The sequence below is a fragment of the Macaca fascicularis genome, chromosome 17, assembly GCF_037993035.2.
Source record: "Macaca fascicularis isolate 582-1 chromosome 17, T2T-MFA8v1.1".
NCBI classification, from domain to species: domain Eukaryota; kingdom Metazoa; phylum Chordata; class Mammalia; order Primates; family Cercopithecidae; genus Macaca; species Macaca fascicularis.
This window is the reverse complement of record NC_088391.1, coordinates 23,424,754-23,568,932: the sequence shown is the minus strand read 5'-3', so window position 1 is coordinate 23,568,932 and position 144,179 is coordinate 23,424,754. Positions and strand designations below refer to the sequence as shown.

General features: G+C 43.2%; 1 protein-coding gene across 20 annotated transcripts; it reads left to right on the top strand.

Annotated features, from left to right (window-relative positions):
- Positions 1 to 69,070: 69,070 nt before the first annotated feature.
- On the top strand, positions 69,071 to 137,657 carry LOC102146375 (uncharacterized). 20 transcript variants are annotated; one of them, XR_012426916.1, is made up of 5 exons: positions 69,071 to 69,296; positions 73,554 to 73,618; positions 100,682 to 100,765; positions 108,653 to 108,815; positions 123,702 to 124,031. XR_012426916.1 is itself a non-coding variant. In XM_065533198.2 (4 exons), the coding sequence occupies exons 1-3, from the start codon at positions 69,257 to 69,259 to the stop codon at positions 108,800 to 108,802; spliced, it is 255 nt and encodes an 84-aa protein (XP_065389270.1). In that variant the 5' UTR covers positions 69,071 to 69,256; the 3' UTR covers positions 108,803 to 108,815; positions 130,934 to 137,657. The 20 variants fall into 20 exon arrangements, 4 of the variants coding, with proteins under 4 accessions (XP_065389270.1, XP_065389272.1, XP_065389269.1 ...); XR_012426917.1 differs by lacking the exon at positions 100,682 to 100,765 and adding an exon at positions 94,172 to 94,287; XR_012426908.1 differs by having other exon boundaries at positions 73,494 to 73,618.
- Positions 137,658 to 144,179: the final 6,522 nt, after the last annotated feature.

Here is a 144,179-nt window from a genome sequence, read left to right as displayed (position 1 = left end):
TGTGTGTGCTTTACTGAAGAGGTATTCTCAGGAAATATCTACTAGGGAGTGAGAGGAGCAAGACAGAAGAGGAGAAGGAATTCCGCGAAAATCCTATCTCAGGTGGAGATGAGCCTCAGCTCTGTCCACTGTGGGGATGGGGTAGTCTCTTCATGAGCCCACTTCAGAAGTTTGCCTGTCTCGAGGCAAGGGGGCTGGCCCTTTGTGCCATCACTGGCTGTTGGCCATCCCCAGAGGCAAAATGCGGTTAACCTCCCTGGTGACGTGTTCCGGTCAGACAAGGGCAAACCTCCAGGAAAGGGGAGCAGCTGTGAGGAGAGAACAACCAAAGTCCCAGCAGCCAGGAGATGGGAGCCCCACAGGGCAGAGAGGGGATCTGGATGAGGCCCAAACATCTCTATCTACATCCATGGTCACAGCTGATAAATTCTTTTCTCCCCATTCCACATGGCTGCATCCCTGCCCCTTTTTAGGACTTTACTCAAATGTCTCCGTAAAGCTGTCTGTGGACTTGCCAGTATAGAGGAGTGATCTCTTTCTTTAGACGTCCTAAGATGCTTCATCCATCCATACCTCACCTGCTAGATGGTCAGCTCCACAATATCAGGTCCTGTGTCTCATTCAGCTTTGTTGATCCCAGCATGGTGGCCAGTACATGGGCAACGGGTGGTGTAGGGAGGTTCAGGATAAATGTGGTTAGAATGACAGAATGATGCTGTAGCCCCAAACAGAAAAGACTTAGGCTGTAAATCCAGTTTTTTCTAGGTTGGGTGCTAAATGCTCTTGGTTTATTATCAGAACATAGCTCTGCAAAGTCCTTTATAATCTTGCTTTTCTCCCTTGAGCATTAATATAATCTTTTTTATATCCCTTTGCCTGTGTACTATTAGTACAGCTTGCATAGTCGTGAAATTACAGCAATTCTGGAACGGGAGCTTTGAGTGTTTTGTAGGATGCTTTCAGAAGACTCACTTTTGAGCTACCCACCGTTCAATCTCACAGATGAATGTTGGGCCTATGAATTTTGTATTGAAGTGATGTATTTGACATGCCCATGAATACATGCGTCTGCCACACTGTGGCCTGCAGCCAGGCTGCAATGCTGAGCCTGCCTTCTGGATCCTCTTTTGAGAAGTCCTTGTAGAAAGCCTGCCAATTGCTTACGAGAGTGGAGCAAGATGCCTTGGAAATTGCCCCATTGAACCTTCTTTTGCCCTTCAGAATGTCCTGGTGTTTCCTGTGTACTTCACATACCGAAGGAGGACCATGCAGAGGTCATGTAGGGCTTCCCAAGGCAGCATGGAGCCGGTCGCTGTGGCCTGCAGGCTTCAGCTTGCTGAGTGTTTGGTCTCAGGGTGGAGAGTGGCGGGGGTTGGCAAGGAGCCTGTATTCTGGCAGAAGGACAGCATTTTCTGTACATGTTCTTTTGGAAGAACATTCAGGATGGTATGTGTTTCATCACACTATGCAACCTGATATATCCTGGGCAGGCTGGATTCATTATTTACCTTGTATAGTTGAATCAAACCAAATCTCCTTAAAAATGTTATTGGCAGAGGTGGGGAGTAGGTATTACATAAAGCCTCTGCTGCCAAGTGTTACAGTGCTTGACTTTTCATAATCCGCACTGTCTGAGGGCCAAAGATGTCATCTACTCAACTTAAGGGAAATTAAATGATTCAGAAAAACAGTGAATTCTGATGTCTTTTCTAGATTTGAGGATCTGCCTGTGGTCAGGTTTTTTTTTTTTCTTGAACAAAACTTGCTGGCCAGAGAGAGGCAAATAAATAAGTCACTCACCACAGGCAACCAGGGTGCCCATTTGGGATTGGGTGTCGTTTGTCATGATGGGACTAATTAACTCTGGAAATGCTGACCAGGTCATGGTTAAGACCCTTTTAAAATGACTGGTGCCAGGCTTTCCTTGGGCATTAGTCCCTGTCCTCCCCAGATCCCTCATTCCAGCTACCGCAGGATGCAATTGACCAATGGCCAGAGAGACACAGCTGACACCACGCCGAAGTGCCAAAAGCAGACAGTGCTGTCATTCATCTCTTCTGCTCCTGGGGCAGGGGGGTGGTGACAGCTTCTTGTTCCTCTCAGGTGCCACCAACCCCCTTTCGATCTTCAGTCTGGTTAAACTGAAAAACTGTTTTAAATGACTCCATTTACTGAGAATTTCAGTGTTGGCTCTATTACATTCCTTAATTTACGCTTGTTAATTTTGTCTGACTTGGCTTGCTCAGATTCCTTTGGACATATGATCCTTATGAATAAAACATTCAAGGGCCAAATGTTTGAGTGGGACATCTTGATGTGAATATTCCTGGAGAGTGGCAGAAAGCGTGGATCAGGGCAGGTGCTTCTGTCCCAGAGTGAGACCTAGAAACAGCTGTGGTGTGCTGGAAGGAATCCTCAAACCTGGAGTCTGACGATGTTTAAGGGCTGATTCTGCCACTAATGAGCTACTTGATCAGGCAGATTGCTTCCCCTCAGTTTCTTTAGGAGATGGTGTGCTGTGTAGTACTAGCACTCTCATTTTGCTGTCTCTGTCTGGGGGAAGATTATGCATCCTTGTCGCGTCGTACTAGGTGTGGCCATGTGATTTCTGGCACCCCTCCCTCCTCCTGGCGAAGGACTGTATATCCCTGCCCTATTGACGTCAGGCTTGGCTTGGCTATGAGATTTACTTTGGCTGGCAAAAGTGAGTATGAGGAATTGTGCCACTATTGTATAGATGCTTTAAGAGACATTGTTGGTTCTGCCGTCTCCATTTCTCTCTGTTATTGAGTTCTGGAGCAAAGAAGGCGTGGACAAGGGCTGCAGCTGACCCATCACGCATGTGTGGCATGTGTGAGAAACAAACTTTTGTTGAGGCAAATGTTAGATTTTTCGGGTTGTATGTTGTTGTAGCATCACTTAGTTTAAACAAATTAATGCAACAGGGAATAATGTGATCTACTTGGTGGACTTTTTATGAGAACTATTTGAGAGAATTAACCAAAAAATGCATTGTGCACCTATAAGGTCCCAGGTACTGTATTCAAGGTATAAGGGCCACAAAATTGTGTAAGGCCTGGGCCATGTCCTTCCAAGAGCTCATAGGAGAAGAGACAGAGATTTCTAAAAATTGTGTCAGTAACATTGTATAGCAGACCTATACTTTTTGCAAGGAATTCAGACTAGGCCGTCACACATTCTCAAATTAAGGAAAACCTCTTAACATTTGACATCCCCCAGAAAATGCTGAAAGAACAGTGAGTAGAAAACAAAAAAGGTATGATGATGTGGATGCTGGGCAGATGGATGGACCCCTCAGGAGTTGAGTAGCTCACTCATTAAACCTAAGCCTTATAGATCAAAATACTTTATCAAACCCTCATGGAAATATTTTATTTTAATCACGTGGTTGCTTGCAAGAAGTCAAAACCATAAATGTAAATGATCTAAGAAGGAAGAGTATGTGGTATTTAACCTGGCAGTGCATGACACGCAGTATAGTTTATCACTTGGTAAGTGGCTGGTCTAAAGTTAGAGAATGGGGCTAAAGTTAGAGAATAAAATTCAAGGAGATCCATGATGTTCTTGTTCTAATCAGAGGTTGTGCAGTTATCCAAAAGAGAAACCCACTTGAAGCAGTTCGGTTTAGAACTAGGGACTGGAAGGATAAAGGGGAATCTTGTGCACTGGAAAGGCTCCCAGCCTCTGGTACCCCGTCTGCCTCTCATCTCCATTTCTCACTGAGAATGTCCCATGTTCCTCTCTGGAAGCTCGCTTTCCCAGCAACCCTGCAGCTTCCTCACTCAGTCTTGCCTCCTTCTGCCTTGCTGCTGTGGCTGTGCTAACCTGGCCCCTCTCTATGTGATGGTGATGGTTAATTTTATGTGTCAACTTGACTGGGCCATGGGGTACCCACAGAGTTGGTCAACATTATTCTGTATGTGTCTCTGAGGGTGTTTCTGGAAGAGATGAACATGTGAATGTGCAGGCTGGGTGAAGAAGATGGTCCTTCCTAACGTGGGTGGGTCTCATCCCATCCCATTGAAGCTCTGCATAGAACAAAAAGGCTAACCTCCCCTGAGGAAAGAGAGAATTCCCCTTGCCTGTCAGCCATTGCCTTTTCTCCTGCCTTTGGACTTCAGGTAGGTCTCTCCTGGGCCTCCAGCTCACCACCTGCAGATCTTGGGACTTTGTAGCCAACCTCCATAAGCATGTGAATCAATTCTTTATAAAATCTCTCTCTCTCTCTCCCCCTCCCACACACATGTGATGCATATTTATATCGTATATACATACAATGAACTACATCCTATTGACTCTGTTCCTCGGAGGAGCTTTTACTAACACAGTCGTTGCATGGATTCAGGCTCACAGACTCCTTGGCTGTACTCTCTAAGTCTCAGTAGAATTCCTGTGGGAGAGTGACTCTGATTTTCTCTCAGATGGGTGACTGCGGCCCTGTCAGCCCTGGATGGGCATCATGTCGCCTCTGGGGGCCACCCCACTCAGATTAGGGACAGGGCAGGTTCCTGAAGGTGTTATGGGTGGAGAACAAATGAGTCATATTCTCTCACAGTTTTCCTTTCCAGTTAATACGACTAACTTCACTTTTATAGACTTGAGAAGAGATTTTTGCACTCTTTTGAGGCTACCGTGGGGCTTATATATCTGAGTGTTCCACTTCCCAAAAGGCTGACACAATTAATGGCTCCCCTCTTACCTTCACTTGCTCTCCAGTTTAAAAACAAAACAAAACAAGAAACAGGAATAGCAACACTTTGAGCTTATTCTTGCAAATGCCCTTTGATGCAGTTTAGGAACAATACTATTGCTCCACCATTGCCCTCCTAGAGCACTGGGCCTGGAATCACTAGGGCCAGGAATCCCTAGTTCCTTATGGGTTCTTCTCTCTACCAGATATATGACATGGGGCCTCAGTTTTCTCCTCTGTGAGATGGGGTTAGCACTCACTGCTGGAGATACGATGAGATGGTGGTGTACAAAGCCCTCTGACAATTTCATTCCATTTAAATGTTAAGATTGTTCAAGAATTCCAGGATATCTTAGCTAGAACCTTCTTCGTTGTAAAGATAATGAAACTGAGGCTTAAAGAGACAGTATTATTGCTGCGGACATAAATAATGATTCTCACAATTCTCTAGTTTGTTCTGTTCTGACCCTTTCACCTTCCACCAGGCGGTTTGTTTTCTTAGCTGGGAGTGTCAGAGATCCCAGGCTGCCGCACCTCCTTTCTTTCTCTTTCTTTCTTTCTTTCTTTCTTTCTTTCTTTCTTTCTTTCTTTCTTTCTTTCTTTCTTTCTTTCTTTTTCTTTCTCTTTCTTTCTTTATTTCTCTTACTTTCTTTTCTTTCTCTCTCTCTCTTTCTTTCTTTCTTTCTTTCTTTCTTTCTTTCTTTCTTTCTTTCTTTCTTTCTTTCTTTCTTTCTTTCTTTCTTTCTTTCTTTCTTGCCTTCCTTTCTTCCTTCCTTCCTTCCTTTCTCCTTCCTTCCTTCCTTCCTTCCTTTTTTTTTTTTTTTTTTTCAGTGTGAGTGCAGCTGAAGCTAGCAGGGCTCTCTCTCCTTTTAAGAACTTTCTTCCTCTCCCTGGGGCCACTCGTTGGACCCCCTCTGAGGTTAGGTGTGTGATCTTCTTCCCTTATAAGGAAGCCAGGGCGGCAAGCCGCTCTTCTCAGGGCAGACTTGCCTACGGCAGGCAGGCCTTAGACTCTTACGACAGGAAGAGTCAAAAGCTGTAGATCTGAGTGAGGATTCAGTCTTGTGGCAGGGAAAATGCACACCACACAGGCGTGCCAGCCCTGTGGCCAGGTTTTTCGGGATGTGCAGTTTGGCAGAGCCGAGCCTGGGGTGCCCAGAAAACAGCTTTTGATGTAACGCCATAGTGGTTTTTGAACTCGGCCTGCAATGCCTTTAATCTCTCTTGGCTCCGATTTCCCAGGTTAATTTCCTGACATCTAAGGAGCTTTGTTTAGCGTGTGTAGCTTCCTGCCTTTTATGTCAGAGCCTGCGAACTGACGGAATCGTGGAGTGAGCCAAGAAACTTGGGGGTGGGGGCAAGCCTTGGAGGCTCTCTTCCTTCTTTATTTTCCTTAGTCGCACACTCACCCTTAGTCACTTTTTTCCTTGGATATTAGCACAATAGAAGCCTCCTTATGTAAGATGTAAAAGTGGGGAGGGAGGGACCCAGGAGGGCTTGGTGAAAGAGCTTGGTCATTGTGTGAGTGAAGTCCTGGGGGAGGTTTTACTCTGGTTTTGCTGTTTTGCAGAGATATCTAATTAATACCTTTGGGGAGCAGTCACTGAGGGCCAGGGCCCTGTGTCCCCCCATCCCAGTTCTCTCCACTCTCTTTTCTCTGCCATTCAAAGCCCTGGCAACCCCGGACTGATGGAGAGAGACAGAGTGAGTGATTAGCCCCACTCCGTTGCCTGGCGTGTGTTAACTCCTCTCCTTCCCCTCTCACCTCCATCTTCTCAAAGGGTGGCCTCTTCACCAGTTCCTCATTTGCATTCTCTTTATTTGCTTGACAGTACCATTCTATCAGAATTTGCTCAGCTGCTTGTTTGTCCTTTGTGTGGGCGAGTTCCAGGGTTTCTGGCAGCTTCTGGACAGCTGGCCTCTTTGACTTAGCGCATAGGGTACCCTGAGCAGACAGGCACCTGAGTAAGTGTTTTAAATTGTGGCAGATGTTGCAACACTTACCTCTCTCCAGGGGCTGTGGTGAGGCTCAATTAACATTTCAGACACCCACACTGCAAGTGCAAAGTAGTTAAGTTTGAGAACTCAAATGTAAAGAAAACACCGATCTCTTACTCAGTAGGGGCTGAATTCATTAGCTGGGGAGATGTAGGGAAGCCCTCCTGCCACTTAGGAATTATTTAGAGAATATTAGATGAGAAGGGACATCAGAGAGCATCTCCTATAAGCCCACTATGCCTGGGTCCATGTTGGTCGTTTTGCTTTTTTGTTTTTATAGCCATTGAGTCCTCAGTGCCCAGGGCAGTCCTTGCCATTCAGCAGGGGCTCAGTCATTGATTGTGGAGTGAAAGACTGTGACTACTCACAACCTGGCATCTCAGAGAGGAGCACAGACCCACTGAAGTTAGATGGGATTATGGAGATTACAGCCTGTCTCCTGCCTCCCAAGGGAGTGACTTTCCACTTAATTGACTTGTTTGTTTTAGTTGTCCAGTGTGGATCCCTGACTGCTTCAAAGGCACTCAAGCTCAGTCTGAGGGCCTTTAGGAAGCACCTCAGATCTCCCCCACTTGCTGAGGAAAGCAGCAGGACAGCTGAGACCATTTTTGTGGCAATTAAGAAGCCTCGTTGAGATTGGAGGTGCGAGTGGGGGTGAGTCTTCTTCAGGCTTGGCTGGGTCTGGCAATCTGAGTATGCAGTGATATTGATAGCAACGGGGGCAGCCAAATGCCTAGGCAGATAGGGGTGGTCCCTGGTGAAGCTTACCTCCAAGCTGAAGAGTTTAAAGCCTGAAAGCCAAGCTGCAAGTGAAATCCTTGATCCAGATTGAGAATTTATATTTGGCATGCTTTCCTCTGATTGATCCTCGCCCTTCACCTATTTTACATATACCTACTCTTTCCTAATTGGTTTTCTATACCGTTGTGCCCACCTTTGAGTGATGTCTTTGCTTTAACCTTTTTTGCATACTCACAAACCAATCAGCACACACTCCCCATTCTGAGTCCATAAAACCCTATGACCATAAAAGGCCCCAGCCCAGCCACATGAGGAATGTTCCTGCCTTTGGGTAGGGGGACCAACCCCGTGTCCTCTCTCTGCTGAAAGCCGTTTTCATCATTCAATAAAATTATTCTTTGCCCTCCTCACCCTTTAATGTCCAATGTGTCTTCATTCTTCCTGGGTGTGGTACAAGAGCTTGGGAATCACCGAATGCGGGTACAAGGTATAACCCAGGTGTGCTGGGGAACACCAGCGTGGCTGAGTGAGGCCCAGGGCTTGTAAAGTGACCAAGAAGAAAAATCCTACATCAATATTTGGCCAGAGATAAGTGCTCCTGAAGGCACTGCTGTTTGCAATAGTCTCCCCCTGAGGGTTGTCTTCAGAGAGGTTGTCAAGGGGAGCACACAACCACACAACATGAGGGGCTGGCTTGGGTGGAGCCCAGGGTATTTTTCACTTGAAAGTCTACTGTTCTAGCAGTTAAAAATGAACAATGAACTTCTTAGAAACAAAACCACTGTGAGTAAGAGATTGTCTTGGTTCAGGAATTCCCACAGCCTCCGTAACTCTTGGCTTCTCTGTTTTTCTGCCTCTGTTTCTTTGTTTCTGCCCCTTTGCCTTTCTGTTTGACTGTTTTTGACACACATATATGCAAATGCGTGCATATGTACACACAAATACACACACGTACACACACCCCAGTTAATTCTTTCCCCCAACTTTCGTTATCAGCAGCTGTGTCAGCTCTGCAGCACGGACAAATCCTGGGTAAATGGGGAGGATACCAAGCATTAAAGTTAAGCTGACTTGTATTCCAAAGGACCGATTTGAAATTGTCCAGAGCCTCAGGAGGAATTGCCAAGCACATTCAGAGAGGCCATTTGGATCCCCAGGGGGACGATGCAGCAGGTGCAGAGGGGACAGTGGTCTCACTGGCGAGGAGCCCAGGAACGATCATCAGGGACCACTGGAGTCACATGGGAACAAGCCCTAACATAGGTCCCTGCTGCTCCTTGGCAGGCCCGTCTCCTTTCCTGCTGCTGGCCCTTTGGTGACCTCGCAGAGACTGTGGAGTCAGATGGGCTTGGACTGCAAACTCCAGCTCTGGCCCAAGTTAGGGGCTAAAGCCAAAAAAGCAAGGGAATGCAAAGAGAAGGGAGATAATGGGAGGTTTTCCCTGCTTCTAGGCTATGACAATGGAAAAATGCCAGTGATGGGAGTCCAATTCTAGAACCTTCTTGAGCAAGACACTTCATAGTCCTGAAGTTAGGCTTTCCTACGCTGGGAGGAAAAGCTTGTTTACGGTACTGAGGCAAGGCAATGCCATGATTTCTAATTCAACTATTTTTTTGTTCATTCCTTCCTATTTCCTCTACCACCTAGTTACCTCCCCAGGGTGTTCATAAGAATAAAGAGAGCATGTGGAATTGCTGTGAGTCCTTAAAAGGAAAGTGTTACATAAACACAGAGTATTTTTATGTGTGCATATAAAATATATCTTCTCTGGCTAGAAGGGCCTTATTCATGGAGCTAAATAAAACAGGTTTATTTGGAATAGTAGCAATCCCAAAGGACCTAAGTATCGCAAAAGCTTGTGTTTTGGGAAATATTAGTCAAGGGGAAAACTGTTTCTAGCATCAGATTTTTTTTTCCCCCATGTGTGGAGTCTTTTTTTTTTTCTTTACACCACCCGCCACCCCCATCTATGAAGTTTAACTTGTCTCTTATTGTCTTTGTTTTATCTTGATGAGGTTCCCCATGCATACTCATATGCTGGCATCTCTGGTAAATGTTTTAACAACTGGCTCTTTGTAGGAGATGATGGGGGCCCTATTTTGTAGTATTTGCCAGTTTTCATGATATAAATACTCCTTACCACATGGTAAGGAGTATTTATATCATGAAAACTGGCAAAGATGCCCCATGGTAAGCTACCATTATATGGCTTTCCCACCACACAGATAAAGTATACATAAACAACTTCAAGAGTACAGGCAATACTAAAGTGTTATAATTAGAAGTAATGAGTTTTGAGAGTTTATTACACTTTCAAAAATATAATTTATTTAATTCATTTAATTCTTTTGATTTAATTTTTATTAATGGCTGTGTTAACAACTGGCTTACAAAATTTCAGAACATTTAATAGTTACCTCCCTGGAGCTGGTGTGAGCTGCCATCAGCATACCACTGGATGAGGTGTTGGCCTTGCTATAGCCTTGACTCCTCTGAAGCCCCTGGCTCACTTTGCCAAGGCATCTATTGGGTATTTCCACCTGGATGTCACACTATGATGGCAAAGTAAATGACTATGAGAATGAACTCCTCATTTCCCCACTCACATCCCTTTCTGCCTTCATCCGAGTTAAAAATCTTAAAGTCACCTCTTTCCTCCTTCTCTCTCAGTCTTCCCATTTGCTAGCCAATTATTACCAAGTCTTCCTTTGCAACATCTCTTATTGATTCTCAAACTTGGCTGCACACTAAAGTCGCCTGAGGAGCTTTAAGCAAATCCCGATGTTTGGGTTTCACTGCTACATATTCTGGTTTAATCAGTCTAAGGTGCAGCCTGGACATCATGATTTTAAAAAGCTCCCAAGGAGAAACTAATGTGCAGCTGGAGCTGCAAATCACCATCTTTTTCTTTCTCGTTGCTATTATCTTCTAATTCAGTATAATGAAACACAGACTTGGCGATCCAACAGACTTCGGTGTGAATCTTTGGCTTTGCCAAATGGTATTGTTTTTAAGCTCCCTGAGATTCTCTTTTGCCAACTGTACAGTGAGAATAATGACCCTTTTAACATAAGGTTACGAAAAAATGCCTTAGCTCAGCAGATATACAAGGCAGCAAGCAAAGTGTGACATGGAGGCTTGTACCATGGACCAAGTGAGGAATCACTAAAGCCTGAAATATAGTGGTTATCTACTGATACGTCTTTCTAAAATCTGATGTTTCACACCTATGCTCCAAGTCCTCTGTTGTTTCTCAGTTGCCCAATGAATTAAGTCTGGACCCCTTAACATGAACACATGCCTTCATATCTGACCCCAACCCATGATATCTGCCCCATTTGCTCCCGTGTAACCTGTGACCCAAACTCAGCAAAGTTCTCAGGGGTCTTCAAGCTTCCACATCTTTGCAGCTGCTGTTCCCTCTGTCTTGAATACCATTCCTTTCCTCTCTCACCTGAACTTTCCAACACAGCTGTTAAGGTACAACTCAGAGGTCACTCTCTACAAAGTCTTCCTTGACTGCCTCTGACAAAATTAATGATCCCTTCTTTGTGTTCCCACAGCCCTTGGTACAAACCTTATTCAGCATTTGACTATATTATTTTAATGATTTGTTTTCCTATCTGCCCTCCTTCAACTGTGGCTGAGTCATCTTGATATTCCCCAATGGCCCAACACAGAGGGAGGAGTTCCACAGATGTTTGCGAAATAAATGGGTGCATTTCCTGTCTCATTTTTCATCACTCTCTTGTCCTCTCGTGTAAGAGATATGCCAATAGACTAAGTGGAGCGAGCCTAGATCAGACAACAGTATCTTAAAAGCCCCATTGAAAAGATATTTAAAACTCCCAGAAAGACTCCTCTCAGATCCCACATGGCAAAGCATGTTGAAGTGAACGGTGGCAGACAGGTGAATAGCGTACCCTTCACCCTCAGAGAGGCTGTGAATATTAGTCACCCGTGCAATGCTGCCAGGAATCTCTCTGGGGCTGGCCCAAGTCACAGAACATGTGTGAATTGTTTTCTAAGCTGTGCTTTGTTAAAATAGCAACTCCCAGTTTGCCTCAGGTGTAGAGTTTAGGTTCATGGTTCACTGGATCTTTTAGGAAAATAGGAGTGAACATTCCAGTCCCTTCTCTCCCCACTAGTGTGTGAGGTTGTTTGTTCACATGGCTCAGACTCTGCAGAGAGCAGATTGCTGATAATGGCCATTCCGTCTCCTGGCCCTCTCCCAGAAGAACCATATTTAAGGTCTCGGTGGATGTGAATGCCTGGAAAACATTACTCTCCAGGGTAAGCCCAGGGGTGGTGTTGAGGGACTTTGGAATCCCTGATAGAGCTGGAGCACTGGGCCTACATTAGAGAAGAGGCTAATTTAGCTGTTTTCTGGGAGGCTGTAGGTCTCCCCAGACTGTAACAATGAATAAATGAATTAACAGAGGAATCCTTCCCCTAAACTTGAAAAAAGAATTTGAAACCTTACTGTAGATTTAACCACTAATTCTCCCCTCTCATTGGTCTTCCCCAGTCTCTCCTCCAAAGATTCACCCACTTGCCTTTGAGCACTGATTTGTTGAATGTTCTTCACTGAAGATCATTTGACCAGATTACCCTTCAGTGGCAGACAGTAAAAAAGGCCATCAATGACCAACTCCAGGAATGGAGGCTGGACAGCTCTCTAATGAACTCCAGCTAATGCAGAAGAAAAAACGCTTTAAAAACCAAAGCAGGTGAAGGTCAAGGAATGATGATAGAGTAGAAAATGCTTTCATTCCTTTCATTCAAGAAAATGGCATGCAGGTGATTGTCACTGGATGGATCCACTGGGCATATGTGCCAGAAGTGGCATTGATGGGATGGAACTGGAGCCTGGGGGCATGTTGGTGAAGTGGTGAGGTAGTGACAGGGAGGAGGGTGTGCAGAGTTCCTGCTAATTCTTGTGAAAGCTCCAACAAGGGTGAAGAAAATGGATCATAATCATGGAAAGTGGCTACTCCAACTCCACGTGGTTAAGTAATGGACAGGGGAGTGTCTGAGAGTGAGGGCAACGCTACCTCGTATCTGCCTGGACAGGCACTTGTCAGAATCTTCAGGAGCTAAAGAGTGTACATTCTATGAAAACAAGTGTGCTTAGAAATGCAAATGCAATTAGATTACAGAATTCAATTAACAAATGCTATATAGGATGGTGAAAGATACTGTAGGATTGCAGAGCTGTGGTTTGAGGTGAGATACCCTACAGAGAGTGTGCAGCCACCTCCTGGCAGTGAGGTGAGTCTGCTGAGACCAGCTTCTCTTGATTGACTCTCAAGGTGCTCAGAGGCTCCTGCCATCTTGGAGGGTTTGTCATTGTGATTCCAAGATAGGAATTTGCAAAGTTCTCTTTACTGGCTGTACCTGGGGATGGAGGTGGAGGTTTAGAGGGCATAGTCTTGGCCACACCACTATATTATGGAGCCAAATCAAACACCCAAATAATAGAGTGCAGGGAGTCACACCCTTATGTCACTTGATTCTCATCATATCCTTCTGAGTAGACAGGGCATTAGTTCATTCATTCAGTCATTCATCTATCCATTCAACACATACTAAGCAACATGTACCAAACTTTGTGCTAGGAATTAAGAACATAGACAGACCTTGGTTTCAAGATGCTCAGAGCCTAAGCAAGAATATTAACTTTGATACCAGAGTGTGAAAACATCAGACTAGAGGTCTGTACAGGATGGTCTGTGGACACCCAAGAGAGGTGCTGGATCTAGCCTCGGAAAAAAGTCCAGGCAGTCTTGAGTTGATCTTGAAGGATGAGTGGGAGTGAGTCAAATTACAAGGAGTCAGGGGGTAGGGTTCAGATTCCAGGAAGTGGGAATTGCATTTATAAAGATATAGAGACATGAGAAAGTGTGATGACGGGGAGGGAGTAGGCATTAGAGTATGACAGGAGCAAAAAAGGTGGAGGCCTAGAAAGAAAAAGTCGGAGAGATAGAAAGGATCATATCATTGAAGAACTTGTATATCATACTAACTTTTTAAAACTTTATTCTAAAGTAATGAGAAACAACTGACTATTTGTTTCAAATTAACTTCATTGAGTTATTTTTACAGGCAATAAAATGCACTTGTTTTAAGTGTGCAACTTGATGAGTTTTGATAGACACATTTACCTGTGTGGCTATTGTCCGAAATAAGATATAGAACATTCCTATCTCCTCCAAAATTTCTTGAGCCCCTTTCTAAGTAACACTTTGCCTAACTCCCAACTCTGGACAACCACTTATCTGCTTTCCATCACAATAGATTAATTCTGCTCATTCTAGAGTTTCATATCAATAGAATCGCACAGTATGTTCTCTTTTATATCTGGCTACTTTTACTCAGTATAATGTTTTGGAAATCCATCCATATTCTTGGATGTGTCAGAAGTTCATTCCTTTTTATTGATGAGTAGTATTCTGTTGTACATCACAATTGGTTTTTCCATTCATCTGTTGATGGCTATTGGAAGTTCCAGTTTTGGACTATTCTAAAGTTACTCTGATCATTCATGTACAAATTATTTTGGTATGTGGATGTGAAATCCTTTTGCCATGAGTTTTTATTTCTCTTGAGTAAATAACTATACAAATATCCAATAAGCACATGAACAGTTAGTCCAATATCATTAGTCATCAAGAAATGCAAATTGAAACTACAATAGGAGACTAGTACATACCTATTAGCATGGCTAAAATTACAAAGACTGACCATAACAAATGCTGGTAAGGGCAGAGAGGAACTTGGGCTCTCATATACTGCTACTGGGAAAACAAAATAGTACACCCACTTTGGAAAACAGTTTGGCAGTTTCCTATATATATTCATATACTTACCATATGACCCAGCAATCCCACTTGTAAGTTTTTTTTTTTTTTTTTTTTTTTTTGAGACATAATATTGCTCTAACACCTAGGCTGGAGTGCAGTGGCACAATCGTAGCTCACTGCAGCCTCAAACTCCTGGGCTCAAGCAATCCTCCCACCTCAGCCTCCTAAATAGCTAGGACTGCAGGTGAGCACAACCATACCTGGCTAATTTAATTGATCTTATTTTTTACACAGACAAGAGTCTTGCTATGTTGCCCAGGCTGGTCTTGAACTTTTGGCCTCAAGCAAACCTCCCACCTTAACCTCCTAAAATGCTAGGATTACAGGCATGAGCCACCATGCCCTACCTACTAAATTTTTAACCATTGAATAACTTTGATAAGGGCAGCAACAGGAGCAGATTTGGTTCTTAAAGGAACGCTCTAGCAGCACTGAGGGGGATAGGAGATTCTGTGTTTAGTCTTCAGAAACATTCATTTTTTATTGTTGAAAAATATCCCGTCATGTTTAAATATTATTTGTGACTAATTATTTCCTTATTGTGGCTAGTTAGGTAATGTTAGGTATTTTGCTATTGAATAGAGTTCGAATAAACTTCTTCATGTACAGAATGGGTTTGTTTCTGCTGAATTATTTCCTTAAAATGAGTTTCTAGGATTGAGATCATGAGTCATTGTTCCTAAAATTTTTATGCTTTTTTGCAGCCAAGTGTCGTCTGACTGCCTAAAGATTGTAGCAGTCAATAACAGCATTTATATTATTAATTATTTTTCATAGATCAGAAAAGAGAAGCTCAGATTAGTGAATTAGCTAACACAGGTAGGAAAATACACAGCTGTGCTTTGAACCTGTGTCCTGAACTCATCCTTAGTCTAGTGGTCCTTTCTCTCCTGCTTGCCTCTGTTAATCAAATTGTTTCTTCTAGCCACACTTGTGTCTACATGAGAACCCGTCCTCTGTGCCACGGACCCTGCTAGATGCTAGGACTGCAAAAGAAGAAAATGCAGTTCTTCTTTTAGAGGACCTTATGGCCTAGGGACCTTCCCCAATTCCCTGCTCTCTGCCTCACTGGCATGGAGAATATCTCAAGTGAACAGACTGAATGACAAAAGGAAGGAAAGAAAAAGTGTTAAAGCCATATGCCAGGCTATGGTTTGGATAATAATTTTGACTCAGCTTCCAGGACCATGCTGAGAGACAGTGAGCGAATTGCATCCCACGTTGTGCCAGCATTTGGCTGGGTCAGCCAGCCACTTGGGTGGAGGCCTGGAATTAAAAAACCTATCTCACTGGGACATGACAGCAGAGATTCTGTGTGAGCTTAAGAAGGAGGGAGAATACAGAAGCGTTCAGCGGGGAGAGTGACAAGTTGAAGCAATAGCCGGGGGAGTCTGATGGAGGCATTCTGAATTGAGTACATTTTATTGTGAACAATTCACATTTCTTGAGTTCTTTCTATGTGGTTGGCATTGTTCTAAGTACTGGAAGAAAGTAGAAGAAAAGGGTTTGGGGGCTGGAGATCAAGATGTTCCAAGAAACATCTGGCAGTTATCAATGCAAGTCAGGTAGGAGGTGGAGTATGGAGGTGGTCCCGTCACATTTTAGTGTGTTACAACTCTCTCCCTCTATTCCTCACTCCATTTCAGCACCCCCTTTCTCTACCATCTCCCCCACAGCACGTCCTGGGCCTCCAGACACACAGGTAGTTCTGTGCTGTTATCCCAGCCCCTCACAGAGACACCTTGCCCAAGTCTGTCCCCCTGTGCTAGGATGACAGCTCCAGATGCCTGCAGATGCCAGTCAGGTCAGATGAGTGAGTAAAGAAGGATGTTACAGGGGACCAGTGGTGGGGGCTGTGGAGAAATAGCTCCTCACCATCTCAACAGAGCAGCTGCTACTGCTCTGCGAGATGAATACTGTGGATGCTAATGGAACTGGACGTTACTAGATAGCCCAAGGCTCCAGGAGTGGGGAAATGAGTTTATAGGAGATTTTCACTGTGTTTAAATTTTGGATATCCAGTGAATTTAAACATTTTTTTTCCCCACAGTTAGTATTGGCCAAATAAAATAAGACCTTGGACTGGCCTCTACTGGGGGCCTCTCATCTGTGCTTCTGTTTCAGTCAATGCCATGTTTCTTTCTCTTTCTCTCTCAAAGACTGTCTCTCATTCCTAGGGTCTGCTCCCTTAGGACCCAGGGAGGTGGCTGATCAGATAATTAAGTTCTGAGCTTGATAATGGCTTCATGGTGACAAATTTGCCGTTGCCTTCCAAGCCATGACCTGGAGGTACTGGGGCAGATAGGGAAAATTGAGGCCCCATAGGAGGTGGGAGTCATCTCTGGGTGGGCTGGCCTTTTTGGTCCTAGCCCTCAACAGACCCTATGGGCAGCCTATGGGCTCTGACCCTATCTAGAGTTAGCTCCCTCTTCAAGTTTTCTGGGGACACTCAGTGATTATTTACAAATGGCTGCATGTGGGCCTGGGGCTTGGGATGGAGAAGGGTTGGCTCTGGGGAAAGGTAACTACAGAAAGGCAGGAGTGACTGGTCCGGAAGCCCTCTCTGTGCAGCTTAGGTTTAGCATTAAGGTCCTATCTGCATTGCCCAGTATAGTAGCCACTAGTCACATGCGGCTATTTAAATTTAAATTCATTAAAATTACATAAAACTTAAAAAAAATGTTAGTCCTCAGTTACACTAACCACATTTCAAGTACTCAACAGGCACATTGAGCTGGGTGGCTACTGCATTAGCTGGCACAGATCTAGAACATTCCATCACACAGATAATTCTATTGGACAGCACGGCTGGGCCACCAGCCTGTGAGGAAACAGGCCTGGGGGTCAGGAGAACTGAATTTTGGTCTTAGTGCAGACACCCACTGGCTTTGTGACCACAGTCAAATGGTTTAATTCCTCTGGATCTTGCTTCTTCATTGGTAAAAAGGAGATAACCTTTTTCTACAAGATCCCCTTGAAAATCAAATAAAAATACAACCATGTTGGCATTAGAGTGATTAATAATGTTAACGAGGCCCATGACTTCCTAGCCAGATGCTGTCCTCAATGAGGGGAGGAAGCCTACATACTAGGTGCATGTAGGCAGGGAGGACGAGCAAGAAGGAAGCGCCGTGACGTGGATGCTGCTCCATGAGTTCGGTAATGCTCAATTTGCACAACTGTCCAAGATAGACTGGGGGAGGCTCAGGGTTTCTTCACTGGAACCAGTGAAGAAAGGCGAACTCGAGGGGTCAAGCAGATCTGGTTAGCAGTGGATACTGGTAATGCTGAAAAGCTGCAGGGGATCAGCTCTAGTGCCTGGCGTGTGGGAGAAGCTTGAGAAATACTTGTTGAATGAATGAATGAATGAATGAATGAATGAACCATGCAGTGGGTAAAGGCTAATGGGCAGCTGCTGATGCTCTTGGCTGCTCTGCTGACTTCTCCATCAATATGAAGTCTTGAGTTAATGGGGCAGGGGAGTGGAGCAGGATTAACCTGAAAATAGGATGCAGAAAATACAGAGGATGTATTTCTTGGGCATCTGCTATGTTCTAAGTATTCTTCATGTTTCTCTGTATTTCTTACAAATACCCTGTAAGGTAGCTGTCTTTATCTCCATTTCATAAGTGTGAGTTGCCCAAAGTCACATATATTTGTGCAACTATCACTTGCAGATCCAAGATTTAAACCTTAAATCCATACCTTCCTGCCTATGCCAAACTACCCCTAAACAAGTAGCATGTTCTCTCTGAAGACACGTTGCCCAGACTTTAATGCAATAAGTTGCAGTAATCTCTGAATTTTGGGGGTACTCCTGACTTGGCTAATGCTTCTTTTGGTTTAGTTTTGGTTTTAAACTGGCTTGTTTCTGCACAGTACCATTTATACAAGGAATTCACAGTACTTTGTGGTTAGGTTCCTTGAACATACAACAGCATTAAAGTTGTTTTTTATCCCATCTGTAAATGCAGAAAATACAGTGCAAGGAAGTCATGTGACTTGTCAGAGTGTAAAAGTGAGTCATTGGTGAAGTGTGTACAGAAATGAGGACAGTTAAGACTGTTTTGAGAACTGACATGAATCTAGCATGTATAATATTTTGTATCTATTGTTATAGTTATGGAATTGGTTAATGTTTTTTGCTTCTTTAATTTCAGTGCTTGTAATTGTGTATTCCAGAATGCAACAAAGCAATGCCAAGAGGCTTTCAATAACAGAACACAGGCATCAGTTACAGGCCATTCTGCCTGGAGATTAGTTTCTCTTATGTGAACAGCATGTTGAGTCACATCAGATCTTCCTTACTACTTTTGTTTCTATTAATGGCTTTGCAAACTCTCTCCTTGCAAATGTGTCTACATGGCTAAGGGTGTTCAAAGGAATGAACATCAGAGAATTATAGGGGAGCCCTCTGCCCTGGTCCTTCCTGGACCTTTCCTTTCACATTTACCCCCTAGATGATGTCTTTCAATTGCAAATGTAACCACATCCTCTCATGTTCCAAAGAGGACCAACCTGGGAGTCTAGATGTTCTGGGACAGGGTCTCCCAGGGATGGACTGTCCAACTCTGTTCTCGGGGTTGCCGGAAGGCAGCCTGGATGAAAGAGAAAAAGAAAAAAATTAAGTCAATCGTGTGTACAAATCCACAGTGGCTCTGATACTGAGTTCCTCAAAATGTGTTTCACAAGATGCCAGTTCCGTGAACTGATCTTTGATAAACAGATTCCAGGTCCAAAGATCTGGGGAAAGTTGTGGGTGGCATCACCCATGTGGAGACCCACAGTGTAAATCAGCATATTAGAAACGACAGGAGGCCCTGTAGAAAAGAAACCCATCTCGTTTCGTTTAAGATACTGGCATCTTTTGATGTTTGTCTCCTCCCGATCTCATGTTGAAATTTGGTCTGCGGCATTGGAGGTGGGCCTTTTTGGGTCATGGGGGTGGATCCTTCATGAATGGCTTGGTACCCACCTTGTGGGACTGAATATGTCCTTGCTCTTAGAGTTCCCATGAGCTCTATTTGTTAAACAGTCTGGCACCTCCTTCCTCGCCGCCTCTCTTTCCCCTATGTGATCTCTGCATGGCAGCTCCCCTTGCCTTCTGTCATGAGTGGAAGCTTCCTGCAGCCCTCACCAAAAGCAGATGCTGACACTATGCTTCTTGTACAGCCTGAAGAACCGTGAGCCAAATATACCTCTTTCCTTTATAAACCACCCAGGCTGAGGTATTCCTTTAGAGCAACACAAAAGCACTAAGACAGATAGGTTTTCTAAAATTTTCCTGAATGTGGAACTCCACTCCCCCCCCGCCCATCACATCTCTGAATATCCCAGGAAAATACTGACCGTTGAGGGAAGAGGCAGATGCAGAAGACTGGATCTACTGGTTGAAAGAGTGAACCTGCTTCCATCGCCTGTTACTCAGACTAGTAAATCCCAGACTCTGTTTAGTAAATCACCATGGTAGCAGGAAGCTGACATAATAATATTCAAAGCACATAAAAGTGCCTTGACTTTGACCGGAAAAGCACCCCTGTCACATGCAATGCCTAACAAAAAGAAAAGGGCTACAGGCCGGGCCTCCCTGAAGCCTGATCATTTGCAGTGACTTCCTCGGAGAAATCCTGCTGACTCCTCACTCAGCGTTGGCCTTCTTCACTGTATACTCTCTGAGAACCCGTTCCTTTCCTTCAGAGCACTCGTCTCCATTGGAATTAGTGATCTACTAGCATGGTTATTGGTTTATAGCTTTCATTTGACTAAAAGCAGCAAGAGAATACAGACTAGTCCATAATAGGTCTTCAATACATATGTGTCAAAATTTTTTATTAAATCAGTTAGGGGTCATATGAGTGACCCCACATCCTTTGGGACTCATTAAACCAGACACTTCTGCACCATCTAGGCAAAAATCTGTATGAGTTTGCTAGGGCTACTGTAACAGATTTCTACAAACTTAGTGGCTTAAAATGACAGAAACTGACTCTGTCCTAGTTTCGGAGGCCAGAAGTTTGAAATTGGGGTGTGGAGGTTGATTTCTTCTGAAGGCTCTGAGGGACACTCTGTTCCAGGCCTCCCCCGGCTTCTGGAGGCTGCTGGGAATCCTTGGTGTTCCTTGGTATGTAGACGCATCACTTTAATCTCTGCCTTGGTCTTCTTCTCTCTGTGTGTCTCCTCAGAGATACCCATAGAAAAAAACTCAGAATCTCTCACGTGTAACAAATGCTTACATGAAACCTTCTGCCGCAACACTATGTCCTTTCCTGCCAGCAATTATCCACCCACATCCTCCTGTCTTTTTTCTGAACATCTAAGGTTCTCTAAAAACTGGAGGCTTACTCCTCTTACTCTCATTAAGTCTCTCAACAGACATTTGTTGGTCGTCCCTGAAGGGTGATAAGACTTCCCCAGGTGGAGAAGACAAAGGCATTTCAGGTGGTGAAAACATAAGGAGCAAACCTTGGTCTGGTTGAGAAACAGAGAATAGTTAATCTCTTTCTTTCTCTTTCCCATTTTTCTGCTTCCTTGCACCAGCAAGTCACAGAATTCCCAAATTACCCATGCACACACCTTGTCCTTAGCCATAGCAGGGTCAGATTGGTGTGGCTGGAGCTGTAGACAAGAGACTTGCTGTAAAAGAGGTTGCTAGGTTGTGAGCAGAAAAACCCAGGCAGTTAACAAAAACAGAACTGGGAATTCCACCTTCCCCCTGGAAACTCACCTCTTGGATGAACTACATGATGACTGTGAAGTCTTGGGAAGCGGCTGCCCCTGAAAGAAGTGAGGCTGAATGTAAACTTGCTTGTAGAGAGTTGTGATTCTGCATGAGAATTCGCTTCCTCCAGGGAGAAGATGAGAGCCAGAGAGCTAATCTAGAAAACTGAACTAGAAAAATGTCCTGTCCTACTTTCAATAAACTATGGAGTTCACAGCTTCCATTATGAATGAACATCTCAGGGAAATATATTGGTGGAGCATGGGAGGTGCCCTGTCTTTGAGTATGGAAGCGGGGCACCTTTGGAGCCATGGTTACCTGTTGGCTAGGATTCGCCATCCCAGAAAAGCTCTCCTCTTTGCGAGTCCCTTGCACACCTTTATCTTTCCCTGTTCAAACCTCAAATATGCACTGTTACAGAGTAACGCCCCTGGGTAGAATAATAGCTGGCATACAATAATACCTCTTATTGTCCCATATTACTTCAGATGAGGTGTTGAGGGCATAATGACAGCTCCATCAATATACCAAGAAGAAAAATGAAAGAAGAGGCAGCGTTTTGTCTTTTCCTGGTCATGGGGAAGGGGAGAGAAAGTACGTCTGAAATAATCTATTCGGTGTTTTCATCTACTCCCTGAAAAAAAAAAAAAGTAAAATGTGAACCCACATTTTATGAGGAAGAGCTTGATAAAAAGAAATGAAAGGCCGAGGAAATTTCTTGATGACTGCCAAATACATACCTTGCCTGAAGAAAAACATGTTTCCGAGAATTTTGTAGGAAAAGAGGGAAGAACAATGCAGTAACATCAATATGTAGGTCTGTGGAGGCAGGAAATAGTTTCTTAAAATTAAACTTCAAACAGATATTGATGATTTCAATATTGAGACACTTAGAGGAAACCTTGGATGGGTTTTAAAATTTCACTTTCTAATATTCATCTCCTTTCTTTACAGGATGCCAAATCTAAGAACTTCAGAATTAAATCTAAGGGATATAGTACTTGGGATGCTGGAAATCTGCACTAGCAAATATGTCAGACACTAATAACGATGGCTCTGACATATTTACATGGGAGAGAAAAGACACCTTTTCAATTCTTTCAGATCAGGCATATGAAATATATGTCATTAACCCTAATGCATTAGAGGCCCTCAGCTCACATATTTTATTTTGCAAAAGAGCACTATGTACATTTCTCTCTAATGTCTGCTTGCTTTGAGAAATCTTTTTACCCTTCACACACAGACACACAGACACGTGTCTTCAAAGTAGGTAAACTTCCAAACTACATCCTCAACCAGGTGAGTTGCAAAATGGATCATTCCGTTCTTTCAACCAAAGAGAGAAACCATCATTTGAAAGTTTCCTTCCTAAGGCTGGAGTGTGGAGTGGAGACTTGGGGGAGGAGGGTGGACTCTTTTGGGACACACGTTAGAGGCTTTGGGAGCCTTCCACTCGATGGATGAGGAAACTCTCATCTTAAATAATACTTGTTGGACCAGGCGTGCCCACTGAATCCTTGGACTGCGTGACACAAGTGCTGATGAAAGTCAAGCCAAAGAAAGCAGCCAAGGAGGGACCAGAGTGGAGGGAGGATATTTCCAGATGAGATTTGAAATGAGATCATGAGTTGATGAGGTGAAGACATGCAGGATGGCTGTTTAGAAGACAGGAGCTGCAGAAGGTGTCACTGCTTAAAGCTTGAAGGGACAGGAACATCAAATATTAAAAGTTCTACATATGGCACAAAACATTGTTTTAGAATCTGAAAATGTTATAAGAATACAGATTTAATTTTAAGTGGCTTTGCTGAAAATGATTTTCAAAAGCCCAGTAGTTGTTTTACATGATATGATGGTGCAGTGGTTGAATTGTGGCTGCCACACACATGTCCCTATTCTACCCCCAGACCTGTGAATGCAACTTTATTTGGAAAACGTGTCTTTGTTTTTTCTTTTAATTAATTAATTAAATTAATTAATTATTTCTGTGCCTGTGCTTACCCCACCCCCTTTTTTCTAACTTAAAGTTAAGAATCTGTAGACGAGATCATCCTGGATAACCCAGGTGGGTCCTAAATCCAATGATAAGTGTTCCATAGCCACAAAAGAGAACACACAGAGACACAGAGGAGAAGGCCTTGTGAAGAAGGTGGCAGAGACTGAAGTTACATAGCTACGAGTCAAGAAATGCCTGGAGCCACCAGACACTGGGAGAGGCAAAGAAAAATTCTCTGCTAAGCGATTTCAGAGGGAGCCTGGTGCTGCCAGCACTTTGATTTTGGACTTCTGGCCTCTAGAACTGTGATATAAAAAAGTTTCCCTGTTTGTAAGCCACTCAGTTTGTTGTAGTTTGCTGCGGCAGCCCTAGAAAACAAATACAGGTGGTTGTAGCAGGATCTTAGCACCCAGACAGACCTGGCTGTGAATCTTGACTCCTCCTTTTCCTAGCCTTTTGCAAGTTATTTAGCATCCCTAAATATTAGCTTTGGCATTGTAAAAAGTGCTAAGATAATGGCATCTGCCTCATAGGTGTGAGGAGTAAAGGAGTCAGCGTGTGGAAAGGATCAGTAACGGTGGCTGATGTCATTATACTGACAACTGTCTCCCTTACTTTAATCCTCGTGCCCTCGTGTGCACACATCACCCCTGTGTGCTGGCTGGGAAGGGGTTCTGTCTCAGTTCCAGATCCACCTTCCTATATTCTGCTCTGCTGGGCTGGGACTCTGCTGACTACACATCTTCTTTGCCAATCAGGGACCCTCGGGGGAAGCTGGTTGGCACAGGATAGGAGGAGAGACTTGCCCCTTCTGTTTGTCTGCCTGTGCTATCAGCAGCACCCCAGCATTGACCTTTCACCCTGGAAGCAGTTTTTGTTCCAGTGCGTTGTGATTTCTAGCTTCTTGCAGTACTCCTGGAACCTGTCCCATCACAGCTGCTTTGAGGTACCAGCACGAACCAGACAGTGCCCCCTCCGCAGGAGTCTGAGTCCCGGCTTCCGAGGGGCTCCTCCTTCAAGCTGCTGGGAGCTGATGACCCTAGACTGCTTCCTAAGCTTCCCTGCCCCTTAGAGAGGGTAGCTACTTCTTATATCCAGTCCTAGAGGTGCTCGCTACTTCCTAACAAGCTTTTGTTACTCAGGGTTCCCCATTTGCCTCTCATGTACCCCCACACCTGTTTAACCAATTTCCTGTAATAAATTCTCTTTGTTAAAATCACTAGTGAAGTTTTGGTTTCTGACTGCACCCTGGCAGATACTGTACTCTTTGCGGGTTGCTTGCTTTCCTATGTGTATGAGAAATGGTTGGTACAGCCGAATAAGCACTGAATTAAACCCAGAAAGATGGAAGTTTGTTCCTTGGCTTCTTTACTTTCTAGCTGAGAAATCTTGGCCAAAATACTTGGCTTCTTTGAGAGTCCAATTTTCTTATTTGTAAAGTGGGATTAATAATGTTTATCTTGTAGGAATACATATAGTTGGATGAGATAACGTCTAAAAAGCGTCTGGCACCTAACAAATATTTGAAAGATGTTGGCTATCATTTTACATGTATCAGAAATATATCTTTGCATTTTGTATCTCTTATAGATTCCTCTGCTTTTCACTCTTGGGCTTATAAACTCCTCTGGGCATGTCTGGACTTTCTTATTTCCGCTTCCTTGGTTCATTTAGGGTATTTGTTTTAGACAAGAAGACTGAAGTTCTATTGTATTAGTTAGCATGACCCTGAGCAACTTCAGAATGAGGATGTGATAGTTATGAGTATGAAGGGAGTTGGCTTTAAACTGAACAATAAATCAAAGATGAAAAACAAGACCCCCACTGGGGAGTGCCACCGGGATGTCTCTGATACCGTGGTGCTCGCCATTGTTCACTCAGCAATCTTTTCTACATGGATGCATTCCTGACTTTCAGAAGCACAATCAGTAAGAGGCTATGACATCCCTGGGGGTGGTGAAATGTGAATCAAAAATTAAACAAATATAATCTGACTGGGACTGTTTGCCCAAGAATTAGTCAAAACTCATTTGAAGCCACTCCCATGTTTAAAGACTTTTTCAATGTCAAAAAATGTAACATGCCAGCCACCAAACATTCTCTAGCCACCTGCTGAAAGTAAGAAAGCATTCAGGAGGGGCTGCCAGAATTAAAGGCAAATGAAAACTGTGGTCCTAGCCCATGTGGGATTTTTGAGTATAACAAGGAGACCAAACTGACAGACCCAAACTTAAATAGAATATCTGCACATGTGAGTCCTCTAAGTTCTGCTATTACAGGATTTTCCAGAACTCCCAGGAAGATTCCTGATGCAGAGCCTGAGGCATAGGAAACACCACTGAAAACTTCTCAGAGTCTGTTGGGAATGATTTCTCCATTCTTTCTTCACATCCCCTCCATCCAACCTCAATACTCTGACGGTGTTGCTGAGGGTCATCATGTCAAACTACAGGAGGCTTGACTCATCCATTCGGTTCTCAATCACTCCTGTTGTCCACCATCAAAGTGTATCCTCCCTACTCTCTCAGGACCCTACTCTCTTTCTTTATATGAAAATATTCAGCTAGTCAGCTATATAAACCAGGTCGTACACTAGACACTGGGCTAGGCTTCCTGACACAAAGATACATGGGCCATAGACCCTGGCCTCAAGGAGCTTACAGTCTCAGCAAGAGAGACAGACAGGTGAACCTGTGTGTATGAAATCTTGGGTTCTAGGATGATATAGCCAAAATAGGGAGTAGCCACTCTAACAAAGACATGATGAGAAAGAGTTTCACAGATACTTCAAAATGGATTGTTTAGGGAATATAAATTTAGAGTGTGAGAAAAAGGGAACTGCAGGCACTATGACAGAATAGAGAGGAGGCAAGCAAAATGTTGAAGTCTGAAAATACAGATGGATGGCAGGTTCCAACCTCAGGGGGCCAGGAAAAAGAGAAGGGGCCAGGAGGGTGGTAAAATCATTGGTTTGGGAGAGATCACAAGAAAACGTGTTCTTGCTTTAACTACCTTTGTTTCATGCTGCATTTGGAGAAAGTGCTTGGCGGAAGGAACAGGGCCCTGTGCTCCTGTCATCAGAATTCCTCGACTGGGATTCTGATGACAGGTCTGCTGTATTCCTCCCTACCTTCTGGCTCAGGAAACAGAACAATGGATATTTTATTCCAAAGATATCCATTGGGCATCTCTTGCAGCATGGCTCTGTGCTAGGTGTAGTGGGAGGTAATTAGTGTGCTTTTTGACAAGTATTTGTTGAACATCTACTATTTTTCCAGCACCATGCTAGCTGCTTTGGAGGCAAATGAAAATTGACAGTTTCTGCCATTAAGAATTTGCAATTTTTGTTGGGAAGCCAGATTTATATGTGGATCTCCATGTAATAGAGTCATGGCCAAGGGGGAGGTATGAAGAGGATTCCTCAGGGGTACAGAGAAGCAGCACTCAGGCCAGCCTGGAGCTTCTGGGAAGGCTTCAAGAGGTGTTGGAGGCTGAGCTGAGTGTTCAAAGGTGGATAAGGGGTACCTATGTCAAAAAGATAGACAGAAACTCCAGACGGAGGAAAGAACATGAGCAACGGTGCAGAAATGCCGAACAACAGGCTACATATTGGCAACTACCAGTGCTTTAGCACAGCTGGAGAATAAAGTGTAAGTCAGGGAAAGGCCAACGAGGAAATAAGAAGGGTAGAGTTCAGTTCATGCAGGACCTGAGGTGCTGGGCAAAGTGTGGACCTTTATTCTATTGTATTGGGGAGCCATAGAATGTTTTACGTTGAGAGGGACAGGCTTAGATGTCATCTAACTGCAGAATAGAAGATGGCTCAGGGGAGGGCAGATGGGGAGAGAGCATTGGGGGAAAGAGCTAATGCATGCTGGGCTTAATACCTTGGTGATGGGTTGATAGGTGCAGCAAACCTCCATGGCACACATTTACCTAGGCAACAGACCTGCACATCCTGCACGTGGACTCCAGAACATTAAGATAAATGATCATTCTTAGTGCTTAATGTGTTTTATATTTCTTTAATAAATAATACTTAGAAAAGAAAAAAAAGAAGATGTCTCAAAAGGGTCAACAGTGGAAGCAGGGAGTCAGGAGTCTTATTCAACAGTTCAGGAAAGAGAGAGTGAGCTCCTCAGCTAGGAAAAGGCAGGGTAGGCGGGGAGGAGGGGATGGGTCTGAGGACTGTTTAGGAGGTAAAAGAAGAAATTGGCTTTAATGATGGGCTGGCTAAGGGAGATGAGATAAAGGAGAAGGCAGGGATGAATCAGGCTGCAGCTTGGCTGAATGAGGCAACTGAGATAGGGAATATGAGAAAGAGCAGAATGTTGAGGATGTGGGGAAAGGTTATGGGTTCAGCTTTGGTTGGATGAATATGAAGCACCTGGAGGGTGTGAAAGAGGACTTGTTCATATCCTGTGCCCACTTTTTGATGGGGTTGTTCGTTTTTTTCTTGTAAATTTGTTTAAGTTCTTTGTAGTGATAGACTGGATACAGAAAATGTGGCACATATACACCATGGAATACTATGCAGCCATAAAAACAATGAGTTCATGTCCTTCGCAGGGACATTGATGAAACTGGAAACCATCATTCTCAGCAAACTAACACGGGAACAGGAAACCAAACACCGCATGTTCTCACTCATAAGTGGGAGAAGAACAATGAGAACACATGGACACAGGGAGGGGAACATCACACACGGGGGCCTGCTGGGGAGTGGGGGGCAAAGGGAGGGAGAGTATTAGGACAAATATCTAATGCACACGGAACTTAAAACCTAGATGACGGGTTGCTGGGTGCAGTAAACCATCATGGCATATGTATACCTATGTAACAAACCTGCACATTCTGCACAAGTATCCCAGAACTTGAAGTAAAATAAAAAAAAAAAAAAAGAGGACTTGTTCATCAGGGAGTTGGATATCTAACCTGAAATTCCTAAGAGAAGCAGGAGTCACCGTGAACATCATCAGCATATGGGTGGCAAGAGAACTGAGACAGGGGCTGGAGTCACTTACTCATGAAGGGCAAAACAGGAGACAGAAAGAAGAATAACAATCCTCCTTCCCTTGAGGGAATACATAGTCTATGGGGGAGAGAGGTATGTACCCAAATAACTGTAATAAAGGAACCAGACAATAATCTCTATATTTAGAGCAACTGCATTTTTCCTATCAAATATTGGATCATGTGGTCTCACCAACGTTTGGCCACAGACAAAATTGTTGAAGGAGAATTGTGTCAGAAATCCACTTGGCTTAGTTCTAATAGAGGTACAAGTAAAGTGTTTTTTTTTTTTTTTGAGACGGAGTCTCGCTCTGTCGCCCAGGCTAAGTAAAGTGTTTTTAAAACACTGAATAAGAAATTAAGAAATTTGTGGAGAGAGAGAGAGGAATTTGAGATGATTCCTGAAAGTGGACTTAGAAAGCTTCAACTCTACCTGTATTTAATACTATCTTTGTTGCATACTGTGTCAACCTGCAGCCAAGAATAGGGTTGGCACTGGTGAAAAAATTGTGAGTCCTGCAATAAGCTCACTCCGGCTAAAGGATTTTAGAGGGGATGCGTCTTAGGGCTCCAGGTCCTCTTTTGGACTTCTGAGATCTAGTAATTTGTACTGGTGTCATCTTTTCCTACCCTGTGTCAACCAATGGGCATACACCTAAATGTATATGATGAATGAACTCCATTGTTTACAAGTGTAATGGGGTCTCAGTTATATGTAAACTGGAATTCAGAGTATGTTTATCAGCAGAGTAAATGAGCTATTGACTAGCTAGCTTCCCCTTCCCCCTCACATCTGTTTCTTGACTTGTTCTGCATGAGTTTTTTTCTTTCCTGAAGGGTGGTGGAGGTAGTTTAGTGCACAGGGATCTTGGAGAGGCATGAAAGAAATATGAATGGCAAGAATTCCAACAGTGTGTATCTCCTTTACTTCGTGTTGTGAACCTCAACTTTTTATTTGGGAAAATTTGAAATCTTCCGAAGGTTGCAAGAATAGTGCACTGAATACCCTTCACCTGGACTCACCAATATTAACACTTCGTAGTATTTGCTTCCTTTTACTCTGTGTACACATGTGTACACAGGTGTTTATTTCTTGCTGAACCACTTGAGAGTTAGTTGCAAGCATCGTGAGTCTTTATCCCAAAATCCTTCAACATTTCTATCCTAGGAAAAGGGGCATTATTCTGTGTAGCTACAATATAATTTTTACATTCAAAGTTGAGTGTTTATACAACAATGTTATCTAGTATGTATCCTATTCAAATTTCCTTAGTGTTCCCATTAATATCTTGCATGGCATTTAAGAAAACTTCAGGATATAATGTGGGGCCACTCACTATATTTAGTTGTCATTTCTCTGGTGTCATCCTTTGCAGGGACATGGATGAAGCTGGAAACCATCATTCTCAGCAAACTAACACAGGGACAGAAAACCAAACACCGCATGTTCTCACTCATAAGTGGGAGTTGAACAATGAGAACACATGGACACGGGGAGGGGAACATCACACACTGGGGCCTGCTGGGGAGTGGGGAGTGTTGGGGAGTCCCCTTTAGCCTGGAGAACAATCCTTAGATTTTTTGTGGTCTTTCTATAACATTAAGATTTTTGAAGAGTCTAGGACAGTTGTTTCACAAATCCTCGGTTTGGATTTTTCTGGTTATTTCCTTGGGGTTAGATTCAGATTTGACATTGGGCGAGACTGGGTTTTGAGCCTTCAGAGTGAGGGTTCAGGGCAGAACTGGAAGAGCTGTGGAATGGAGACCCTGCCCTGGACAGGGGAGCCTCTGCAGACAGCACATCTCAGCCCGGCTCCGGCATGCGAAGGAGTACATGGGGTCAGTGTGCTGTGCCAATTCCAGGGCATTGCAGTGGAGAGATGACCGGGTCAGTGGCACAGAGAAGACTTGGAGACAGAGGCCTGGAGCAGCTGTCAGGGACCCATAGGAGCCCAGAAAGAGGCACAGAAGAGTGATGGGGGCTTGGTCAGAGCAGCAATATCCTCGAAGGGGATGTGCCTGTGGATGTGTAGGGCTCCGCTATGGGTTCCAGAAATACTTGGGAGGGACTCCCTGGGTAGGAGTGGGAAGGTTCCTTCAGTTATCCCTGTAGATGCCACAGAGCCGAGGAAATCTCACCTGTCACCGCCCATGTGTATGTGTGTGTTTTGGGGCAGGCATGAGGGTGCTGGTATTCTGTAAGATGAAGGTTCCTGTATTGTTGATAATCTTTACCTGATTAAACCCTGACAGTGGGGTAGAATTCCAATAGTTAGGTGAATACCAGGGCTTACGATCTGGAGAGGAGGAGAAGGTACTGCTTAGCAGGTGGGAAATGAATGAATAATTGAAAGAAAATACTGATTTTTCTTTCCCTGATTGAAGTAGAAGCCATTGGAGTGGAAGGAGGGGAAGATGAAAATGGGCAGTTTGGGATTCTCTCAAACTGGGAGAGAGGAGTTGGAAAGTTATTATAGTCAGGGATCTTATGTAAACATACTTTTATAATTTTTATCATTAGAGGTCCACGATAAAACAGAAAAGACAAGCACTTGTATTTCCTTCGAAAGGAGAGAGTTCTTGTTTCTGAAATTTCCATTGGTCGTTTTGGGTAATATGTGGGAGGCCAAGAGCCTGCCCTTCCATGTCACAAGGTGAGACATCAGGCTGTGTGTCCGCCCACTTCTCTCCCGACTTTGCCCCCTACCACCGTGAGCACTTATTGCTTCCCAGGCAGAGAAGGAAGTTTCTCAAAGTGCTACTCTCTTGGGAACAAAGAGGGGATTTCTACTGTTTTGTCGGACTGGTCGCCTTCAGGAGCACTCAGTGAGGCAGATCCAGGCTTGGCGTCTGGATTGCAGAGCCTTTTGATCTTGAGGCAGCACTTTGATCCTGGACTTGATTCAGGTCAGGAGGAACGTCACTGGTGGTTTGGTTTAATCATTTGCTCACGCCAAAGACCAAATCCTACCTTGGGGGCATGACATAGTGAACAGAATGTTTCAAAGCAGAAACTTATTTTTATCAATTTTTAAAAAAATGAAACAATGATACCTCCCACTTGTAGGACATTTTACCATTTACAGAAAACATGTTCACAACTCATGTTTGGCCTTCACATTCTCCTCATAAGGTAGGTAAAAGAGGAGGCCAGCCACCCTGGGATCCAGGATCCCTGTCAGGGCTCTCAGTCTGGTGTCCCTTTCTCTGCCCCCCTGGCTTCTCCTTGCAGCAGATGGGCACTCCCTAAGATGCTTGCTCTGAAAGCTGACTTTTGCCCGTCTGCCTCCTTTGAGTTCTTAATCTGCCCAGGACCAGCTCTGCATGCAGGGAAGAGCTGTTGGCTCTTGGGAAAACCTGGGTCTCCCAGGGCCGCTAGGGACCCAGAGAGAAGACCCCACTGTGGTTTCCCCCTCTTGTGAAAACACAAGTTCTTGTGTGGTGTGGGAGAGATTCACCCTCTCTTTTCATGAAACCGCCTGGGAAGAAGTATGCCCCAGGAGAGTTTATTTTCTTTGACCGATAGAAAATAGAGTCATGTTGCCGGGCGCAGTGGCTCACGCCTGTAATCCCAGCACTTTGGGAGGCCGAGGCGGGCGGATCACAAGGTCAGGAGATCGAGACCACGGTGAAACCCCGTCTCTACTAAAAATACAAAAAAAATTAGCCGGGCGCGGTTGTGGGCGCCTGTAGTCCCAGCTACTCGGGAGGCTGAGGCAGGAGAATGGCGTAAACCCGGGAGGCGGAGCTTGCAGTGAGCCGAGATCGCGCCACTGCACTCCAGCCTGGGCGACAGAGCGAGACTCCGTCTCAAAAAAAAAAAAAAGTAAAAAAAAAAAAAGAAAAAAAAAAAAAAAAAAAGAAAATAGAGTCATGTTAACGGGAGCTTTTGCGTGGCCCTGAGTCTGGGAGGATAGGTTTCAGGTCAGCAGGCTGCCTGATTTCTGTGGGGCGTGTGTGTGTGTGTGTGTGTGTGTGTGTGTGTGTGTGTGTGTGTGTTGGTTTGTGTGCACGTGCTATTAGATGGCAGTACTCTGCACGATCCTCCATAAAAGGCATAGCACCTTTCACTGCGTCACTCACAGTAAAGGTACCATGATGGAATGACAGCTAATTTTGGGGTGCCTTTCTCACTTGTAAGGGAAGCAGCTTCCACAGCAGCATTTTTGAGATCCCTGGAAGGGGAGCTGGTAAGGGAAGGGGCTTCCAGTAGCTTCATAACAGGCTCCTCCTGAGAGCACACCAGGATGGTTCCACACTGAGGTGAAGCCCTGACTTGGTGGCTCAGAGTGATCCTATAGAACCCGCCCCACTTAGTTCTCCTCTGCTGGGAAGTAGAATCAAACATCGTTGTCTAAGTCACATTACACGTTCCTGCAGGATGTGCTGGAGTCCAGCCGTTACAATTAATCACCCATGCAGCTTTTCACCCGTGTCTGTAGTCAGAGGGCATATAAAGTTATACACTGGAGAAAAAAGCACCAAATCCTAAAAGGCACATCTTCCCAAGCTTAAATGGAGATGGGAAATCTGGAAAATGCAGATGTTAATATGGTAGAACCAAAACAACCAGCCAATTCAGTGAAAAACAAAGTAAGGTACATTCATGCTCATAGCAGTTTTATACACAATAACCAAAAAGTAGAAGCAGCCTACGTGTTCATCAACCGATGAATGGACAAGCAAAATATGTTGTATATGTACAATGTAATATTATTCAGTTTTCAAAAAGAAGGAAATTCTGACATGCTATGATTTGGATTAACCATGAGGACACTATGCTAAGGGAAATAAACCATTCATAAAAGGACAAATACCACATGATTTCCCTTATATGAGGCACCTAGAGTAGTCAAACTCATAGAAACAAAAGTGAGAATGGTAGTAGCCAGGAGGGAGGGGAAATGAAGAGTGAAAAATGATTAAGATGGTCACTTTTATGTTATGTGTATTCTACCACTATTAAAAAACAAAAACACAAAATAAGGGAAGACGAGCCCGTGGTAAAACAATTCACTGATTGATAGAGCTTTGTTAACTGTAGCTTGGACTTCCTGGAGACACAGCACACATGGCCAGCCAGAGTGGGATCAGGGGAGGGGCTTTCAAGCCAGGAAGATCAGTTGCTATGGGGAGGGCTTATTGAGGAGGGAGTTGAGTCTTCTTCTGACCTTTGCCTTCCTGGGAATTCTTTCCTCCATCTATGACTTACAGAGGACAACCCATTGTGAAAGTATCTGTCTCTGTGTTTGAAATACTGACACTGTCCTGGGGTGAGTTTGTCTTTCCTTTGGCACAAACGTTGATTAAACTGGTTAAAGCGATAGGGGAATGCTCCCAGGGGTGTTGGCTGGTCTAACAGAATGTTTTGCAAACTGGGATCCACAGATTCTCTGAGCAAATATTATAATCTTCTTTTAGTCTAACCTTATAATATAAATATGACTTAAAATTATACATTTAATGCCATAATTGAAGCAACTGGGTGACTAAGTTATCACCTGTATGCAGGTACAATTTCGTTGGCCACGTGTATGGTTGTATTCACTGCAATGAAGGGCAAATGACATCTTGAAGCTTGGCATGAATGGAGGGAGGTGTAGCACCAAATTAAACTGAGGAGAGTGGTGGGAGAATTGAGTTATCCCACAGCACAGGGTAGCATAGACATGCCACACTCAAAAATGCCAACATCTTGACAATGCCAGCATCGTATGTGTGTTGCAAATTCGTTTCAACAAAATAACATTACTGGTGTTATTAGTTTAATGTGGTTAATTTAAATTTTATTGACCTTTGAAGATTTATTTTTCATTTAATTTGTGAGTTTGTGTTGCTTTTCAAGTTATGTCAGAGCTGTCAGCATGAAGAGTTTATACCCAGATTTATGTTGGTGTATTTTTAAGTAGCAGTATAGTAAGGCTAATTCTCATTAACATTGAAGGTCAGGGATGCCATTTTCTCTTTAGAGGCTCCCACAGCTCTCAGTGTGAGAAGACCTAACCATCACAGGGGGATCAACAGGCTCTATCTATATTTGATCTGACCTGGAGGGGATCTTTAATTTTGGACTTTACGAGGCCACAGAAAATGACTTATTGCAAATGACAGAAACTACATTCAGGAATTCTACCCATTGTCTTCAACATAAATTCATAAAAATCTGCAAATATAAATAATAGCTCCTGTTCTTGTTCATGGAGAAACTGGCACTCCCCAACTTATTAGCCTCTTCTCCCAGGCGTGGTGGATCATCTTCTATGCTTCATACTCTCCTTGTCCCTTCTGGTCAGAGCTAGGGTTGGCAGACTCTTTCGTTCAGGATGCTTGTTTTGTGTACAGAAACTTCTAGACTTGACATCAGGAAATGCTCATATTTAACTTCAAACACAGTTCTGATCAGTAGTTTCTACGGAGTTTGGCATCCCTAGAAAACATGCTGCAAACTGCTGCTTTCCTATTTTGCTCATAACCCTAAGGCTTGCTCTGCACATCTACTCTTTGTCTCTCAGTAACACATATACTCTGCCTTTCGTGTTTCACTCTCTGTTGAGATTTGGATCCTGCCCAAGCAGCGCGAGGGGACTTCGGAGCTCTCTGGGCAGGAAGTCACATACTGAGCAGAAGCCAAGTTGAAAATGGCTTCCAATTTGGGGCAGAAACTTGGGTATACAGACATTTTGTGAAACCATTGATGTTTCTACTTGCAAATATTCCTGCAAACAGGAACAATTTCTGTTAACTTTCCATGACCTGTGTCATGGAGGCATGACGCCTGTCTGCTATTTGTTCATTTGGCAAATATTTACTAGATATCTTTTATACGACAGTCACAGTTCCAAGTTTTTTCAGCACCAAGATGAATAAAATACAGCATTTGTCCTTCAGGAGCTTGTGGTATTGTTGGGGATGATATGCATCTAAATAGGCTTAAGTGCATTGTGACAAAAGTTCTACCTTCTCATACGATGCCATTTTGTACAGTAAAACCTTCTGCCGGTGAAGAGGAGGAGCCCCCTAACTACCTGAGGAGGTCAGGATAGACATCCTGGAGGGCATGACATTTAAACTGGGTCTTGAAGGTTGAGTGAGAATTCTCTTGGTGGGAAATGGAGTAGGATAGGCTTTCAAGGTAGAGAGGACAATTTGTGTAAAAGCTCAGAGGAATGGAACTGCATAGAGTTTGGGTGGGTATACAAATTGTTTGGGATGCCTGGAACATAGGTTTTGGTGCATGTATGTGTATGTTGTGGGAGGGGGAGGGTGGTGGAATCTCACACTAGAGGGAAGGAGGCTGAAGACCCTGAAGAGGCTCAGACTTCAGGCCATGCAGACACAACTGTATACTACTCCTTCTATCTTTGGACTATGGTGCTTTGCTTCCCTTTCCTCTCCCCTCCCTTTCCCTCCCCTCCCCTCTCCCCCCTTCTTTCCCCTTCCTTCCCCTCCCTTCCTCTTCCTTCCCCTCTCCTCCCCTCCCTTCCTCTCCCCTCCCTTCCCCTCTCCTCCCCTCCCTTCCCCTCTCCTCCCCTCCCCTTCTTTCCTCTTCTCTCCCTTCCCTTTCTCTCCCCTCCCCTCCCATCTCCTTCCCTCCCCTTCTTTCTTCTTCCCTTCCTTCCTTTCCTCTTCCCTCTCCTCCCTTCCCCTCCCCCTACCTCCCCTTTCCTCCCCTCCCCTTCCTTTACCTCCTCTTTCATCCCCTTCCCTCCCTTCCCCTCCCTTCTCTTCCCTTCCTCTCCCCTTCCCTTCTTTTCCCCTCCCTCCCCCTCCCTCCCCTTCCTCTTCCCTCCTCTCCCCTCCCCTCTCCTCCCCTTCCCTTCCTTTTCCTTCCCCTTCCCTACCCCTTCTTCTCTTCCCTTCCTTCTCTCTCTCTTCCTTTCCCTCTCTCTTTTCCTTTCTTCCTTCCTTCGTTCAGCATTGTAATTCACATACCGTACAGTTTACCTATTTAAAGTGTACAATATACTGGTTTTATATTCACAAAGTTGTGCAACCATCATCATAATCAATTTTAGTATATTTTCATCACTTCAAAAAGAATCCTTGTACCCTTAAGCTATTACTCCTCAACCTCCTATCCTTCCAGCCCTAAACAACCAAATTTTTTTGTGTCTCTGCGAATTTACCTATTCTGGACATTTCTTAGAGATGGAACTGGGACTTCCAGTTTCTGGTTAGGCATGTAAGGAGTTTGGAAGTCACCACTCCATCCTAAGGAGTAAAAGGCTGAACAAACGAAAAATCCACAGCTCTTTTTGGATCTGTCAGAGAACTGAGATCACAGGGCAAACCGCTGTCCTCTAAATTGTAGAGGCAGACAGGTAGACACAGAGAATCACAACTTACAGAAGCCAAAACCGGAAGAAGAACCCTCCACGGGGAACAGTGCTGAGGTAGGAAAACTGGAACTATAACCAACGAATTGCTGGCGGCTCAGTATGGACAAGTCTCAGAGTGGAAAACGCCAGGATGACTGGGTCATAGGGGTTCTGCATAGTGAGTTTTAACTCCTGGGGCTCAACCAGGTTCTCACAGTGACTATCAGAGAAAAATCTTCTCATGCATTCAGTAGGAGATGGGGAAAGAACCATTTTAAAATACAACAGAACATTCTGTTCTTAACAAGGTCTGTACTCAGGAGAAACTGTTTTACCAGAGCATAAACTATTGGGGTTTATCAGAGCCTTAACTGACTTAGAGAATGGGAACCACCCAACTCCAGCCCACTGTAGCCATCTTGTCCCACCTAAAGGGGGCTGGGCTGAGAACATCTGTGAAGTTCACAGTTCGCAGGCAGAGGCTCACTAAGTTAAGACCTAATTATAGGACTACAGATTGCTTCCCCTGCCCACACCTCACCATTACATTATTAAAGGCCTGTTTACAGTAGCTCCTTTTACCCAGTATATCATACCCAACTATCAAGAAAGTTAAGTTAAAAAAAAGTATTACCAGGCATACTAAAACTCAAAAAACAAAGTCTGAAGAGCCAGAGCAAGCATCAGAACCAGACTCACACATGGCAGAGATGTTGGAATTATTAGATCAGGAATTTAAAACAAATATGATTAATATTTGACTCTAATGGATAAAGTAGACAGAGAGCAAGAATAGATAAAGCAATGTAACCCAGGAGATGGAAATTCCAAGAAACAAGAGAAAATGCTAGAGATCAAAAACACTTCAACAGAAATAAAGAATGTTTTTGATGGGCTCATTGGTAGACTAGATAAGGCTGAGGAAAGAATTGCTTGAGGATATCTCAACAGAAACTTCCAGAACTGTAAAGAAAAAGATGGAAAAACTTAGACCAGAAAATCCAAGAACTGAGGGACAGCTATAAATGTGTAACATATAGATGGAATCATACAATATGTGGCCCTTTTTAAATGGTTTCTTCCACTTAGCAATTTTTTTTCCTTGCAGCTGCAGAATCAACAGCAATTCTATTTCCCCTACATTTGCAAAGGGATAGTGCGCTCATGGGAGAGAAAAAGAAAACAGGAAAACAGCGATGGGGTATTTGGGGACTGAAAATGTAAAACTAAATAGATACAAAGTTCATTTTAAGACATTTTCTTCCTGGGACCATGGCTCACTCCCCAGGTGTAAATACTTCTCTTATCAAAAGATTTCCTTTTGTTTTGGGTAATGGGTAATTTATCTGGAGTCCTTTGGCCTCTAGATGATGTCTTAGTATACCGGTTGGTAGAAATAGTCCCTCTCTTTCCCACTGTCGTGTTGACATGGCCTCCATTAAACACCACAGAATTTAGGATTTGTGCTGCTTGCTTCTTTATGAGGCTGGTGCCTGATAGTGGGGCCACACAAAACTGCTTCCCCTCCAGAACAAACTTGATGAGCTGGTAAGTGATATAGCCATGCCAGGTACTGTTTTCACAGGTGGGTTAAATTCACATTTGCAAATTCAGTAAGGCAGCCCTTGTCCATCTCCCTGTGTTGCTGTGCAGAGGAGCTGAGTTCTGAAAAGCTCTGGTTTCCTTCTCTGTGAGCCTTGCTGGCACATTTTCAAAGACCACATCAGTCAGTGTGAGTGGCCCTGGGTCCTTTCCATGCAGCTGGCTCAGAGTTTTATAGAGCCTGTAACGGAATCTCATAAAGACTGGCTGCCATTTGGGATTAAAGTCTGGTGATTCTCCCTCTTTTCTTGTATGAAGATTTGATGTTTAGATTTGTTTGGAAAATGACTTTGTTAGCCTAAATCATCTTAGACTTCAAAGTTAAAATAGAATGGAATATGCAGTAGTTGACTCATACTATTGTAGCTAGACAACTTGTCACTTAATACCTCATGACTTTAGGGATTGGTTAAATTAATAATTTTATAAGGCACATAGACGCCAGAGAGCTTCCTCCATTTTGTTCTTTTCTCTAGCAATGTGCGTCATCATTACGCCCCTACCAAATAGTGTATTTTAAGAGCCTGTTATGCATAATTCTGCCTCTGCTTTCACTTTCTATTTCCCTCTCTCTCTGCCTCTCCCTCGGCCTCTATGTCTCTTTCATCACTCATACTTATATATACCAAAATATTGCAAATTCTCTCCCTAATAATTAGGAAGTTTTTTGCATGTGGCTTGAGGTTGTTCTTCAATGGTTTTAAGTATGTGTTGATGAGAATAGGCATAGGGAGGCAGGTGTGGGATGGCAGGTGGAAGGGATGCTCTGTGTTCAAAGATCCCACCCTAGTGAAGTGAAGCTTCTACCTGGGGTTAAAGACCAACTTCTTGATTGTAACAGCTGTGACCCAGAATCTACTCTGGGGTTGACTTCTTCTAAGAGCTGATTTGGCCGTGTGAGCCTGGAACACTGAAGTCAGGAGTGGGAGCAGCAGCAGTGACAGCAGGAGAATATTTGCCATCGGGCATCAGTGAGCTCCTAACTCCTGGCCAGCCCAGTGTGGTGGGAAAGCACAGGTTTTGCAGTCAGGGGAGCTGGGTTGGAGTTTGGGGTTCAGCCATTTACTAGCTTTGTGGTGCTGGGCAATTTATTCAATATCTCTGGTCATCAATTTACGTTTTGATTGTTGTAAAAGAAATACCTCATGTTGGCTGTTGTGAAGGTTAACTGAGCAGTGAATGTGCAGGTATGGGGAGTTTCAGGTGCAAGCTTTGTCTCTGTCCCTTCAGGGGACAGTGTGTCATCTGACCCATTTGAGAATACCAGTGATTTATCATGAAGAGTTGCTTTATCTATTCATTCCTTCAATTTTTTGTTAATACATTTGCTCATTCATTCAATGCTGGCCACAAAGCGTGTGACACCGGTCAGGTGTTGGGGATACTGCTGTGAAAAGAGTCAGACCCTGTCCTCCTCCTACCAGTTTGGGGGAGATGCCGACCACATTGTTCTTCAATGGTTTTAAATATGTGTTGATGAGAGTAGGCATAGGGAGGCAGGTGTGGAACGGCAGGTAGAAGGGATGCTGCACAATCCAGTGTGGAGAAGCACCACACTGGGGAAAGGACAACATGCTCTGGTGGCTTTGGAGTGTCAGACAACAGAGCGGGGAAGGGGTTAGGAAAAGAAGTGGCCCACAGGATTAAAAACAAGCAGCTGGGTGAAGGTGAGGCTGAGGACGTAGCATGGTGCACAGCAGTGGTAAAGAGATGAGGATGGTGGGCCCTCTGTAGATAGGTGGACATGGCTGGAGTATCAAGTGTGAGGGTCGTGTTGAGATACATACAGAGATATGGAGCCATCACAAGCTATCTGCACCCAGGAGCTTTCTCCTGGTCTCCCCAATGACATTCTGTACCTCAGATGTTGATCCCATGGATGCTGTCATCACCAAAGATAGGATGGATGCTGGGACATTCCTAGCATTTAGAGTTAGAACTTGCAATACACGTTTCCCATAGAAACAGCATGTTAAATGGTAGTTCAATGTAATTAGGATATTGCTACAAATAACAGCTTTGAGTGTACTTAATTTAAACCTGTGAAATATAGAAAAATCAAAGAGGACAGGTCCTGTTCCAGGCTAGAGGTACTTTTTGCAATGCAGAGCACTATCCTTCTAGATCTGGCCATTGGGGCATGAATCGGGTCCTCAGGCTGGCTTTGCCTGTGTTTAGATTTGAATTAGAATGTTTTGGTCTAGGAGGCTCTCTGCACAGGGTTTCCATGATTCCATCAGTCCCTGCTGTTTCATATCTGGCTGACTTCCTCACAGTGAGGTTACCTACTTTGGCCCTGGAGGCACTGGACTTGGAAACCCTTTCTCTAGGCAGTAGGGGTTGGAGATAGTGTCATCGTTTCCGACTGATTCATCATCAGCTTGGTGTTAGTCCACTTACAAAGTCAAGCATGATAGTCGAGGTGGTGTTTGGAGGTGCCCTCTGACTTTCCACCAAATGCTTTTTTTTTTTCTTTTCACTTCTTCCAATCTTCCTTTTTTATTTATTTATTTTTTTATCATGCCGTCTAGGCACTTTTCTTTTCTAGGGCAATTGAATTCAATTCAGCAAAAGTATACGGGACATCTTCTATGTGTCTGGTACTTAGGATGCAAGGGATAACAGAACAGTGTCACTTTCAGGGAGATCACAGTCTAGCGTGAAGGAGTGGGGCATGGACAAGAAAACGGGCTGGTTCTAGATGGTGAGGTGGATGCCCTGATGGGGCAGAGGCTAAAGAAAAACCAAGGAGGACTACCTGAGCCATCTTGGCGATGAGGAAGAGACCAGCAGGAGTTAGCTAGACAACTGCAAGTGCATTCCAGGCACAGGGTCAAATTGGAACAAAGGATCAGACACTTAGCAGGGTGAGCTCAACATTCTGCAGGATCAAGCAAATGGCTGGGGGCAGAGCCAGGGAGAGAGACGAGAACCGTGAGAGCTGAGGATGGGAAGGCCAGCTCCTGCCTTTCCTGTCTTTCCCCAGTGGCATGTAGGGTGGTACTTAGCATCTCCTGGCACCACTCCAAGCTGAGATGGGCAATGACCCCAGCCCTATAGGAAGCCTGTATTTTTCAAAAGCTTCTTTAGAGAAAAGAGCCCCAGGAGAGTAGAGGGCCTGAGTCTGCACTGGCAGGAAAAGTGGACTAAATTCAGGCCAGACTCAAAATAGCTCCTGGAGGTTGACCAGATGGAAATTAGATTACTGCTGTATGTGGGCATAGCACTCAGGAGGCCAGTAAAACAGTGAGAACAAGGGAGTGATCCCTTCTAGAGAAGGGGTGCAAATGTTACAAAAATATTTATGAGCCATGACTTTAAAAAAAATTCAAACGCAAAGATTTTTTTTGAGTGCCACAGGGGAAAAATTACTTTGTTAATAGATGAGTATCAAGAGGATTATCGGTCCTGCTGTATAAAATATTAGTATCTGGACAAGTTAGGGATGTAACAAACTGGAGCCAGCTTTTTAATGTTTCTTCCTGAGCTCGCAACAATTCAGTCATTCTCCTGAGGTTGCTGTGACCAGGCATGTGGTATTCCATTAGCAAAATGCACCCAACCTTAGACAAGGGCTGGTCTGTTGCTCTCTTGTGTCTGTCTGTCCCCTGGATTTATATAGAGGGCCACCCGCTTAAGATGACCCAAGGCCAGGTGCTATGTGTACCTGTACCATCTATGCCACTTTGTTTTTCTTCTCTCATCACTGTGTTGTTTTGGGAACTTGGTTCAGGGAAATGATGAGGCCAGCAGAGCAGATTCCCTGAGCTGCCCAGAATCCCAGAGGGCACCCCTGGGGCAGGCGGGTCTGGTTTACTCATCTTCAAGCTGCAGGAAGTAGCGGCTCCAGGATAAGCACCTCAGCCTTTGGAGAAGGACGGGCTTGGGGAAGGGAGATTTTAATGTAGTGTAAACAAGACAGAGGATTTCATAAGCTTCTCGGAAACTCCTAGACCTGACACTCGTCATCTGCTACTAAATTTGGCCTTTTCATGTTCCTTGCACAGGATATAATGACAACCATGACACAGATTCTGGGCTGAATTTAGATAAACAACATGTGGCCGCTAAGGATTTGTACCTGTTAAAAGTCTAAGAAATGTCGAAGGTTGTAGTAAGTATGACTCAGGACAATTTCACTTAAGTTGTCAAAAGTAGAAAAATCTGATCACTCTCTTTTGTGCTTCTCTGCACTTGTAATTTCCATGACTCTCACTAAACTGCGGGAGGTAAAACTATTTTTGTTCTCTGAGCTTTTGTGTTGTGTATAAGCTGATTCCCAAATTTGGGTAATATTGTGGAGAGTGTCAGTACCACCACTGAAGCCTCCTGGAGCCCCATCGCCTCCACCCTCTTCCCGGGCAGGTGGAGTGAATCTCCCTGACTTTGAATTTCCAGAGTGCTTGTGCATGCCTCGATTACAGCACTAGTTGCTTACAGCAAATTATCTGTTCACGAGTCGGCCTCCCCTACTGATCTTTGACCCCCATGAGGGGTTCTTTCATTGCCTTTTGTATTCTCAACGTGAGGACAGTGCCTGGGACATAGTAGGCACATATTTGATGCTGAGCGGTCATCCTGATTCTGGGGGATGATGTTTTTGGTAGTCAAATGACAATGGATTAGAGCTTCATGGAAAGACAGTTAGGAGGTAGAGGAAGGAGCAGAGCATTTGGAGACCAGAATTCCTTTTTTATTTATTAGGTGTTCCTGTCACTATGGGCCAACCATCAGTTTGACCTTTTGTCTCCCATGCAGTGATAATACTGCTTTCCTTCTAGATATTTGGGAGAGGATTAAATGATGCAATAGATATGAAAATGGCTTTTGACTGGACTGAGTTTTATGGAGGAGAAGCATCATCATTAATGAAAAGAAACATCTGTAGTCAGGGATCGGGACAGGCACACTGCTGGGTAGTTTCCTCACATGCTCTCTGGGTGATCTTGGGCACATAAATTACTTTTTGCCTGTTGTGGGTTCTTCATCTCTAAGGAAATTGTCAGTTCTATTTCCCAGGGTTGTCATGAGGATCAAAAGAGATAACACACAGGAATATAGTTTAAGATTAAGGTCTGTGACCTGGAGCCAGGATATTATTAGATAAAAGGAGGATGAGTTTGTCCAGGGTCTTCCTTTTGTCTGTTTTCTTTGCTGTCCTCGTGTCTGTTCCTGCCTCCCCACCACCAATTCTGGGCCTATGTACGTGCAAGTAACCCAGAGGGACTGGAATCTTGGCAGTCTGCTATGAGGATGGGATGGAGGAGGGCAGTGGAAGCCACCTGTGCTGAAAGCCCCCATTTTGGGGAGATGCGTTCAGGTGTACAAACAGACACATATATTTCTGATATATCTGTATCCAACTGGGCCCAGGTAATGCTTGCCACTCTTAAATAAGAACAGCTTTTTCTGTCAGCAAGACAATATAAGCAGTTAGAGTTCTTCCCTCTGCACTGAAAATAAAGCACTTCAAAGCCTGATTAAGTAGATAATCAGGACCCTAGATTCACCAAAATTATGTTGCTACATTAGTATTTACAAGAAACACTAGCAAGCCAAGGCACATAGTTGGTGTGTCAGGGTATATATTAAGATAGTAATTTGTGGTCTGTGTTCTGATAGAGGAATACAGTTGGGTAAGACACTATTGTGCTTTATTCATTTTATCCCAAGTTTCCATTCCAACAGGTCTTTTAGATTGTGAACTCCCAGAGAAGAGAGACACGAGGGCTTTTGGGGTGTCAAGTGGAAGCTGAGAGGGAGCAGAAGATATCCCAAGCCTGGGGGGCTGTTAGAGATTGGTGAACCCACCAAGTGACAGCACTTTCACCCTTCTCTGTCCACACCCCAGGTTAGCAACAAGACAAGGACAGAGATGATTGTATAGAGTTCCCAGAAGGACTGAACCCCAGGGAACGAGGCTACTGGCTCCAGCAACAATTGGATTCCTCTGCCCCTTTCACAGGCTGGGAAGTACCAGGCACTCAGACTTCAAGGGATCATGTCAGCTCTTTGTTTGACCCTGGTAGGTCAGAAAGCCCCAGTAGGTACTGAGATAAGATCTTGAAACCATTGCTCAGAGTTGGATTTGATTAAAATAAATAAATGTGACATTTCTTGGGTGGCTGAATATGAGCAAACTTACTCTCACTTTGTTGGCAGTACTTATTTTAGAAATTCAACTCTCATGGGGCTCTATGGGGTCAGTTGATATCCAGTCCGGTTTCTAGCATCTACATCTTCTACTGTAGGGGCTTCACGTGTTGGCAGTGGAGCAAGAGGAAAAGCTGACAGCCAGCTTTCAGAAGTCAGGCTGGCGGGGTGGAGTGGAGACTGCCATTCACCTGAGCTGGGAGTTGAGGTGTCTTTCACTTCTTTTCCCATTGAGAATCTTTCAAAGCCCGGGAAGTTGTGACAATGGCAAACCCCTAACCAGGTACCATGCTAAGAACGTAACACACATCCACTCACTGTTGACGTCAGTACCCATAGCAACTTTGGGAGCTTCCCATTGTAGAGATAAAGAAACTGCACGGAGGTACAGAATGTGCAAGATCATAGAACTAGTCAGAGACGAAGCCAGGAGTGAACTAGGCAGCCCATCTTCAGAGTTCCTGCCCTTAGCAACTGCATTCTCCTGCCCGTCTATCTTGACTCATCTAAGCTGTGATGTCTGGTGTCATATGCATATTCTTTTGTGGTTATTAAGAGGTAGAATACTTATTTTTTTAGGACGAATCTGTAGAAGTCCTGAAACAAAAGGGGATCTCTGGATAACTCTTGGTTGTTTCATGTCAGCAGTACAAAGCAATTCTCTTCCTAGCACATTTTGCTTAATCTAGATTTTGTGCCAACAAATAACTTTCAGTAACTGAGGCAACCTTGAAGCGGATTAGAGCAAATTCCTCCTGTGCTACTCCATAACTAAACCAAATCTGGTCTGGTCTGTGGGGCTTGTCTTTGGAAATGCTGAGATATAGGGAGTGGCAGGGTGGAATCACAATAACATTCTCTTTGCTTTCTGGCAAGAATGTTGAATTCTAGCTGAGCGGATGTGGCAAACACAGAGTGGATGGTTTTACCTGAACCGTTCCATTAAAATGAAATTTGACTAGGGATTTGGAGGGTACTTTGACTACCTTGGGGAATTCCTGTGTGGATGTAAATAGAGCTTAGTATTTGTTTATAGGTAAATACCCAAAAGATCATTACAGGTGAGGGTTTAGAAGATATAGCAAGAGTAGCATTTAAATCAGGGCTTTGTTTTATGTGTGAGTACTTCGCACACAGCACTAATTTCTGGATATGAAGATGACATTTCTCATGGTACTTTCAACTCATAGTTATATAGCAGACCGTTCATATAAAAACAGATATATTTGTGCTCTGTATAGGTTTTAATTTTATCCTTAATACTAAGAGAGAGTAACATTCAAGTGACTAGAAGCTTCCGTTGTTAGAAGACTTGAAACTGCTCCATTTTCCCCCTGTTTCTTCCTGCCCAGGGAATCTACCACAGGGCTTTTTGCTGCAATCAAAATAAGGCTCAGCAATGAGCAAATCATTGAATGCAAGTCATCTGGGAGGCCCCTCCCAGCCATTTTTTCCTTAGTGCCCTCATACTACTTTTCATTTCTGATACAGCTTTCCCCTTGGACTGGGATTTCTGACTCTGCTGCAAAGCCATCTGTCCATCTGTCCATCCTTCTATCTGTCCATCCATCCATCCATCCATCCATCCATCCATCCATCCATCCATCCATCCGTACATCCGTACATCCATCCAGTCAGCCAGCCAGCCAACCAGCCATCTGTCCATCTAACCATCTATTTAGCCAGCCAGCCAGCCAGCCAAGCATCCATCCATCCATCCATCCATCCATCCATCCATCCATTCATCCATCCAGCCAACCATCCATTCATCCATCCAGCCAACCATCCATCCATCCATCCATCCATCCATCCATCCATCCATCCATCCACCGATCCATCCATCTATCCATCCATCTGTCCATCCATCCATCCATCAAGCTACCCAGCCAGCCATCTATCCATTTACCCATTCATTCTTCTCTTCAAATATTATCTATTCCCTGCCTTCTCTACACTAGTCCTTCTTCAGTGCCCCAGACCCTCCTTCATTGGCTGTCCTTGTGGGGCCTGTGGACTTCCAGTGGCTCCTTCTCTTACCACACAAGGGTATGCAGGGCACTGTGAAGCCATCCTCAGGCTCACCTTCCAAGACCCCTCTCCTGGCCAGTCTGAGTCCACTGTCGTGATGGGTTGGCTGGTTGGCAGTTCTCATCCAGCACACCCCTCTGTGGTTGGGTCTAAGCCCATATGCTGTAGTGGGAGGAGGGAAAGTTTGGGGGACAGAAGACTCCTCTTCTCTCTGTGTGGTGGGAGCCCCCCTGCATACCTTCTTCTATGCCTTGCTATGCAGGGTCAGATGGAAAAGCTTTGGATCTTTATACTTTGTTTTGTTTTTAAAGCTTTGGAAATCCTGATGAAATCCTTTATCTTACCAGTCTTTCTTCTTTCTTTTCTTTCCTTTTCTTTTCTTTTCTTTACTCTTTCTTTTCCTTTCCTTTCCTTTCTCTTTCTTTTTCTCTTTCTCTTTCTCTTTTTTTCTCTCTCTCTTTCTTCCTCTCTTTCTCTCTCTCTCTTTCTCTCTTTCTTTCCTTTCTTTCTCTTTTTGAGATGGGGTCTTGCTAGGTTGCCTGGGCTGGTCTCAAACTTCTGGGCCCAAGCATCCTCCCAACTCAGCCTTTTGAGTAGACTTACAAAGTCTATTGCCTTTAGGGTGAAGAACGGTTTGAAATTCACAGCATAACAATGGTGTCTTTCCTCCAGTTAGCATGTCCCCTTCCTGGGACTGTGAGTCTCAGCAGCACCCTCCAGTGTTGCTGGCAGATGAGTAGGGGCAACAAAGGGCCTCTGCGAAGACACAGCAGGCAAGAGTTCAAAGCACCCCTCACTGTATATGAGCCCATCTGCGTGTGGATTTATCTTCCACAGACTGCCCTGCAGTGGTGCTCTCTTTCATGGGATATGGGAAGCTGCTTTCCTTTTTATATCACATTCAGATTCTGACATCAAAACTTGAATGGAAGTTCTTGATCTGGGAATCCCTGCCCACAGTCCTAGACCTGAGTGCATGGGAAGCCTCTGTGCTGGGCTTGGCCGTCATACTGCATCATCTCTGTCCCACTGCCCCTGGGGAATTTGGCCTCAGGTCTGTCCCAAAGCAGCAGCCCTGGGGTGTGACCATCTGTGAGGCTGGCAGACTGGGGAATCCTCTGAGAGGGGGACCCTCCCTGAATTTAGACTCTTTTGTCAAACGCAGGCACTCTCTTAAACTTAGGCAGCTTGATGCTTGTTTCCTAAGGGTGTAGACAACAAGACTACCTCAAGAGCTTCAACATTTGGCCCTGGATTGTGGCTACAACCATCTGTCTGACATAGTGGCACTCCTCTCAGCCATACTGAGGGAGCAATTCCTAAGTTTCTAATCTTTATGGCCTCAGAATTCAGCCATTCCGTACTGTCTTGCCTCTGTCTTTGTATATTTTTGTTCCCTCTTAGAACACTTTCTACTTGTAGTCTTTGATTCAACACACATTCACCCAACTAGCTTGGCTCTTCTCTGGCCACCAAACCTAGTTTAGGTCCCATTTGTCCTTTGGGCCTTGCCCATCATTTAATTCCATCTACTTTGATCATTTTTCTCTCCCTTTTCCATCCTTTTCCCTTTTCTCCCAGCCCTGAATTAGAAGCTCCTCCTCTGATGGCTTAGAATCTGTTGCAAATTCTTCTCACAGCAGTTACCCCAGGTATTGCAGTTGCTTCCTGGACCAGCCTCCTTTCTGACCTTATGATTTATTTTTATTATTTATTTATTTATTTATTTATTGAGACAGAGTCTCGCTGTACTGCCCAGACTGGAGTGCAGTGGTGTGATCACTGCTCACTGCAATCTCCACCTCCTGAGTTCAAGCAATTCTCCTGCCTCAGCCTCCTGAGTAGCTGGGATTACAGGCATGTGCCACCATGCCTGGCTAATTTTTGTATTTTTAGTAGAGGTGAGGTTTTGCCACATTGGCCAGGCTGGTCTTGAATTCCTGACCTCAAGTGATCCGCTGGCCTCAGCCTCCCAAAGTGTGGCCTTACAATTCTTGAGAGGGCAAAGATAGTTTCTGGTTCATCTGCATTCAGCACCTAGCATACTATCCAGATATAGTAACTGTTCAATAAAATGCACTAAATGAATGAATAAATGCATGATCATTTTTATGTATTTTACAAATACAAAATACAAAATCCTGGTGAAGGGTTGTCTAAGAAGATATTTTTGGGACTGGGAAAACAAGCTAGAGCTGGTTTAGTATGATTTTCATTGTAACCTGACCTTGAGGCTCTGGGCTGAGTAAACAAAAGATGAGAGACAAAATATTGGATTTAAGAAATGTAATTGTCTCCATGTTTAAAAATTTAAAAATCTGATGCTATTTGACTCACAGAGGGGGGAAAAAAATTGTTGCTATGAGAGAGCTGTGAATTTTATCTCATCTCCGGGGCAACAGAGTGAATAATTTTGTGGGGAGAAATTGAGACAGGAGTCTCACAACTCAAATTCAATGCTCCAACCAAAAGTCATTTAAAGAACAAAACAGAGCAAAGCAAACGTTCCAAAACCACAAGGGTAGGTATCAAAACCCAAATAAAAGGAAATGAGGCAGATTCCCGATACAAAATCTTCTGCGGTGGAGGCTGAGAAGATGGCGAAACAATGGAAATTTTATGAGTGTCAGCTTTGTCGAGACACAGCAATGCAGGCCTTATGATGCTGACAGCAAGGAAGAAATCGCAAGTCAGGAGGATCTGTAAGTATGAGCCACCTCCCGAGGCCAAGTGGGAAACACAACCAGTCCCACATGGTGTATGAAGGAATATGGTCAGGGGATTTCCCTGCAAAAGGCTGGCTGGGAGGACTGCCCCTCAGCTCTTGCTGTTGTTCTCTGGCCTGGAGCGTTCTCACGCCAACTCCATCAGGAGCAAGTTTCAGGTCTGTTTTTCACTGGGGTTGATTCCCTCCTGGTTCTGGCATTCTGCAAATTAGTTCGTTGTCATGGGGACAACATTTAGACAATTTGTCTGCACAGGGCCTCGTTAAGTGGGCAGAAGAGGACTAAGAGAAGTATCCACTTTGGCTGGCAAGCGCCTCCGGGGTGGGAACGCTGTCACTGCGTGCGTGGGCGGTAGCCATGGTGGGTTGTCACAAGGCTTCCTGAGTCTGGCCTTATTCATTCATTCCTTTATCTCTCCATCTACTCAGAATACACTGTGCATTGCTTCATATGTGTGCCCATGATGTGCGACCTTCAACAGCAATGTCTCTGACTTCCTGGACCCTCAGGATCCTCTTGCAGCGTCCAGGCTCCCCGACACTTGCTCAGTACATTCCCACAACAGACCACAGTGGTACTTTCTGTTTCCAGCATTTCATGTTTAGAATGTGGAAGATGTGAGCTTCTTCTTCCTCACTGCTGATGGCATCCATCGTGAGATCTCCAGCTGCCTGGGACCCTCTGGGCAGTGCCATCTGCAGGAGTGTCCGCAGCACCAAGCCTAGCAGCTGGATGGCCAGCACCCCAAGTCATGTAGTGGGTGTAAACAGGTGCATGCTTATGGCACCAGTGTATAAGCCACTGGGGAAAATAGCCCACCGGGCACATGCATTTTACAGCATGTATGCCATGTGAAGCCATTCTCAGGGCCTCGCCATGAATAGTATGTGAAATAAAGCATCATACAGATTTGGAGGCAACATTCAACATAGAGATCAACATCTATTCAGAGAGTAGTCTGGGATCATTTAGCACCCCCAAAATGATCCTGGAGGCAAAGAGTATTGCATATCTCAATAGCCACTGAAGGCCTTGTTCTGTTTCTAGAGGTACAAATATTGGTGATCAGAACAATACCAATATGTCATCAAGAAAAGCCAGATATGTATGCATATATATACTCATGCACACACACATGTATATATATATATTCTAAGGTGATAAGGTATAGTAATATTTCAGGAAGATTTCCTACTGACTTGATAACATTAGACAGGGGAAAACATCAATTTTGTGGAAAATGAAGTTCTGTGAACTGTGACTTTCTAGTACAATGTCATAAGAATTAAGAGTTCTTATGCATGGATTTCACAGAAACACTGGTAGAGCGCGAGGGATTTTTCAATCATCTGTTATGGTGGTTTAAAAATAATTATCAGCCTTAGAACCCTTTTTGCAATAGGATCTTGTGCAGGAACCCCGTCTATATGTGAAAACCCTTCTCTCCCTTGTGGGGAAGGAGCTGTAAGAAAGGTGGTTCCAGGTTCGAGTGTTGTATTAGTTAGCTCAGGCTGCTGTAAGTAAGCACCGCAGAGTGGGTAGCTTAAACAGTAGACATTTATTTCTCATAGTTCTGGAGGCTAGAAGTCCAAGATCAAGGTGCCAGCATGGTTTGTGGTGAGGGCCCACTTCCTGGCTCATACATGGCCTCTTCTCTGTGTCCTCACACGTCAGGTAGAGAGAGAGAGAGCAAGCTCTCTGGCCTCTCTTCTTATAAGGGCACAAATTTTATCACAAGGACCTTATCTAAACCAAAGGAACTTCCAAAGACCCCATCTCCAGATACCATTCCATTGGGGGTTGGGGCTTCAACATATGAATTTCGGGGGAACATAATTCAGTGCACAGCAGGTGTGGAAGCTGAGATCTATGGAGATCCTGTGGCTCATCTAAGCAGAGGGGGACTTGCTCCTAGGTCTGATAGCATCTAATCCGGGGCTCCTTGCCTTCTAATGCACAGCTTTGACCTCCAGAACCACGCTGGGTCCTGCCTCCTTAGTCTCTTCTGTCCTTGTGAGAGCTGGATGGGTTTCAGAAAGTATTGGAAAAGGAGGCTGCCTTTCCCAAACCTTATCAGGAGCAATATTAATAATTATATTAGACATGGCCCTCATTTATAGAGCCCTGACTCAAGTCAGTGCCATTCTAAGTTCACCTATAATATTTCACTTGCCCCTCACAATGATTCTAGGGAAATGTATTCTCTCTTTTCTACTTTACAGAAAGAGTACAGAGACTTCATACAAGGTCACACAGCTATAAGTGACACAGCTGGGGACTCACCCAGGCTGTCTGGCTCCTGAGTTTATGTTCTTAATCAGTACCACCTTAGGGATGGGATGGTCAACGGCATAATCAGGAGGTGGGTGAGGGTCAGCCCTCCCCTGATCTGGGTGCACTGGAATACACCTGCCATCCACTGGTCAGGGCTCAGGCCAGCACGTGGGGCCAATTTTGTGAAAAGTTGTAAGCATAAGCAAAATAATGGGTGTTTGCCAAGTTGAAGACAGGCATAGAATTGAATCTTCTGTCTCTCCCAGTGTCAAATAATGAAGTAGACAGTCATATTCTTGGCCTATTATGAATTTCTTGTTTTCTAGTTGGACAGAGATCAAGGGTCTCTTGGTTTAGAATCACAGGACCAAGGGAGAATGCAAGGTCTGTTAAGACCTTTTGGTGCCATTGGCCAGGACCACACGGAGCAAGGGGTCATTTTGGTATTAAACGGTGACTGCTGCTCTATCCTCTAGGGGGTAATAATCTCTCCTTCCTCTTCTTGGTGGACATTTATTCAATAGTCACCAAGGAGATTCAGCAATCTGGATGTCCTATAGCCTAGATATGCAGTCCTGTGCTGTTGAGGTTTATGCCTGGACTTTGATTGATGCCAGTCCCTCCAAGGGCTCTTTCCACAGCTGTTGCTTCTGGTTGGATGGTGCACTCACTGCGCTCAGCACCTCAGGAAGGGACTGAGGTTTGTGGATGGTGGAGATGTGTAGGGAGACTAGGGAATGTTTTACTGCCAACGTACAAGTAGTATGTCAGATTTGAGAATTCTACTGGCAAAGGTTGAGTCTTTGCTTGTCACCGGGCTAAAAGTTGCCTCACCTTTCCAAACATCAGTTTCCTCACTTACAAAGTATAACCACTGCATTGCAAGTTGTTGTCTCAATTAATTGAAGATGCTTGCCATATAGTAGGGACTCAACCGTGTTAGCTTCTCCCCCAAGATGCTGGGGGCTGTGTGCTTTTTCAGAAAGAATTGCTTCTGCTAGACTTGATTGACATCATCTTTCTTTGGTGGGTCTTTGCTTTTGACCACACATCTTTTAAACTTGAGATGCTTTTATGCTTCTGGGTAATGAGCAAAAGTCAGGCCATGAAGGAAGCAAAACTAGGATTTATGGGGAGGCCGTGGAATAGGGTGGTTAGAGATTAGCAGAAAAGAACTGCAATGATTTAAAAAAGAAAAAAAAAGAATATCCTGGAAAGAAATGATTACATTTAAGTATATTTCATTGTATCAAGTCTTAGAGTGCTTTAAAATTATTGTTTGATGTCATGTTCTGAAGTGCAGCCTCAATGAAGAATCAGTCTCCCAGAAAGATTCAAACAGTTGAAATAGGGGAATTAGAAGATGAAGACCTTAAAAAAATCACCCACAGCAGGGGTATGAGGAGAGAGAAGCATCTTCACAGGCTCAGAATCCTATTTGATCCCAGATTCTTCCCCAAGTCAATATTCATTTAACAGACTTGTCCCAGGGGATGGAGCTGGTTAACGGGAAATGTGTCCTTGAAGAGTTAAAAAAATTATCTTACTCTTCTTCCCTGCAGATTTTAGTTTTCCCACTAACCCTTTAGTAGCAAGGAGCAACTGATGCGTTATGCTGTGTCTTTCCTATGGGAACATACAGTTTGATGGCAAAGAAACAGTAAAAAAAAAAAAAAAAAAAAAAAAAAAAAAAAGTCACCCAAGTGGAATTGACAAGGGTGAAGGGATTCTGATTGGTCAACATAGAAGGTTAGAAAGTTATTCATGGAGACATAGCACACAGATCAATTTAATATTGATTTCAGCTTCAGGAGGAAGAAATTGCTCTTGCAGCTGAGCGAGTGTCATGCAGAAATCTGTTTTTTCATTAGGAGCAGGACTCTTCTCCCCATAGCCTCCCCACATGCATGTCTCTTACCCTGGTGGCATTTTGAGGGGCTGTTTTTTCACTCCAAGGGCGATGGAGAGCAGCACATACAGTGCATTCCGTCCAAGTCACCCCTGGAGAGTGACCAGGAAATCCCACACAGAGGAGTTCCCTGAATAAGAGGTTTTGCTATCTTATAGCCTAGGTTCGTTAGGATTTTCTCTAACAAGCCTAGAGCTTGTTCTTACAAATGATTTTTAAAAACCATCACTCTGATTTTGCCTCTTTGACATAACGGGATTTAAAAGTAACCAGTGTTAGGATCAAACACCAGGTTCACTATCACTCTGGTACCCATTTCTGGTGCATGTTTTCTTTTCAAGCCATGAAGAAAATGACATCATTCAGAGCCTTGGCTGCTGTGTGTGGTATCTTCCTGTATCTCCGAGCCCAAACACTCACCCGTTCATCCCCTGGCTGCCTGACCACCTGAAAACAACGTGACTGATACACAAATAGTGCCAGGCAAGGAATAGGTGGGTAAGCTGAGCTTGGGGTCCTGCCAGCCCTCCCATCATGGAATAAGAAATCTTGCAAATCAACACTGTATGATTTAATTGAATCTGAGCGAGGAGATAGGGTTTTTACAGAAACTAATTATGGCAGGCAGCTTGACATATTAGCGCAGTAAATCTCGCTGATGTCAAGCCCTGGAACTGCTGCTGTGTGGTTTTATTTTCTCTCTTTCTCTCTCCTTCTTCCTTTGCTCCTCAGTTTCTTTCATTCAATCTCTCTCCACCTTCTTTCATCTCTCCGCCTTCTTCCTGGTGTGCTTAGATTTCAAATGGGGGGACAGCATTCGTAGCCCACTGATTTCCCTGTATCAGGTCAATAAACATATATGGTTCTGTGTGTGTAAATGTGTGTGCATGTGGGTGTGTTTTGTCCTCTCTGCCTGTAATGGGAATGACAATTTAAGATAGAAATGGTGTAATGAGTCATCTATAGCAGGCAGGGGTGGGGGAGAAGTAGTGGGTACAAAAATGATTCAGACAAACTCTGCCTTCTTATCATTGGTGGCATGGGGGCGGGGGCAGTGGTTATGGAAAGGGGAAGAAGAAAGTTATGTAAATAGCTGTCTTGGAAACATCAGGCAGAACGAGGTACAGTCATCATGAGACTGCAGAGAGAGGGGTTTTAATGTTGACTAGGAGATCTAGATCTAGCTTCATTAAGCTCCTTTCCTTCAAGGTCGCTTTCTGTTTCACTTGGGAACAGAACACTTGACTAAGGACTATGAGTAAATAAACTCATAAGTGCACTTTTTATTTCCTTAAAAAGTCTGGACGTAAGTGGCCCCGGAGTTTGTTGGCTGACTTGGTTATCCTTCCAGGCTTTCCCAGGCTCTCCATCGCCATGCTCCATGCTGCTGGCCTGTGTTCTCATGCTTCTTGGTCTTAGGGTGCCTATTGTAGTTTCCGTCCTTGCATGAGCATCAGAAGGGCAAATCTTCTCTTTATTAAGCTCTAGATTTTTCTTTTTTAGGAAACAAACGTCCTTTCTAAAGCCCTCAATACATTTTTCCTTATATTTCTCTCTCAGTCCATTTGGTCTACTATAACAAAATACCATAGAGTGGGTAATTTATAAACAACGGAAATGTATTGGTGGGAAGGGAGGCTGGGAAATCTAAGATCAAGGAACCAGCAGGTCTGGTACACGGTGAGGGTGCAGGGCGCCATCTTGCTGTGCCCTTACATGGTGGAAGGGGCAAGGTGGCTCTCTGGGGTCTCTTTTGTAAGGGCACTAATCCCATTCTTGAGGGTTCCACTCTTATGACCTAATCACCTCCCAAAGGCCTCACCTTCTAACACCATCACCTTGGTGATAAGATGTCAACATATGAATTTTGGTTTGGACAAAAACCTTCAGTTCATAGCAGTAAGTTTCTAGCAAAGGGGAATGTGAGAGAGCCATGATTCCTTTCCTAGGGATGGTTGCATTGTCACCCTATTAAAATTCAGATTCTCCCATATATACCATGCTTTGTCCTATACATACATATATACCTAGAATACAGTTTAGTTCATAAATTAGACACAGGAAGAGATTAACAACAACTAATAATAAAATAGAACAGTTATAACAATATGCCAGCCTCACTGTTCTTGTACTTTGGGGCCATTATTAAGTAAAATAAAAGTTACTTGAATACAAGCACGGTGATGCTGTGACATTGGATCTGAGAACTGAGTGACTAATGGGTGGGTAGCATATATAGTGTGGATACACCCTGGACAAAAGAGTGATTCACGGTCCTGGGGGGATGGAGCAGGTTGGTGTGAGATTTTATAACGACACTCAGAGTAGCATGCGATTTAAAACTTACGAGTTATTTATTTCTGGAAGTTTTCATTTAATATATTTGGACCATAGTTGACCATGGGTAACTAAAATGCAAGAATAAGGGGAGACTGCTGGACACCCATGCTCGCAGAAGCATTATTCACAACAGCCAAAAGGTAGAAGCAAGCCAGGTGCCCATCAAGGGAGGAGTGGATAAACAAAATGTGATCTATACACACAACGAAACATTATTAAACCTTAAAAAGGGAGGGAATTCTGACACATGCTACCGCAGGGATAAACTTTGAGGACATTATACTAAGTGAAATAAGTCTGTTACAGAAAGAAAAATGCTGTATGATTCTACTTACAGGAAGTACTTAGTCAAACTCATAGAGACAGAAAGTAAAGTGGTGCATTCCAGGGGCTGGAGATATAGGGGAAATAAGGAGTTATTGTTTAATGAGCACAAGGTTTCAGTTTCGTGAGACTCAAATAGAGTTCTAGAGATGGGTGGTAGGACAAATAAATGAACAAAAGTAAAATAAAATTGAGATTCTGTGAGAAAGGGGGAAGGAGACTGGGAATGGCAGTTGGATTGGCCAACCAGTGGCGTCTGTCACACTTCCACGAGCATGTTCGAGAAAGTGGGTATTTGTCTCGCATCAGCTGCTGGGCTCCGCTCTCCACCCCCACCCCCAGCAGATGCTCATCTCCTAAGTGCCCTTCACAGCCACTGGCTATGCAGTGGGTCACCACCAGAATCCTTCAACGGCAGTTCTCTTGACACAATATTGCTTCCTCCACACAAGACTCCACATAAAATTTCAGATCACACAGACCTGGGTTCTGAGTGCCTTAGAGCATCGGGCTCCTTAGGCAAGGAGGCTGCTGGCTTCAGAGAGTCAGGAATCAGAAGCCTCCGGCTCCCAACCAAGATCCTGAGAAGTAGATTATTTTCCAGTGGGAACCACTGAGATATCAAAATCATCAGTGTTAGACTCCAGCAGCATAACATCATTTGATATTCTCCCTGGAGTACAGCTTTTCTGATGGATATGAGACAAAATGATACCTCAGGGAGCTTATGCCACTCTTCCTTTTGCTTCTGAAAAGCCTACACAGGGTATATTCATTGATTCCAACCAAGGACACAGGCGGCAGTTTCAAAACTGTGGTGCCCCATGGAGCTCATAGGCTGAAGCACCTTTTGGTCTGACATCCCAGAAGGGCAGTGAGAGGAAGTAACAGGATGGAAAACGAATTCCCTGCTCTGCTGGCTGCCCTAAGTTTCAGTAATTTCAGTTTGGCTTTTGGATAGTGCTATTTCTTTCCTAAAGAAACCATGCATTCCAAACACCAGCGCCTGCATTAATATACACGCTGTGAAAAGAAACAAACGAATCACAACCAGGCTGGAAAGGTCTTGTATGAGCACTTAACATTCTTTAGATTTTTAAATTCTTTAATGGGATTACACCAGACCCCATGAGGTAGGATGGGGGATGGTGGGATGGTGCAGGTATTTAATAACGGTACTTGGAAGGGAGAAACTCCTCCGCACACCCCCTCATCCTTTTGTTTTGTTGCCTCTGGATCTTGTCAATAACATAAAATTGGGTACTACAAGAAGACTTTCTTCCTCATTGAGTTAAAGATGAGCACCCACATAAACAGACCAGGAAGTTTAGACAGCTCAGTGGCCATAGGGCTGCCTTGAAATGTAGGCTCTGCATTGCATGTATGAATGGCATGTGGAATTTTTATATGCCAGGCATTGAATCAGGTGCTTACTTAGGCCTATCTGAGCATTGCTGAACTCTAGATAATGGCAAGTTTGCCATTTTAAAAGTGACTTATCTTGCATGACTTCACAATAACTTTGGATGGAATTAGGATAAGGGAGATTTCATTGTTATCCCAATTTTACAGGAAAAACCTGGGCTCAGAACAACTAAATGACTAGTGGTAGGGGTAGGATTCTGCCTCCTGTCTCTGGAATGCAAATCCTACCAGGCCACAGTGCATTCCTGTTAATAATTGGAAACTCTCCTTCAGCCTCTCAAACATGTAGGGATGCGTGCATTCCCAATGTATCAGGAAGGTGTTGTCCAGCAGGAACACAGATAGAGACGTGAATAGTTTGAGTCACAAACTTGCTTCCTCCATAGGGCCCGGATTGCCCTTAGATTCACTGGGGTTTGGGAATATGGTAGCTTATCAGGAGGGTTGGAGTAGGTTCATATTCTAGAATCATAGCCATAGAATTTGAAAACTGGAAGGAGCTTTAGATGTTTCCCAGGCTAGCTATCACAAAGGCAGGAAATGATACTCAGAGGTTAATTGAGTGACCCAAGGCCACACAATTAGTATAAAGCGAGCACCCGAGCTCAGATAAATCTTCAGGTGCCTGGTCTAGGGCACTTTTCTCTATTCCTCACTGCCTTGTGTATTGTTTTTCTTTTTCTGCTGGCTGTGATTTGTGGGCCAATGAAAGGATTAAAAGGAGGCAATAGAACATGGTGGTTAGGAGCGTGGCCTTTGGAGTAGGCAAGACCCAAATTTGCATTCTGTCTCAGTTGTACAATGGCTGTGCACCAAGTGGCATGTTCAAGGCAGTGGGAGTGGTAGAGTCGGGCCAGCCAACGCTGTCCTTTTTCCTCAAGAAGGGAAAATTCATTCTGGAAGCTGCACACAGGAGTCTTCTGCTTATATTCCAGAATGGGGTACACTGCCCTTGTGTTGTGCTGAACCCCTGTTAATCTCAATAGGAAAGGCACCAGTTTCAACAAGGCTGAAGAAGAGACCTAGAGCCAGCAAACAAGACATGGGGTTTGATTAGGGGCTTACATACAGGGGAGGGAATCCAGTGGCAGCAGGCTGGAGGGGAGAACTGCCTTCCGTACTGGAAGAGTCCAGTGGCGGTGGATTGGACAGCATAACTGCACAGCCCAGTGGTGGCAGGCTGGGCAGGAAAACTGCAACCATTTACAAACAGCATACGGTTCACATGGCATTTTCAGTTAACACCCTCCCACCAATGACCTCCACCTGGTAACTTTCACTTAACCCAAAATGTAGGACCTCAATCACCTGCATGGCCCATGTTCCATGGGACAGGCTGGGGGCTCAGAAATTTATCACAGACAAGGAATGAATCTCTGGGTTGGCCACTCCCAGATTGCCTAGCACAAAACACACATTCAGGTGCATCTGCCATATGGGGTCATTCCAAGAATGTGCTTAAATTATTGCTGTTAGGTGCCTACACCTTGCTTAGCTGCAAGGGAAAATGCACCATTAAACTCACGCCTCTGTAGTAGGCAGCAATGGAGTAGAAGGAGTCGGAACCCTGCGTATAGGGGTCAGCCAAGTGTCTGCCTCAGATCACACCCTGAATTTCAGGAAGTAGGAGGATGGGCCGTAGTCCATAGCTTAGCCCTATGTGTTGGGAAAGGTAATCCAGAGAGGTGGGTTGGTAGTGAGAGGTGCAGTCTTGAGTTCTTAAAAGCCTGATGGGATTCTTCCTTCCACCCGACCATTCTGCCTTCATTTCCCAGGACCACCTGTGGAATAACAGTAATAGTCTTTCTCTGGGAGCACGTTAAGGCTTTGGGGAAGAGAAAATGAGGTCATGGTTATTGAAAGCACTTGAATGAAATATAAAAACTTTCCTGAAATACAAAATTTTCTACTACAACCCAAATATCACCTAGGGGGTTTCCTACTCCTTAAGAACCAGTTAAAATGAGCTCAAGTCTTTATTTCTTGGTGCTCTTAAGGCTGTCTCCAGAATGTCTTCATAGAAGAAGGAGGTTTGTGTTCTCATAGTCACCCCAGCAAGCAGTTCCACTTGGGCTGCTGTGAGTTCAGTGCCTATTTTCCCCTAGTTGACCCAGACATGGATCTCGGGTTTTTTTTTTTTTTTTTTTTAAATTTCCACCAACCTCTCCCCAAGTTCTGGGTATGTGCATTTTACTAAGAAATGAGTCTAGGACTAGGCCAGCTGACATCAAAGCCAAGGTAAATTCAACGGAAGAAAGCAAACCGGATGCACCATTGTTCTTACCATAGTGTAGTTAGATCTTTTCATTGTATTTTCCCCTTCTGGGCAGGCTGAGTACGTTTTACAAAGACTCTGTGTCATCCTGCGATGCTGAGTTCTCAGAGCAGAGTGGGTGTTTAATAACTTAGATAAGAACGAGGAGGACACTCTTCAGTCTGGAAGCAACCACTCAAATATTTGAGACCTTTTGAGAAAGTTCGGGGAATAGGAAGAAGAACAACCTCTTTTGGTAAACCAGGGTTTAAAATGGCATTTCCTTCTTGAATCTTTCCCTTTCTCATGTGAAAATGTTTCTTATTGTTATCTTGGTGAAGGGAATAGTTTTCATTGTGGAACTCTAGTCACCTCCCATGGGTCAGTAGGATTTTGCTGTATGTGTGCATATATATATATATATGTATTTAAACATTTGCCCGTAACTTAGGTTATCTCTTCCTACCACCCTAGCCACTTACCAGAATTCTTTGCAGGCTCTTTGTGCTGCATTCCTCAGGTTGCCTTGGAGAAAGCAGTTTCAGGATCTTAGGCCATACATAAGGACACTGAATGTTTTTTTCTTTTCCAATGAGGAATTTCTCTGGATCCAGAACGTGCCCATATCCTTACTGTGGCTCAGTTTCTTTCGATGAAGAGTGGAATTGTCGATATTCCAATGGCTTAATACCCTGAAGACTCTCTGATGGGCAATTTCCAGGCAGTTTGTGTAGGAAACATGGCCTGGCAATGGCCTCAGGAAGCCTGGCTATGATTTCCAAAGGTGCTGTGATCAGATCGAACACGGAGATAATTTCACTGCTGATGAAATAGAGAAAGTATCTTTCTAGGACCAGAATGGGAAAGGAACTTGGGTCAGACCACTCTAGTTGATGGGTCAGATTATTTAATAGATCTATCAGCTCATCACTGAAGGCCCTGATAGATTTCAGCTGTGTTTCTTTGACAGCGCGAAGGATGAGGGAGGATGGCTGGGAGGAGCTTAAATACTTTCACCTATGTTAGTGTTTCCTCCTGTGCTGAAATGTAAGACCCCTCCTTGGAGGAATCAGAAGTGGAAGCAATAGTTAGGTTTGATCGCTCATCACCCTGGAGGTGGGAGCAGAGGCGACAGGGAGAAATCAAGTTGGGCCATGAGGAGATGAGAAGAAATTTATTCAAGATGTTTATTACCACGTGTGAAACTGATTTCCAGAAAGTTGCTTTGCATGATCTTCTTGAAGGGTATGTTTAACAACTGCTTTATTCAAATAATGCCCCCAAATGGTTTCCGTCAGTGGGTGATGAGAAACTGAGCTTTGCATGACATTCTTCCTCTAAAAGAAAGAACCTACCCCAAACCCATTTTCTAGATGAGAAACTGAAGTTTAAGAAGGCATTTGTGTTGGGCATGGGGGCTCACCCCTGTAATCCCAGCACTTTGGGAGTCCAAGGCAGAGGATTGCTTGAGGACAGGAGCTCAAGACCAGCCTGGGCAACATGGTGAGACTCCATCTCTGTCCACACACACACACACACACACACACACACTAGCGGGGCATGGTTATATGCACCTGTAATCCCAGCTACTTGAGAGGCTGAGGTGGAAGGATCACTTGAACCCAGGAGCTCAAGGCTGCAGTGAGCTCTGATTGCCCTATTGCGCTTCAGCCTCCATGAAGGGTGAGACTCTGTCTTAAAAAAATAAAAAATATAAAAAAGAAGACATTTGTTTACACAAAAGAACAAAAGTTGAGAGAACCATTTAAATCATGTTAAGATAATTATTGTTCTCGTTTCTCAGTGGCTGGGGTTGGGGGGACTTTGAGGGTGGGTGACAGAGCCAGGCTGATTGTCTCATTTTGGTGTCTTACTGAGTGGCCTAGGCCAAACTGTCACTGTAGCAGAATAGATGTCCCTAACGGTCCAATTTTTCCAGATGAATTCCTTCCCATTCCAACCACATTGAGGTATTTATTATACCATTCTCCAAATAGGGCATTTTCTTTGCTGTTTTTGTGCCTTTGCTCATTCACTCTGCCTGCAATTCCCTTCCTCATTTTCTCCTCTGGGTAAGCCTCTATTTAAGACCCTTGTCAGAGGACGCCCCATCTAGGGAGCCTTAGTTGATGCCTTAGCCACTTCCCAATGTCTTCATCATAGCCCCACAGAGTTCAGCACCCTGAGAATTGCCAATATCTGATCAGGTGTCTGCATCTCTCCCTGTCCTATGTGCACAGCCTGGGAAACCTAGGCCTTCCTTTTCCTCTCTGTAGACTTGTGCCTCAAAAATGCCTGACATCAAAAATGTTTGTTGGATTCATTACTCCATCACTCAATCCCGCCGTTCCCAAAGCTGGGAAAAAGCACGAGTGGCACAATAACTCCCAGAGAAACCAGGATCAATTCATTCTCATCACGCTTAGCCTCTTGAGGGGGTTGTGAGGAGTTTGCTCGAACAAACCCGAAGCTGCTGAGTATGCTTGAGGAGAGCTCAGGTGGCTGGAATTTTATGTTCAGATTGTTCTCTATTGACTATCAACATGTACCAGGCCCTTCCCAGCCACCATCTCATTGAACCATCACAACAGTACTGTGAAATAGGTGCTACTCTCCTTCCTTTACATTTGAGGAACTGAGGGAAAGTGAGATAGAGAACTTGGCTCAGGTATGTCATAGAGCTCCTGAATCCTACTGCTGAATATGGCTCTGGCCTGGGACATCGTATTTATAATAAATATTTGCACACAGAGCTCCCCAAAATGCCCAAGCTAGATATGGCTCTTGGTCAACTGAAGGCTAAAGTAGTGCTCTTGACCACTGAGTTGTACTGCCCTTTAATGCATCCACCATGGCACACCATAAGTTGTATGAAGTTGGCAGGTGGAGAAGGCTGGGCAGTGGTGACTCTGCTGGGGCTAAGCCTTGTTTTCACCTCCAGGCTTAGAGTAAGACTCCTAAATGGGGTCAGGCTTGGAGGTGTGGACTGGGGTTGAGTGTTCAGGCAATCTGTTTGGAAAGACACCCAAGGACCTCCCAGAACAAGGGTATCTGTGATGTCTACAAGCAGCGGTGTCATTGTTGAAGACAGGTTTGATGGGTTACACACACACACACACACACACACACACACACACTCTTCCCCAAACAATTGCTTGTTGGAGACCAGGCAAGTTTCAAGGGGAAAGGTCCTGTGTGGGGCCTGACAAGAGGCAGCACAGCTGACTCCAAAACAACTCCAGTAAGAGCAAGCCCCGGGGGCCAAATGCTGGGCTCCTGCCCTGTGTTTACTAAGAGTTCTGAGCAGGAGTTCGGGGTGGGAGGGGAGGCTTCTAGCTGTTCTTCTCCACCCCTAGGCAGTGGTCAGATCCTGGGATTTGTCTAGGCTTTGCAACCCCGGAGGGTTTTGCTGCTTGCTCCAGACCAAAGAGCTGCCAGGAGGCCCCAGAAAATGCTTGAGAACAAAGAGGCAATAAACACATGCTGAAACCTTTTACCAGCTGGCTCTGTCCCAAACCAAAATGAGAAATGAATTGCTGGAGAGAAAGAGAGAGAGAGAGAGAGAGAGAGAGAGAGAGAGAGAGAGAGAGTCTTAAATTTAACAGGAAAGAAAAATCCTGTTTTAGATGGGAATGTTCAGCTGGGATCATGCAAAGTTGTGGTCAAATTAATAACAGCAAATCTAATTTCTGCTAATGGATCCCCCAAAAAACTTGACCTAATAAGCTATTAAATCTTAGCACCTGATGTTTTCATAAGTACTAACACTACTGGGGGGAAAGACAAAGTGTTCGTTCAACCTGAGAAGTTTTGTTTTATTTACATTTATTTACTTATTTATTGAAACAAGATCTTGCTCTGTACCCAGGCTGGAGTGCTGTGGCATGATCATGGTCCACTGCAACCTCAACCTCCTAGGCTCAAGCGATCCTTCCATCTCAGCCTCCTGAGTAGCTGGGACTACAGGCTTGCATCACCATGTCCAGCTAATTTAAAAATAATTTCTTTTTGTAGAGAAGGGATCTCACTGTGGTAGCCAGGCTGGTCTTGAACTGCGGGGCTCCAGCAATTCTTCCACCTAGGCCTCTCAAAGTTCTGGGGTTATAGGTGGGAGCCACTGTGGCCAGCTGAGAATGTGCTTTTTGAATAGGGAAGGCCGTCGTTATCGTCATCATCCTTTTCTAAGTATCATTTATAAACAAGGCAATCTACTGGAAGTAGATCTACAGACAGCATCCATAATTTTTATAACAGCATTGCTGGTGTGCTATCCTTACCCACATTTTACAGAACAAAGTTGTGTTCAGATTACGTAAGTAACTTGTTGAAGATCACATGGCTGGAATTTGACTTCATCTTTCAGATACCAAAATCCATGCTATTTCTGCAGCTCTTCTTTGTATGCAAATATTTATTATTACAAATGCAATGTCCCAAGCCAGATTCAGCAGTATAATATGTGAATGGCTGTTTTCTCAATGTATTGGCTTTTAATAGAGAACTTCAGGTGGGTGTGCGGTTACCTAAACAGTGCATCCAGGAGCCAGAGACTGGATTCAATTGCTGGTTCTTAATGACTTTTTCTGTTTTCTTTGGTAAAATAAATATGAGGCTATGTGCCCTTACCCCCTATTTTATAAGACTTGGTGAATTCATGTCTGTAAGTTGTTTCCAATACCTTAGAAACAGGTATTCACACATTTTGCTAGTTGTTGTTCTGATTGTTTGCTCAGTTTTTTTATTAAAGTCAACCATATGTACTTTGTTTTTAATTGAGCTGAAGCTTTTGGAGGGGTCTAGCTGAGAGGCCTTATCTGTGAGCTGGTATGAGCTTTAGGGATGGTGTGATTCGCTGCCTGAGGAGGTTGGCCTGGCTCACCACCTGGAAACCTCTTTGAGGCCCTCTTCCAAGACGGGGATTGATACTAGAGAATCATCAGGGTGTCTAGGAGGTTACATGTTCCAGTCTTGTAGGAAGGGGATCACCAGGAAAAGTGTCCAAATATAATATGGCTCTTTTGGTATCATGGGTGAGTCTGAACACTTCATATAAAACAGTGAGAATAAAACCAAGCACCTTATACACATCTGGCCTTTTAAGAAAACAAGTCAAACCAAGCAACAAATAAACAACCACCAAAAATCCTTTTCAGGACTTTTTTTTTTTTTTGGAGCTTGAATCTTGCTCTGTCACCCAGGCTGGAGAGCAGTAGTGTGATCTCGGCTCATTGCAACCTCTGCCTCCCGGGTTCAAGCACTTCTCCTGCCTCAGCTTCCCAAGTAGCTGGGACTAAAGGTGCACGCTGCCATGTGTGGCTAAAGACGGGGTTTCACCATGTTGCCCAGGCTGGCCTCGAACTCCTGACTTCAGGCAATCCACCCACCATGGCCTCCCAAAGTGCTGGGATTACAGGCATGAGCCACCTTGCCCAGGCTCTTTCAGGACTTTTCTAACATGATTATTTGAGTGAAATAATTTTCAGGTATATATGTTACATTGCTGAAGATCTATCTGCCATTCCTCTGTGAGGACATAGAAAAAGCACAGTCTCTATGGAGCCCAAAATAGGTAACCTTAGCACTGCTTTAAAGACATTTACACAAGCCAATAATTCTTATGACAATCCTATTAATATAGTCTTTTCAAGATAAGGAAACTCAGCACAGAGATGGTAAATAACTCATATGAGACAGTCCACAGCCTCCACTGTTCATACTTGGTTCATGTATGATTCATTTACTGGGTCAATAAATATTTATTGGCTGCCTGCCTGGGTGCTGTTCTAGGCACTGGCTATGCAGCAGTGAACAGATCCATGGCAAATCCCTGAACACGTGGAGCTTACGTTTGAGTGGGAGGCGACTCTCAGAAAGCAAATGTTGTATGTAGTGTGACATCAATGCCTTCTCTATCAGTCCCTTTTGCACTGCTATAAAGAAATACCTGAGACTGGGCAATTTACAAAGAAAAGAGGCTTATTTGGCTCACGGTTTGCAGGCTGTACAAGCATGGCACCCCCATCCGACTGGCTTCTGGTGAGGTCTCAGGGAACTTTTACTCATGGCAGAAGGTGAAAGGGGAGCAGGCATGTCACCTGGTGAAAGAGGGAGCCAGAGAGAGGAGGAGGAGGTGTCAAGCTCTGTAAACAACCAACTCTCACATGAACTAATACAGAATTCACTCATCACCAAGGGGATGGCACCAAGCCGTTCATGATGGACCTGCCCCCATGACCCAGACACCTCCCACTAGGCCCCACCTCCAACATTTGGAATTACATTTCAACATAAGACTTGGAGGGGGACACACATCTAAACTATATCACCTTCTGAAGCACCTGGCAAAGGCTGGTTTTTTTTTTTTTTTTTTTTTTTTTTTTTTTTTTTTTTTTTTTTTTGCAGTGGGTGTGTGCTTTAGTGAATTAATTTTACACCATTGAGTTCCATAGTAACAGACATTGGGTTGCTGTCTTATACCTCACGTGCATCCATGTGAGGGGGTGTTTGAGAACTGTGGACTCTTTTTAAAGATTATGAAACTATCGGTTCCTTGCTAATTAAGATGTTTTGCCTAATGCAGCAAAAACTGTATTTCACTTGGGACAGGGGAGGGTCTCAGGAAGAAAGCCTGAAGCTGAGCTCTCAGTGTGGACTTCTTGTTTCAGCCCTTTTGTCCACACTGCAGGCTGCTTTGCTTCTCCTGGATTTGTGCTGTTTAGGTATGAGCTGCATTCAATGGAGGATGAGAAACGTGCAGAGACTGGCTCTCTAAGCATCCAAACACCTCTCTCCCTTTGATGTTAGCTCCCAGCACTTCTTGCCATCATAGCAACAAAGACCATGAGCCCCTTTTCTTTTCTTTCTTTCTTTGTTTTTTCGAGGCGGAGTCTCCCTCTGTTGCCCGGCTGGAGTGCAGTGGCACGATCTTGGCTTATCACAACCTCTGTCTCCTGGGTTCAAGCGATTCTCCTGCCTCAACTTCCCAAGTAGCTGGAATTACAGGTGCCCACTACCACACCTGGCTAATTTTTGTATGTTTAGTAGAGACAGGGTTTCACCATGTTGGCCAGGCTGGTCTCGAACTCCTGACTTCGAGTGATCTGCCGGCTTCGGCCTCCCAAAGTGCTGGGATTACAGGCGTGAGCCACTGCACCCGGCCCATGGGCACCTTTTCTTATGCCCAGCTTCTGAAAGAACTGGCTTACTTAAATGCTTGCCAAATATAGAATGGATAAGTGAAAAGATCCCAAGACCAAGACTCATAACTAGTTTCTGGTCTTAACTGTAAGAATAAGTAGCTGGAACCTCGGTCAGCACTCAGGGTTTCTGGGCCTACATATCCTTGTTTTTGAGATAAGAAAGTAAGATCTCAGGTCCCTTCAAACTCAGACCACTGCGTATTGTCTCTGCTCCAGGAATTCGTATTTGTAATAATAATAGCTTGTAACATACATTGTACTTCTGCCTCATAGTGAATCCTAAATGGTAAACCCCAAATGGAATCAACTCTGACTTTCTATAGAGCACCACGGAGCTGAGAGGTCTGTCAGGAAAGAGGAAAATTCTGTTACTGTTATTGTTATTGTTATGATTATCAATCATTTGTTCGACACCTTGGAATATTCCAGGCACTGTGCTAAGTGCTTTATGTATATTACTTCCTTTGATCTTTCAACAATACTATGGTTTGGTCCTTTAATTTTCCTCATTTTATAAACAAGTGAACCAAAGCTCAGAAAGGTTAATCAACTTATCCAGGCTCACAAGATAACAAGTGGTAGCGAGGGATCAAACCAGGTTTGTGTGGTTTCAGAATCTGTGTTTCAGAAAAGATATGTCAACTAGGTATTTACTCTGCACCCAAATGGCATGTGTGTGTGTGTGTGAGCGCGTGCACGCACGTATATGAAGGTGTTGCTGTCTTGCCGTGAGAGCACTTCTTTTTCCTTTTATCTGCCTCAATTCTGCAGTGGGAAGTCTGTCCACTCCCTGGAGATTACCAGACTTTGGAAAATATCTACTGTCGAAACAAAGCCATTTCCCATCAGACCAGCTTAAGCAACGTCAAGGTATAAGAGTAACTGGATGCTTTATGTAAATGAAAGGACAAATGAAGGGCTAGTTGAAATCTCACCTACCTGACTTTTACAGCAGTAAGAGTCTTAATAGGGGCATCAGCAATCTGTATATAAAAACCTAAAATGATTTGCAGAGGGGAAGCTGGGATTGTTGGGATTGTTAAAACTTTTGATGACTTCTGTGACCATTAATTACAGTTGCTGAAATGCCTTTCCATAAAGAAGACAACTTCATTCAAGTCTTCAATCTCAAGATTACCACCATTTTCTGCACAGAGAAGGGTACACACTTAGGCATCCACAAGGCCTTGATTTCAAACAAATTTGTCTTCCTTTCGGTTAACACTGACAAAGCTACCATTGATGGAAACTAAAGGCATTAAAACCCAGAGCACATCCACCAGCATGAGAAAATGTATCAGACGAGGACCGCTTTGAGAAATGGGCTCTGCACTGGGACACACTGGGCCGTCTCCTCGGTACAGCCCCAGGACTTCATTATAAACCGCAGCCCCACCTCACACAGCGCCTCCTCAGCATGACTCACTCACGAAATTGTCCCTGCTGGTGGGACGGCCCGCCTCTAACAATGGATTTGCTGTGCTGTTTCATGGGAAGAAAAAAAAAAAAAACCAACCAAAAAAAACAAAACACGCCATAAACCAAAGACTAAATGCCCAGCTGGTGGCTGGGACACCTTGCTGAAGAGGACCCAATAAAGTCAGGGAGGCTAGTGGTGCTGTTTGTGTCCTATGAGTTCCACACCAGCACACTGGCTGCTCACAATACATTCATCTAGTGTTACTGCAGGGGGTCTCCAGGCCGACCTCCTAACTGAAAACATCATACACCTTTCATGCAAGTGTTCAACATGCTAGTGTTTACTCCCACTGCTGGGCATGCAAAACAACCACGGATCCCTCATGTTCTCCTTACCTTTGTTCCCCTCCCTGCGAGCTGGGTGCAGGCCCCAGTCAGCCTCTGCAGGCCTCTCTGAACCTCAAGGTCTGAGTTTGAGGGGACCCAAGAGCTTGCCTTCTTATTTCACAGACGGGGATACAGAGGCCCAGAGACCCTGTGTACCTTGTCAAGGTCCTGGCGCTAAGTCTAGAAACTAGCTGTCATGTCATATCCCTTGGTCTTGGGATATTTTCACTTATCCATTCAACATGTGACAAGCATTTCAATAAGCCAGCTCTTTGAGGAGCTGGGAACAGGGAGATGAAAGGAGCTTCTGCCCCGAGGAGCCCCTGGTCTTTGTTGTTATGATGGTGAGAAGCACTGGGAGCTAACATCAAAGGGAGAGAGGCCTTTGGATGCTTAGAAAGAGTCTCCCCACAGTTCCTGTCCTCCTCTGGATGCAGCTCAAACCAAATCAGCACAAACCACTAAATAAAACTACTGGAAAACAAGGTCAAAGTGACAGAGGTCAAGAGCACCAACAAAAGTGCCTTCTTAGCCATCCTGGAGCCAAGCTGAAGAGCGGCCCCAAGTGACCAAGGGTGGGACTCACGGTTGGGCCGTGCCCCCACCCCAGCACAGCCTCGGATGAATCACACACCAGAGAACAACGGGGCTATTTCTCGCAAGTCATTTGTCAAGCTGACATCCCTGCCTAGAGTTATTTAGGGCTTTCTACAGACACTTCTTTCCCTCCCTGTCGCAGGAAGCACCTGCACGGCTGTTGAGTTGTGGTTTTGCTCAATAGCACTTTGATATCCCTTAAGGCCTTCTTCAATTACTCTTCTGTCCCTGCCCAATTGGACTTTGGCTGAGGCAGAGATGGGGAAGCTTCGAGAGGATGATGGAGAGGAAAAGGATGGTGAGTTCCTCTGGGATCGGAGGCCAGCCACTGTCTGGAGGTGGGCTCTCATTGATTTCTGTGGGGGAACTTTCAAGGGAGGACAGTCTGAGTTCTTGGCCAGCTGGACTTGGAGCATAACTGCCATGTTCCCGTGAGGACAGGTCCCCCTCCCGGAGCAGAGCTATGCTCCTGCCAGCTACTTAGAGGAAAAGCAGGCCTGTCAGATGAGTGTGACTGGAGCAAACCTGGTCTGATCCAGCTAAATGACTTAAGGCAGAGAGGACCCGGAGTGGGATAAGGGAAGAAAAATGGAAATAATGAGAAGACTCAGTGAATGGATCTCTGAAAGCAGTTAGGAGAATTCGAGTTGTTGAGTCTAGGGGTAGCAAGGGTGAACTAAGAATTAGCTTTGATTATAAGCAGAATACCTGTGTAGAAATTAGTGGTCATTTCTACTGAAAATATGGTGTTGGTTGAATGCTTGCTTCCATGGCTGCCCGAGGATTTTGCTCCGGTGTGCCGGCCTGTCTGGGTTATTGCATTCTTATTCATGAGGTGGTGGGTCTCCTTCCTTGGAGATTTGCATGAATGGAAATGACATCCTCCCAGTTGGAATGGTTTAGTCTTCATGACACCTGCGTTTCTTCCTTTCAGTTTGCACTGCCCAACATCCGAGCTTGACCCTTATGTCTGAATCAGTTTGGCAGCCTCTTGACTAGCATACAGATGTTCCATCTCTGCCTCCTTCAGTCCACTCTGTCTATGGAGGTCCCACTTATCTTCCTTAAATTCATCTTGGATAATGGCAATGTCCTGCTAAAAATACGTTGATACCTATTTATTTATTCAGCCAAAACATACTGAGCACCTATTGTCTTGAGCACCTATTATGTGCCTGCTGCTTACTACTGGGCATACAACATGGCACAAAGTGCAGTAGGGCCTCATCAAGCCATTCCCTCAGCCTCCTGTCCTTGTCCTGGAACCTTTTAAGGCCCCACCATCTGGTTTTAACAGATCTTTCTGACCTTATGCCTATCACAAAACCTTTTCTTCCAGCCTAGCCCATTCACCATGATAACCCACCTGGTGTCTTTCTTGTCACCCCAACTTCTGGATACAGTGTCCTTATTCAGAGCCCATCTCTCCTGTGAAGCTAACACGTTTCCTTGCCTTTAGGAGGATTTCCATGGCCACTTGGGTTTTAGAATTCTCTAGCACCTCTGTCCCCACAGTGCTTCTTCCTTGGCATCGGGTATGTTCTTCCTGAGTGGAGAGAACTGGAAGCTGCTGTGCCCGCCCTGACCTCCTATGGCCTCACTCGTGGTGGACAAGTCCTGAAAGAGCTGGACCCTGTGGACATTCTTTCCCTGTCCATACTCTGCAGTGGACGGTGACAGGGGCAGCTCAGGTATTTGCTGGGGCTTCCAGAGCATTTGACACCATTAAGAAGAGGGAGAGGATACTGAATGTCTAAACTTAAAGGGGGAGAGTCTTGGGGATCATTTAATAAAATGACCTTGTTTTGTGGATATGGAAACTGAGAACCAGAGAAACTGATTCACCCAAAACCACAAGGTGACGTAGTAGCAGAGTCAAATCTTGTCCACTGTTAAGTTTAGCCTAAAGCTCCCTCCTTATATATTTTCAGTTCATCCTAAAGGTTTCTTCATACATAGTGAGCTGTAACCTAATGGATGTGTGAGCAGACTGTAACTTGCCCTTGTGCCAATCATCAAGTTTTGGCCAATCAAGGCCAGCCAACTGTTTAAATGGTGTTCAAATAAGGTAAACACTGAGCTGTAATCAATCTGGCTGTTTCTGTCCCTCAATTCTGTTTTCCGTTCATCACTTTCCTTTTTCTGTCCACAAATCTTCTTTGACACCGTGGCAACAACAGAGTCTCTCTGAACCTATTCTGGTTCTGGGGCTACCAAGTCATGAATTATTCTTTGCTCAAGTAAACTCTGTTAAATTTAATTTGTCTAAGATTTTTCTTTTGACTAAACTCTGCTGTCTCCATATAGTTCAGCAATCGGAATCCTAAAGAACCTAACCTTTCAGGACACACTTAAAACAAGTAGAAAGTGTATTAATTTCCTATTGTGCTTGTAACAGATAACCACAGATTTGGTGGCTTACACAACACACATTTATTATCTTGCAGTCAGTAGGTCAGAAGTCTAACACGGGTCTCACCAGGCTGAATTCAAAGTGTTGGCAGGGCTGTGTTCCTTTCTGGGGGCCCCAGGGAAGAATCTGTGTTTCTACCTTTTCTACTTTCTACAGGCTGCTGGTACCCCTTGTGGCCCCTTCTTCCATCTCCCAGGCCAGCAATGTCAGGCTGAGCTTTTCTCACATTGTATCACGGACTGACCTAATCTTCTGCCTCCTCCTTCTACTTTTAAAGACACTTGTGATTACATTGGGCCCATCTGGATAATCCAGGATAATCTCCCATTTTAAGTCATTTTAATAGCAATCTCAATTCTCCTCTGGCCATACAACATTACATATTCATGGATTCCAGAGATTAGGATGTGAACATCTCTGGGCAGCCATTATTCTACCTACTACAGGAAAGAGGAAAATGAGGACAAAAACTCCACACACTCCCTCTTGCTTTCTCAATTTGTCTAATTCTGTATGAGGAGAAAAAGTTAATTTGAAGATGTTCTAGACCTTTGTATTCAACCTCAGGATTTTGTTCTGAGTCATGATCTGGTGAATTTGGTCAAGACACAAAGGAAAGGGATAAAGATGCCAAAACATACAGAAAAGAGGCTCACAAATGTTGGCTAAGAGGGTTTAAGAGCTAAGAGGAGACCCTCTAGTTTTTGTTTGTTTGTTTTTTTGTTTTTTGAAACTGAGTCTCACTCTGTTGCCCAGGCCGGAGTGCATTGGTGCTATCTCGGCTCACTGCAACCTCCACCTCCCAGGTTCAAGCGATTCTCCTGCCTCAGCCTCCCAAGTAGCCGGGATTACAGGTGCATGCCATCAGCCCTGGCTAATTTTTCTATTTTTAGTAGAGACGGGGGTTCACCATGTTGGTCAGGTTGGACTCGAACTCCTGACGTCAAGTGATCTACCCACCTTGGCCTCCCAAAGTGCTGGGATTACAGGCATGAGCCACCATGCCTGGCTGACTCTCTAGTTTCTAATGGCTTCAGAATTCCCCTGTTTCAGGGTATGGGCTTAATTTGCAAAAGGGGAGTTGATGTGAGACATCTAGATGGAACCACCAACTTCAAGGCCTATTGGTCAGTAAAATCAGCTAATAAGAGTGGAGGGAGTGGGGGAATGTCCTAGACAATTTAAGGAAGGAATCAACTAATTTCAAGTTGGAAGGGTTTTACAGACTCATGATCTCTCAGAGTCTAAACGACCTTCGGAGCTTCCTTGTCCAGCCTCATAACAAATACAAGATGGCCATAGACCTTTACCTTTTTTTGTCAGGCTCTGATTAGGGGTAGGAAATCATCGAGATTCCCTTAGATCTTCTCTAATTCTCTGAGTCCATTACAAATTTCATCTCTAATTAATTCTTGGTATTGATGGAAAAATCAGGCAAACGATTCTTTCTGATTTTTTCTCTGCCAGGATATTAGGATGCTGATTGTTACTATATCTTTGTGTGGAGGGTCTAAGATCTCCTACACCACATGTAGCATTTAATCCTCACTTATGAGACTGTGAGGATAGGGAGAGCGATCCGAGGGAGGAAATATCTGCTAACAGACTTGGTGGCCTTCATGGAGGTCTCCTCCTCAGATGTTGTAGTGGCTGTTGTTGAGTCTGCCTAGCACCCCTCTCCCACCTCTTCTGGTAACAGACCCAGTTCCTTTGGCTGCATAGGAGGAACATGTCATAGTGAATGGGCCAATCTGCATAATTCCTAGACGAACTTTTCAATCCTCGTGGGTTGGGGGACGCCTATCTACTCAGGTCACAAGCTGCGGGGAGGTGCACTTTGCTGATGACTACATCCCCACCTTACGGAGAGTGAGCAGGTCTGGGAAGATGGCATCAGACAGGAGCACAAAGGAGAGTGAGGGAGTCCTGAGGGTGTTTTCAGGTCCCTCAGTCCACCATCCTTCATTATGGTTCAGTTACATGAACAAATACATTTCCCTTTCAGGCTTATGCCAGTTTAAGATGTATTTCTTCTATTGGCGACCCATGAGTCCTGAGTAATTTAGAATTTTTCATTCTCAGTTTTCCTGCTTTCTAGAAACTTGGAAGAATGAACTAAAGATCAGAAACTTTTCTTCTCAGAGTCCAACCGGTCCATGATGGTTTGGGGAAGAACCCGCGGAAAGAGAGGGCAGGAAATTACCAAGGTGAGAAATCACAAAGGTTCTTACATACAGGATCCAGTGGGTGAATTGCAGGGTCCTGTTATCTTTGCTCCTTTTTAGATCTCCACTTGACTAAAATAAATCACGACCCCACATTTTCAAAGATTCAGGCCAACCTTGGGAACCCAAGGTGAGTTTTTTTCTGTCTTGTGGACCTGGTGCTACTCGTGTGGTGTAAATCAGAGGGTTAGCAAGTACTCAGTGGATTTTCTGGTAAGCCCAACCTTTTGACAAAAGAGGGGGAAGAAAGAAATAAAAGTAGGAGTGGGGGAAGTAAGCTAGAAGAATAAGAAGCGAGACAGAGACATGACTCCATCAACAAAATACCAATTGAGTATCTTCTATGTGTAACACTATGCTAGTTGCAACTTGTCATTCTAAAACAACAAGTAGAACCCTTATTTGTGACTACAGAGGCTGAGAGTTAGGTGTGTCTGGTGTAAGACAAATGCACACCCAGGTATGACCAGCAAGCAGCAAAGTCAATAGACAATTACTCAGGAAGGCTGTTAAGCAAGGAATGAGAATGAATGGGCCTACGTTTAACCTAGAAATTAAGTTAAAACATATGGCAAATGTTTGTTTGATATGCACTTAAAGCCTGGAACAGTCCAAGAGGCCCTGGGTCTCCCCGAGAGGAAGGCTGTTGAAAGAGTGTAGGCTGCCTGTGGCTGCTGCGCCGAGCTGGATTACAGGCCTCTGTGATGCTGCCCATCACATCTGCTTTTCAGTAAAGCCGTGGGGGAGGCAAGCTGTCCCCTTAAACCCTTAAGCATGATCTGTCTACGGGTTTCACATTTTTTCCTGGCAGAGTTAGTTTTTTGTGTTTGTTTTCTGAAGAAAAAAACTTCATGTGCTTCTTCCCTTTTTTTTTCTTTGCAATAAACTGTTGAACAAAATGTATACTATTTTGTCCAAACTTTTTAAATGCTCCCACATTTGGATATAGTGTTTATGTCTGTGGCTTTTAGAAAGTCTGAATGGATCTGAAAGGTCAGAAAATACCTAAACTTTTGACTCTACCCTTCAGCTCACGCACTGTTGAGTATGCATTGTTTTATTTTTAAAAATGGAAAATGAGAAACTATTCTTTAGTCATATCTTGTTCACAGAGCCTTTCCCCGTCTTGCAGACTGTGCCACCACCCGAAAGCTTGAAAACACCCCAGGAAGCCATCCCCTCATTGTGAAAGAACTAATCGCTACACACCACTTGGTTTTCCTTCCTGGACGTCATAGGCCATAGCCCTGTAGTTCCCACATTGTCTCTGTCATCATCCCAAGGAGTGTGACTCTTGATTCTGAGCCTGGGCAGGACAGCCTGTCTCAGCACAGGCTGTTATGTAAGCGGCTGTGGGGAGAGCTGGCAATAAACAAACATTTTTCCAGCCCTTGTTTTCTCTGCAGCCTTGAAAAATATTTCTCTGGGACTGCTGCTGTGCTCCTGCAACAGGATGGCAAATTCCCAGCTTAGAAATGTCTTGCTCTGCATTTCCAGATTCTAAAATCAGAACAAAGTGAACCAGCATGTTCAAAGGAACTGAATTATTGAGAGCCAGGACACATAGATGGGTTTCTCAACAAGCGGCTTTGCAGCAGTGTTTCCAAAGGCTCATCCACACATCCTAGCGGCGAGTAACCATTGGGAAATTACATGGTGATATCAGGGCCACAGAGAGGAGAATCAGAAGATGACAGGAACTCACTTGGGAATGGAGAGGTGATGTTATGGCTGCAGGTGTCAAAGTCAGACCCACTGTATAAACACAGACATTCAAACATATGAGAACCATGGGACCGAACATTGGTAGAGTCCGTTTCTCCCTGGACCACTCCATCTTGGAAACTCAAAGGAGGAACACTTTACAGTAGTGTTCCACACACTCTGCCTCTAATTCCCAGTACTGAATTTAGTGGAACTCCAACCACAGTTCCTTCCGCCCAAACAGGGAGTTCCTTCTGGGTGTCTCAGAGGGACACTTAGACAGGACAGCCTCCTCATTCACTGGTGAAAGATTTTCCAGAGCCAAAGCTCTTGCTTCCATGTCACCTGTAAGGGTTGCTGGTACCAGCTGCTTTTCTGAAGCCACTGCACCCTCCCCATTCCCCTGCAGTAGTCTCCATTGGGAGACCTCATCCAGAGTGACCTCGTGCTCTGTTTCCCTGCAATGGCTGATGTTCTGGTGTCACTCCCTGTGCTGAAAGCCAAGCTGATTTCTCCATGTCTCTGAGGAATTCAGATCATTTTACAATGAATTATCAAGTGAGTTTGTTATTGCAGTGCGGAGGAGGAGGGATGGGAAGCACTTTCAGAGTTTCTTTTAGTTTTCCTTGAGTCTACTGAGACCCTTGAAAGAGAACTTACTGCCTGTAGCTTGGAAATGTTGCTGCATATCCAAGAAGCTGCCACTCTGCTCATTGGCAAGGCTATGTCTATGGCTATATTAATCCACCTTTCTCATCATTCTCCTCATACCATGGAACTAGGACAGAGTCACCCAGAAGGAAGTATGGGTACTGTAGTTTATCTGAGATCACTAGGCTAGTTTTTTGGTCCTGTGTGGCTAGGATTGGCTGCATAACATGTAGGGTGCAGTGCAAAATAAAAATGTCAGGCCTCCGTTGAAAAATTATTAATAATTTCCAAATGGCAACAGGTGAGCATCAAACCAAACTCAGGGCCTATGCAATCATACAAGTCATGTGCTTATGAAGCCAAAGCCATTCTCAGTGTAGCTTTTATTTGAAGCCTCTGGTTTTCACAGTGGAGTGGCTAAATGAGGTAAGTTCTTAGAGGGTTGTGCAAGAAAGTTTAGGAAGGAGAGATGACAGCTGGCTGCTTTTAGCAGGACATTCTTTGTAAGTGGGTAGCACCTGTGGGTCATTATGAAAAACAAGCACCATCCTAAGTACTTTCCATATGTTAAATCATTTCATATACATACATATACACGAATAATGTGTATCTATTAAATCGTGAATCCTCACAACAACCATTTAAAGTAGGTGCTGTTATTTCTCTATGCTTTTATAGGTAAGGAAACCGAGGTACAGTAGAGTTAAATGAAATGCTGATTTAAAGTTTGGTTCTCAACTTTCTAATAGAAACCTTCTAGTTTTGAAGTGAACTTGGAGCTTACTAGACTGAATCATGCTAAACTCCCAGAAAATTGATGTATATGCAACAAAACAAATTTATTCCTATAAAATGAGAGGCACTACCATCCCAGTAACTGAGATATTTATTTCTATGACCCAAGATACCCCTTTTGAGTATTAAGGTGACTGGGGTGACTGAAATAAGAGTCAGAAGCTTGCTCAGTGATCACAGAATTTAAAAAAAAAAAAAAAAAGCAAATTGCAAAATCTCAGAGGAGATGCTGACCATACTGAGATAGAATCTGGGAAATCATCCCTGTGCTTAATACTTTTCTTCCTGGTGGATGAAGTACTCCTGTCTGCTAAATACAGTCTTAATCCATGCATGGTGTTCAGTTCTCCTTTGAAGGAGTCACCCCCACCACCTCATGCCAAGTCAGTTACAGCACAACTGAATAGGTTGCCCCCTTCTTCATGTTGCTGTGCTCTGGTCTGGGGTGTGATCCCAAACATCATGATCCCAGCAGTAGCTGGTTTGCAAACCAACTCTGAGGGTGCCACATCCATAGAAAACCTGTCGCTTTCTTCTGGTTTCTACTTCACAGTGTGAACTGAATCTGGGCCACCATGTGCTGCCTAAACTTAGCATTTAAGTAAGCTTGGATGAGGAGTAGAATGGTAATGTGTTAAAATGAGATTCTGTTGGTTCCTTTACACATTTAGGATAAAGATGCTAGGCTGGCCCTTTGAAGGTAAATTAACTCCCCAGAAGCACCTACCTGTGTGGCATTAAGTAATCAAACAACAAAACTACACTTGGATGGGTTTAAAGTGGAACTGAAAAAGTAGGCAAAAAGTAGATTACTTTTGCATCATCAGGGAATTAGTTTTTTGCTTTGTTTGTAACTCTCCACTTGAAAGTTGTCTTTTTCCTGCCAAATTCAGGGTGATTCATAAAACCATCTTCTCTTAATGTGAAGGGAAATTGCTGGAGGTTGCTTTGAAGGGCATCTTTGGGAATCACCTTAACAAGTAGCTGAATAAGGAAGAGCAGGATGATGATCGCTGACATAAAAATGCCTACTATATAAGTGGCTGGCATTGTGCTAACTGGATTAAATATTATTTTTGAACAACCCTGTAAGACTATTCTCGTTTTACTGAGAGAAAATGGATTTGGGACCAACAATGGTCAGAGTTAATGGTGATGATTCTTAAACTCTGAACTTCAAGCATTAAGAATTGGCTGCAATAGAAAATTGGTCCCAGATGGTCCCAAGTGGCCCATCATGGGCCAGATACTAGTGGGGGATATAGGGGGGACCAGAGGCCACAAAGAACCATGTGATGAATGTAGAAGAAAGAAGGTTTTAAAAGGGCCAGGGCAGAGGTGTTCCTGTCGGATTAGGCACATATAGACAAAGCTCTCCTGAGATCCCTCACTGAGAAGGAATTGGAAAGAACACTAGAATCATGTACTCCCTAGTTCGATGTGGATATTAATTATAACTGATTATGTGTATACATTTATGCTTAAGTTAACTGTGAGTAAATTGGTTGTATGTCATTCCTTGGTGTGGATTTTGCCTTCCCTATTCTTTTTTGTTTCATTATAAACTCGAGTTGTTAGAACCCCGTTCGATCCTGTGAGAGGTGGGAGTCAGCTGATCCTTACATGGCCACTCAGTCTTTTCCTCTTTCCTGGGAGGTGGTGGTTTAATCATATCCATTTGTAAAAGGGGAAATGGTGGCTCAGCGGTACTCAGTAATTTCTACAGCTAGATAATTCATGGGTGCAGAGTTCAGATCTGGGGCTCAGATCTCTCTGGCTCTTACCCCTAGAGTGTCTGGGGCAGGGAGTCTAGGCAAACAGCAACTCCCACCCACAAGCACCCAACAAGGTTTGCCCCTGTTTTCAGTGGGCCTCCTACTTCCCTGAAAGGTCTAATCTCAGCAACACAGTCTCATTTAGCTTATTGTTTTGGCTACTTACGTGCAATAACTGCGAAAAGCAAGAGGATGGGTTGCAGTTTCCTTACCTACTTGTTGTGTTCAAATCAGCTCTTTGAAAGCAGAGTCAAGATACTAATAGTAATAATAACAATAATCATTTATAGTTAAAGCATGGAATTCAATGGTGCTTCCATGGCATCCATGTGTGTCAGGTGCTCTTCTAAGAAAGTTACATTAATTCAGTTTGTCTGATATCTTCATAAAACAAAGGGTGAAGTGTATGAGGAAAAGGATGCTAGAATTTCAGTTTTGTCTTGCTCCATTCAATCTTTGAACTTCTCAAAATGGATTTTAGCAAGGCCTGACCTAAACAGAAATCTGTTTCTTACCCGTGGCTCCAAAAATGGCCTTACTCTGAAGTCTGCATTTTTGGCAATGGCAGGTGCCAGACAAGAAGTGAGGGTCTGAGGCCCACCCTGGACTCCTCCAGGCCTAGTCATCCTGGTGTGTTTTTCAGAATCTATGGTTCCTGCTCTCCTCCCTCCTCTTTTTCTTTCTTCCTGCCACAAAATCTCTTTTTTTTCATTGTGAAGAGCCACATGCCAATTACTTTATACAGCAACACCCCCATCCTCCTCTAGCTCTCCAGGGTCTAGGCTCTTGGGGCCCTCATACATGTTCTCACACCCTGGAAGGGCAGAGACGCCTCCACCTCCTGGCGCCAGCAGAAGGGTGGGAGACATACGTGCAGTCAAGTGGAGAATGTGGCTCCCAGGGCCCAAAGAGACATTCAAAACCAAGCTCTGTGCGGCAATTCCCCTCATAAATCTCAGCTCTAACTAGAAATTATTTACACTATCCAGTTTCACTTCCTTCTTCTCTCCCATCGAATTCAAAGGATTTTAGACTTCAGAGAAACATTGAGTCTGAATTAAACATCAGCATGAACTTGATAATCTGTAAGTCTCTCATTTCACATCAGAAACCAGGAGTGGGGAGTGGTGGCAGCAGGGATCAGAAGATATCTTCAGACAAAAAGACATTTATAAAGCAATATGGAATTAAAAATGGAAAAGCCTACATGAAAAATACAGAGGCCAGCCCACCTCCCTGTGACACTATTGCCCTTAATCATGGTACTGGGATGGTATATCTCCAGAAGTTTGAAACAGGAAACAAATAATATTTCAAAGTTTCCAGCAAGCAAGTAAGGACAGCTTTGGAGAGCAGCTGAAGCCACTTTCTGCAATTAGGCCTTTGTCCCTCCCCTTGGCCTTGGCAGTGGGTCTAGGGTGCCATGCGATCCCTACAGCTTTCATTCCATCCAGTTCAAGAACCTGCTTGCAAGCGTCTTCTTGCCCAGCACACAAACAAACTTTAAATGATAAAGGAAAACACTGGCAGCATGTTCTGTGTTCTGAGGCAGGCCTGGGGCGGGGATTTCCCAGAATTTGTTATGAGAAGCAACCTGCTCTCCCACCAGGTAAAGAGGAGCCTGGACCAAGGTTGAAAAGCCATGAGTCAGGCCTAGAGAATTTCAGTTGCAACACCCTCTTTGTAAGAGGCTATTTAGTCATAGCTGTTGCCTTCAATGAAAAGGTCACCGACTCTATGGTGAATGGTTATTTGCTGGCTGCTTCTCATACTGTTCTGATTGTGATCCTTTCACATCTTTGATTACCTTTTGTCAGAAAACTATGACGTGCTTCATTTTGTTTCCCGGGGTGGTAGCCACAGTCGGTGGTCTGTTGGTGAGCTGGCTCCATTCGACGGTATGCAAACAACTCGGTGGAAGCTTAAAGGGCAGGGTAGGCAGCATGGCCCTCAATGTGCAGTTTCCCAAGTTGAAGCCTCACTGAGTGATTGGAAACCAGGAGAAAAATTACTGTGGTCTGAGCAGGGAAGGAAGAAAGGTCCTGGACACTTGGCTTCTAGAGAGATCCACGCGTGGCATGCCGCAACTGCACTCAGCGTCTTCCAGCTTCCAACTTGTTGTCAGCTTTCAGAGTGACTGACCCAGGGAGATCAGCTGGGAGCCCCCTTACGACCTGTCAGCATGCGTCCCGAGAAGATACCTTGGTCAAGAGTCATTCAGCCTGGTCACACTTGCTGGCTTTTTTCATTATCATCATGGCTAAGCGGGAAGAGGAGAGTTGCCACATTTGACCTATACTTCAGCATTATAATTTAGCCCCTTCATTTTCATCTTGAGGCTAAATGTTAAAAGCCCAATTTGTGGGAGGTCAAGGTGGGTGGATCATGAGGTCAGGAGATCAAGACCATCCTGGCTAACAAGGTGAAACCCCGTTTCTACTAAAAATACAAAATATTAGTGGAATGTGGTGGTGGGCACCTGTAGTCCCAGCTACTCGGGAGGCTGAGGCAGGAGAATGGCATGAACCCGGGAGGCGGACCTTGCAGTGAGCTGAGATCAGCCACTACACTCAAGCCGGGGTGACAGAACGAGACTCTGTCTCAAACAAATGAACAAACAAACAGTCCAATTTTTTAGAGAATTTTTTAGGAGGGATGAGGGGAATGGGGGATTGGAAGATAGGAAAGTCAAATGTGCTCTGATCATTTCTTACTTAGTTTCTATGCCTTTTCTATGTGGGACTTGTTGAATGTTTATTGCAAGCTCTTTAATGACCAGAAGCACATCATTTGTATCTATATTCAGGAGCCAGCCTGGTCTCCCGGGGCATGAGGCTGACCAACTGTGGGGACCTCGCTTAAGAAAAGTAAATATTTATTCAGAATAAGGAAAAAAATTCAAAATAAAGTACAAATTTTAAAATGCTGACAAATACCACAAACATCACAAAAATCCAGAAGCATAGCATACTGTTTTTATTAACTTCCTGACATACCTCTGTATGACATACTTCTATTGTTCTCTTCACACCGTTTTGGCTACACACTCTTTGATGGCCTCTTCATAGGACAATAATTTTAAAGAAGAAACGATAGAAAGATAATGCAGTCTTCTCTAATCAACCCATCTAACATGGCTGATCCAAAAAAATTCTTTTACATTTTAAATTAAATAGTTGAATACATAAACATGTGACTGACATAAGGCCAATCTGCTATTGCTAGTGCTACTATATTTTTGTGCCATAGAGACAGAGAGAATTTTCCTTTTGAATACATGTTCCTGAACATTCAAATCTCTGCTTGTAATTTTGATGATGGAGAAATTCCCACAGACCAGTATCTGCCTCCACAATCTTGAACCTTGATCCTCCATTTCCCACATATTTTCAGGGCCAGATTCTGCACAGCAACCCATTTATATCATGATACGACTTCTGTCCATGTGCCTCCAAATCATGATGCTGGTTAAGTTGACACGAGTTATAGGAGTATTTTTAGAAGCAATTCCTATATCACCATGCCAGCAGTGACTTAACTATATACAGAGGTGACTGTGAACCATGTAAACACTGTTTATCCTTTAAGCCCAAACTAAACATATCTCCAACTCAACTTGGCCTCAGCAGAATTCCAAAAATGCTGTAGTGGAGACTCCAAAGCAACCCTACACAAGGGACTTGCCAGTGTGGTGGAGAGGACGTCACAGTGGAAGAGATAACCTTAGCTGATTACGGTTAAAATATTTCACTTTTGCAAAGTTGGTAAAACTCAGGTGACCATAGGCTCTGGAGTTTTGACTTCATTAACTTCAAGGTGAATTTTCCTCTGCTTGTATCCATTTGCAAGCCTAATTTGGCTCTCAATCAGTAATTGTTAATTGAAGGAATGGAGAAATTAATCTGTAAAAGACAATGCAGATGGATGGATGGACACATCAAAGGCAAGGCTGCTGCCAGCCATGCATGTGTGCCGACGGCATCTCCATCCCAGGGATGCAACTGGTTGGCCAGCCACAGAGCCCTCCAGGGAGACCTGTTTTTCAGATCATGACAGTTTTCAAAAGTACAGATTATCTTGGCTGATAGTGAAGATGAGAGGGCAGCCTGAATATGATAGAGAAGAAGAGAATGAGAGGTCAGGTAGGGAGTGGGGCAGGAAGGATCAAAACAACTTTTCTTCCAAATGGGGCCATCAGTTCTCTCCCAAGCAATGGCAATTGCATGCACAGGTCCTAGGAGAGCATGTCACAGGTCACTTGTGTGCACATAAAACACAAAGGTTTCTGAAGTGACCCACCAGTGACAGCCATCTGCTGGCTCTAGGGAGAATTCTTTGCAGAATCTGAGGGTTTATCTATGTATTCCTAGGAAGTTTCTGTGGTTAGCTTTTTCTGAATGACCAAACAGGTTGGTGGGGGGCAAGAATGGAGTGTGTTCTATGTGACTGATTTGTGAACTTCAGGAGATCTGTTGTGGAGCTAGGGCAAAATCTCATGTTCTCCATATCCTTGTCCCCTAGGGCACTGATATTCTCTTATTCGTTCATTGATTCAAGAACTATGTATTGACTGTGTATTGTTAGCGACTACATGCCAGGCACTCCTTTAGAGCCAGAGATACAGCCGGGGACAGGACGAGCAAAGCCCTGCCCTCGTAGAGCTTCCATTAGTCGGGGAAGAAATAGTGCATTAACAAACAAATAACACACTCCAGTTCCAGAGGGTGGTAAATGCCATGGAGACAATGAAATGAGGCTGGGATGGGGGTTTGTGGAGGCAGCATCTTCAGGAGTGTCCTCCCTTTCACTCCGCCTGGGGCTGGAGTGGTGAGAAGGAGGTACTGTGTGGGCATCTGGGCAGAGTGTCCCTTTCCAAAGGGAAAAGCAACACCAAACACGGAGGCTGGAGACCCGGAGGAGCTGGCACGGCAGAGGGACAGAGAGCATGTCAGTGTGTCTGCCGTGAAGTAAAAGAGGCTGGAAGGAGATGGGCTTCATAGATTATAGTGGGGATGATATATTTGTACAAATTAGCCTATCTGTTTAGCCAAATTAACTCTCTGCATTCACAGTGCATTCCACATACCCAGAAAGGTATGCAGAAAGTGACCATGGTGAATGTAAAGACCGCCAAAACGGTGCCAGAAGCAGGTCTAGGGGCCTATGAGCATGATGGAGGGAGTCTGCCATCCCTAGAGGAAAAATGGGTGAAGTGAACGGGTTCATGTAATCTTACTCAGGCATGTGCCAAGCCACCCAAGAGAGTGAGCTGGCACCAACTATGAAGAAATGATCTTCTTTACAGTTATAAAGACCTCCCTGGCTCCTATGGATGAATAGATGAATAGGATAAGAGAAGTAGCAGTGAGGCCAATTAGAAGGTCATGGCAATAGTTCAGGCCAGAGATGGTGGTCTATGGTCATACTTGTAGGGACAGATGTTGCAGGTAGAGCTAGGAAGTCTTGCTAAATATTTGAATGGGGGTGTAGGAAAGTAGGGAAGAGACTAGACTAATGTCATTTGCTGAGAGAGGAAAGATGAGAGGGATAGAATTTTGATGGGAAGATAAAAAGTTCTATTTGGCTGTGTTGTTTTTGACACTTAACAGTGTGTTTAGTAGGACACTGGACAGAAGAATCTGGAACCTAAGGAGGAGGTTAGGGCTGTTTATTTCTTATCAGTTTTATTAGCCCCACTTCAGCAATGTGGTGAGCAAGCAGGCAAATACGTGGTTCAAATTTTACCAGTGCAACCATGACAGGATGACTGACTAGCTGTTCACCAAAAGTTCTTGCTCCCCTAAAGAAGAGTTGTTGCTGGAAACAGCTGCCCCCTCAGACTAATTTCTCAACCCCTCTTGCATTTGGGTGGGAGTTTCATGACGAGTATTGATCCAGGCCAAGACATTTACAAAGTGGCTCAGTCTAATCAGTTCCCTCTCTTACAGTTTAGCTGGCTACATACAGAAGATAACACGTCCCTTGGGCAGCGTTTCTCAACCTTAGCACCAATAACATTTTGGGCCAAAAAAATACTTTGTCGTAGGGACCATCCTGTGTGCTATACGATGTTTAGCAGCATCCCTGCTCCCTTCCCACTAGATGCCAAGAGAATCTCCCTAAGTAGCGACAATCAAAATATCTCCAGGCATTGCCAAATATGCCCCAGGGGGCAAAGTCACCCCTTGCTGGGAACCACTACCCTCAGGTGGTGATGCCGCCAACTGGAAGGACTTGGGTCCCTGAGACACTGTATGGAGGAGAGCCATCGCCTGCTGAAAACCCACATCGTATTGTCACATGAGTGATAAATAAATATTTATTGTGTTAAACCATTGGGCATCAAGGGACTCATTTGTTACAGCAGCTATTTTACTCTGAGAAGTCCAGCACTGTAATAATGCCATAAACAAAGACAAAAAAACAACAAAACCTAGAAACTACAACCTTCTTGTCACTTTAATGCCACTAATTACCTGTGTAACTCTATATAAATCATGGACTTCATTAGATTCTCTGAGCCTTGGCTTATTTCTCATCTGAAGATAAGATAATGTTGGCCTCAATATGTGGCTTCCATGCATTAAAGACTGCAACACACAAGAAGAAATGGATTGTGACTGAAGATACACATGAGTTTCACAGAGCAATGCTTACTGTGAGCACACAAGTTTGATATGGACAGAATACTAAACCACCATTACAGGTATGGGTGTAAAGAGTGCTTAAGAAAATGGAAAAATGTTGATTTTACAGTGCTGAAAAGCAAGATGTCTTAACTGAGTTCCTTCTCATGGCAATTACCTTGAACACCATGCATAAAAGCCCATTTTTGCTTAGAAATGTTGTTTTTCTAATAGAAAGGGAACCTAACACTACATTTGGAATCCAAAGAAAACCCAGATTCTGGCTTCTACAACACTTCTGACAGACTATATAATCTATAAAAGTGGTGTGAGGAAAATATGTTGCTTCCATTAGAAATTTTGGGGGGAGAGGGAATGGCATCATTTGTAGCACTTTCTAAGGACCCATTCTATATAAATACAAGATGTTATTCTATCTGCCTTTCACAATTAAAAGGAAAAAAATAGGAGAATTTTTCTTTTAAAACATAAGACTTTGAACCCTGAGTCATTGGTATTATAGACATTGATTACAGCATGGAGGACAATCTCAAAGAGTAACCTATTTTCCTGTCCCCAACTTTTTGTCTTAATTGAAAAAATTCTACATCCTAAATCTACAGGCTACAGGATTCCTGACAGCTGCAGTGGAAGTGAAGGAATCAGTCTTTGTTGAGAAGTCCCCCTTTCTGGAGCCTTCACTTGAAAGTTTGATGAGAAGTAAGATATAATAGAGGTAATGAGGTAGAAGCATATTTTTTTGAAGACTCCAATTTTTCCTATGTGTCCTCACAGTTGCATCCTTTGCAACATAGTCTAGTGGGGTTATACATTACTTTGCCAATTGGTTCCAGAAGTTGGTCAACTGTTTTAATATCCCTCTGAGGAGTTATCCTTTGTTGCTTATAGCATAGACACCTCCTAAGACTGCAATTTCCTGGACCTCAATTGCCTGTGAAATCTCTTTTGGAAAGGCTACATCAAGTATCAAGGGTACCATTATCTTCCTTTTCCTACCTAGATATATTAGTATTTCATGCCTCAGTGGATAAGAAGAGAAATTATGGAAAGTGGAAGAGGGAGGTTTGAAACATATCTAACGCAAGGGATAGGGTTGCATATCAGTGGAGACGATATATAGTGAGATGTTTCTTATTCCAGAAAGGTGGTAGAATGGAACATCATCACTATCATTCATCCCAAAACTCTCTTGTCTTGAAGTTCCTAGGCATTCTTGATGACGATAATGATGATGATGATGAAGTAAGAATACTGATACTTAAAGAGGATTAGTAACTTGCCCATATACCAAAACCAACAAGTGACACTACTAGGATATGAATTTGAGTCTGTTAGAATCCAAGTTTGTGCCCTTAGTCATTATGGTATGCTGCCTTTTTTGTTCCCCTAAGATGTCCATAGTGGAAGTAACTGTGGCATTCTAGAACAGATCTCATGGATAATTAGTGCTAGTGCACCACTGATAGTGATGGCATCCTCTTTTGTTGACACGTTGTGTTTTTCAAAGAAATAATGCTTTCTCTAAAATCCTAACATTAGCTTCAAGGCTTTGTAAGAGCATTTCTTTTTGCTTTTTTCAAGTTTCCCTAGGTGGCCATCTACAATCTTGTTTTCTTCTGGAAATATAGTCACTTTCCCTGATCACATGCTATGTGGGCATGTGACCTAGGCCCAGCCACAGTGGTTGGGCCACACTTTAGTACATGGTTCAGCTGGGCCAATCAGAGTCATTCCCGGAGGTCTTTGGCGGTGAAGAAGACTGTGTAGCTACATGAGTCAATAAATAATCTGTTTTGTTTTGTTTTGTTTATTTTGATTTGGAGTTCTGAAAGAGTCATGATAAATACAATCTTATCCTCAATTCTTTTCGGTTTTTGTCTTATTGTAGGCCCCAGCGTACTTTAGCTATAGGAGAATTTGGTTTTGTACCAATAAAGACCAAGATGTTCATTTGAGAGTAAACCAAACATGAGATAAAGATGGGAATGGTACCTACAGGGAAGCATCCTTATTGTAAGTGTTGGAGGACATAATTCCAAAGGAAGTTATAATATGTCTTCTCAAAATATTTGTTTAAATATGGTAAGAAATTTTCACAAGGAGGAGGTGCTAGAGAAGATGTTGTTCTGTCTAAATGTAGGAGAGTCCTGAGGATTTTCTGGATCTAATCTGTACTACTTTATGCCAAGTTTGAGGACTCATGATACTTTAGGCTTTATAAAATATTTCTCCTCTGGGTGCTTCTGTTTGCGTAAAATTTCTATATTGGGTATGCATGTTTTTTCTAGTGGAACCTTTCTCCATTGTGTACATCTTTTTCCCCCCTAGGGACCCACAAGGAAAAAATATATATCAGCTTGTTTTTCTAAATGGAGGTTTGTACTCAACACAAAATTCTAGCTACAAGTAAATTATGCTCTGATCTTGAGGGATAAAATAAACACAAAGCAATGCAGAACTGTGTTTTGCCAGAGCCAAATGGAACATGACGTTCAGAAGTTTCCAATTGAGTTCCAAAATTAGACTAAATCTTGGCAAAATGCATACTCATGTCCCATTAGGAATCTTATCATTTGAACTCAATTCTGAGTGTTCCACTCCTTACTCATTCCATTAGCTCCTAGGAGGCCTGAGGACCTGCCTCCATGTGTTTCAGACCTGCCCCAGGACTGCTGATTTCTTTTTTGCTATTGGCAAGACGATGTCCCAGCTGGGATGGAAATAGGGCAACAAAAACCTTTTCAGTGATCTAAGATTTGAAGGCCAACCTAGCTCCATTGCTTCTAGGAAGTCCAGTTGTTGCTGATAGGACATTGAGTAGTTATCACCACTTGGTTTTACAACTGTAGCCCTCTCAGAAGCACTTGGTGGTAGGTGCTGGATCTAAGCCTTTTGGCTGGTCCTTGAGTGCTGGCTTACTATGAAAGGCTCTCTGGATTATACAGTCTATAAAACATATTTCATTTCCAGATTAGAGGCCTTCTTGGATAGGTACTCTGGTTCAAGTGTGAGTGTAAGAGTCCTTATCAGTTCCTATCTGGAAGTTGTTAAAAGCAGCCATATGATTGCCAGTTAGTGTCAAACAAGGATACATAAATATTTGCTGAGTTACCTTTCAGGGGCCAAGATACCAAACTTCACCACCAAGGTGGACTTGAAACTCTTCCTTCTTTTGTTTATGTGCCTCTAAGCACAAGGCGTTATCTTATCTCCCCCAACTCATGAGTCAGAGTATACATTTTAGTCAACCAGTATCTTCTTAATCCCTTAACATGCTGAGTTCATTCTAATCTCAAAATTTGACTCATTTCAGTTTCCCCTCTTGGAATACTTCCCTCCATTCCACTCTCTAACTTCCGTTCCTGCCTCAAGCTCATCTCAAATCTTCAAGATCCTTTGTGAGGCATCCCTGTCAACAATTTCAGCTCACTTCAATTGCTTGCTTCTTTCTTTTCTCATTGCCTACCATCACACAATGATGGCTTCATTAATATTCAGACTTTTATTTTTCTGCAATTGAGTTCTACTATGGTACCAAAGCATTTTCAAGTCAGCACACATATTTCAAAATTTCTTTTTTATATCTCTTGCAATTTTGAAAGATAGGTACTTGGTATTTGCTCAAAGTTTCATGTACATCCACCAAAAGATATGCAAAATCTTTATACTAAAAACTAGAGAACATTACTGAGATAAATTGAAGAAGGCCTAAGTAGGTCCTAAGTATTTTCATCACACACACAAAAAAGGTAACTGTGTGAGGTGGTGGATATGTTAATTAGCTTGATTGTGGCAATTATTTTACAATGTATACATATGTCAAAACATCACATTCTACACCTTGAATATGTACAACTTTTATTTGTCAATTATACCTCCTAAAGAAAAAAAAAGGCTTAAATAAGTAAAAGTATAAATTGTGCTCTTGGTGGGGACTTAGTGTTACGATGCAGAAGAGTATCTTCACGGTAGTGGAAAAGACAAAGCTTTCATAAATAACACAAAAAATGTACTAAAAATAAAGTTGATTAGACATAAAATAAATTAGACAGCATTAAAAATAAGAATCTCTGTTTATCAGAAGACACCATTAAGAGGGTGAAAAACAAGGTCATGGATTGGGAGAAGATACTTGTGAATCATATATCTGAGAAAAAAACTTGTATCCAAATATACAAAGCTCTCCTACAAATTAATAAGAAAAAGATAGATATCCCAACAGAAAAGTGTGCAAAACACTTGTAGAGTTTACAAAAGATGAACTCTGAATGGTCAATAAATGCATAAAAAGCTGCCTCTGATTCCATTACTCTTCGGAAAAATGCCAATTAAAATCATGAACTTCAAAAACAAACCCACCAGAATGGCTAAAATGAAAAAGACATTCAATACCAAGTGTTGGCAAGGATTTGTAGTATTTGGAACTCTTACACAGTTAGTATACAGTGTTAGTATATAGTTGTTACAACCACTTTTCAAATCTATGCAGCAGGATCTCCTAAAGCTGAACATACATGTGCCACATGACCTAGCATTTTCACTCCTAGATATACATGAGTACATATGCTTATCAAAAGACACGTAGGAAGAACATTCATAGCAGCACTATGCATAATATTAAAAAAGCAGAAACAACCCAAATTTCAATGGTAGAATGGACACATAAGTGTGGTATATCCATACAATGAAATTCTTTCAGCAACAAAAATGAACAAAGTATGGCTACATATAAGCTTGATGGATCTCACAGACATTTACTGAGCAAAAGAGGTCAGAGTCAGAGTATCTAGTGTATCGTTGCATTTCTTTAAAGTTAGAAAAGAAGCACAACGAATCTATGGTAACCTGCGAGGGGAGGTAGAGATTGAAGGAATAACCAGGAGAGCTTTGTGGATGTGGTACTGTTCCATTTCTGCATCTGGGTGGTGGTTACAGGGTTTGTTCTTTTAGTGAAAATTCGTTCAATTGGTCGCTTACGATAGTGCACTTTTTCTTTATATGAAGTGTTTATGCTTAAAAGCAACAGGCTGTGTCCTGGGAGGATGAACTTCTGCTCAGCAGGGATTCTTCTCACTGCTTCGCTTCTGCTCATAAGCTCAGGAGTGGGAAATAAGGAAAGTTTGATTAAACAAACAGACTCATAAATCAGCTTTTAAACCTCATCATGACCCTGGAAAGGATAGAACACGGGTTTGAGCTACTCAACTCCTCCTGCTTCAACAAATTTACTCATAAAACCATTTTATACATGTCACTTTGCTTGGCTTTCAACAGGGAGAGTATCTTTATTAGGAACATTCCCGGTCTCATTATCTCCCAACTGTGGCTCATCTCCTGGCTTAGAATTTATGTCTCAGGACTGTGATCTTGTTGAATCCTGCATTATAATTGCTTATATTCTTTTCTTATTCTACCACCCCCACCTCCTGAGGGCAAAATGGCCCTCTGCTGCTCAGTTGTGTACATAGAAGAGGCTCAAGGCTGAATTTTTATAAAATTTAATTTAGTTGGATTAACTGCAAGGCTCAGTTACAAGTTAAGTGGGTGCTACAGCTTCACCTCATTAGGCCACCATTCCCACCAAAACTCACTGTGGTGCTGAGGCATTTTTGCTGGAGTCTATATGACTATAGGCATGATTTCCTAAGGTTCTTCTTGAATATGGAAATTGACTTAGGATATTCCAACCAGAACATTCTTGAAGGATAAGGCAAATTGGTAAATATATTCTCCTATTTTTGTGTAAATTCAATCAATTACACCAAAGTAAGGTGTGAAAGTATTGGGTTTAAAGTCTAGAAGTTCTGAATGTAAAATGTTTCTACTGCAACGCTTACTAACTCTGGGACTTTGATGGTGTTGGAGGGGGGCATTTAGCATCTGTTCTCTCATCTTTCCCAATGGGGCAGCAATGCCACCCCTCAGGAGTATTGGGAGGATTCCTTCATGTGTGCATGCATTCAGCTTTCCTCAGAAGCACTCCATGTGTCAGGCACTCCATTGGCCCTGGGGATTCACAGAGGATCACGGTCCAGTTGGTGAGGAAGACGTACAAACAAACCGGTTCAGTATTTCTCAATCTTTTTTTCATTATTATCCTCTAAGGAGCCTTGGTAGACATTTTTTCAAAATCTTCCCTTCTCCAACCTGTGAAATTTTAATACCACAGATATACTGTATTTGTGTACTATATGCATATCTGTGATTTATAATAAAAAGAACAAAATTTTTCCAGCCTCCCTCGACCAAGAACCACTTCTGGCTCCCTTGAGGATATCAACTCCTTTGAGAATGAAAGAAATGAATGATTACAGAGGAGTGTAGTGAGTGCAACTGGATGAAGGACAAGCTGCCAAGTTTGCCTCCCCGTGGGTACGGGAGACTCACTGCAATGGGTGAAGTCAGGAAAGGTCTCAGGGAGAAAAGTGGGATGCCAGCGATCCCAGAGGAGGAATCTGAACTCTCTGGTGGCCACAAGCAGGGGAAGTTCTCTTGAAAAGGCACAGGGGTGCACCTACTCAGGGTGGGCGCAAGAAGAGAGGCCGAGGGACAGGAGGAGGGCAGCGGCAGCAAGAGAGGGCCTCAAATGCTGAACCCAGGAGAGCAGATGTGACCCAAAGGAAACTGGCAATGCATAGAGTCTTAAGAAGGGGAATGACTTGCTCGTATGTATACATTTCCAAGTTCATTCAGGCTGTGTGTGGATGAGTCAGGGAAATCCAGTCAGAGATAAAGGCAGAAATCATGACTTCAATGAGAGCGGTTGCCTGTAAGGATGAGAGGAGAGAAATTTTGGAATAGGATCAACTGAAACAGTGTATATACAAGCACTTGGCATGCAGTAGGTCATTGATAATAGTGCATATGACTAATGTTTGGGCATTTGGTACCATTTAGCAGGTTGGCATTGCAGAAGCTTCCTACAGGCCACAGAACCTGATTGCTTCAATGTCTCAGGGGCCCGAGGTCTGATATTTGTTAAATCGATGTTTTTCTTTGAGGTGAAACTAGGCAGGGTAAACCTGGCCAACGGGCTCCTGGGGGAACTGCACAGGCTGCTTCTGTCTGGCTGGGCCCTGACCACTCAGCTACCAACTCCATGAATTACATACAAATGTGACAACAGCACAGACCAGGCCACAGGCATTCTCAGAGCTGTGCAGGGTTTTATTCATTCGCTTCAGACGTTCCCTTGCCTTAGCTCCGGCGAAATCAGAACCCACTGACTACACCAGTTGCTACACTTGCCATCTCTTCTGCCTGGCTTTGATCTCCTCTGGGAATCACCCGAACGGCCACCAACACCCTTGAGAGATGACCACACTGTCCCGTTTGTGGCTCTTGTTCACAGTAAATGAGATTGCTATGGGTTATCCAACACAAACTTATTCATTTCCTCATAGTAGTTTTTTAGGTCTTTTGAGAAAACTAAAAGAAGTCAGCAGTGATGTAACATCAGGGAGGTGTGAGGACTGTTAACATGTGATGGCTTTTCTATGAAGTGGAGGGGTGGTGGTTGGGGGCCTTTTGGTAATGGAAGGACGGTTTGCCCTTTCTAGAAGCTGAGAAGGAATTCAGGGAAGCAGAACAGGGAGGACGGTATGCTGGTGGTGCTAACTTTCCTTTCCAGGTTGGGAGCTGCCCAGTAAGGCCTTGGGGTTCACAGGGAGGTGTCTGCCTGTCCTCTCTGGGACCCTGAGCTGTATGTTTCAGCCCGTGGTCTTTAGCCTTATGCAGAGCACACTTGCTGTGTTTGATAAATGGCTTTGAAGTGCGGATGATGTCTCTTTTGTCTATTCCGAATCAGATCCATCCTCTGGTGGCCACCTCCTTGGCTCTCATCTTTATGGTCCCTTTTGAGGCTTCCAGAGCCCACTGCAATGGCAGCAGAAGTCAAGAACTGCCAAAGCCTCCCTCTCAACTGCCCCTTCTAACCTCCCTTCTGTTTGGCTTCCTCGGCTTCTCTTGGCTTCCCACGCTGGTTGTCCACGTTGCCTAACCCCAGTTGGACCGGCAGCTGTGTCTCGGGCTGTTTACCTTGGCTCTGACACTGAGTGCCTTTAGAGTGCTGCTTTCTGAAATTGTCCTTCATGGCTTTGCAAGGAAACTTGGGCAAAGGGCCCTGGCCCTCTGCTTGCTCAGGGTGTGGGAGCTAGATTCAGCCAGGCCCACAGGGCCCTCCAGTTTCCACTTATCTGTTAGGAGAAGAAGGAAACAACAGTGCTGAGAAGGAGCTGGAGCAGAAGAGAGTTAAGAAGCTTGCTAACCAGCTCCCAGGTGCTGCATGAGGCCAGAGCGCCTGACCTGGCTCAACTTCCATTCCAGGCAGGGCTTACTTAATGAGTGAAAGGACGTATCCAAAGGGTGCTACTGATTCGGGCATTTTGGTATCTATATGGAGGCCTTCCTTCGGTACTGTGCTACAGGTTCTGACATAGCCAATGTTTACCAATTAACTGGATTCACAGCTTTGGGAATATGTTAAATAAATACTGACACAATGCAAAGCTGGGAGTGGAGATAAGTATGCTGATAAACTCAGGATTTAGAGCAACTTCAAGAGGCTGAACAATGATGTAACATTCAGGGAAGAATGAGAAACGTTAATGAGAAGGGTGAATGGTTTTTCTCTTAGCTACAAAGTACAAGAAAGAGGAGATGTGGGATGTTATCATGAATTAGAAGAGCCTTTAGGCTCTTGACAGTAAGGTAAAGGGCCTAACGCACTTGATCTGGCATCTCAAATTTCACATACCCAAAACTGAACATGTCAAATTCATACCTCCCCTGTCAGTCCCAATTTCTGTTGATTAGAGCTGTTAGCCTCCCAGGATTGTTTATTATACGATTGCATTCTGTGGTCAACTATTTAATAAACATATATTTGGTATATAATCTTATAAAATATTTTAATGAGTCATTTGATCATTCATTAATTCTTTTTTTTTTTTTTTTTGAGATAGTCTCACTCTGTCTTGTAGACTGGAGTGCAGTGGCACAATCTCAGCTCACTGCAACCTCTGCCTCCCGGGTTCAAGTGATTCTCTTGCCTCTACCTCCCGAGTAGCTGCGACTACAGGTATGTGCCACCACATCTGGCTAATTTCTGTATTTTTAGTTGAGACGGGATTTTGCCATGTTACGAAGGTTGGTCTCGAACTCCTCAGCTCAGGCAATCTGCCTGCCTTGGCATGCCAAAGTGCTGGGATTACAGGCATGAACCACCACGTCTGGCCTCATTCATTATTTCCATAAATATTTATTGAGCACTGAGTAAGTATCACACATTATAGTAACTGAGACATCGTCTCTACCCTCCTAGAGCTTGTTCTACCAGAGGAAATGGACATTAAACTTGTGAATACACACAAACTTATTCAAAATTATAATCCTAATTAACTTTATGAAAGAACAAGGTTCTAGACAGCATAGAGTGGGCAGATGAGACCTAATTTTGGAAGAGGGATTAAGGGAATGTTCCTTGAGGAAGTGAATTTTGAGTTCATGGAAAGTTATATAGCTATGTTGTCCAATATGGTAGCCACTAGCCCCATGTTGGCATTTAAATTTAAATAAATTAAATGTAAATAAAATTAGAAGTTCAGTTTCTCGGTTGTGCTAGCCATATTCAGGTGCTCACTAGCCACCTGCTGCAAGTGGCTACCATATCACATAACACAGATAATGAATGTTTCCATCATTGCAGAAAATTCTATTGGATGGTGTTGTTATGTAGGATTTAACTAGATGAAAAGGCCAGGTACAGTGGCTCACGCCTATAATCCCAGCACTTTGGGAGGCTGAGGCGGGTAGATCACTTGAGGTCAGGAGTTCAAGACCAGCCTGGCCAACATGGAGAAACCATGTCTCTGCTAAAAATACAAAAATTAGCTGGGCATGGGGGCAGGTGCCTGTAATCCCAGCTACTCAGGAGGCTGAAGTGGGAGAATCACTTGAACCTGGTAGGCAGAGGTTGCAGTGAGCCGAGATCATGCCACTTCACTCCAGCCTGGGTGATAGAGGGATACTCTGTCTTAAAAAACAAACAAACAAACAAAAAAACAAAACAAAACTAGCTGAAAAGGAGAACAGGGGAAGAGGAAGGGAATACCTTAAGCAAAAAAGATAACTACTTAATTTAGAGAAACCTAACTATAACTTAAGATAATTCTTCAGAATGTTCATTGATGGTGACATTGGATGATGGGGTTTTGGGGAAGGATCAGAGGATATTGGGAATGTCTCCTTTTCCTGTTTTCTAACTCAGGCTCTGGACAGTTAATACCTAGCTGATTGTGCAGTGCTTATTAACAGATGGGGCCACTGTTCTCAACCCTTGCTTTGGTTCCCAGGTATACAAAATAGTGGTCAAGACAGCATAACACAGAACAATATTGTGCTTGAATTGTTCGATGAAATATAAAATGAGGGACATAAAATAGGACAATTGACAATAACTTTCCAATTGTATGGTAAAAAGTCACACATAACTGAATATTGGAAGTGGTCGCCCTCTATGTCTTTTGCCATTTGCCACAGTTCCTTGTCCTCTGTCCATCACATAAGCACCAGTGCTCCTGGGCATTCCATCCTGGGACGTGTTCTTTTTTCTTGCCACCGATTCCTGAGCAAGGTCATTCATTCCGTGACTTCACATGGCATCCATGTGCTATTGGGTCCCAAGTCTATATTTCTAGCCCCACACTGCTCTGCTTCAGAAATCCAAATTCAAATGCCCAATAAGAGACTCCAGTCAACTGTCCTATGGACACTTCAAACTCACCCCATATAGTGCCCACCTAAACTGCACTTCCTTCTCAGTGCCTACCTCAACCATGGCAACTCTGTCCACACCAGAAGCCAGAAGCCTTAACTTTCATATGGAAACCCCATCAGTTACCAAGTCCTGTTGATTTTACCTCCCAAGTAACCTCTCAAATGTATTGACTTTTCTCTCTTCCCTTCAGCATCATCCTAACTTGTCATGCACTGCCTGGATTGTGTTACCATTTCCTAACCAGTCTCCTTGGTTCTAGTCTTGGCCTGCTCCAAACCATTCTTCACTCTCCAGCCGTAGCAATCTTCCTAAATCTGGTAATGTCCTTCTGTTGCTGAAAACCCTTCAATGCCTCCCCATTACATCAGCCAGATTGACTTTGTGGTTACAAGGCCCATCTAGATTTGGCCCTGATTACTTCTCCAGCTGCTTCTTTTACCGTTTCTTCCTTGCATTGCTAAGTATTCTGCAGACATACTTAGCTTCTTTCAGCTCCAGGTATCCAGGATGCTTAACTTTGTATTGGGATCTTTGCACATGTTATTTCCAGAAACACTTTCACTCCTCCACACCTTTCTTTCCCCGCTTGCCTGACGTATTCAGTTTAAATGTTAACTTATTCAAGGAGACCTCCCCCAACTCCCCAGTGTGGGTTTAGTTGCCCCTGTCATAAACCCTCTGAAGTGAATTGAGTGGTGGTCTCCACCCGTCACCAACAAAGATACATCTACAACCTGATTCCCAGAACCTGGGAATGTTACCTTAGTTTTAAAAAGGGCTGTTTGCAGACATAATGAAATTAAGGATCTTGAAAGGAGATAATCCTGGATTATCCAGGTGGGCCCTTAATACAATGGTGAGTGTCTTTATGAGAGGCATGCAGAAGAGAGACACAGAGAGAAGAGGGAAAGGGCAACATGGAGAAGGAGACAAAGACCAGAGCTATGCAAGCCCCAAACCAAGAAGCACCAGAAGCTGAGGTTGGCAAGAAAGGAGGCTTCCCTAGAGCCTTCAGAGGGCGTGCGGCCCTGCTGACACCTTGATTTCAGACTTGTCTCCTCCAGGATGGTGAATCACTTGAACCATCCTGGAGGAGACAAGTGAGAGAACACATTTGTGTTGCTGTAAGCCACACAGTGGGTGGTAATTCATTAGAGCAGCCCTGGGAGATGGGTGCATCCTCCCCTTAGTTCTTCTGCGACACCTCTGGTCACACTACACTGAAGTGACCCCTTTACTCGTTTGCATCCCTAATTTCATCAGGCAGGGGCTTGCACATGCTATTACAATCATATCCCCCACACTGGCTCAGTACCTCCACAGATTAAGACATCAATAATCATGCAATGTGTGAATGAAGCACTGTTGGTTGATATTAATACACAGGGCACACTTTGCGGACTTGAGCTGCTCTGAAAATGTGGGCAGGATTTGGGTAACACTGAGAAGGGAAGTGATTAGTCTTAGAAACTGGATTCGTAAGAATGAAGGCCTGGAGATGAGAGTGTGACTAATACATAAACTCACAGAGATCAGCCTGACTGCAGGATAAGCTTCCTGAGATAAAGCTGATGGGAACTATAGTGAACTCACAGGCTCTCTCTTGCAGGCCAGAACTGCCCTCACAGGTGTACTCAGCATCTTTGGTTGAAGCTAAAGAGCCACAATTTGCCATCACATCTGTTTTCTCCTGCATGGCTGGTCAGGGTCTGGGTTTCCGGAGCAGCCCACTGCAGCATACAAATGTTATCACGTTCTTTATTTGTCATTGTCCAGAAAAGATGGAAATACTGCTAAGGTTAGAAGCCATCAAAGCTTCTTGAATTGAAACCTACATTACTTGTCAGCCCTAGTGCAAAATAAAAATGCAGGCCTTTGTTCAGAAATCATGAGACATTTCAAAATGCAACAGCAAGGTATAAACCAGCTGAGGGGTCTTTCTAAGCAGGGGTCTTTCTAAACTGCACGCCCATGAGGCTAACTCTGGCCATGAAAAAAGGATTTGCTTGCAAATCAAAACCACAATGTCATACCACCTTACTCCTGCAAGAATAGCCATAATCAAAAAATCAAAAAATAATAGATGTTGCCATGGATGTGGTGAACAGAGAACACTTCTACACACTGCTGGGGGGAATGCAAACTAGTACAACCACTATGGAAAACAGTGTGGCGATTCCTTAAAGAACTAAAAGTAGAACTACCATTTGATCCAACAATCCCACTACTGGGTATTTACCCAGAGGAAAAGAAGTCATTCATTATACGAAAAAGATACTTGCACATGCATGTTTATAGCAGCACAATTCACAATTGCAAAAATGTAGAACCAACCCATATACCCACCAATCAACAGTAGTTAAAGAAACTGTGGTATATATCTATATCTATATCTATATCTATATATATATGGCGTATATATATGCATATATATGCACGCATATATATATGTGGCATATATATACATATATATAATGGAATACTACTCAGACATAAAAAGGAATGAATTAATAGTATTTGTGGCAACCTGGATGGGATTGGAGAGTATTATTCTAAGTGAAGTAACTCAGGAATGGAAAACCAAGCATCGTATGTTCTCACTCATAAGTGGGGGCTAAACTATGAGGATGCAAAGGCATAAGAATAACACAATAGAGTTTGGGGACTCAGGGGGAAAGGGCAGGAAGGAAGTGAGGGATAAAAGATTACCATTCGGGTTCAGTGTATACTGCTTGGGTGATGGGTGCACCCAAATCTCACAAATCACCACTAAAGAACTTACTCTTGTAACCAAATACCACCTGTTCCCTCAAAACGTATGGAAATAAAAAAAAAGAGAAAAGAAGGATTTGCTGAAGATGAATATGAAGGTTTTGAATGGGTGGGGGTATGTTAGGGGGTCAGGTGGAAAGCTACTGCAATAATCCAGGAAGGCAGAAGTGGGGAGTCTCTGGTCTAGGATAGTTTTTTGGGAGATCAAAGGGAAGAAAAAGACAAACCTAAGGGATGATATATGCTCAGAGCCGGGGATGCTTCTGGGTCTTTCCAGGTTTAGAGCAGAGAGAGGCATCAGGAGGGACCCCGAGGCATCCAGGAGACTATTTGTGTGTTATTGACATTGTACTGGGAGTTGCATCAGACAGGAATGACTAGAATTCAGCAGATATGAGAATTACCGCAGGCATTTTACTCCACAAAGGAACCATATACAGATACCGGATTGTTGCCTAACAACTTTATGGCTTTAGAGAGGAATATGGATGTAAAAGGCAGTAGGAGAGAAGTCAAACCCTCAGATGCTCCCAGGGGCCCGGTGGTTACCTGAATGTGTGAGGATGAGGAGCAGGTGGACTGTGACACACTCCTGGCTGTCCAAAAGTGACAGCCACTGGGCAGCTCCAGCCTGTCATGGCCACATGAGAAAACACAGGGTCAGGGTAACCAGAGCTTCAGATTTTTAAAGTGAAGCCAAAGATTAAGAACTGTGAAACCTCTCCCAATTTTTAACTGTTGGCAAGTAAGTTAGATTTTTTAAAATAAATACAGTAAGCCACAGCAAACATACCCGTAAGCCAGGTCTGGCTCATGGGACTCAGTAACCTGAGTTACTTGGTACAGGGTTCTGTGAATAGAGCTGGGCCTGAGTTCCAATCCTGCCTCCACCTCTTAACTAGCTGCAGTCCTCAGGCAGAGCCTTTCTAAGCCTCGTTTTCTGTAGAATGGGGATAATTGTAGTGTCTACCTCTCAGGGTAGTGGTGAGGATTCAATGGCATCTTCTAGGTAAAGCACCGAAGCCAATGTCTTCATATAGAAGCTAAATAAATGTTGGCTGTCACTGTTCTTACCCATCTACTTTATGCCTGGTTCCTCGCATGTGTACTTTATATATTCCACTTTATTTTATGCTCACAGTCACCCTGTCCCTTAGGCTTTATTATAGTATATCCATTTCCCAGAGGTGGGTTAGAAATGAGGAGTAGAGACAATAACCTCACTTGCTTCATATCAGTCTCCCTGTGTGAGCAAGAATTCAAATCTCATTATTTCTGTCTCCAAAGGTGTTGCTTTCTAAACAGTATCTCTTAACCTGTATTGACTCTAGTATTTCCTATTGGTGGTTTCTACAAAGAATGTTCTAGCAAATGGCATTTTTCAAAGAAAATTTTAATAACAAAGCAAACTCCAAAAAGAAAAAAAGGGCTCCTCCCCGCCCCACATACTGAAGTGTGCACACACACATGCGCACACACACCCACACACACACATATGCATGTGTACATGCATGCGTGCTCAAAGCAAGCATAAGAAAAGCTGCCAGTACATTTTCCCCTATCTGATGGACTGTTAAGTAACACTGTTTGGGGGAACACATTATCCTTTGTGTTTTCCCAATCCCACAGGACAATTATTGCATTTCTATTCCGCCTCAAAGGTGAAGGAGTTGACAGTATAATGAATAAGGGACCTACGTACAGGCCCTGAGGCGAGAGATTAACAGGTAGGACCCAAATGCCTTTATTGCGCAGACAGACTCCCTTGGGTCCACTCAAGAGTGGTGACAGGTGTCAGAGCCAAGCGTGGGGCCTTAGGGCCTCTGTGCCCTGAAAGGCAATTAGATATTTGCTCAGTGGCCTACACTTCATGTATATCCTCCAGTCGTGCAAACTGATCATTCCATCTCCCTCTTTTACTCAGGGGCTTCAGACTCTGGAGCTCTCTGTCCAGGATCTTCCAGCAATCAACATTACTTAACAAAAAAAGAAAAGACTTGCATTATTGGTAAGTCTGAAATTAGCAGGAATTTTAACTTGTTCCTGGAACAAATTCTAGGGCATTTGAATTGAGAGTGGAATTAGGGTAGGGGTGGGGGGAGATCCCAGCTGGGCAAGCCAGAATGATGAAATTCAAGGCAAACAGCTTTGTTTGATTCTTTTGACTATGGCCAAGCCAGTAGGGCTGAGAGCATGATGTTCTCAGTAACAGCCTTGACAATAACATGATTTGTTTCTCTTCCAAAGCCGAAAATGGCATCTCTGCCTGCAAAGGGGAGCTTTCTTCTGAACCTGTGGGATGAGAGGGCTGCTTTCGTCCTACAGAGTAGGAAACGAAGGCATTAGGCAGAGCAGACTGGAATTGAAATGTCATCTGGCAATAACACTTGCCTAAACAATACGTGTTTTATTTTATTTTATTTTGGACTCTTCGTGGGTAGGATTTCAGACTAAGATGTTCCTTCCTCTTCCCTAACCGCCAGATTGAAACTGAATATTACCTTGGTCCAGGGAGCACAATACCTGTGTTATTTCTGTGTGGTTTTCTTCTCTTTACATTTTCTGGATTCTTTCAGGGAACTGGGAGGATGTAAAGTAAGCCGCAGTGCATTCTCAACAGGGAAAACTGAAAGCTCTTAGGCATTTATGCCACTAAGAAAAATAATTGTTGCAGTTAGCTAGCAGTTAATAATAACTGCAAGTGATTGCAAATCTCCTGTCCTGCAAAAATTTCTACAGACAGAAGCAAGTGACGGTTTCCTTGCTTTGTTCATCAGTGAAAAGCATAGATTAACCTCAGCTCTGGCCAAAGGGATGCTCCAGTGCTGCAGGGAAAAAAACAAGCCAACAAAACAAGTGTGATCCCTACCCCTACTGAACTTCCAGTATAGTGCAAGAACAAGGTGCACACAGTTGCATGCATGCATACACAGGTGGAAGAGGCAAGTCTCCAAATATGTGCATTGCACAAGTTCATTTCTAAGTCAATGGTATGAACTCACATTGCATCTGCCAATATAAATTGTACTATAAGGGTTAAGTAGGTTCTTAGGTCAGCAAACCACAGCCAATTTGCTTCTTCAAACAAGGTGGATTTGTCCACCTTTTATAAATTTGTCTCTATGGACAAAGGTATTGATCGATTCTCATGGTGTTCATAGCAAATCCCAGAGGCACCAAGTCACCATCCTGCAGGAGGGAGTGTCTCCCCCTTGTTCCTTTTGCATGAATTCTGCTTTCTTAAGAGTTTCAGTGGTAGTGAGGAGATGATACTTGGCCATTGGTGGGAGTATTGAGCAGTAGGTGGCTTGGGCGGGAATGGGAAATCAGGGAGGCGTTCAGGGAGTGGCTCATCTTTAGGAAGAAATTTAAATCTTAGCCATGGCACTTATTAGTTATGGGGCCTCAGGTAACGCCTTCTTGGTGAGACTCTTTCCTCCCCCTCCCCCTCCTCCCCCTCCTTCTCCTTCTTCTTCATCTTGCTCTGTCACCCAGACTGGAGTTCAGTGGTGCAATCATAGCTCACTGCACCCTCCAACTTCTGGGTTCAAGGCATCCTCCTGCCTCAATTTCCAAAGAAGCTGGAATTACAGACTCACACCACTGAGCCCAGCTACAGGGAATCTTTGAAGCTCAGTTTTCTCATCTAGAAAATAGGATCAGCAATAATAATAAATGAGGCTTCCCTCACAGGGTTGTTGTGAAAATAAGTACAGCACCTCATACTATTCTCCGTCTCATTGTTGGCATTTAGTAAGTATTGAATCTGGATCTGTTAGAGAAAGACACGGCATGTACAAAGGTATCAGCAGGTACAAATACATTGAATGCAAACTATTTATACACAAAGATATGTAGTGTACCAGTGAGCTTTTGATAGGTTATATTGAGGCAACAACTGATTCCCACATATTAAAAGCATGCTTTTTTCCCCCTTAGTCCTCCTGTCTGTGGCTGTGAAAGCCAGGCTTTAAGACAGCCCTAGTGATCCTTGCCTCTTGGCTGTTGTCCCCTCCCTCATGGCACTAGAGTTGGTATTCTACAACCAACAGAATACAACACAACACTACAGAAGTGATGCGATACCATTTCTCAGACTAGGTAATAAAAGACACTGTGGCTTCTATCCTGAGCACATGCTGTCTCTCTCTTTCTTGGATCACTTATTTTGGAGGAAATCAGTTGCCATGTTGAGTGGCTCTATGGAGAGCCCCATGTGGTGAGAACTGAGATCTCCTGGTAACAACTAGCAAGAAATTGAGGCCTCCTGCAGATGTCCATACAAAGGAGTCATATTGGCAGCAGATGCCTAAGCCCCAGTCAAGCCTTCAAATGGCTGAAGACCCACTGGCGGCTCGACTGCAACCTTACGAGACCCTGAGCCAGAATCACCCTATTAAGTTGCTTCCAGATTCCTGACCTTCAGAAATTTTGTGAGACAGTAAATAGTTTTATGTAAGCTGCTGTTCAATTTTAGGGTGATTTGTTATGCAGCAATAGCTAACTAATACAGTGGCTGTGAGTTTGCTGAGACTGCTCCACAAAACATATGAAACCCAGGCTGGAAGAGCAGCTGCTTGCACATCTGTTCTCATGGCAGAGAAAAAGAGCCAGAAGGGAGTGGAAGCACATGATGGCTTTAGACTTTCTGCCTAGAACTGGCATACATGACTTCTGTTCACATTTCATTGGTCAGAGTGAGTCACAGGGGTGTGTCTGTTTATGGGGGGGCAGGTATACTCCTTCCACTCTTTCCAGAAGTGCCTCCTTCCAGAAGGCACTGCCCAGCCAGCAATGAGGAAAGAGGGCATTCCTCTTTACTGGGAGAGAGGGTATCAATAACTGGAAACCATAATACATTTTATCCCAAGAGGCATGATTTATTTGCAAATCTATGCATAAAATATCTCTGGAAACATGCACAGGAGGATACTAATATTGGTTGCCTCTAGGGAAGATAATTTAGTATCTATGAAATAAGAATGGGAAGGAGATTTTTCTCTATATGCCTTTTTGAACCATACAGGTAAATATAGTACCTACTTTAAAATAGTTACTTTAAATTGAACCATGAAGTGGAAGACGTGAGCCTTCTGTTTTGAATTATGCTGCCTGCAGACACTTGGAGACGCAGCAGTTACTTATGGAGACTGCAGTGAGGGTAAGGCGGGAGCAGTGAGGAGCTGTGATGTTTTCTTTAGGTTGTGTTAGTTATTTTTAAAAAATAAAATAAACGTTTGCTTCTAGGAAGATGGAGTAGATGTACTTTTCCCTATTTCTTCACTAAATACAACTAAAATCCCTGGATATTCAATCTAAAACAAACATGAGATGTTTCTGAAAGGTGGGGAGAAGGAGGCATGAGCAGCTAGGGACCTCGGGACCTGTGAAATGACATGGTGGTGAGTTGCCTGAGTTTTCCTTTTGCTTCATTTACCCCAGGCTTGGAGCTGAGGAAGCCAGCTCAGCTCCAAGCCTGAGAAAGCCTTTCTGAGAACCCAGAAAGGCTAATAGGAGCAGACCCCAGGCCCCTGACAAAAGCCCCAAGGAAAGCCTGCTCTCTCTAGCCAAAGGAAGAGGAAAGCGGCAGTCTAGAAAGACAGACTTTTAGCCAATAACCGCTCTGCTGTATTTTAGCCAAACACCTTAGAAAAAACTGTGTTCCCAACCCTACCCATGCCAGTGAAGGCCTGGTGGAGAACCTACACTTCCCCTTCTGTAAGGCTGTACTAGGAACCCCCATCCCCCAGTGCAGTACTGTCAGAGAAGACCACATAGGGAACCAAGACTTGCATGTCCACTGGCCTGTACAAAAGTCTCCCACTCCCCACCAACAGTGTCAGTGGAGATTATATGGGGAGACCAACTCTCATGTTCACCCAGCAGCAGCAAGGAACTGCCATCTCTGGTGCTTATATAGGCTGAGTGATGGACCTGGATTTCTAGCTCCATTTGACAGTAACAAGGAGGTGACTTCCATCCCCCACCCACCACCCCTCCAAAGCAAGGTCAGAAGAAGCCAGCTAAAAACAGGTTTAGATAAAATCCAAAATCTTGTAACGTATTTTGATATACAGCTTTTTATTGGTTTCCTATAACTGCTGGAACAAATTACTATTAACTGAGTGGCTTAAAATAAGAGAAATTTATTCTCTCCCAGTTCTGAAGGCCAGAACTTTAAAGTCAAGGTATTGGCACTCAAGCACTTTCTTCAAAGGCCCCAGGGGAGAATTCTTTCTTGCATTTTCCAGCTTCTGGTGGCTGTCGGCATTCCTTGGCTTGTGGCCTCACCAATCCAATCTCCGCCTCCATGATGATCACATGGCCTCCTCCTCTTCTGTCTTCTTCTATGTGTCTCTTATAAGGACACTTTTTGCTGGATATAGGTCTCACTTGGATAATCCAGGATGATCTCATCTCAAAATCCATAACTTAGTTACTCTGGCAAGACCCCTTCTCCAAATGAGCTCACATTCACTGGTTTCAGAGATTATGACGTGTATATATTTTTGGAGCTACCATAATTCCACCCACTATAAGGCTTAGCTCAATTCTATCAAGTCCTCAGCAGGATTTTTGTAGACCTAAACAAGATTATTCTAGAATTTATATTGGAAGGCAAAAACTTTAGAATGGCTAAAATAATTTTGAAAAGGAAGAATAAGAGGAATCAACCTATCAGATTTCAAGACTTATTAAACAGTTACAGTTATCAAGATTATATAGCCAGCTGCAGTGGCTCATGCCTGTAATCCCAGCAGTTTGGAAGGCTGAGGTGGGCAGATCACTTGAGGTCAGGAGTTCAAGACCAGCCTGGCCAACATAGCAAAACCCCATCTCTACTAAAAATACAAAAATTAGCCAGGCGTCGGGGTGCATACCTGTAATCCCAGCTACTCAGGAGGCTGAGGCAGGAGAATCACTTGAACCCAGGAGGCGGAGGTCGTAGTGAGCCGAGATTGTGCCATGACACTCCAACCTGGGCAAGAGCAAGACTCCGTCTCAAAAAAAAAAAAAGCTTATGTGTTAGTGGTGGAGAGAGAGACACATGGACCAATGGAACAGAGCAGAGAACTTAGAAATAGACCCACACAAATATTCTCTATTGGTTTTTAACAAAGGTTGAAAAAAAATTTTTAAAAAGCAAGAAAGATGGCTCTGGAGCCATATCCATAGGCAAAAATTGCACCTCAATCTAACTTTCACACTTTACACAAAATTAATACAAAATAAATTATGAACTTAATTGTTAAATGTATAACTCTAAAACTGTTAGAATAAAATAGAATATTTTTAGGATACAGGGCAAAGAGTCATTAGACTTAATATCAAAAGTACAATCCATGAAGGAAAAGTTAATTAATTAGAAATGTCAAAATTTTGTTCTGTGACAGACCGTATTAAGTGGAAGAAAAGACAAGATACACAGTGGGAGAAAATATTTGCAGACTACATATCTGACAAAGGACTAATATCTGAATGAATATACAAAGAACTCTCACAATAGAACAGTGCAAAAATCAAACAACGCAGTCAGAAAATGGGCAAAAGATATGAAGAGATATTTCACCAAGGAAGAGAGATAAATGGCAATAAGCACATGAAAAGATATTCAATATGAATGGCCATTAGGGAAATGCAAATGAAGACCACAATAAGATATCACTATCCAGCTAGCTGAGCTAAAATAACAAATAGTGACAACACCAAATGCTGGTGAGGATGCAGAGAAACCGAATGATTTATACATTGCTGGGGGGAATATAGAATAGCTCAGACACTCTGAAAACAGCTTGGCGATTTCTTAAAAAAACTAAACATGCAACTACTGTGTAAGGCAGCAATCATACCCCTAGACATTCATCCTAGACAAATGAAGATTTATGTTCATACAAAAATCTGTATGTGAATATTTATTGCAGCCTTTTTGTAGTAGCAAAAACTGGAAACAACTCAGATATTACTCAAAGGGTGAATGGTTAAGCAAACTGGGATACATCTATACCATGGAATACTGCTTAGTAATAAAAAGGAACATGCTACTGATACATGCAACAAACTGGATGAATCTCCAGAGAATTATGCTGAGTGGAAAAAAAAAAATCCCAAAATGTTACATACTGTATAGTTCCATTTATGTAACAGTCTAGAAATGACAAAATTATAGAAATGGAGAACAGATTAGTGGTTGCCAGGGGTTAAGGAGAGGGTGGAAAGGTAGTGGGTGTGACTCTAAAAGAGCAACACGAGGCATTGATGCCAACAGCTGGTTGGCATATTGTGCCATAGCTTTGCAAGGTGTTACCACTGAAGATAACTTGGTAACGAGTCAAGAGGATTGTCTATATTATTTCTTATAATTGCATGAGAATCTACAATAGTCTCAAAAGAGTTGAAATTAAGAAATCTGAAGCAAACTTTAAAAACTATGTTTTTGTATTGCTTTCAAAACTAAAAATAAAATAAGTGACCTACAGGGAATATATATTTTACACAAATTACGAAGGATTATTGTTATTATTATAACATGACCTTTATGTAATTAAGAGCAGACAACTCAATAGGAAAGTAAGAAAAAGCTACAAACAAGGAATTCTCAAACTAAGAAATGCAAGTGGTCAGCCACAGTGTGACCATAAGCTCTCACTGATCCTCCAGTCAGTACCCACTTCTACTCTTAAAATACTCCAGATTGGACAATAAATGATATGATCGTCTTACTAACACACCAATAAAAAGATGTTCACCTTTGTAAGTAGTGAAAGAAACATGAACAAAGTTACTGTTTTTCCCTACCAGCTGTTAAAGAATAAAGGTTTGCTAATTCTCACTGTTGCAGCAGTGTGGGAAAGGTATATGCTTATGCTGTCCTGGTGAGCGTATAAATAGACTCAACTTTTTGGGAGGGTAATTTTCGACATGCTTTTAAAAACCTTTGAAAAGTATATTCCCATGAACAGTAATTCCATTTCTAGGAAATGAGACAAGTACACAAAGATGAATGCTCAAAGATTTTCATTGAAATGTTGTATATGCATTGAGAAGAAACCAAGCAGCAAACGTTCGTTAATTAGGAATTAGGGATGGAATGTTTACATAAATAATGGTATGCACATACATGTATATTTGATGAAATATTATGAAGCCATTATACACACACACAGGAAGTATATACCAGACATTAATGTTACCATATCTTGGTAAGTGGGATACTTGTTAAATGCTTACTTTCTTCTTTATTCTATCCTGTATTTTCTAAATTATTTTCAAAAGGCATATACTGTTTGTATAATCATGATACAGCAAATCTGTTTTTAAAAGATCAAGAATATTATACCTAGAGGATCAAGGTAACTTCAATGAGATGAAGTGAAGCAAGAAAACTCACTGTCACTTAGGAAAGTGGCCTTCAGGATGTGGAAATTGATTCGGCATCTAAGCATATTGTTAGGGCTGGGCCTAGCCAGCTTGAAAAATATCGTCACCTTACTGTTCTGTTTTTGAATGCAGTGGCTCTTCATTCAAAATGAGAACACAAGATAGGTATTTTATAAACAATAGCATGTAATGAAAACGTTGGTTATAATTATTTAAAGTGGCCTCTCCGTGGGGCTGAGATAGGATTTAAGGGCTGCTCTGAAACTGATGAGCCAGTCGGATTGTGAACTGGGCCCCCATCGCTCAGTTTACGCTCACCCTTTAGCCGTCCTTGGGTGCCACGCTGAGATGCCACATAGTGTGGTACCAAAAGGGAAGATTTGGGCAATAGTTAAAACACAGGCTCAAATCCCGATGGACCCATTTGCTACGTTAGAAAACCTGGGCAGACTGCTATAATTCCCCAAGGTGCTTCATTCACTTAAAATTGAAGAAAATAATGATTCTGATATTACAGGAGTGTTCTGAGGATCCAGTGACACGGGGCATGTGGAAGGGCTTTGTCAATGCACACCTGCAAAGCTCAGCTATGATGATTAGAGAGGCAGTATCCATCCTAGGAACAGCATGGGCGCTCCAGTTGGAAACCAGAGTGGCCGCTTTGTAGTCACATGAACTAGGTAAGTTACTTAAACTCTAAACTTTTGTTTTCCTGTCTATAAAATAAATATGATAGCTTCCTCATAGTGTCTTCCATGAAACTAAGTGAGATAATGAGGGAGGGAAGAAAACTCACATTTATTGAGCACCTACTGTATGTCAGGCACACACTAGGTGCTCTTCTATGACAGTAAGCAAACAAATATAGGGCATATTTTCCCCCAAAGTATCCTTTCATATAGAGAGCTTTGCCTTACATTCAGGTCCTTAACAATGTTTCTTATATTATGGGATGTTCTCTATTATTTTATTTTATATTTTTCAGTTTTATTTGAGACAGGGTCTCGCTCTGTTGCCCAGGTTGGAGTGCAGTGGTGTGATCACGGCTTACTGCAACTTTTGCCTTCTGGGATCAAGCGATCCTTCTGCTTCAGACTCCAGGGTAGCTGGGACTACAGGTGCACACCACTACGCCCAGCTGATTCTTAAATTTTTTGTAGAGACGAGGTCTTACTGTATTAGCCAGGCTGTTCTCAAACTCCTGGGTTCAAGCAATCCTCCCGCTTTGGCCTTCCAAATTGCTGGGATTATAGGTGTGAGCCACTGCACCAGGCCAATTATTTTAATTTGGAACAACAAAGTACCATTTGGGAAAGGCATAGTACAACAAAATGACTCAGTGGTGCTGATTTTGAACACATGGAGGTAATCAGGTGGGACCTGTGAAACAGGAAGCCTAAGCAGCAAATCAGAAGCAACACTATGGGGTGGTGAGCCAGTCCCTAAGGAGCCTGATCATGAACAAGAATCTGCAGGGCATTATCTAGCATTCCCCACATCTTCAGTGAAATCATTTCTTTGGTAATATGAATAGTGTCAAGACTGGTGAGTAGTTAGACATATTGCACTGACTTCGCTCTCCTTTATGAACAAGGCACAAGAAGATGGTAAATCTAGACCCACAGTCAGCCCATGGCCCTCTGTCCCTTCCTTCACAGAGGACCCTCTTGCCTGATCCCACCCAGAACTGTCCAGCACTGTCCTAGGACTATTAAGACATCTGCCCCAGCTGGAGTCTTCAATACACGGTGCTTGCTGGGGTGGCTAGGCCAGAGTGGGTCTTCTCCAAACTGCTGAACAAGTTGAATGAGTGTATTTGTGCTTCCTTGCCAATATGCATCTATATGTCACATGGGGTTCAATTAGACATTTTTGAGGTCATAGGGAGGGGATTTTTAGTTCCCCACAAGTCTCTGACCTCAAGAGGTTACCAGTCGTTGTAAAAAGAACCTGAAATTTTCTGAATGGCTAAATTTGCTTAAGTCAGAAGGCAGCACTGCCTGTTTCTCCCCCGACTATAAACTCCTTTAAAGGTAGGGATCATGATATTTTAGTTTCTTTCGAATGCCTACTATTTGTACTAGCTTTGTACAAAAGTAAATATAAGAAGCAGGTATGTTTACTGACTAAAAGTGTGGGATTTGAAATAAAATGTCCTTCTAACCCTGGCTTTTGCATACCGTGAGAGACTTTGGGGAACTTACTTAAGCTCACTATGCCTCAGTTTCCTCCTCTGTAGAATGCGAGTGGTAACAACAGTACCCACTTCGTAGAGTTATTGTGGAGATTAATAGATATGTAGAGCTCAGAACAGAATGTGACCTTCAATAAAAGTTAGTTATTCTCAATAAGTAGGTGTAAAATGTTTGTTATGTAAATTGATAGTAGTAATCCAGAGTTCTGGCAATTGCTCAAGAACTCTGTTCAGGCCAGCTATTATTGTGCAATTACTTGCCATAAATCTGTTACCACTTCCAAGATACGTATCCCTGTCAAGAAATTCACCTGCACCTCACACTAAGCCACTGCTGGCAGGGTTGGAAGGAATCTGCACAGCCAGCCTCTCTGTCTCTGGTTCCCGCTTCTCACAAGACAGCAGAATGCCTTCTGGGAAGGCCACCAGGAATCCAATCCCAACTCATTCCTAATGGGTCCTATTTTTTCCTCACCAAGTGACCTCCCCACCAGGATGTTGGTGATGACAATGGGTAGACATTCTTCTTTGTTCCATTCCATCTCATTACTTAACTCTCCTCCTTCCTCCAGCTATGCTAAGTGATTCCCAGAATGTGAACCTGAATATGGTTTCTGTCAACTCGTGGAAGAGGCTTTTCGCGTTAGAGCTGGGTTTGACAATGGTTCTGTGGTTAGGCTAACATGTGGAGTGCTTGTGTAGTCTGCAGCATCATATGGGTTTGTACACAACCAGAAGCACCAGCACATGCACACAGGATCCACATGGAGTACATACCCATTGCATGTACACACGTTCGCGCCCCTTCTCTTCTTCACGCAATGTTCAGACTTATCCTGAAAAGACCTGACATAGCGACCAAGGAGTGGGGCCTCAAAGCACAATCCACTTTAATTCTTTCATCCTGTTGCTTCACACTTGTTTTGAAGAACCAGGGCCCCTACCCTGATGTTTATTCTCTTCCTCTCACCCACTTGGCTCCCATCCTTTCCTCCTTCACCCCTGGGGAGGTTCTGCCCTGTGGTACAAGTCTGGGGTGTGTGTGTGTGTTCAGTGCGATGACTCGCTCTAAATGCAGCCTTCAGGCCCTTTGTGTCCCACCAGGAGGGAGTCAGGACATGGTCCTCCCATGCTGACAGTCCACCCATTAGCCCCGGGCTGTGGTGGTGAGGATAGGCATAGGGGAAGGAACATTCCAGACTTGAGGGCCGAGATTCTATCTTCTCAGGGCTGACTTCTTTACTCTGGTTGCTGCTTGTCTTAGGAGACCAGGCCCCTAAAACCCCTAAGCATTTAGAGGCTGCTGCCTCCCATATCCTGGAAATTGTCCAGCTTGTTAGGCAAATCCCTGACATGGCTGGTATTGCATGCCGAGAGAGCAAAGAGGAGTATGGTCTCCGTGAGGAGGAGGAAAGGTCTCTCCTCCTTGTCTAAGATGGTGACAACATGGCCTTCATGCACAGCGGAGGCTATTTAACAGTCAGTGTCTATGGCTATCTCAGTGTGTTTCTATAAATAGAGAGCTTTCCAGAAAAACCTTCCTAGTGAATTTCCTTATCAGTCCCTTAAATAGTGTTGACTGAGAGGGAGAAGCAGGGCTATACTAGCTTTCCAACAGTAAGTGAAAGGCATGGCTGATAAATGAGGCAAGGGAGATGTTAGTGAGGTTGAGTAGGTGAACTGTCCACCAGAGAGCAATGAGGGATGAATATCGTTTAAGAGCTATGGACTCTTTCATCTTGCGTGCATATTTTCCCCCAACTAATTATGCACTGGCTATGGCAAAGAGAACGGATAATGCAGGTAAGACATGTTTGTATTCTGGTTGTCAAGGAGACAGGGAATCCGTTTGCTTAGCTTAATGCACAGGTACACTTAGTAAGCACACCCAGCATTTAGATTTCTGGACCTTTACCAAATCTCTACATCTCTGCCCTAAATCTATCTTGAGTTTAGTCATTTGTGGCTTATTCTCTTCATGTTTCTCTTATCTCTACCACCCCCTCAGCCTATGAAACTGCTGACATAAAATGAAATCCTTTGTGATGAGAGAGTTTCAGCCAGCAGGAGACTCTGCCCAATGTTGGCAATCCCCTAGAATGACAGACAGCAAAGAGAACATCTACAGCTCAGCTCCCAGCACCCTTTCCTCTGCGAGGAAAGTAGAGACTTTCCTCAGCCTACAGATCAGCTTGTTCAAAGGACAAGTGACTTACATGGAGTGATGTGGTTGTAAAAGGCTGGAGGAGGGAAAGGGGCTTGGAGCCAGAGAGGAACACGCTGGAGTTGAGGGCAAGAAGGCTGAAGCATAGATATTGGTTAGATTAGACAACATTGAGTGTTGTCAAATGCAGGTCAGAAAGTGACAAATGTGGAATTCTGAGCAGGAAGGGAGAGAGGATGAGATCTGAGGAAACATGGCAGCAAAGTGTCTTGGATCCAGGTGCTGGGATGACAACGTTTGCCTGGCAGGATGGTGGGAAAAGTTATGGGTCTGGCTAGGTGAGCCTCGCCAGCTGTTCTGTTTCTCCTGGGATCTTCTATGGAGCCTGTTTTGCTTCAGTCAATGGGTAAACCACTACAGAGACATAACTAGACTCCTTGTGAGTGTTCCCCGGGCCTCATTAACCTTAGACCCAAGTGAGACTGATGACTGCAGACCAGATTTTGCTTGCTTAGCTGCATGCCCCTGTGGGACTTTGGTCCTCCTTTCACAGTATGAGCCCCTCCCCGCCCCAGTATCTCTGAGAGTTCCAAGGCTATGCTGCCTGTGCTCAGTGGTCAGCTCGGCTGTATAGACACTGCATCCTCTCTTCGTGGTCTCCTCTTCTAAAGGGTCCCACATGAAGTTGCTTGGAATAGAGAAGTTTTGTGGATCAGGTTTGAGTTACATATAATCCTTTCTCTTCAAGACATACTCCATAAATGGATAGTTAGGGTGAAGCCCAACAAAAGCCACCCCTCTCTCTCTCCCATTATCTTCCTTCTCTGGGATCCAACCTCCTTAAGAAGACACACCATGTTCATTTCTTCCAGTCGGCCTTCTTTTATCCTTTCCTCCCCCATTACAGTTCACCAGTTGAGAAGGCACGTTCAGCAAATATATTGTTGCAGATGAATAAATCAACAAATACAGATATATTCTGAAGATTTTGCATAAATGAGGGGAGCAGATGAAGGGTCAGGCACAGAAAGTCCCCTAGGAGAGGTGAGTCGGGTCAGATGGAAAAGGGGCTGAGGGCTGAGATTACTGGAGATGGGGAAGGTAGATGACCTAGGTGCTTCCATAGCAACCTGGGCTTTCCTCTGAAACACCTGCCATAGTGCTGGGACCTTGTTATTGCTCTTTCAGCTGTCTCGCACTAATCTGGGAGCATCAGAGACTGAAGCTTTAATCTCTGTATTCCCAGAACCCAGCTCATTTCCTGATGTGGGACAGGTGTTCAAAACACAGAAGAATGGCTCAGGCAAAGATCTGGAGGCAACACAGGCAAATCACAGGCCAGAGGCAGTCAACAACGCTGCTTGGTTTAGAACGACAGATATATGAAGAGAAATGACAGCCTCGAGTGCAGAGCTTTCACTCAACAATGAATCAGAAGCCAAAATCAATCCTGGAGTGTGGATCTGACAACAGGCCTTGAGAATTAATTTTTAGGTGTTGTATGTGTTGTGTGGCACAGGGAGGGAGAGAGGAGGAAAGAGCTGTGGGTTGAGGAACCCATCAATGAGGTGCTGCAGGAAGTCAGAGTGAGATAAGGGAGGTCAGGGCTGGAGGGGTACTGATGGGACTAAAAGGGAGGAGCAGAGGGTAGGGTTAATGAGCAGGAATGAAAGCTGGATTGTATGAAAGACCCAGAGAGTGGGTTTACTCACTTGCTCCTTCACCTTTCATTCACGCATCTACACCTGCTTTCTTCACCTTTGGGTTGTACAAGTGCCTGGGCTCAGTGATCGTCTCTGCTCGCTATAGGGCAGCAGCCAGAGGGGACACCACAGGCTTCCAGAGGGTGACCATGCAGCACAGTGTGGACTCGAGATTCAGTCTGCCCTGGTTCATGTCCCGATTCTTCCTGTATGGTCTTGGGCAATTTATTTAACTTCTCTAAAGCTCACTCTCCTCATTGGATAATGACCAACTCCATAGGGTTATATGAAGGACTGCCTGAGATAATGCGCTGAGCTAAGAAACACTAGCTATTACATGATAAAGGAATGTTTGCGAAGCACCTGCTTGTGTGTTAGGCACTGTGATAGATGTCAGGATGCCAAGACAGATAAGACCTCATCTTGTCCTCTAGCACCCCAAAGACAACCTTAGGGGAGAGGGAGGAAAATTTGCAAACTACACTCTGTACTGTAATGTGGTAAATAATCTAATAGAAGGATGACATTCGTGCCATGAAATTCAGACAACGAGAATAATGGGGCTTGGGGAGTTCAGGCAGATCCCACAAAGGAAACAGTAATTGAACTGGGCTTTGAAAAGGAGTAGAAATTTGGAAGGTGAGTGGAGGGAGAAATCAAAAAGAATTTCAGATAAAAGGAACATCACGGACAAAAGGAACATCACAGGCAAAAGGAACATCATGTACAAAACAGCAAAGGCTAAGGACCCACCACTCTTGCAGGGTTTTCTTGGGGATGAGCAGAGGCACCACATGCAGGACAGCGGGGCCACAGGTACAGAGGAAGCAGCAACCAACCAGTGAACACTCGTTTCCTCCATCTCTTTGCTGAACTCTACCTATGTCTTCTTTAGAAAGCTTATAGCTCAAACCGAGAAAATGAAGAAACATCGCAAAAAAGGGGAGAAAGAAAGCAGGGGTCCTAATGCCGGGTTTTTGTAACGGTGATTAATGAGTGAATGAAGAGAGAGTGAATGAAGAGAGAGTGAAGTGAGTGTCTGCAAAGGAGGCTGACAGAGGTCACTCGGGGTGAGAGGAGCAGAACCAAGAGAGTTCATGTCACATAAACCGAGGAAGGAGAAGTCTCCAGAATGAGTTTGGTCAGTTACGTCAAATGTAATGAGAGGTCAGAAAGGGAAGAATGTTGCCAGGGCTGCTTCTAGTGGCCTTCGGCGGTCTCCTTGGAAGTTTCCATGGTAACAGTGGCTGTTGTGCAGAGCCTGGCCCTCCAGTGTCTGCCACAGCTCGAGTGACATTTCTTCTTCCCCTGGTATCCCCACTTGCCCTCTGCACCCCCACCCCAGGACACCACCAGGTCCACAGTGTAGGCAGATCCCAGAGAGGCGGGAGGAAGAGGGTACCCCAGCTCTACCCAGGGACCACCTGACAGACTCAGCCACTCCCCCTGGAAGGCCCCAGTCACCTGAGCCTTCTGGAAGGTTGTAGCCTCAGGCAGGAGAATCTCACTGTCATGAAGGACAGCTGCCTGACACTCCCGATTCAGCTTAGGGGAGCAATGAGTTAAGACCAAAATAAAGCACGGCAAAGGTTCCTTATTTTACTGTGTAGCTGGGGTTGGTCTTCAAACTACCTGGCAAGGCAGTTCTCCCAGGAAATGACTTTAAAGGACTCAGACCACAAATATTTAATGACAAATAGACTTGGTTGTCAAGATAAAGTCCTACAAGAATGGGTCACTCTCAAATGCACTGGTAAGTAGTGAGACCACACTACATCCTTACAATATCCACCTATTCCAGCACCTATCATGAAACTCAGGGAGCTTACAGTTCCCAAAAACTACATATTGGTGGGCTTGCCTTTGCTTGAATCTTATGTCAATACATAGGATATGGACTCCTTCTGCTTCATAGTGGAAACCCTGAAGACAGAAATTACATTTGAAAATACAGTAATACAGTGGAGAAGACAAACACAGTATGTTCCTTTTTTTTCTTGCTTCCTCTTCTTCGCTCCCCAAATTGCCTCATATTTTCTAAAATTTAAACAGTGAATCAATTCTGAAGAACTACCGTAGATAGCAATGTAAACTAATATGTTAATGTTTAATTCACTTTTGGTTTACCAGGCATTGAAAACTTTGAACAAAATGGACTTAAATAAAGATAAAAGATGGATGAAAATCTTAATATAATTTTGGTGGGGAAAAAAGGCAAAAGCAAAGGATTAAGGAGGAAGTAGTCCCATCAGGGACTGGGCTGTATTTTCACTGGTTCTCATTCTGCTAGATCTTTCTCACTTGCTAGTTGGTCACCAAATATGAATCTAGCATCTGCTAATTGCAAAGTAGAGTATTTAGCATGTGAGAGTACAACAAAGAAGAATGATACTCTAAAAACCCCCTCATCTTCACCTATCTCAGAGATCCTTTCCTGGCCCCCAGACGAGGGCAGGGCACCCACTGTGTGCTTGTGCAACACCCTGTGTGTTTTTGTGTCTATTTCACAACAGCTATCATGCTTGTGTTTACTTGATCAATATCTGTCTCCCCACAAATTGTAAGCTCCAAGAGGACAATGATTCTTGGTGGATCGATCCTACCTGTATCTGGAACATCTCATACACTGCCTGACACACAGAGTAGGTCTTCAGTACACAATACATGAATGAATGAAATGAGCAAACAATGGAAAATAAACACCATTTCTAGGTTACTGAGATAATTAATTCATCCCTCTTCTGAAACAGCAATGGAAGTTAGGTCCTTCAAATATCAGCTCACTCCCCACTCCTCCATATCCTTCCTTTCCTTTCCTTTCCTTTCCTTTCCTTTCCTTTCCTTTCCTTTCCCTTTCCCTTTCCTTTCCTCCTTCCCTCCTTCCTTCCTTCCTTCCTTCCCTCCCTCCTCTTTCTTTCTTTCTTTCTCTCTCTCTTTCTTTCTTTCTCTTTCTCCTTTCTTTCTCCTTCCTTCCTTCCTCTCTCTCCCTCTTTCCTTCCTTCCTTCCTCTTTCCTTCCTTCCTTCCCTCTTTCCTTCTTTCCTTCCCTCCTTCTTTCCTCTTTCCTTCCTTCCTTCCCTCCTTCCTTCCTCCTCCTATTACTTCCATATGCCTCACTTGCCACCTCTCCCACCAGTCCCTCAAATATTAAAAGAACGACATCATCATTAACAACAAAATGCACTCTGTCTGCGTCCTGGAGGAGGAGGTGGTGTCTTCCTGGACTGCACAAGCACAAGCCCACATCCTTGGCTGTGCTGCCTGGGGTTTTTATGTAATAGGAACACGTTGATTGGTATGTTCTCAGTTTGGAAAGAGAAGCCATGCCTTGTTGTGGCTTTGAGTTCAGACCATTTTTCTTTCATCTTTGAAGATGACAAGCGCTATAAGCAAAGGAAGTCAAAATGAGCCTGAATGCTTCAAGCTCTAGGCAAGGCAGGAAGAATGCTGTGCGGTGATATTGTTTAGAGAGAGACTCGGTAATTGCTGTACTGGAGAGCCGACATTTGCAGAACTCAATTGTGTGGCGTCCGACTGAGTAAGTTAGCAAAATAAAGACAGATGGCAATGGATTAACTCCAACACGCCCACCAAACAATGGCAGCCAAAATGGAGAACTGTGGTGTGCTCTAAAACATGCTTTCTGGGAGAGTTCACCCAGTCCCTCAATTAGATGCCACCTAGTGACTGACCAAAACATTGCATCTTGCACAACCCTGTATATTTAGGACACAACTTAAGGAGACCGTACCATAGATTGTTTGGCTTTGTTTTCAAAAGACAGAGCGGAGATATGCCAGGTCATGGCCGACTTGAAAACTTATAGTTTGATGTTTCGTTCACTGAGAAATAATGGTTGAAATCTCTGTTCTTCCTTGTATGCTTAGAGGAAAATAGAAAAACAAAAAAGAAAGAAAACAAATCCTGCAAGACAGGCAACTGCCTTTGATTTAGAAATGCATGATGTAGAGATAGATAAAAGTTTGAGGACAGTTTGTACATTCTGGTCCTGGATTTATACAACTGAAACTGAGGAGGGCAAATAATTTCATTACATCTAAACAGCTCCAGTTGATTATGAAGACTCTGTGGATCATGAGGAATTATGAGGTGAGCTCCAAGGCTGGGGTTGGGACCCTGTGGTTATTCATGGTTGTCTGCCATGCTGCAGAAGAGGAGAGTGGTGGAAACTGGGTCCTTGTTGAACAACCATATGTCAGGCTAGGAAATCTCCTAATCTATTTAATCTTGAGTGTTTAGAGAAAGATTTCTCTGTATTCCTGAGAGTCTGCGGGCAGAAGCTGAAATAGGCATAGAACATATAGAAAAGGTGACACTTTTCCATCTAAAGGAGAGATGAAGAAATAATATGAGCAATTTTGTTATGATCTACCAAACTAAGGTTTCATTATGTTTGCCCCTCATTGTAGAAGGCACTGTTTGATTGCCAATTTGCACCACTACCATATATAATTTTGTTCTGGAGTATATGCCAAGAACTTTGTAATGAAACCCTGGTTATTCCTAACTATAGGATTTATTTTCCAAGTGAAGGTCTAGACAATTTTAGTAACTGGCCCAGAGTGTATGAGGTTGAGAAGGGAAGGAGCTTTTGTTCCCAGGCTCCTCAACCACTACCTACCATGGTGGGCTGATGTTGCATTTCTTGCTTTTCCCTAGCAGTCAGTGCTCCTGGCGAAAAGAGAGATCCTTTTCTCTTTTGACCCTTAACATCCACTGGTGACCAGCAAACAGTGCCAGCTATGTCTACAGATCTGGGGGACATGCAGCGTGGAGGGTCTGGTAATTGTATGGTTAATTGGTCTAGGTCTGCCCAACAGAGTCCATGTGTCAGGGTAAGAACCTGGATCCCCAGCTGCTATACTTCTGTTTTCTCAAGTAACTCCCTAGAGGCCCATGTCTTTTGAGCTCAGTTTATTACAGGGCAGAAAGCTGCACACACAGGCATCAAACTGCTCAGCCTTTTCTAGTTTTAATTCAACTTAACACTCATTGATTAACTGAATGCTTATTACCACGCAGAACACTGTGCTAGTAGGAGTCAAGCCCAGGAGTCAGACGAGGGTTCTAGCTTCAGCGCTGCATGGGGCGAGGGATTTTGCTGTCAGAGATCTCTGCTTCCACCTCAGTTGAATGAGAATACAGAGCTCAAGTAAACCCTCTAAATTCCTTTCTTAATCTAAAGTTTTACGGCTTTATGAAAAGAATGCTTGAAAAATGAGGCTTGGTTTCAGATATGATGTGTTAAAAGATGATAACTTTATTATTTCTTCATTCAAAAATATTTTTTGAGTACCCACTAGTATGCAATGAACAAGACAAAGCCCTTGACCTCACAGAGCCTACAGTCTACTTGGGGGAGACAATGAACAGACTTAGCAGTAAATGCAAAATAAAATATACCAGATGTGCTGTGAAGACACAAGGCAGAATAAGGAGAGAAAGGGAGAAGGACCAGAGAAAGCCGCTCTGACTGATGTCGGGGAGAGGGGTATGTGAGGTCTGGAGAGAGTTCTGGGCAGAGATAGGTGCAAACTTGAGGGCTGTGGGGGAGAGCAGGCTTGGCACACTTGAGGAACAGCAAGGGGGCACTTAGATAAATAGTTTACTCGTCGTCACGTGCAACCTACCCATCTAAGGAGCCTAGAAGAGTACCCCCAAGGAGACTGTAGTTGGTGAATGTCCCCTCTGTGCCAGGCACTATCCTGGGTGTTAGGGGGTGCAGAGATGGGAAGGAGACACTACCTGTGTGGGAGAAGTTCACATTTTAACGAACAGTCAGGGATGCCAATATGATGAAAGAAGCACTGTGACTAAAATTGTGGCTGAGGACAATGGGAATTCAACAGAGAAGGTTGAGTTCAACATTTTAGCTGGGTCTTGCAGGATAAGGGGAGAATTGGACAGGGTGGAGATGAGGGACTAGAGGTTGCAAGGGCAGGCCCACCTGGAAATGTAAAGCGTAACTGGGAAATAATGAGTCAAGGTCCAGGTTGGCAAAGCACAGGGCAACAAGACTTTATTGTCAACAAAGCCAGAATGGCTTTTGTGTCTCATCTGCTTTGATGTGAGTATCATGTTTGGACTTTATTCTGTAGGCCAGTGGTCCACAATATTCATTCTTAAGGACTCTCTTTAAATACTTTATTTCCTATGGCTCATGTGTCTTCATAGATTTGTTTTTAATCCCCCCAAATATTGCAATTAGTAAGAAGTAACTAATTTGTTTCCCCATTCAAAAAAGTCATCCAACCTTCATGACTTCTAATCAGAGCCACAGATAACTGTGAAATATAGCATGTTACCACACTGAGTTGATCAAATTAGTCCCATGCTCCAACCTGACTGCAAGGGAGGCTGAAATATATGGGGATACACAAGGAATATTTATCAATCACTAACTAACTCTGCTACATGGCATAAATGTGTAATTTTGCCCCTGGATTCTTGGAGTTCAGGGGAGTCTTCAGTTGAGAATCCTACTCTGGCATTAAGAAGGGGAGGAGTGATGGGATTGGTTTGTTTTCCAGAAAGATCACTCAGGTGGAAGGTCAGAGGATGGGCTGCCTGGGTAGACTGGAGGCAGGATGACAAGTTGGGAGACTCTTACTACTCCAAATAAGAGAGGAGGAAGGCCTGACTCAACACATTGGTAGTGGGATGGAGCAAGGAACAGGCTCAAAAAATAGTCTGGGATTAAAATTCCTCCGTGTTGACGACCAGGTATGCCATGCATGGGAATGAAGTGTCAGAGTTGATTCTTGGGTTCCTAGGCTGGATGAGTCAAAGGCACTGTCACGACCACAGCATGAATCACCAAGAGAGGCAGGGCCAGGCAGGCAGGACCCTCTTTCCCAGTGTGCAGGAATAATGGTTGCTAGTTATTCTTTTTTCCCTTCTTACCTAATAATTTGCCATACTCCTTTCCCATCCCAGAAAACACAGGTCTGAGTCACAGCTGTGGGAATGCAAAAGCCAAGACACCCAAGTAAAGGCAGATCTGGCTGGAAGTTTTGGATCTAACCCAGGCATCAAAAACAATCTTAGCTCTACCCATCTAGGCTTAGGTGCTCTGTTGAGTGTCTGGGTCAAAGGCACTTACAATGGCCACCGTGGCCATCCCCTGGTGCTCCTTCTTCTCTTCTATTCACTTTCCTTCATCAGGTTTCTTCTTTTGGACTCTTCCCACTTGTCCCTACTGACCTTGCCAATTTGCACCAAGCATTATAGCAACCCCCTCAATCACTTGGGGAATATTGAAATCGAATGTATTCAGGTACTTATTCAGAAACCCAGTCTGTTCTATCTCCCACTAGACAACAACCTCACCTGTGGAGAGACCATGCCTTCCCAACTGCTGCAAAATAGAACCTTTCCCACCCCTTTCAATAAAGGGCCTACACTCCTTAATAAAGTTAGCCCACTCTGGACATTAGAACCCTGAATGAAAAAGTCAACTGCATTTCTCTGCTTGAAGCATCTTCTTCTTAGCAGAATCTGCATGATAGGGTTTCTTTGAACTTTATATAGGCAAATAAAAACAAGAAAACTTGAGATGAATTGAAACCACACTTAGAAACAAACTCTGCTCAGTTTGCTGAAAGTCCATCCTGTCTACTCAATATGATGAACTATGAATAACACATAATACAACATAATGCTATAGCCACAGTGTGGGACCATTATAATGGATATCAAAAGAGAATGGGCTTGGGCATCAGGGAAAACTCGGTGCTTGGGTTCTAACTCCACCATGTAGTGCATCTTACAGAGCTTCACTATCCTTATCTGCAAATGAGAGATCCTACAAGGCAAATGGCAGTGCTGTGCTCAGCTTAAGCCCATGATATGTAGAGCACCTAGTGTAGGCCTTGCAGAGTAAGAAACACTCAATAGAAGGTAGCTGGTGCTGCAATTATTCATCCAGTCCCTTCCTGATGATGTTATGGTGTAACCTGAAATGTTTCTGCCTTCCTTCTTATGTAGGTCCCGTTCGCTTGTTATCACCCTGACTTTATGTCCTTCACCGATCCTCATCCATGCCTCACACCCAACCTTGATGGGCTCATCACTTCCTTGTCTTAGTATTAAGTGCAAAGGGTTCTCTGTATATTGTTTGCTCAAAACTTGAACCAAAAAGTAGTCTACATCAACTGCTTTTGTACATACAGATTGGGCTCTTTATGTTCCTATTTGCTGCTCTATGAGACCAGGCAAATACTGGAGGGGAAACATGCTTCTAATTCTCCCAGAGCTGCCTCAGAATATCTTGTGGTAGAGGAAGCAGAGCCAGAGAAATGTGTTTAGCTTGAAATAAATGATTACACTACTCATCGATAAATTACTATAGGGATCCAACTTACCATGAATTATTCATGTTAGCTACAGAGAAGCTAAGGTTAAAAACTGGACTATTGTTGCCTTGCTGCAGATTTTCTATTCAACCATTGTTCACTCATTTATATGTGTAGGAGCAGTGAGTACAAGGCTGTGTGGTATGGGCAGCACTTAGGCTTCTGTTCCACATATTTGGTATGTTCCCAATATAGTTTGGATGTTCAAAGCTGCTCCATATAGCCTTTCAAGAGAAGGATCTGTAGAAATATACCAAAGCAAACAAATACATACAAACATTAAATGACACACTTTTTTCCACCTGGGCCTGCATACAGTGTATTAGCATCTTTACAGTGTCTTAGTGCTTTGATTTCCTTTTACAGATGTTTGATCAACATGTGGAAGTAACCAAAGCAAACCAAGAAGAAGAAAGTTACATCTTGGAAGAGGCAGTGTGGTTGGAGGGTGGCTGGAATAGGAAAAATGTGCCTGGTGGAAGAGGGAAGGGGTGGGAAGCAGGCTGAATTGCATCTCCCCAAATTTCATATATTGAAGTCCTAACCCCCAATACTTCAGAATGTGACTGCATTTGGAGATATGGCCTTTAAAGAGGCAATTAAGTTAAAATGAACTCATTAAGGTGGACTCTAATCCAATATGAATGGTGTCCTTATAAGAAGAGGCGATTAGAACACAGAGGGAAGACCATGTGAAGACACAGCAAAAAGGCAGCCATCTATAAGCCTAAGAGAGACCTCAAAAGAGACTAACCCTGCTGACACCTTGATCTTAGACTTCCAGCCTCCTGAATTGTGAGAAAATAGATTTCTAGTTGTTTAAGCCATCTAGTGTGTAGTATCTTGTCACAGCAGCCCTAGGAAACTAATGCACTTGTAGTCACAAGTGAATATTTCACAAGTAAAGAAGCTACACAAGGCTAGAATAAATGATTATGTATCTATAAAATATTGTGGGTAGGTATGTTGTTATTTTATACAATTTGAAAGTGCCCTATACCTCTATGCCTACAATTATTGTTCAAGTTTAAATTGTTCAAGATCTTGGGGTTTAACTCAGGCAGAATCATACTCCAAGACCCCTCTTTTAAAGAGATATTAAATGAGTAATTCTCAAACTCTTCCTTCTAGGTATTCTTAAAAGCAGATCAGAAAAAATGGACGCAGCAGTGAATTTTCCTGGAAAGGGAGCCTGGACTAACCTGACTTTCCTTAAAGTCAGGTTTGAGATATAATTTACATAAGTAAAATTTTTATTGTACAGTTGGTTGAATTTTTACAAATACATTCAATCATGTAACCACCATCACAATGAAGGTAAAGGATATTGTCATCATTCCCAAATTTCCTTATGCTCCTTTGCTGTCAATTTCCTTCCTCTACTCCCAGCCCCTGTCAACCACCAAGCTAATTTGTACCCCTGTAATTTTGTCTTTTTCAAAATATAAATGGATTCAGACAGTATGCAGCCTTTTGTGTCTGGCTCCTTCTGTATTGTTTAAGGCCTGTTTTCCCCTTTTTTATTGGTACATAATAGTTGCACATATCTTTGGGGTACATGGATATTTTCATACAATTATACAATGTGTAATGCTCAAATCAGGGTAATTGGGAAATCTGTCACCTCAAACATTTATCTTTTCTTTGCATTGAGAACATTCTCAATCTTCCAGGTATTTTGAAATTTACAGTAAATTATTGTTAACTGTAGTTGCCCTACTGTGCTATCAAACACTAGAAGTTATTCCTTTTATTTAACTGTGTTATTGTACGTATTAACCAAGTTCTCTTCATCCCCCTTTCCTCTCCCCTTTCCAGCCTCTAGTAACCACCATTCTGTTTACTACCTCAATGTATTTTTCACCATATATGAGTGAAAACATGCAGTATTTCTAATTATGTGCCTGGCTTATTTCATTTGATAACTTCTAGTTTCATCCATGTTGCTGCAAATGACATGATTTCATCTTTTTTCATGGCCAGATAATATTCCATTATGTATATATACCACATTTTCTTTATCCATTCACCCATTGATGGACACTTAGGCTGATTCCATGTCTTGACTATTGTGAATAGTGCTGCAATAAACATGGGAATGCAGATATCTCCTTCACATACTGATTGTCTTTCTTTTGGGTATATACTCAGCAGTGGGATTGCTGGATCACATGGTAATTCTGTTTTTAGTTTTTTGAGGAATCTCCCTACCATTTTTTGTAGTTGTACTAGTTTACATTCCCACCAATAGTGTAAAAGTATTCCTCTTCCTCTGCATTCTCACCAGCACTTGTTATTTTTTGTCTTTTGATTATAGTCATTTCAGTGGGGATAAGGTGATATCTCATTATGGTTTTGATTTGCTTTTCTCTGACAACAGTGATTTTGAATATTTTTCATAGACCTGTTGGCCACTTGGATGTCTTCTTTTGAGAAATGCCTATTCGCATCTTTTGCTCATTATAAAATCGATTTTTTTTACTGCTGTGGAGTTGTTTGTGTTCCTTATGTATTATGGTTCTTAATTTCTTGTCAGATGCATAATTTGTGTCCCACCATTCCGTAGGTTGTCTTTTCACTTTGTTAATTGTTTCCTTTGCTATGCAGAAGCCTTTTAGTTTGATGTAATCCCATTTATCAATTTTTGCTTTTGTTGCCTATGCTTTTGGGATCTTACTTAAAAAAAAATTTGCCCAGACAAATGTTCTGAAATATTTTCCCAATGTTTCCTGCTAGGAGTTTTATAGTTTCAGGCCTTACATTTAAGTTTTTAATTAATTCGGATTTGATTTTTATATATTAATACAGATAGGAGTCTAGTTTTATTCTTCTCTATATGGATATCCTGTTTTCCTAGCACCATTTATTGATGAGACAGTAATTTCCCCAATGCATGTTCTTGGCACCTTTCTTGAAAATTAGTTGGCTGTAAATGCATGAGTTTATTTCTGGGCTTTCTATTCTGTTCCATTGGTTTATGTGTCTGTTTTTATGCCAGTACCATGCGCTTTGGTTACTGTAACTTTATAGTATATTTTGAAATCAGATGGTATGATGCCTTCAGCTTTGTTCTTTTTGCTTAGGATTGCTTTAGCTATTCAGAATTGATACGAATTTTAGGATTTTTTTTCTATTTCTACGAACAATGTAATTGGTATTTGGATAGGGTTTGCATTGCATCTGTAGATTACTTTGGGTAGTCTGGACATTTTAACAATATTAATTCTTCCAATCTGTGAACATGGGCTATCTTTCCATTTTTGGGGGTGTGTCATCTTAAATTTTTTTTCATCAGTGCTTTATCTTTTTCCTTGTAGAAATCTTTCTTTTTTTTTGGGACAGGGATGGTGGCCCATGCCTGTAATCCCAAACATTTTGGGAGGCTGAGGTAGGTGGATCACTTGAGGTCAAGAGTCCAAGACCAGCCTGACCACATAGTGAAACCCTGTCTCTACTAAAAATACAAAATATAGCTGGCTGTGGTGGCAGGCACCTGTAATCCCAGCTACTTGGGAGGCTGAGGCAGGAGAATAGCTTGAAACCAGGAGGTGGATGAGAGAGTGAGACTCTGTCTCAAAAAAAAAAAAAAAATTATTTCTCTCCTTTGCTTGATTTTATTCCTAGGTATTTTATTTCTTGGTAGTTACTATAAATGGGATTGGTTTCTTGATTTCCTTTTATTCAGATTGTTTGCTGTTGGCTTATGGGAATTCCTCCTGATTTTTGTATTTGATTTTGTATCCCACAAATTTACTTAATTTGTTTATCAGTTCTAACAGCTTTTTGGTGGAGTCTTTAGTTCTTTTCTAAAACTAAGACCATTTTATCTGTAAACAAGGATAACTTGACTTCTTTCTAGTTTGGATGTTCTTTATTTTTTTTTTCTCTTATCTAAAAGAGATTTGTTGTATGATTCTAGAAACTATTTGAATTTTATATTCAATGCTGACATATATGTTATATATATCAAAAGTTGAGTAATATATCTATGTTTGTTCTAGTATTAGAATACATTTAAACCTTATATTTGAAACTTACACAATTAAATTACTTAAATGCAACCGAATAATAATTAAACAAAATTAGTACTCTGTGAAGATGCATCATTTTCAAATTTAACAACATCTCTACTAATTATAAAGGTGTTGTGTTAGAAGACACCCCCAAGAAAGTTCAAAGAGATATTCATTAAATACCAAAAATACATGGAGCAGGCAATAATGAGCAGTAGCCATCTTACCTTTACCAGAGATTGCGATTATAAGTGTCTTACACCAATATTATATGTGAAATAAATGAAAAACATTTTTAATAAGATATATATTCAAATAGGCCACATGAAATGCTCAATAGTAATGGGTCATTGAAACATCACGATACACTAAAGTCTAAAACCAGTACGTAACAGTAGGAATAATAGTAGTAATGGCTGTGGGTCACTGATATTAAGTTAGTAACCACTAAGCCAGTTCCTTACAAATGGCGTCTTTTGTGGTTGGTTGTTTCCCTGGGCATGACTCATTTGTCGGATATGTTTAATATCTGCCTCTGTAATGTTTATTTTTTTAAAAAGTTCTTGTATGAAGGTTGCTCTTTCCACCGAAGGTCTAGGTTATGGATGAGATAAACACAAAAAAGAAGAGGCACCCACTTAGTCAGTTGGACAAGCTTCCTGGGCTGCTCTTCTCAGCCATTCGTTACTGAATTCTTTAAGATCCAGATCAAGTATTTCCTCTTCTATGCTCCCGTCATGACCCACTCCCTAGCCCAAGGCAGAATGATTTTTTCTTACTTTTGGCCTCTCATAACACTGTGCACATATAGTTATCACATTTTATGGCAATTAATTCTTCTATGTGAGTATCTGTTGCTATACTTTCGTCTACTTGAAGACAAGGATTGTCTGACCTCTATATTACTAGATCCTGCCATACAGCAAATCCTTAATAAATATATGCTAAATTTAGTTGAACCTTGCTGGGCACAGTGGCTCATGCCTGTAATGCCACCACTTTGGGGGGCCAAGGCAGGCAGATCACTTGAGGCCAGGAATTCAAGACCAGCCTGGCCAACATGGTGAAACCCTTTCTCTATCAAAAATACAAAAAAATTAGCCGGGAGTGGTGGCGCATGCCTGTAATCCCAACTACTTGGGAAGTTGAGGTAGGAGAATCGCTTGAATCCTGGAGGCGGAGGTTGCAGTGAGTCAAGATTGTGCCACTGCTCTCCAGCCTGGGTGACAGAGTGAGGCTCTGACTCAGAAAGAGAGAAAAACAGAATTTAGTTGGCCCTTGCAATCCATGATATGCCACATGTCACAGAACCCCCAAGTCAGACTTATGAGAACCAAGAACTGGCCTGTGTAGATGGAAAGCTAGTATCCATTTTAATTTGTGCATCAGGGCTCAGGTTTTCTGCCAGTCTGCCAAGCTTTTGACCCAGATTCCTTCTCTGAGCCTATTTGCCCAGTCCAACTGCAAGTATAATTCCTGCTCTGACCCAGATCCACTGCCTCTTCTTGTTCCAGCTCACCAAGGTCTCCTGGTTTGGCCCCATGTATGAAATCTAATATGTGACCAAGGCAACCCCATTGAAGAGCCTGGCAGGGCAAGCCGGCACTGCCAGGTCCCAAGTGATACCCAACTCTCCTGGATGTCTGCAAGGCAATTGGGAGGGCCAAGCAGAATAAAGTTTCACACGAGTATTGGGTCAAGTAGCTCATGTACTGCCCACAGCAAACACTGAGGCAAGAAGCAGTTGCAGGTGTGGGCCAGGGTGAGGCTCAGGAATAAGCAGATTTGTGGGTTGTGATTTCTTGCTTGTTCCTCTGGCTGTGCCCATCCCATCTATGGCAAATAGACAAAACTGGAACAAGTGTTCATGGAAAAGGAAAAAGGAAAAGGAAGCACAGGTAGGTCCAAACAAGGTAAACGGATGCATTCTATTTAGCCCCAGTTAGGGCTCAGTTACGCCTTACAGTGAGTTCAATAGTCGACCCCCAAAGATGTGGCCACATTCTAACCCCTAGTTCCTGTAAATGTGAACCTATTTGGAAAAGTGTCTTTGCAGATGTAATTAAGTTAAGGATCTTGAGGTTATCCAGAATTTAGGGTGAACCCTCAATTCAAAGACAGGTAATAAGAAAAAGGCAGGAGATTTGGGACAGAAACAGACAGAGGGAGAGGGCCAAGTGAAGACAAACACAGATTGGCATTCTGCTGCCTAAAGACAAGGAATGCCTGGAGCCACCAGAAGCCAGAAAAGGAAAGTAAATTCTCCTCTAGAGCCTTAAGAGGAGCATAGCCCTGTTGACACCTTGATTTCAGACTTCTGGATCCAGAACTGTGAGAGAATAAATTTCTGTTGCTTTAAACCAACAAATTTGTGGTACTTTCTCATGACAGCCCTTGGAAACTAATGAACCTCTCCTTTGTTTATCTGCCAGAGAAATGGGTTTGTATTAAGTGTTTGGGTCTATGAAGAAGGTTCTCAGAACATTAGACAAGAAAAGGCAAGCCAGAAGGGATGTGACTGGCCCAGAACCACAAAGAAACAGCTTCTTTTCTCCCCAGATTGTCAGTTGAGACCAGAAGTATCCACAGGAAGGTTTCTATTAATCAAGTTAGTTTACCCTAGAAAAGATATTCCACTTACAAGACAAGTAACAGTAATGGAAATAATATAATTTCTGAGAATGACCCATATGTGAGACATTGTACCAAGTATTCCAAGTTATGTCCATTTTTTCTAATGAGAAAATTGAGGCTTAGAATGGTTAGGCAAACCTAGCTATAGTGCTTCACTATTTGCCAAATGAAGTTCTAAGAACTTTATAATTATTAACTCCTTAACCCTCATAATGGCCCTATGAAGCAGGAATTATTATTCTCTGTTTTACAGGTGAGAAAACTGAGGGACAGACAGGTTACATAATGTGTCTAATGTCACACAGCCAGGAAGTGGTGAAGCTAAGATTCAATTCTAAGAAGTCTTGCCCCAAAGATTCTGCCCTTAACCTCTACCCCATAGCTCTAGGGTAAAGAATAGGGATTTGAATTCAGGTGTATCTGATCCCAAATCACAGGTGTATCTGACAGGCACTAATACGGAAAGAACATGATGTTCATTCCGTAAACTGCACTGCTTCTTAAATAAACAAATGATGGAGTTGCACTATGAGCAGCAGTCCTGCCCATATGACTGTCTGTGACTGCCCTGGTCCTTCTTGGTTGCAGGCTCTGAGAGTCTTCAGCCAACAGGTTGATTCCTCCCTTTTCCGTACACAATCTTAAGTACAACAGCCAACACAGATAGGGGCTTAGACCCAGCCCCTGGCAGAGCTGGGCATTGGTTCTGAGGGCAAGTCTCTGGGATATTGCAAAGGAGCCCTGGCCAACCCCTTCCCCATGCTGTCACATTCATGTTTGCCCAGTTGTGTAACTGAGAATTTCATTATTTTAACAAACAATTATCAGGTTCGTATTGTATGCTCTGCAATGTACCAAAAACTGCAGATACAGTGAAGGCCCAGGTGGCCCAGGCATACAATTCAGAAAGATATGTACTATCAAGGAAGAATAATATCAATAGTAGCCACTGTTTTTAGAGTGTTTATGATGTGCCAGTCATTATATAATCCTTGTACATGTGCTGCTCTGGGAGAACACAGAAGGGTTGCCTAACCCAGTCTAGGGAGGTCAAGAAAGGCTTCCCGGGAGGTCCTGGTGGACACCTGAGGGACAAGTAGGCATTATTCAAGTAAAGAAAGAGTGCCAAGGAGAATGGTCTTCAGGCAGAATAGTCAAGTTGAAAGAGCACACAGCATATGCTGTAGAGAGGGAGAAGAGTTCAGTATAGTTGGGGAGCAAGGCAGGAGGTGGGAGTAGCAATGGTTGTGGCAAGAGAGTATGTCTGGGCCGGGGGTCGTGGCTCACACCTGTAATCCCAGCACTTTGGGAGGCCGAGGCAGGTGGATCACGAGGTCAGGAGATTGAGACAATTCTAGCTAACACAGTGAAACCCTGTCTCTACTAAAAATACAAAAAAAATTAGCCGGGCATGGTAGTGGGTGCCTGTAGTCCCAGATACTCAGGAGGTTGAGGCAGAAGAATGGCACGAACCCGGGAGGCGAAGCTTGCGGTGAGCCGAGACCGTGCCACTGAACTCCAGCCTGGGTGACAGAGGGAGACACCATCTCAAAAAAAGAAAGAGAGAGTATGTCTGCAGGGACAAGATCATCATGACCTTATAAGCCATGCTGAGAGTTTACTAGTCCAGCTGAACGGGAGCCCTCCATATTAGTGCCTGTCAGCAGGACCCTTAGCATCTTGCAGCTCTTGCTGAATTCTCTGTCCCTTTTCTAGTGTGTGGAGTCCTGATTCCAGATGGATGGACAACCCAGAGCTATTGCCTGACTACCCATCTGACTGCAAGCACTACCACTTCCCAAAAGCCCCTTGGATACTGACAGTGGCCTGACTGGTGCCCAGATTCACTGCCTCCTGTGGACACCTTCAATTTGATGATTGGATACTATCAGCTGTGGAGAGCAGATCCACAGGAGAGTTACTTCCTAAATAAGTAACCGGCCCAGCTGTCCTTCCTCCCCACTCTCTGATGCCTTAAGGAGTCCCTGAATGCTCCAGGAACATATCTACCCTCTCCAGGTTAAGAAGAGATTCAGAGCTGTGTGTCTTGGTGAAGTCTGCACAGCTGGTCAGTGGGACGGGTCCCTGGTCTTGTGACTCTATGTCTAGAGCTTTCTCTGCTGCTGATGGCTCTCTTTGCCAGGGACACTTACATTCAGTGATGGGTCGAGGTGGGAATAAAAAGTCTAGCCCCCTTTCCCATGGGCTTGGATCTTTGTCGTCACTGCAAGGGGCTCAATTTCTCCTTCCGAGAGATTGTTCCCTAGAGCAGACCCCAGTACATTTCCTGCATGTGAATCTCAGACTCACATTACCCAAGCCCTAATGATGGGGAAGATGGTGTGGTGATTATACCTCACTGTCTTTGAAGATTGAGCCTGAGCTGATATTGACAAGAATGTTCAGCTGGTGGCAAATGAATTAATTGACTTATATTTACTGCTTATTTTCAAATATGTTATTTCTTTATTTGAAGTTCCCATTAGGAAGAGAATACACAAACTTGAATTTCACAAGTATGTGTGAATTACAAAAGTGTGATAGATTTTTAGTAAGAATACAACTTTAGGCTGCTTTCAGACATTGATTGTTCTCAGTAAGGCATGGAATCTGGGTTGAGATATATTATCTTTTATGTTAGAACTGTAAACTGAACAATAACTAATTAATAATTCACTAATAACTGTTGTTACCTATTTCTTCCCAAAGTCTAAATATATTATAAACTCTATTATTAGGCTTAGTAAGAATATAGGATCTTTTGGGAAAACTAATATCCTGATAAATAGAGTTGTCACATTTCCATAATGCTTTACCAATTTTTAATAGATTTTAAAATAGTAAGATACATTTCATACCAAAAGTCTGAGGCACATAGTTTAATTTTATTTTTGGTAATTCCAAAGACATTTGGCATATGAGTAATTATCTATGTGTTATAGATGTGCAGTGATAACAGTTACCAGAGAATGATAGATAAAGCCAGTTTTAATTTGATCGTATCTATGATTATGTTGTATGAATCTTATTTGAATATAAATATAAAGACAGTTGTAAATATTGTTAAATGGGAATAGAGCTGCTTATGGGTACATCAGTAAACTCACTGATTAAAATTGGATCAGGCAGATTAAAAAAAGTTCAAATTAAGACAGAATTCACATATGCTGTATATTAGGTATAAGTGATCTGATTTATATTGTAAAGAGTATATAGCCATGTATCCAATATACTATTCAAGATATGGAACATCTCGAAAGCAGGGATTATGTGGGAAAGATCTTTTGGATTTCTGACTTTCCTGGACAGTGTGTTCAGCTCCCTGATAGGACTTGTTGGCAGCTGAATCCTGATGCCCCTCCACCTACCTTCTCATGTTTCTTGCGACTTCCAGCGCTGTTTATTGCATCTTTAGTCTGCTGATCCTCACCATAAACAGTTTTTGCCAGATTAGAGGCCATTTCTTTCACTTCCCCAGGCAGGGGCTGTTTCAGTCTTTTCCTTCTCAGTAGTTTGTTGTTGGTTTACTAGTTTCAAATGATCTTTCCTCACAATGAACACACATGGTAGTCAGACTTCTCCACTCCCACCAGAAGCGCTCCGTAAACCTTTGTTTATAAATCTTGCCAGCACAATCCTGGGTGATGAGTAGGGAGCAAGGAATAAGCTTTGCTTTTGTGGATGGGAACCTTGGAGAAAGTGAAGTTAAACAGTTTCCTGGCTAATGAGTCTGACACCAACAAGGATTATATGACCCAGTGTATGTCATTGGTTTGAGTTTTTTTCCCTCTAGCAGGACAGAGAATATGGTAGAATTGGGGAGACAGTTATCTTATGTTTTTAAGCCTCTTGATTTTTCTCACCTCTACTTGAGAGGCTACTCCACAGGCCAGGTGTGAGGAAGCAAAGGCTGAGAGTAGGACACAGCAAGTGGGAAAAGACATAGAGAAATTTGATTTGAGAAGCCTGAGGTCTTGGTGATATTTTTAGGAATTAGGAACAAGGAAGCGAGAGCGAAGGGTCAAAAATGGACCAAAAAAGTCAAAACAACAGTTCTTCATACTTCTTACATTTTTCTGTTCACATTTCTTGCAATTTTATCTTCAGCAACTTAAGAGTTTAATTTAAATATAGGTTAACATTTTTAAATTTGACTTTCAGGATCAAAAAGATGATCATGAAAAAGTTATAACAAATTGAGAGAGGCAGAGCAAGATGGCAAAATAGAAGCCCCCAGTGATCATCCACCCTGCAGGAACACCAAATTGAACAACTGTCCTCACAGTAAAGCCCCTTCATAAGAACCAAAAATCAGGTCAGTGATCAGAGTATCTTGTTTTAGCATATTAAGGAAAGAGGCACTGAAAAAGGTAGGAAAGACAGCCTTGAATTACCTACACCACCCCTCCCCCATCCCTCACCAGCAGCCAGGGAAATGTAGAGAGAGAATCTGTTTGCATAGTAGGGGGAGAGTGCAGTGACTGTGGGATTTTGCATTGGAACTCAGTGCTGCCTAGTCATAGTGGAAAGAAACATGGGGCGGAACTCAGCCGTGCCCATGGAGGGAGCATATAGATGAGTCCTAGGGAGAGGCAAATTGTCCATCCCAGCAGTTGGAACCTGAGTTCCAGTAAGCCCTGCCACCGTGAGCTAAAGTGCTCTAGAGTCCTAAATAAACTTGAAAGGCAGTCTAGGCCACAAGGACTGCAATTCCTAGGCCAGTCCTGGTACTGTACCGGGCAGGGAGCCAGTGGACTTGGGGTGCATGCAACCTAGGAAAACACCAGCTTGAGGTAGTCAAGGGAGTGTTTGAGTCACTCCCCCAGCCTCAAGCAGCATGGCTCACAGCTCCAAGACAGGCTCTTTCTCTCCACTTGAGGAGACGAGGGGAAGAATAAAGAGGATTTTATCTTGCAACTAGGATACGGGCCCAGCCACAGTAGGAAAGACTACCAGGCAGAGTCCTGAGGCTGCATTCCAGGCCCTAGCTGCTTGATAACATTTCTAAGCACACCCTGGTCCAGGGAGGAACTCTCTGTCTTGAAAGGGAGGACCCAGTCCTGACAGGATGTATCGCTTTCTAACTGAAGAGCCTTTGGGCCCTGAATAATCAGCAGTGATAGCCAGGCAGTACTTGCTATAGGCATTGGGGGAGACTCAGAGCTGCGCCGGCTTCAGGAGTGACCAAGCACATTTCCAGCTCTGGAGGTTATGAGAAGACATCCCTTCTGCTTGAAGAAAGGAGAGGAAACAGTAAAGGAGACTTTGTCTTGCAGCTTGGGTACCAGCTCAGTGGGATAGATCACCAAGCAGGCTCCTGAGATCTCTTATTCCAAGCCTTGGCTCCTGGACAGCATTTCTAGACCTGCCCCGGGCCAGAGAGGAGCCCACTGCCCTGAAGGGAGAGACTCAGGACTGGCAGCATTCAACAAAGCTGACTGAAGAGCCAATGGTCCTTGCGTGAACATCAGTGATAGCCAGGCAATACTTGCCCTAGGCCTGAGGTGTGGTGGCCATAGGGAGAGACTCCTCTGCTTGAGGAAAGGGGAGGGAAGAATGGGGAGAACTTTGTCTTTTGGCTTGGATGCTAGCTCAGTCCACAGTAAATAGAGAACCAGGTAGATTCTCAAAGTTTCCAACTCCAGGCTGTGGCTCCTGGATGACGTCTCTGGACATGCACCCCAGGGGCAGGGGGAACTTGCCTGAACTTCCTGAAGGAAAGGACACAAGTCTGGCTGGATTCACCACCTGCTGATTGTGGAGCCCTTAGGTCTTGAGTGAACATAGGTGGCAGCCAGGCAGTGGTCACTTCAGGTCTTGGGTGAGACCCAGGGCTATGCTGGCTTCAGGTCTGACCCAGAGCAGTCCAAGGGATGTTGGCCTCAGTGGTGCTTGTGCCACCCCTACCCCAGTTCCAGGAAGCTCAACAGAGAGAAAGAGACTCCGTTTGTTAAAGAAAAATAAGGGAAAAGAGTTTTTGCCAGGTAATCCAGAGAATTCTCCCGGATCTTACTCAAGACAATCAAGGTGGTATCTCTATGAGCCTGCAAGAGCCACAGTATAACTGGGCTGAAGATGTACCCTAAAGCAGATACAGCTGCAGTGAGCAAAGTCTTAGATCACAACACCCAAGTCTCTTTGAATACCTGGGAAGCCTTTCCAAGAAGGACAAGTACAAAAAAGCCCAGATTGTGAAGACGAAAATAAATACCTAATTCTCCAATGCTTAGACACTGATAAATATCCAAAAGCATCAAGACCAAATAAAATAAATAAGGCACCATTGACCAATCCCAGAGAGAGAGAGATATGTGACCTTCCAGACAGAATTCAAAATATCTGTTTTGAGGAAGCTTGATGAAATCCAACATAACACAGAGAAGGAATTCGGAATTCTATCAGATAAATTTAGTAAAGAGATAGAAATAATTAAAATAATCAAAATTTCTGGAGCTGAAAAGTGCAATTGGCATACTAAAGAACGCATCAGTGTCCCTTAATGGCAGAATTGATTAATGAGAACAAAGAATTAGTGAGCTTGAAGACAGGCTATTTGAAATTACACGGTCAGAGGAGACAGAAGAAAAAAGAATGAAAAACAAAGGATGCCTACAGGGTCTAGAAAATAGCCTCAAAAGGGCAAATCTAAGAGTTATTGGCCTTAAATAGGAGGTAGAGAAACAGAGAGAGGTAGAAAATTTATTCAAAGGGATAATAACAGAGAACCTCCAAAACCTAGAGGATGCAGTATACAAGAATAGAACACCAAGCAGGTTTAATGCAAAGAAGTACCCCAAGGCATTTAATAATCAAACTCCCAAAGATCAAGGATAAAGAAAGGATAAAGATCAAGGATAAAGAAAGCAGCAATATAAAGGAAACAAATAACATACAAAGGAGCTCCAATCCATCTGGTATCAGACTTCTCAGTGGAAACCTTACAATCCAGGATAGAGTGACATGATATATTTAATATGCTGAAGGAAAAAAAACCCCAAAAACTTGTATCCTAGAGAGGTCAAGCAAAATGGCAGAATAGAACTTCATCAGTGGTCCCTCTGGCAAGCCCACCAATTTAACAACTATCTACACACACAAAAAAGCACCTTCATAAGAACCAAAAATCAGGTGAGCACTCACAGTACCTGGTTTTAACTTCATATCACTGAAAGAGGCACTGAAGAGGTAGAAAACATAGCCTTGACTCCTGACACCATCCCATTCCCATCCTTCTGGCAGATGCAGCATGGTTCAGAGAGTGTCTCTGGTCACTGGGAGAGGAGAGTACACAAACTGTGAGACACTGAACTCAGTGCTGTCCTATTATAATGAGCAGAAAGAAAATCAACCCAACTCAGCTGTTGCCCACACACAGAGGGAGCATTTAAACTAGCTCTAGCCAGAGGGCAATTCCTGATCCCAGTGGTGGAAAGCTGAATTTTCCCAAACCTCACCACTGTGGGCTAAAGTGCTCTTGGGCTCTAAATAACCTTCAAAGGTATCCTGGGCCACAAGGATTGCAACATATAGGTGAATCCTAGGGATGAACTGGGCCCAGAATTAATCGACTGAGGGGTGGGGGCATGGGACCTCTGACACACCACCTGGGGCAGCTAAAAGAGTGCTGGCATCACCCCTACCCTAACCTCAGGCTGCACAGATCGTGGCTCTAAAAGAGACACCTTCCTTCTGCTTGAGTAGAGGATAGGGAAGAGTGGGGAGGACTTTGTCTTGCATCTTGGATCCCAGCTCAGTTACAGCAGGATAGGGCACTGGTCAGAGTTGCAAGGCCTATTTTCCAGGCCCTAGTTCCCAGATGACATTTCTAGACATGCCCTGGGCCAGAAGGGAAACTGCTGCCTTGAAAGGAAGGACCCAGTCCTGACTGCATTCATTACCTGCTAACTGCAGAGCACTTAGGCCCTGAATAACCAGCAGCAATACCCAGGTACTATGTCAAGGGCCTTGGGTAAGACTCTGAGACTTGGTGAGTTCAGGTCAGATTCAGCACATTCCCAGCTGTGGTGGCTATGGGGCAAGAATAAATAATCACCTGAAGGTACAAAACTCGCTAGTAAGTACACAAGAAAACACAGAACACTAACACTGTAACTGTGGTGTAAGCTACTCTTACCCTAAGTAGAAAGACTAAACGATGAACCAACCAAAAGGAATAACTACAACAACTTTTCAAGATATAAACAGTAGAATAGGATATAAAATCGAAACAACAAAAAGTTAAAATGCCAGGGAATAAAGTTAAGGCACAGAGTTTTTATTAGTTTTCTTTTTGCTTGTTTATTTATTCAAAGTGTTGTTATCAGCTTAAAGTAATGAGTTATAAGATAGCATTTGCAAGCCTCATGTTAACCTCAAACCAAAAGAAATGAATACACAAAAAAATAAAAAGCAAGAAACTAAATAATAGTATCAGAGAAAATCACCTTCACTAAAGGAAGACAGGAAGGAAAAAAAGAAGGAAGAGAAGACCACAAAACAACTAGAAAACAAATAACAAAATGGCAGAACTAAGTCCTTACTTGCCAATAATAACATTGAATGTAAATGCACTGAACTCTCCAATCAAAACATACAGAGTAGCTGAATGGATAATAAATAAACAAACAAACAAATAAGACCTACTGATCTGTTCACTACAAGAAACACACTTTACCTATAAAAACACACATAGACTGAAAATACAGGGTTGGAAAAAAGATATTCCATGCCAACAGAAATGAAAAAAAGCAGGAGACGCTATACTTACATCAGACAAAATAGATTTCAAGAAAGAAATTATAAGAGACAAAAAAACTCACTATATAATAATGAAGGGGTCAGTTTAGTAAGAGGAATTTTAAATATATATGCACCCAATCTTGGAGCACCCAGATATATAAAGCAAATATTATTAGAGCTCAAAAGAGAGATAGGCCCCAATACAATAATGGCTGGAGAGTTCAACACCCCACTTTCAGCACTGGACAGATCACCAAACAGAGAATCAACAAAGAAACATCCGAATTAATCTGCGCTACAGACCAAATGGATCTCATAGCTATTTACAGAACATTTCATCCAACAGCAGCAGAATACACATTCTTCTGTTCAGCATGTGGATCATTCTCAAGGATAGACCATATGTTAGGCCCCAAAGCAAGTCTTAAAAAGTTCAAAACAATTGAAATAATATTAACTATCTTCTCTGACCACAAAGAAATAAAACTAGAAATTAATAAGAAGAGGAATTTTGGAAACTTTACAAACACATGGAAATTAAACAATATGCTCCTGAATCACCAGTGAGTCAGTGCAAAATTTTCTGTTTTCTTTTTTTGAGACAGAGTCAATTTAAATTTTTCTTTTCCTTCCTTCCTTCCTTCCTTCCTTCCTTCCTTCCTTCCTTCCTTCCTTCCTTCCTGCCTTCCTGCCTTCCTGCCTTCCTGCCTTCCTGCCTTCCTGCCTTCCTGCCTTCCTGCCTTCCTGCCTGCCTGCCTGCCTGCCTGCCTGCCTGCCTGTCTGTCTTTCTTTCTTTTTCTTTCTTTCCTTCTTTCTTTCTATTTTGAGACAGGGTTTCACTGTATCACCCAGGCTGGAATGCAGCAGCACAATCTTGGCTCACTGCAACCTTCACCTCCTGGAGCTCAAGTGATCCTCTCACCTCAGCCCCGCAAGGAGGTGGGACCCATGGACATGCACTGCCACCCCCAGCTAATTTTTGTATTTTTTGTAGAGATGGATTTTTTTCATGTTGCCCAGGCTGGTCTCAAACTCCAGGGCTCAAGCAATCCACCTGCCTTGGCCGCTAAGAGTTCTGGAATTACAGGTGTGAGCCATCACACCTGGCCTAAATTTCGTAAGTGAAAATTGAAGCACAATATACTAAAACCTATGGGAAATAGCAAAATAAGTACTAAGAGGGAGGTTTATAGCAATAAGTGCCTACATCAAAAAGGTAGAAAAACTTCAAATAACCTAAACATGCATCTTAGAGAACTAGAAAAGCAGAGCAAAAGAAACCCGAAATTAGTAGAAGAAAATAATAATAAATATCAGAGCAGAAATAAATGAAATTTGAAATGCAAAAAATACAAAAGATTAATGAAAAGTTGGTTTTTTAAAAAGATAAATAAAATGGACAAATCTTTAGCCTAAGAAAAAAAGAGAGAAGACTCCAACAAAATCGGAGATGAAAAAGGAGACATGAATATACCAAAAATAAAAAGCAAGAAACTAAATAATAGTATCAGAGAAAATTACCTTCACTAAAGGAAGACAGGAAGGAAAGAAAGAAGGAAGAGGAGGCATATAGTATGACAGATGCACATCATACTGAATGGGGAAAAACCGAAACCAATACTGCAGAAATTCAAAGAATCATTAGAGGCTCCTAGAAGTAACTGAATGCCAATAAATTGGAAGACCTAGAAGAAATGGATAAATTCCTAGACACACACAACCTACCACGATTGAACCATGAAGAAATCCAAAACCTGAACAGACTAACAAGTACCTAAATCTAAGCCATAATAAAAGGTCTCTCAGTAAAGAAAAGCCAGGGACCCAATGGCTTCACTGGTGAGTTTTACCAGATATTTAAAGAAGAACTAATACCAATCCTACTCAAACTATTCCAAAAAATAGAGGAGGACGGAATACTTCGAAATGCATTATATCAGGCAGTATTACTCTGCTATCAAAGCCAAAGACATCAAATAAAGAAAACTACAGGCCAATATCCCTGATGAACACTGATGCCAAAATCCTCAACAAAATACTACCAAACTAAATTCAACAGCATATTACAAAATCATTCATTGTGACCAAGTGGGATTTATCCCAGAGACGCAAGGATGTTCAATATGCACAAATTAATCAATATGATATATCAACAGAATGAAGGAAAAAAGCCATATAATCATTTCAGTTGATGTGGAAAAAACATTCGATAAAATTCAACATGCCTTCCTGATAAAACCCTCAAAAAACTGGGCATAGAAGAAATACCTCAACATAATAAAAGCCATATAGTATGACAGATGCACATCATGCAGAATGGAGAAAAACTGAAAGCCTTTCCTCTAAGATCTGGAATATGACAGGGATGCCCACTTTCACCAATTTTATTCAAAATAGTACTCAAAGTCCTAGCTAGAGCAATCAGACAAAAGAAAGAAGTAAAAGACATTCAAATTGGAAGGAAGAAGTCAAATTATCCTCATTGCAGATGATATCATCTTACATTTGGGAAAACCTAAAGACTCTACCAAAAAGCTATTATTAATAGAATTGATAAACAAATTCAGTAACATTGAAGGATACAAAATCAACATACAAAAATCAGTAGCATTTCTATATGCCAACAACGACTAATCTGCACAAGAAATCAAGAAAGTAATCTCATGTACAATAGCTAAAAATAAAATAAAATATCTAATAATTAAATTAACCAAAGAAATGAAAGATCTCTACAATGAAAACCATACAACATTGGTGCAAGAAATTATAGGGGACACCAAAAAATGGAAAGATATTCCATCCAGTTCATGGGCTAGAAGAATCAATATTATTAAAATGCCCATACTATACAAAGCAATCTACAGATTCAATGCAATCCCTATCAAAATACCAATGACATTCTTCACAGATATAGAAAAATAATTATAAAATTATATGGAACTGAGGAAGACCCAGAATAGCCAAAGCTATCTTGAGCAAAAAGAACAAAATTGGAGGAGTCACATTATCTGACTTCAAATTATTCTACAGAGCTATAGTAACCAAAACAGCAGGTACTAGCATAAAAACAGACACATAGACCAATGGAACAGAATAGAGAACCCAGAAACAAACTTTGTGGGAAACAAGTTTACTGCGCCCAGGCTCTGGAGCCAGGCTGTCTTTGTTTGAACCATGGCTTTGCCATTAACCTTGGGTAAATAGCCATATCTCTGTGGACCTTAGCATCCTCATCTGTAAAATGGGGGAATAAGGATACTTCTCTCATAGGGTTATATAAATGAGTAAATGACATGATGAATGAAAAGAGTTTAGCAACAGTGCATGTATGAGGCAGGTTAGATGTTGCAACTATCAAATCCCACAGTGTAGTCATGATGGTAAGGAGATGAGGTGAACCATGAGCCAGCCAGTAGCATGGCACATAGTATGTCTTAGCTTAGTAAGTGTTAATTTTTGTTTTCCATGTGGTACACAGTAGGCATGCAACAAAAATTTGCTGGATCAAGTGGAAAAAAAAAGAAAAAGTTATAAATAAGACACCGAATTTTCTGGGAAACCCTCCTTCCTCACTCCAAACGTTCCTCTCTCCAAATATTGTTCTTTAACTGATTGACTTTGTTGAAACAGGCACATTTGGTTATTAGGGGAAATATATGGTTAGAAGCTTAGGAAATTGTGACAAAGGATTTTCCATGCTTTCAGCAATGGGAGGTGTAGTCATCCAGTGTGTTAAACTTTGTAAAAAGGAATTGTGGGACTGGTTTTGCCCCTGCCCTGTCTCTCTAGTCAGAACCAAGAGATGACTGTGATTGGAAATGGTACCACTCAGCAGCTGTTCTTATTGGCTGGCTCACAGTTCACCTCATCTTACCATAATGACTACACTGTGGGATTTGACAGTTGCAACATTTAACCTGCCTCAAAAGTGCTTCCTCACTTCCAGGGAGTTCCACTGTCACTCCCTTAGTTTGCTGTAAGATGTAACCACAGCTTTAATTATTAGTCTTGAGAGAAACAGGGTGGTGGTATCACGACTCCATCTACTCAGCTAGAACGAACAACCCAGTTCTTTACGACTAACTCCCAAAACAAACGTCAAACCCCAAAGCATGAATAAAATAGCTATATTCATCATGCAACACAACCAGGGCATGCTTCCCTGTTTTCGCTCCTTGTGTAGTATCTTTACATTCATCTAAAGCTTGAGTACAACATTTCCTGGTGCTTTCTTCTGACTCATGAAAGCATCCACTTAATCCCCTGTAGACAACAGGATTCTATTTAGCTGTAATTGTGAAAAAGGCATCATTAAGGTTGCTAAGCAGCAGAAATTGGTTTACTGGAAACAACTTTCTGTGAGGAAAGTACCCCTTGTTTTCCCAAGGATTTGTGTCTTGTTGATTGACTTTCTAAGCGAATTCTGCAAAAGATTTTCCCATTATACCTATGGGAGGACTGGGAAGTCAAAGTGGTAGAGAAAGACTCAATGTTAGAAAGTGGATGAGACAGTGTTAAGCAATTAAGGGACCATGTTTCTTTGTCCAGAAACCTCGAATTTAGGAAATCTGAAGCCCTGCTTGGCTGTGTGTCCTTTGCCCTGCTGTCAGGCCTCATTATGGGCTCCACCAGGATGAGGAAGGAACATGTTTCATGCTGGGATGGCGATCAGTCAACCCAGGAAAGGATGTGGACTTGAGCAAACCTAGTGACTTGAAGTATCACAGTTGCCAAACTCATTTAGTTTAATTATCTAGACTAGCAGTTACGTTCATGGGACCATGAAGGTAAGAAAAACAGTAAAGCTACCTGTATAAGTGTATGTGTTGGGGGAAAACCATTGGCATTTATTGAATGATTAATATGTGATAGTTTTAAGCATTTTTTTGTATACAAAAATGAATACTATTAGTTTTACACTCTTTAAAGATGAGAAACCAAGGCTCTGAGAGGGTACATTCATGTATACAGTTACCTGTAAGTTAGCAGCGATGGAATTTGAACCCTGGCAGCCAACACACCCGTCTGCTGGACTATCCAAGGCCCTCAGTCTTAGATGATTGTGCCCATGGGAAAACTATGGCCCCAAGCTACTAGATCTTTCCTTTTTTGAAAGGAGCCAGCTTATTTTTCAAATTTTTAATGAAAAATATCTGAATTTTTAAATTGTTGGCAATATCTTTAAAAAATTTTTAAATCTTATTTCAGGTCAACTATTGAGTATAAGCTGAGTGTAGCATAGGATTACTTCCTTCTTTCCCAAAATCATTAAGTCATTGGTCAAGTTGCAACTCTGTGCATATGTAGGGATAAACCTGGACCAAGGAAGGGGAAATGTAAACAGGAACCCACATTTCAGGAAATAGCCTTTGAGGAAGCTTCGCAATATTGGGTTATCAGAGGCAGTTTGACCTCCTAGGCTTTGCTAGTTTTACCAGAAACCTAGGGAGAATGTGGGTCAAGATTTCAGATTTGTGATGGAGTAGAGTCTAGACCTGCCTGTTTAGGCCAGAATGCTATAATCCTATAGTTCAAAGATTCCCAACCAGCCACATAGTGGTATGTGGTCAGGGGGTCACATGTGAGCTGAAATACTGAACCTCTCAGTCCTCAGGGGTCTAGGTAGTTTCCGTGGTCATGAGGCCACTCAGGTGGTCATGTGTGGCCGTAAGAAGATTCTCCTTTCAACTTAACCTATGTTGCAGATGTTATAATTTTTAATAAATGCATGACAGGAAGTTAGAAAGTTGTGAAGCAATACTATGGTCTGTTTCCTATGTAATGTGGATTGTCCTGACTTACCCACCAAGTGAATGGGATCTATATCTCTATATAAATTCTTCAGTGTAACTTTTCTGCTCTTCTGCTCATCTGGATAACAGGATATCCTCCTCTGGGTTTTTCCCAACATATTCATGAAGGTTTTCATTAAAAAAAAATCACTACATTTCATTCATTCATCCCTTCTAGTTCTCTTCCTGACCACCAATATCACATAGCAATTTGCTACTATTTGGTATCAATTCATTCAATCGTGGCTTCTTTAGAAAGGTCCCTGGGCAAGGGCATGGGGCCTACCAGGGTTACGAGCTTGTCTCAGTCTGCCAGGAATATTCCTGATTTTAACACTGAAGTCTTGTGTCCCAGAAATCTCCTCAGTCCTGAGTAAGCCAGGATGGTTGGTCACCATAGGTCTAGCACAGAGGTAGAGTTGTAATCACAG

What these genes read in the sequence shown, in the direction of transcription:
- LOC102146375 (XM_065533198.2), top strand. Translation starts at nt 69,257, where the DNA reads ATGGGGAAGCTTCGAGAGGATGATGGAGAGGAAAAGGATG. An exon ending in TGATGGAGAGGAAAAGGATG is followed by an intron (nt 69,297 to 73,553) that starts GTGAGTTCCTCT and finishes TTTTCTTCTCAG; the next exon opens with AGTCCAACCGGTCCATGATG. An exon ending in GAGGGCAGGAAATTACCAAG is followed by an intron (nt 73,619 to 108,652) that starts GTGAGAAATCAC and finishes CTGATATTACAG; the next exon opens with GAGTGTTCTGAGGATCCAGT.